This window comes from Pseudopodoces humilis, chromosome 17 (assembly GCF_049639895.1).
Source record: "Pseudopodoces humilis isolate 2021_Gansu_Grassland_sample_001 chromosome 17, ASM4963989v1, whole genome shotgun sequence".
Classification (NCBI taxonomy): Eukaryota; Metazoa; Chordata; class Aves; order Passeriformes; family Paridae; genus Pseudopodoces; species Pseudopodoces humilis.
The window spans coordinates 3,104,268-3,226,163 of record NC_142216.1 but is presented as its reverse complement, the minus strand read 5'-3'; the positions used below and the strand labels follow the sequence as shown (position 1 = coordinate 3,226,163).

The window sequence follows — 121,896 nt, the reverse complement described above, 5'->3', positions numbered from 1 at the left end:
CCTCCAGCCAAGTTTCCATCCACGCACAGGACACCCAGCCAGCTTGTCCACAGCTGTCCAGGGGAGAGACAGTGGCCAAAGGCTCCTCCAGCCCTGTGCTGTGTGTGGGAGTGGGCACAAAGAGGTGTTCAGCTGCCACATCCCCGTTTCCTCAGGATTAAGCACTGCCAGAACCCATCACCACGACGAGCTAGGTGTAAATGTATGGGCAGAACAAGGGAAGATCCCTTGAGTACTCCAGGCCACTCAGGGACAGCCTGGGGACACCTGTGCCACTGCTGGAGCATCACTGAGCCACCACTGAGTCACAGACTGATGGAGCTGAATGCTCAGGAGGTGCCACAGCAGGGGACCCTTCTGTCCAGGGGTGCAGACAGTGTGCAGGAGGTTGGTGTCCGCACTTGCCCCGTGCCCAGGGGCTCTTGGCCAGCTGCCCCCACAATCATTAACCCAGTGAGGCCCTGGCAGCTCTGGCTGTCACTCATTGACAGGGTCAGGGCTGAAGTCCTCGGCCTGCAGCTTCTCCTACTCCGTCAGCAGTGCTGGGAAAACAAGCTCCTGGCACTGCCCCTTGCTGCCAGTCAGGGTGGCACTGGAGCCAAGGGCTGGCCCCGGCTCTGCCATGGGCCTAGGAAGGCTCTGTGAGGGAAAGGGGGGTTGAGGGGACATTGCTGCTGGGAAAAGCACCATCCAGCCTTGATGACAGAGGAACGAAAGAAAGGTACATCCAGGCAATGCTCTTTATTTCCCCTGGTTCCACACCACAGACAGAACTGAGCAGCATCACAGAGACACAGGGGGGCTCTGACTAAGGCCACAGGGCTGCAGCTGGCTGTGGCAGCATAGGGCTGGGTGGCCGTGGCCCTACCTCTGGGCAAGCCTGGGGGGCCCTGGGTCACCCCTCTGCCTCTGGCCAGGCAGTGGTGATGGAGTGGTTACCCAAGGCACAGCCAAGAAGGACTCTGGCACGTATAGACTGTGGAGGGATCTCCTGGCTGCTGTTGGGGAAATGTCTCCATTGGAGATTCTGTCTGGGATCTCTGGGGCCACTGGGCTGTTGGGCATGGGGACCAGCAGCACACAGCCAGGACTGGCAGATCGAGGCTCAAGGCTACAGCCCAGCACAGCACTGGCAGGAACGACAGGCTGGGCACACGCTGGGGACCTGCCCACCAGAGGCTGAGGTGCTAAGCACCCAGGGGTGCTGCATTCTCCTGGCACCAAGCAGAGCTGTCCTGGAAGTCTGAGCACCCACAGCCCCATGGGGATGGGGCAGGGGGGATATGGGGATTTGCTCCTGCGTGTCCCTCAGCAGCCACCCACGCAGGATCTCCGGTGGGGAGGAGGAAGGCTTTTTTGGCACTGTCTGCTGGCTCTGCCTTTGTCTGCCCAGGGCAGGAACCACTGCTCCAAGCAGTGCTAATGTGGCAGGATCAGGCCACACTCACACAATGCAGACATAACAACCTGCCCAGGGCACAGCCCGGCTGGGCCACGCTCACCCTCCCCAGGAAGGGTGGACTTACAAATCAACAACGGGGCAGCCCTGTTCCCACGGGGCCAGGGACTGGATCTGGCTCTGAGCTCCGGGCACATGTTCTCCTGACCCTGCCTGCCCACAGCACCACAGTTCAGGACTGGAGCCTGCCTTTCCTCCCCACCCACCCTGTCTATCCTGCACACCCTTCAGCTGGAAGGGAGCTTTCCCCACCCCAAACAGTGGGGCTGTGTCATCCTGACACGGGCAGGATGTGCTGGGCAGGCAGCTCTGCTGCAGGCAGAGGCACTGGGCACGACAGTGCCAGGCATGCACGGGATGTTGCAAAGTGCTTTGCAACGAGGGTTCAAACTATCTACAGGACTCCCTTGATGTGCACCGGGATGTGGCCCCACAGAGGGGCATGGCAGCTGCTCAGCCACTCACAGTGACACGACACGACGGTTTGGGACAGGACGTGGATGAATCTGCAGTCTGGGCAGTGTCAGCGGCGCAGGGCAGGGGCTGTCGGGCCCCTGTGGAACCCCGGCATGGCCTGGGGGTGCCACGTGCCGGGTGTGGATGTGCAGCAGGACTCATCAGAGCTTGTGGTCGAACGAAGGCTGAGTCAGTGCAGGCTCTTCCTGAGGGCAGCTGCTTCCCTCGGAGCCAGCCTGAGGGGCACTGGGCTGCTCCGACCTCTCACAGGCACGGTCGTCCCGCACGGGGAGCTGGAGGAAGTCAGGCAGGACCAGGTCCTCCTTAGAGAGCAGCCCACGCTGGTCGTTGGCCCGGCAGCTCTGGGCACGGTTCAGAAGCTCCACCAGCCCTGGGGAAATGCAGATCATGCACCTGAGCCAGGCACTGGGGCTTTGTCCTAGCACCTTGGCTGCCCTCTCCACCTGATATGGCCCTGAACATGTCACAGGCACAGCATCTGCACCTTCTGCCTGCTGCATGCCAGACCCCAGGACCCCACAGCCCATTCCCAGCTCCATGGGACCCTGCACCCATCCCCAGCACAGTGGGGGCTCTGCATCCCTCAGCCTGTGTTTTGCCCCAACCCCTCAGGATTCAGACACGCCAGGTCTCACCTTCCAGGTCATAGGTGCGGCGGTTAAGGTTCATGGCAGCTGAAGACTGTGGCCTGGAGAAGGAGGAGGGCACCTCCCACCGTGTGTTGGGCTCTGCTCCTGTTGGGCTTCCCTCCTGCAATGAGCAGCCATGGGGCAAGGAGGCAACGCTCCCCTGGGCTGTGTCCCCATCACCCTCCCACTGCCTGGCTCCTGCCTTGGCACCCATGGCAAATGCTGGGGCCACAGCAGGGCCCAGCTTCCCTGTGGACCATGACAGCAGCTGTGAGGGCATCTCTGACCAGGGCTGGTGGGATTTTATGCTCACCTCACTCCGGAGCAGAGAGGGAGCAGCTGCAGCCTCAGCGCTCCCCATCACTCGCACATCTGCAAGAGAAGTGATGCTCAGTGCCCCATTCCAGCATCCTGGTCCTGGACCAGACAGTGACAGGATGGACCCTGTTCCTGGGAGCAGGAGCCATGCCCAGCAGACAACAGCCTGACCCTGTGAGTGCTCTTCAGGTGTCTTTGAGGGGACATGGTTTGGGAGGGAGGGCATTTTACCTGCTGGTGTTTCCAAGACAAGTTTCTGAGCAGACACTGTGCTGACCAGCTTCTCCAAGTCCAGGGTGGCTGGCTCACCTTGCTGCAACAGGAACAGCAGCCAGTGTCACACTCACTGTGGCACAGGAAAGGCAGCCAGGCTGAGGACCTGCTTGGCCAGCACAAGCAACACCCACTGGTCCCTCCCAGCACACAGCGGGGTGTCACAGCCCATCCCAAAACCAGTGATTCCAGGAGCCTGCAGGCTGTCCCCAGCTCACACCGCGGCTCCCCACCACCACCTTACAGCCAGCAGCCCCCGGCCCGAGCCCCAAACACAGAGCTCCCCCCAAAGCACGGGGGCTGTCTGTGCCTGCCGAGGCTGGAGCCTCACCCTCCGCAGCAGCGCCTGCTCCACGCTCACGCCGTACTTCCCCAGCACGGGCTGCAGCGCTTCCCGGATGCGCTTGGTTGACTTGGCTGTGATGCGGATGGTCTTGTTGAGGGAGGAGATTTCCAGGCTGCAGAGAGTGGGGGAAAGAGGTTGTTACAAGCAGTAGCAGAGCCAGGGCACTCAGGACTGCCTGGGGGACTCGGTTTGAGGCACATCAGCCCCAAAGCTCCCACTCACTCAAAGCTTATCCTGTTCTCCAGCTTCACCTCCTGGTCTGCCAACACGGAGCACTCCTGGTCCAGCACCAACGCTTTCTGCAAGAGACAAACCATCAGGAGAGAGCCAGCAGAGTGGCACGTAGGATGGTTTGGCTGGCAGAACCCCTGCTCCCCTCTGCCTGCCCTACCTGCTCATTCCCCACCAGGAAAACCTTGATGTCGGGGAGGCTGAAGCCGCGTTTCTCACATATCCCTGCCAGCATGTCCCGGATGGAGTGGCCGGGCCGGACAGAGGCCAGCGAGGCCGTGCCGTCGGGCAGGTACACGCAGCAGTACTTCATGGGCTTGGCTGGCAGCTCTGCCTCGCTGCCCCCCAGGCTCTTCTGTTGGCCCTAAGGGAGGGATGTGGTGGGATGAGCCCAGCCAGTGGCAGCGTGGTGCCGTGGGATTGGCGTGGTGCCAACTCACCTCCGTCCAGGTGCTGGTGGCCGTGCTGGCTGAGGACAAGAAGCCCAGGTCCAGGCTGGCTGAGGAGTTGAGTGAGCCCTGGGACTCCCTCCACAACATGGCACTTCTGCCGCCTTCTCCCCCTTCTAGGACAGACAGAGGAATGGTGGTGGGGATGTGAACACCCCTCAGGGTGGTGTGGCCCCTCTGTCCTCCTCAGCAGAGCACCCACCTGCCCAGGATGGCTCCCGCCGCTCTCCCTTCCTGAAGGACCGGTGAGGGCTGCGGTTGGCACCACTGCCCGCTGTCTCCACACCCAGTGGCAGGGACTTGCCCAGCTTCAGCTTCGACTTCTGCGGTGAATTGAGCACCATCTCAACATGGCAACACCTGAGGTTTCCCCTTGCCTTTCTCTGGTCCCCTGACTGCTTGTCTGTCCTCAGCCTGGGGCTGAGCAGCTGGGAAGGGACCCAGCACCATGGGGACATGTCCCCATTCCCCTTTTCCCCTCACTCACCTTGCTGAGGTCAGGAGGGGGGCTGCTGCTGCGGGAGTGGGGCCGCAGGTCAGGCAGGGGCTGCCCCTGGCTCTCTGCCTGCAGGCAGGCCTGGTAGAGCGGGGATTTCACAAAACGTGTGTAGCTGTCAAACTTCATCAGGTTGAAGATCTGGAAAGGGAGGATGTGTGTGTTTAAGACCCCTGCACACCTACAGCCCCATGGCGACAGCAGTGATGCTGGGTGACATGTGGGGTGGTTCCCCAGGCCCCCATCCCGTGGGTGGAGCTCAGGTGCTGCCCATACCTGGAGCTGCTGGATGCGAAACATGTCTGGGGAGGGGGTGGCCAGCATGTCCTCCCCAATCCAGGCCTGCTTATCAATGTTCACAGGACTGACCGAGTGGCTGGAGAGGAACTCGTCGTAGATCCGCCGTGCCTCCTGGGCCAGCTGAGGGGACAGGAGGCCAGGCTGAGACCAGCAACCCCCTCCTCTATACCACACTGCTCACCCCACAGAGACACCTGAGCCCCGAAGAATCAATCTACCCCAGGACCAGCTCAGTGCCTGGACTTCAGGACCAAGCTCTGGGCACAACGCACCAGTGTCTCCACAGAGGTACAACCTGAGGGAGGAACCATCCCTTGCAGACACCTGGCTCTGTCCCCATGATCTCCTGTCTAGTTCTGCCCTTGGTCTTTCTTGTTTGTCCTCCCAGAAACACTCTCCAATCCCAGGCTGGGGAAGCACTGTGGCTTTTCAGATCACATCCATCTCCTTATTCCTTCTGCAAGAGCCCCCAGTCTGCTCAGCCCCCTCAGAAAAGGGGTCTGCCAGGACCCCTGGACATGCAGGCTGGACAGCTCTGCCCACATCCCTCCCAGCAGCTGTGTGACCAGAGCTGCACGGAGCTGGTACCTGCTGTGTGTCACTGGCTGGGATCTGCTGGAAGCGCTCACATGCCTGCCAAAAGTAGACGTTTTCAGCACTGAACTCCTTCTTGAGGAACTCCTGCAAGGCAGAGAGATCTGCTGGTCTGGTGGCACTGTGGCTGTGGGACAGTGGGTGTCCAACAGTGGACAGGAGCAGGGACTGAGCTCTGGGCTGTGACACTCACAGTGAAGTAGGTGACAGCCACACGGTCCTGCAGCAGCGTCTCAAAGGATTCGGCCCAGCTGACCACAGAGCCCTGTGTGGATCCACACGTGGCCGGTGGGCCTGGCAGGCTGTTCACACTGTGGTTGCTGCCACGGGCCCGGGAGGCATTTAACTCTGAGAGAGAAAAAGGGTCAGTTCTGGCTGTCTCCCTGTCCCCAGCACCAGCAGCCCTCCATCTGCCCCATCTAGATCGGACCTGGTGAGTGCTGGGTAGGGAACATGAGGAGCATCACGGTGGCATCCTTGGAAGATTGAGCACCAGGATGCCACAGCTGGCAGTTCCTGGCATGACAGCTCTGCTGGCAGTTGTGCCCACCCTGGGTGTCATTGTGACTCCACATTGTTCGCTCCGATGTGACTCATCTCTTGGGGTAAGACAGCCATGGAGAAGGCACCCACGGCTTCTTCCCAGCCAGCAAGGAAAGTGGTGTGGAAGGGGACACAGAGGGCACACAGAGTGGAGGGGAGCTTAGAAAATGGGCAGAGGTGCCTGAACCCACTTTCTCTGTTCCTCTGGCCATGACGAGGGACAAACCCAGCATGTGTGGAGGGCACAGAAAGTGTCATTTCCAGCTCGGGGAAAACCCAGGGTGACCATGTATTTAGAAAGATGGAAGTTCCCAGGGGCAACCCCAGCTTTGGAACTGGTTTGACTGGTGGGTCATTTGCGAGAGAAACTAAAGGTATGGAAGCAGTGCTCTCCTGGCAAAGATGGCAGGAATAGAGGAGGTGTGTCAGGTTGCTCCTTTGCCAGGCATCCTTCTGGTGGTCTAAATCACGAGTAACTGGGGCCAAGACAGTTAAATAAACCATCTGAGATACCCAGTGCACAGCCAGACTGACAGACAGACAGACTCCCTGAGAGAATCTGGGGCTGGCTGGTACCCACGTTCTCCTTGCCCCAGGAAGCCACTCAGCCCCCAGCACCCCACAGTGCCAGCTGAGCAGCCAAAAGGAGGGACAGGCACCAGGGGCCATGTGGGAGGGATGGGGGGACATGGCCAGTCCTGGGCAGAGGGCTCAGCCCTGCACTGCAGGGGCTCTGCCACCTGCCCATGGCACAGCCTGTGCTGACACAGGTCCTCACTGTCTGCTGGCTCCCTGCCCCTGGCACCAGGCTGCCTGTGGGCTTCCCCCTCCCCTGAGGATGATGCTGGCCTCCCGTCCCAGGGCAAAGAGCAGCCTTACCTCCATCCGACACGGCCGGGCCCTGGGGGAGTGGAAAGAAGAGAGGTGAGAGGGGCTACATGGCATCTGCTGGCCTGATGGAGTGGCAGCAGCACCAGGGCAAGCCCAGTCTGAGCCCAGAGCAAGAGACACCGTCAGCAAACACTGCTCTGGTGTTACCTGCCCCGTGGCAGAGGCAGGACACAGGACTTCCAACCCATGGCAGTGAGTAGAGAGTTACAAAGAGGGTACAGCCTTTCTCCTACCTCTCCATGGACTAGGGCCAGGCCAGAAATTGGGAAAGGGCAGATGCTATCAGATGTAACCCTGCCACCCCAAGCAAGAAGGGAGGAGAGAAGCAACCTCCACGGCACAGGAAGAGGAGGGGAGGAGGGGAGGGAAGGAAGGAGAACCACAGCCCCAGGCAGGCAAACTGCCTGTTCTCTCCTTCCTTGGAGCCTGGAGCTACCGAAGGACAGATGCCCAAAAGCAGGGAGCAGGTGCTGCCAGCCCAGGGCACAGCAGGACAGGGTGTCCTGCAGCACCCGCTGGGCCACCCCAAATATCAGCCCTGGGTTGTACCCTTGGAGTACCCAAGGACCTGGAGCAAGCAGGGAGATGGGCAGAGTCTTCATAGCTGAAGCCCAGCCACGCACTGGCTGCACGGTGCTGTCTGCCATCACTGAAGTGCTGCCCACATTGGGGTGATGCCCTTGAGTCACCGGCCCGTCCCCCCAGCCTGCCAGCCCCACACACCCCCTGGCTGTCTCCATGCCAGGCCCACTGCCTTTCCCTGCTACCCCACCCCACTTTCCTCTGCCATGTTTCTTAGCCCAGTCCCACGTCGCTCGGTCTCGCCAGCTCCTCGCTCCTCCCCATCCATCCCTGCTGCCCACACTCACAGCCCTGCCAAGCCCCACAGACACCGGCACTGCTGACTCCTGTCACCCCATCCCCATCCCTCACCGCTTGTCCATTACCCAGTGCCACATATCCCCACTCACAGCGCTGTCCAAGCCTCAGAAATCCCTGCTGCTCACTACCCCAGCCCCGTACGTGCCTGCCCGCCTGTTACCCAGCCCTAAACACCCTAAAAACCCTCTACAACTCTGCCTGCTTTGGACACCCATCCTGCCCTTCCTGCCCCACACCCTCCCGCCTGTTTCCTGACTCCATACATCCTCCGTGGGTGTCCACTGCACACGCCTGCCCGCCCGCTCCGCGATCCCGCACATCACCCGCCCGCCCGCCACCGAGCTCCGCGCCGCCGGCCGGGACAGCCCCGAGGATGGGGACCGGCCCCGGGGGATGGGGACCGGCTCCGGGGGATGGGGACCGGCGCCCCGGGCACTCACCATGCGCCCGTTGTGGACCACCAGCAGTTTGCCCTTGCCCTGCACCCCTGGCTCGGCCCGGCCCGGTTCGCTACGGGCGCGGCCCGCGGCCCCGCAGCATCCCCGGCCGGCGGCGCGGCTCTCCCGGCCCGGCCCGGCCCGGCGCTCCCGGCACTACCGCACTACCGCTTTCGGCTCCCACAGGAAGTGTCGCCATGGGAACCGAGACCGCAGCGGGGGGAGCGGGGCCGTCCGCCCGCCCCGCGCCGCCGGCACCGCCCCGGTGGGCACCGGCTCCAGCTCCGAGCCAGGAGCCGCCGCGGCGCCGCTGCTTCTCCGTCCCTATCCCCGTGCCTGTCTCCATCACCATCCACATCCGTTATCCCATTCCCATCTGCATCCCTGTTTCCCATCCCCATCCCATTCATTCCCTATTCCCATCTCCATCTGCATCCACATCCGTGATCCCATCCCCATCTGCATCCCTGTCTCCATCCACATCTACATCCGTGACCATATCCCCATCTGCACCCCTGTTCCCAAAACCATCCCAGGTTCCATTCCCAGCACAGCTGTGCTGCCCTGGGGTCACCACCCTGTTGTCCTCACTCCCTGCAGCCTGGGCAGCCTGAAGGGGCTTCTCCCGGCCATTGCATCATCCCTGGGAAGGGGGGTCCAGGGGCAGAGGGACATCAGCAGGCCCAGCACACGCTGCCACCAGCCTGGTGCCACTTGCCCTGGTCACAAAGGGTCTGGGGCTGGCCCCAGGGAGGGCTGCCTGTGCTGTGTGTGCTGGCAGAACCTGGCAGAGAGGAGCAGTGGATGTGCAGCTTGGAGTCACCAAACTGATGCCTAAGCAGTTTTGCCCATCTCCTAAGGTCGGGGTTCCATGCTGATCAGCAACCACAAACCAGTGGAGGATATTTTAGGTTATTTGTTAGGAAATCTCAGTAACTAGCAGCGCAGGATAAACCACAGAGCACCATGGCAACCCGCTCAGGGAAATGCTAATAACGGGGACATAAGGTGGGTGATTAACCTATCAAAAGCAGAACCCTAACATTAAGTTGGGTGCAGATCTATGCAGAAAAAAAATGAAGCTTTCCCACCATGATCAGGCAAAAAAAGCAGAGCAGCACAAGCAGCCACAGCCCTGGCAGGGTCTCTGGGTGGGGGGAACAGAGGGTGGAACCTCTGGCTGCCCCTTTGCCCCCTGCCACTGCATGGAGCAACAGTGGGATGAGGGGTTATCAGGCTGCTCCCCTTTGCTTTGTGGGAGTGTGGCTGTGTTGTTTGGCTTGGCTTTGCCACCAGAGTTATAAATAAAAATGTCTCTCCAAGAGTGCGTGACTCACGGTCCTCACCGCAAGGATAACCTCTCTGCTGGGAAACCTGATCTGAGGACAGAACTGCAGCATGCAGGAATCAAAGACATTGCTTAATTAATGCACTTAGTCCAAACGGAGAACAGATGAGCCCCTCACCCCACCTGGGTTGTGGGTGGGATGCTGAGGAATGTGTCTGAGCCCCTGTGGACCCCTGTCCTGTGTCGTCCCCAAACTCCAGCTGCTGACAACCCAGCCCTCAAGCTGCTCCAGGGCCTGGTGGTTTCCCTGGGGCAGCACTGGGGAGCTGTGGCAGTCGCTGACGTGGCCTCAAGCAGGCTCAGCAATTTCTCCTGCCACCCTGCACGGGGACAGCTCGTGGGTGCTGGTGTTGCCTCAACGTGAGGTGTCCCAGTGTGGCAGGCTGTGTCAGCCCCGTGCCTGGGCACAGCATCCTCCCAGGCTGGGACCCCTGCCCCACGGGGAGAGGGATGCCCGGTGCCCCAGTGTCCCAGCCCAGGGGGACCTGGTTTATCCCGGGGGTAGGCGACGGCAGGGCGACAGCTGGCTGGAGGATTTGCCGAGGACATTATTTAATGCTGTGGGTAAATGGAGGAACAGCAGCTAATTCCGGAGCCCGTAATCCTCTTCCTCCCCCGGGGCTGGGGAGCGTGCCAGTCACGCAGCCGCCGGCGGGCCCCAGGAAGGAGCCCCTGGCAGCTCCCCAGGCGGTGCTGCGGGCCGGAGCGACTCCCAGACCATGGGTGATGTGCAGAAGGTAAGCGGGGTCCGGTGACATCCCACCGGCTCCAGGTGGGGTGTGCTGCACCAGCTCTCAGTGGTGGTGCCAGGAGGGCTGGCAGAGTAGGGCTCTGCCTGGGGCATGTCCCCCCAGCCTGCCCAGGAGCTAGGAGTGGTCCCAGGGCTGGGACTGCACACGCGGGGAGGGGGGAATTGGGGCTGGGCAGATCTGCTGTGGGGCCACCCCAAGCATGAACACCTTGGGAGCTGGGCCTTGGTGCTCATTCAGGCCATAGACACAAGGTACCCAAAGCCAACAGTGTACCCAGTTCCCCCCTCCCAAACAAGGGTGCTCTGCAGCGACCCGGCACCCCACAGGGCTCCCCTAGCACCCCCTGCCCCCAGGGGCTGCTCTCTGTCATCCAGAAGCTGAAGGGTTCCCCGGAGCAGGAGCTCCGCATCGTCCTGCTGGGGCTGGATAACGCGGGCAAGACGACGCTGCTGAAGCGCCTGGCGTCCGAGGAGGTCAGCACCATCACCCCCACACAGGTAGGTGCTGCTGGGGGCCATAGGAGGTGGTGGAGGGCTCAGGTCCCACCCATCCCTTGAGTGATACCAGGGTTTGTGCCCCTGCTCAGGGATTCAACATCAAGAGCGTCCACTCCCACGGTTTGAAGCTGAATGTTTGGGATATTGGGGGTCAGCGCTCCATCCGCCCATACTGGAAGAAGTATCTGGGCAGCACAGACCTGCTGGTGAGTGGGGCAGCACCCCCAGCCCTGTGCATGCTGCGTGGGCCCTGCAGAAGGGCTGTGCAGATGGGCAAGAAGGAACCCCTGACTGTCTCTTTTGTCCCCACGGTAGATTTATGTCATTGACAGTGCTGACCAGAAGCGTTTTGAGGAGACAGGGCAGGTATGAGTGGTCTGGTGAGCGGTGGCTCTGGGGTCCTGGGGCTTGGATCTGTATGGCACCAACTCTTTGGGGATGAGGAGGAAGCAAAGCTGCTCTCAGTTGTGGGGCAGTGCTGCAGGGGGGGCCATGCTGTCCCCAGAGCTCTGTGGGAAGGCTCAAGATCAGTGTGTTAGCAGGCAGAGATACCCCACTCCATGGCCCAGCTCCACCCTGAACTGGGATGCTCCAGTGCCCAGCACAGGGGTGACAGTCCCTGGCAAAAGTGACCCCTCAGTTCCCAGCTCTCATCCCACCCCACCAGGTTAGTGATACGGCCAAACAAAGGTTTATGAGCAGCAAATTCAGTTACAAACCCTGGGAATAAAGCTCTGAGAGGGGAAGGTGAGACTCCAAGTGCCAGCCCCGGCTGTTCTGGCACCAGTCGGCGGTGTGGGCGTGCCAGACAGCTCGGGACTGCCAGGAGCCTCCTGCAGCTGCTCTTTGCCCAGGGCTCTCAGTGCTGGGAGGGTTTCAGTCCTCAAGTAGCCCTGCATGTGGGTCCTGGTCTGATGGAGTTCCAGGAGGTGAAGCCCCTTTGGGAGCTTCTCTCCCTTGGAATGTCAAGACCTCACAGCTTCCTTATCTGCCACGAGCACCAGAAAGAAGGGATGAGGCATTTGGAGGGCTGAGGTATCTGTGGAGGAGGGCAGCAGCCCTGGGAGAAGCTTCTCTCTTGGCAGGAGCTGGCAGAGCTCACAGAGGACGAGTCCCTCACGGGGGTTCCGCTGCTGGTGTTTGCCAACAAGCAGGACCTGGTGACTGCAGCACCCGCAGCCGAAATCGCAGAAGGGCTGAGCCTCCACACCTACCGGGACCGGGAATGGCAGATCCAGGCCTGCTCAGCCCTGTCTGGGGAAGGGGTGCAGGTAGAGATGGGGGCCTGTGGGCTCTGCACAGCTGGGAGAGGGCCCAAGGGCCTGCGCTCACATCCTTCTTCCCTCCAGGATGGGATGAACTGGATTTCCAGCCAGATCATGAACAGGAAGAAGTGAGAGCTGCAAAGTGCCCGATGGGACTGAGCTGCAGGTCCCTACGCCATGGCCAATCCCCCTGGTCCCTTGGCTCCCCCGGAGCCTCGTCTGGGCCCTGAGCCTCAGATTGCCATGTTCTGATGATTTTCCCACCCAGTCTTCCACTAATCAATTGGCTTCCCCTCTCCCTGCCTCCTGGGCTTCCACGGGCTCCTCACAGCCCCTGACTCCCCTGCAGTCCCCGTGCTTTTGGAGGGAAGCACGTGTCCCACTGTGTTGAGGGCTTGCACACCTCCAGCATGAGAACCTGCCCAGGACTTGTCCACCCACGCTGCTGTCACACCCCGCAGGGGCTGCTGTGACCCCCACAGTGCCCCGGGCACACCACGCACCCCGACACGGCGCTGGCTACACCTCTGTGTCCCCCCGTGCTCCCCCAGGATGGGACTGGTGCTGTCCCGTGGCTCGGGACAGCCTCTGCTCAGCACCTCCCGCTGGCCAGAGGAGCCCCCATGTGCGCACAGGGCAGGCACAAAGACGGGACCAGTGACCCGGAGGGATGTCCTTGCCCAGTGCCACCGCGGGGTCCCTGTACCCCTGTGACAAGCGCTGTGTCCCAGCCGGGGCTGCTGTGGCCTGGCTGGATGTGCCCATCCGGAGGGCTGGGAGATTCTGCTCCCGGGTCACCACGGCTGCCGTGGCGGAGGGATGGGGGAGACCGGCGGGAGCGGCGCGGGGCTGCCCTGCGAGCCTCAATAAAGCTGCTGTGATATCCACACTGCCTCGGCCTGTCCTTCCTGCTGTGCGGCCCGGCGAGGCTCGCGGGGCCGTTCCCGAGGCCGTTCCCCGGGCCCCTCCCGGGGCTGTTCCCGAAGCCGTTCCCGTTCCCGGGACCCGTCGAGGTAGGTCACGTGTCCCGCGGGCGGCACGAGGCGCGCACGTGAGGTGGCCCAGGGAAGGCGGGCGGACTACATCTCCCGGCAGGCCCCGCGCCGCCGCGCACGCGTGGCGCCCGCCGGGAGGCCGTTCGGCCCCCTCCTCCCTCCTCCCGCCGCGCAACGGGAGCTGCGTGCCCCGCTGGCCCCGCCCTTCTCCCCTGCAATAGGCGGGCAGTGATGCCGCTCACGCCCAGGGGCGGGACCACGCTAAGCGACGGTTTTTAATTGGCTGTTGCCGTTGCGAGGCGGGGCTGAGGGCGGAGCGCCGGAAGGCGGAAGCGGAGCATGGCGGCGGGTGCGGGCGGGCTGGTGGCGGCGGCCGCGCTGCTGTTGGCCCTGGCCGGGCCGCGCCCGGTGCCCGCCGAGCTCACGGATGGCAACAGCGAGCACCTGAAGCGGGAGCACTCGCTGATGAAGCCGTACCAGGGTGAGCACGAGGCCGGGGGAACACGCAGGGCTCCCCGCGAGCGGCCCGGGCTGATCCGCGCTCTGTTCGCCCCTTTGCAGGTGCGGGCTCCGCCGCGATGCCCTTGTGGGACTTCCAGGGCAGCACCATGGTCACCAGCCAGTACGTCCGCCTGACGCCCGACGAGCGCAGTCGGGAGGGCTCCATCTGGAACCGCGTGGTGAGAGGCCGGGGGAGGACAGCGGGGGCTCGGGACGGCCCTGCCGCCTCATGCCCTGACGCCGCTGGGGTTTCTCCCACAGCCCTGCTTCCTCAAGGACTGGGAGCTCCACGTCCACTTCAAGATCCACGGAGCCGGCAAGAAGAACCTGCACGGGGATGGGCTGGCGCTGTGGTACACGCAGGAGCGCCTGACGCCAGGTCAGTGCCCTGGCCCGCAGCACACGGCACCGGCCCGGAAGGCAGCTGGCCAGGGAGCGCCTCTGAGCTCCCCCGCTCTGGTTTCACTAGGCTGGGGTGACGTGTCCCGTGTGTTCTGCCCGGGCAGCAGGTGCCCTCAGCCACCTGCTTGGCACTGAGCAGCTTGTACAGCACAGAATTCTCTGAGCACAAATTCTGACTTACTTCTGTCTCTTCTTCTTTCCACTCTTCTGCCCTGTTCCAGGTCCTGTTTTTGGCAGCAAGGACAACTTCCATGGACTGGCTATTTTCCTTGATACCTATCCTAATGATGAAGCAACAGAGGTGAGTGGTCCTGGCTGCTTGTGCAGTGCCCAGCAAGCTGTTCCCTTCCTGCTCCAAGTGCTTCTCACCTGATCCAAGGAAAAGTCTCTCCTTAGCTGAGTATGGTTTGCTCTTCCTGTCCTGGGAGTTGGTAAAGAGAAGAGTTTGTGTGTGTTAATGGAGATAAGAAGCTCCTTGCTCTTTGCTGTGCTGCTCTTGGCTACACAGATGTTTCCAAGGCATCATCTCTGTACAGGAGAGCAGGCACAGAGCTGGTGTAACCCCAGCATCACCTGCTAATGTTCATCCTGTCATTCCTTGACCTCTGTGCTTTGGATACTACTCATTCCATGATGTTTCTGCCCTCATTTTCTCTTTGCAACCCGTCTGTGCCTGAAAGAAACTCCTGGGCTGCCTTTTTGCTCCAGAATTTCTCATGGCCGTAGACAGATCAGTCCTGTGAGGGCTGGGGGTCCTTTTCTTCAGTCCTGCTCTGTGTTTGTGAGAAAACAAAACTCTGCTTTGGGGTTTGTACCATCAAAACTGTGATACTTCAGTCATAAAGCACCTGGAAGTGACCCATGTCCCTGTTGTCTTGATGCTCATGGGAGGTAAATTCCTGCTTCCAGTTGTCATCTTCTGGTGTAGGTAATCCCCTGTTCACAAAAGCTTTGTGCATGGTTTTGCTGCTTATGTGAGATTTTTGTCTGTTCTGGGTCTTGTGCTCAGGGAACAACTGGATGTGGCAGTCAGGGCTAGCTGACAAGGTGGGGATTGGTCACAGGTTGGACTGAATGCTCTCAGAGGTCTTTTCCAACCTAAATGATCCTGGGATTTTTACCCAGCCGCTCTGCAAGTGTGGGACAGTCTGTTTGCCCTGGCCATGGAGTACAGAGTGGGTTTATTCACAGAATCACAGGATGGGGGTCTTGAAATGGGAGGTCAGAGAGGGTGGCTCTGCTTTAGGCAGCTCTGGCTTGGTTCAGAAGCAGCTTTAGGTGGAGAAGCAGTCCTGGTGTTGTGGTCCTGTGCTCCGTGGCTGCCCATGGCCCTGCCGCCGTGCCGTGCTCCCTGTGCGGCTCTGGCTGTGCCCCTGGGAGCTCCAGCAGGCACTGTCTGTCCCCACAGCGCGTGTTCCCCTACATCTCGGCCATGGTCAACAACGGCTCCCTGACCTACGACCACAGCAAGGACGGGCGCTGGACGGAACTGGCCGGGTGCTCCGCTGACCTGCGCAACCAGAACCACGACACCTTCCTGGCCGTGCGCTACTCCCGGGGCCGGCTCACGGTGAGACCCACAGGGGGCCTGCATTTCAGGTGGGGCAGGGCTGGCTCTACCAGGAGCTGGAGATGGTATTCCAGGCTCAGCCACTGCCTCTCTGCACCTCCAGCTCCAAAAGAGGTGCAGCCAGGTGCGATAGTGGTGTGCCAAAAGTGATTGCCTGGAGAGGGTGTGGAGTGTCCCTCACTGGAGATACTAATGAATCATCTGGACACTATCTGATCTGGGAGGGCCCTGCTTGAGCAGGGAGGTTGGACCCTGTCCCATGGTTCTGAACATTCCTGCTGTGACCCTCTCCTGGTTTTGCAGGTGATGACTGACGTGGAAGACAAGAATGAATGGAAGAACTGCATTGACATTGCAGGGGTGCAGCTGCCAACTGGCTACTTCTTTGGTGCTTCTGCTGGCACTGGAGATCTCTCTGGTGAGAGGGGCTTTGCTCAGGGAAACACGTGGTGGTTGGAGCCTGGATTAAGTGACCCTGTCTCAACAGGGGAGTTGGATCTCCAGATCTCCCTTCCAACCCTAAAAATTCTGTGATTGTAACACTGGATGTACTGGATAGTTTCCATGGCTTCCTTTCTCTGAATTATTCACTGGGCTCTTGAAACCCTTTTTGGACCCATGGCTGGGGAAAAGAGGCACCTGAGAGCTAAGGAACATCTTTGGATTGCAGTTTGATACCTGGGGATGAGGGTGGCTTGAGAGGGAAGGAGGCTGGATGTGGCAGAGGACGGTCTGAAGGGTGTTCCGAGTGTGTGGACATCTCAGAGCTTCTGATGGTGTTTGGTGCTCATGGTTGTTCCCCAGACAACCATGACATTATCTCGATGAAGCTGTTCCAGCTCATGGTGGAGCACCCTGTAGAAGATGAGAGTGTTGACTGGACCAAGATTGAGCCAAAAGTCAGCCTCCTTAAATCCCCCAAAGGTGAGCCTGTGGGCTTTGGAAACATTCCGTGGGGGATTGGGATGTCGGGGCTGGACTCTGGAAGGCACTGAAGGCGCGACACCTGGCAAAACTCCGCAGGAGCCGAGGTTTTGTTGGTCTCTCTAATTGTTCTTTCCCTTCCAGACAATGTGGATGACCCAACGGGGAATTTCCGGAGCGGGCCACTGACAGGCTGGAAGGTGTTCCTGCTCCTGCTCTGTGCACTGCTGGGCATCATTGTCTGCGCTGTGGTGGGAGCCGTGGTCTTCCAGAAACGCCAGGAGCGGAACAAGCGTTTCTACTAGTGGAGCACCTGTGCCCAAACCCATCTTTTTTTATGGGGCGCTGTAAAAAAACTGTGGTTTCTAAATGCTGTTTCTGAGAACTACCAGAAGTATTTTCTTACCTGTCTGTCTGGCTGTAACCCCTGCCTGGCCCTTGGCCTCCCACAGGTTGGACTGAGGGGGGGGTGATGCCTGCTGGCTCCCCAGAGCTGCGGTGTGGGAGCCTGGAGGTTGCTCCCCGGGTTTTCCAGCTATCCCTCTGTGTTTGCTGGGACTTGCTGTGCTGCCTGGGGCAGGTGTGAACATGAGGGGCTGAGGGGAGGGGGATGCGAATGGGGCATTAAAGGACTGACACCACCCGTGGTTCTGACTCTGTCTGAGGGGGAGGGAAGGGGGGCTCTGCTGCGGGGGGGTGCTGAAGGAACTGGGACTGGGTTGGTGGGGGTGCAGGGAGGCAGTCCTGGGAGGATCGTGAGGGAGCCGCGGGCGGGGCTCTGCGCTCCCCGGCACCTGCAGGGGATGTGCTGGGGTGTCCCCGCGGTTTCCGGAGGAGCCCCGGCGGTGGGGCGGGATGGAGGGGATGTCCCCGGGGGCCGGTCCCGCCTCCGTCCCGCCCCGTCGGCGGAAGAGAGCGGGGCCGTGTTTCCGGGGGAGAAGGGGGAGCGGCGGGCGCAGCCAGCGTGTCCCGGGGCCGGCGGGGCCGGGCGGGCGCCATGGGCCCGGCCCGCCGCAGGGACGCGCTCCGGCTGCGCGGCGGAGGGTGAGCGAGCCCGGCGGGCTCCGGGGGGACGCTGCCGGGGGATGGGGGGACCTGGGGGATGGAGGGGCTGGGATCCCACCGTGCGCTGACCCCCGCGCCGTCCCGCAGGTCCCCGCCGCTCCTGCGGCTCTTCCCCGGCCGCCTCTCCGCCTTCCCGCTGTTCCTCCTGGCGCTGCTGCTGGGCTTCGCTTCGCTGCTCTGGCTCCAGCTGAGCTGCTCGGGAGAGGGGCCGGTGGCGGGCGGGCAGCAGAGGGGGGTTCCCCGGCAGCCCTGCCCGGCCTCCGCGCCGCTGCAGCCGCCCGAGGAGGAGCCGTCGTGGGGACCGCACCGGCTGGCGCTGCTGGTGCCCTTCCGAGAGCGCTTCGAGGAGCTGCTGGCCTTCGTGCCCTACATGCACCGCTTCCTCAGCAAGAAGAGGATCCGCCACCGCATCTTCATCCTCAACCAAATGGATCATTTCAGGTAGCGTCTCCCTGTGCCAAGGGGGTCCTTCCCAAAGCTCTGTGAGTGCTGGGAGGGTCTTACAGAGAAGCGCAGGACCAGGGCAGCGGGATGGCAGGGGCAGTGCGTGATGCTCTCCCCAAAGCTGCTCGTTGTAGAGCTTAGAGATGGACCAAGTGGTGATTTGCTTCCTTCTTCCTTAGCAAAAATAGAATCTTAGCATAGAATCCTTTATCCTTGGGTATCTCAGCTTTCTCCTCAGTGTCACAGGTCTGCAGCAGCAAACATGGGGACTCTGGAAGTCAAAGACAGGCCATGGGGTGTTTGGAAACGCTATCGCACCCAGCTCACTGTGCAGGGAGAAGCAGGGATGCAGTTGCAGGATGGAACGCTGTGTTTGCACGTGTCCCTGTTTGGGGACCGGTCAGACATTGAGCATTGATGGGGACAGCAGGGACAGTGGCTGCTCTGTGTGGCACTGAGAGCCCCCAGTCCTGTGGCAGGTTTAACAGGGCATCCCTGATCAATGTGGGCTTCCTGGAGAGCGGCAATGACACCGACTACATCGCCATGCACGACGTGGATCTCCTGCCCCTCAACGAGAACCTGGACTACAGCTTCCCAGAGGCAGGGCCCTTCCACGTGGCATCCCCTGACCTGCACCCTCTCTACCACTACAAGACCTATGTGGGTGGCATCCTGCTGCTCACCAAGCAGCACTACGAGTTGGTGAGCTCCTGGGTGGGATGTCCTGGAGAGTTTGGAGCAGGAGCTGTGACATTATCATGGTGAACTTGGGAAGTGGGGACGGGAGTCAAAATAGTTTGGGTACAGAGCCTGTGGTCTGAGCTGCTGGGGGGCAGGACAGGGGAGGCTGGGCTGGTGTCTGCTCCTCCGAGGCTGTGGAGTTGTGCTCGACCTTGGCTGGTACGGTGCTGCTCTTGTTCCAGTGCAATGGCATGTCTAACCGCTTCTGGGGCTGGGGACGGGAGGACGATGAGTTTTATCGGCGTATCAAAGGAGCTGGTCTCCAGGTAAGGGGTCTCTGCACCCTCCTGGTTTGAAATTGCCCTTTTTTATGTCTCTTCACCTGGCTCCCACTGTGGCCACCCAGTTTGGGGTCTGGGGAAGGCAGCCCTGCGCTCCAGCAGCAGGTGCAGGAGTTTTCCAGTAGCTTTACGGAAGCTCTGCTCCTCTCCCAGGTTCGTCGTCCCTCTGGAATCACAACTGGATACGAGACTTTCCAGCACCTGCATGACCCAGCCTGGAGGAAGAGAGACCAGAAGCGCATCGCTGCGCAGAAGCAGGTGGGACCTGTGGCCAAGGGAGATTTGGGCTGTGGTCACCACATGCTCTGAGCCCTCGTGCTCATGTCCTCCTCTGCCAGCTCTGGCTCCCTCCCCAGGCACTGGGTGCTTCCCCCTTCCAGCCTGGGCCGAGCAGTCTTTCTCTTCCTCAGGAGCAGTTCAAGGTGGATCGGGAGGGAGGCCTGAACAACGTGAGGTACCGAATCGAGTCACGGACAGATCTGAGCGTGGCAGGAGCCCCTTGCACCGTCCTCAATATCTTGCTGGACTGTGACACAAACGAGACCCCCTGGTGCACGTTTGGCTGAGCCCGTCCCTGCGTGCCAGTCGTGTGCTCTGTGCTGGTGCCAAGACTCCGTGGCTGCCGTGGAGCTGCCTGGAGCAGGCAGGGTTTTTGCAGTGGATGAGCATGGCAGTGCTGGCGAGACACAGAGGAACAGAAGAGGCTGAGAGCTGGACTTTGCTGGGAGGAACAGAAGAGGCTGAGAGTGGGACTCGCTGGTATCGCTGCAGGCGCTGGTGCTGCCTCCCAGGGCAGGTGCAGGAGTTGGTTTTCCTGTGCTGGACTTGGCTGAGCTGCCACACAGCTCACAGGACAATAAAGAACTGTCAGGGCACCTGTGAGTTGTGAATGCCCTGGGCTGTGCTGGCACTACTCCATTCTCCTGTTCCCTTCACCTTCCTTCAGCACACCTGTTCTGGCTTGGTCCCAGCTCCTCTCTGTGTGATAGGTGAGCTCTGAGCTGCTCTGGTTCAGAGCCCAAGCCAGTCTGAAATGGGCTCTGAGAGAGATGGTGCCTCTTCCAGCTGCCAGGTACCCCCAGGGCTGAGCTGCTGTCATTTCACTGCAGGAAGTGGTTGTGGTTGAGCCGTGCCCAAACCCCAGCATCCACAGCGCTGCTGGATGTCAGCACTTGTAGGCCAGGACCTCTCTGGGGTGAGGAGAGTTCTGGCTGAGCTCTCCTTTCCTTGCCTGCCTTCTGTGGCATGTGCTGCCTCAGCCTTTGTCGGGGGGGGGGGGAATTGAAAAGTCTGACGTGTCCCCTGGGGTCTTGGCACACGTTCTGGGTGCTGCTGCCTCCTCAGGCTGGGTAGAGCCAGTTGAACAGCCAGTACCCCTCCGTTCAGCATCACCACTAGCACTGGCACCAGGCCCTCCGCGTTTCCTGGCCCCTTCTGTCCTCATCTCCTGCTTGCACTTCCTGGAGTGGTCGCTCTGCATCCCCAGAGAGAAGCTGTTGCCATCCTGGGAAGACAAGGAGCTCCAGAGAGGAGGGAGGGAAGGAGGGAGAGAGGGAGGGAAAGGGGGAGGGAGAGCAAAAAGCATCGGTACCAAGGGCAGGGGTCATGTACCCTGTAGGGGCTGTAGGATGGGGTGTCTGGAGGGATCTGGTGCCTTCTGCTCTCTGTGCTGCTTTGCAGCTGGGAGAGGAGTCTGGAGCCCTTGGATAGGGTGTGGGGGGCTGCCTCTGAGGCAGGGATTGAGGTTCTGGTGCAGGGTGGTGAGGATCTGATTTGCATCATGGAAGCAGCAGGCCCAGCCTCAGGGCAGTGAGGGGATGTGCTGTCCAAGAGCTCCTGATGGCCTGTCCAGCCTGGTGGCTCCAAAGCTCTGCTGGTATCTGGCATGAAAGTGCTGGTGAACTTGGGCAGCTGGTGCACTTCTCCACAGGTGTTCTCAGGACCAGTCATGCCCTTGCTGTGGGCAGCCAGAGGGAGATACTGGCCCAGCAGTCCCAGTCCTTCCTCTCCATGGCACGGGTTTGGGATTGGCCATCTGTACGGCAGCCCCTTCCCGGTGCCTGAACCGCAGCCAGGGCTGGTGGAGGCAGATCAAAGTATTTCTCTGCTCTGTTCAAAATAGATGACACAATTTGGGGCAGGTTTCATAAAGATGTAGCTGTGCAGAAACAGAGAGCATATGTGCACCTCGCACTTCGCTCAGCGCTCCAGGCTCCTCTCCTGCTGCCTGGCAGCTATTTCTCAGCTCTGCTCGCAGCCCCCTCATCCTCCGGTTGCTTTTGTGGAAGAGGCGCCCTGCTGGAGACCCGGCTTCCTTTTATAGCCCTGAATGTGACTCGGAGGTCGCTTGGCTCTGCTCCCCCCACGCGCTTCGATATCGGCAATGGCCCAGCAGGAGGGGATGAAGTTTTTCCCTCCCCATCGCCTTTCAGCAGATGGGTAACACCCTGCTTGCTGTCCCAGGAGCCCTGCAGAGCCCAGCCCAAAGCCTCGCAGCATTCTCATGCTCTCAGCAAGCCCAAGGAGAACATCAGAATGCTCAGGGGCAGAGAGGGTCCCTGGAGGCTCAGCCCTGCCCCACTGTGACCCCCATTCTGGGGTCCCAATTACCATCGGTGAGGCCACCTGGGGTTGATGTGGGCACAGCAATCGATGGCTTCTATTGCCAGGTTGTTATAAAGTGGGTGGTTCCGGAGCAGTTTCCTGGTGAACACCTGGAATTGCTGCAGTATCTTAGAGGTGGGCACTGAGGGGTGAGGTGAGCCGAGAGAGGGGACTGGGGAAAAAGTGAGAGGAGGCTGAAGCATCTCTGCTTGGAGAAACATCCCTGGCTGCTGGAGTGACCTGGCCAAGCTCCGGGGCTCTGTGGAAGTTGCTATCCCAGGCAGAAGCACCCGTGGGGGAGCAGGAAGCAGGGCAGACGGGAAGGAGGGGGGTGGTCGTGACCAGCACCCCTCGCAGTCCCCCGGCATCACCGCAACCCGCCCGATCCGTGCGTGGTGCCAGTCCCCGCGGGCTGCCGGGGGGCCCTTTCACGGCTGAGCTCCAGGCAGAGGCCCGGGACATCGCAGCCCCATTCCCGAGGCCAGCAGGATGGGAAATGGCTCCGTTGGGAAGGGCTCCCTTGTCCAGAGGCCACGCGTGCTGCTGCGCACCTGGGCACAGGAGCTGCGGGGAACGGGGGCCGAGGCCCGGGGGAGCGGAGCGTGCCTTGGCAGCGCACCGAGGACACTGCCAGCATGTGAGCCCGGCGAGCAGGGACCGGGGACAGTGTGTGTGTGTGGGAGAGCACTGGCAGCACAGCTTGAGGACTCGGGTGTGCGGCGGGGGGAGCTGGCAGCCGGCGGGGTGCGAGCACACCGGATACGCCGGGCTGGGGAGCACGGGCACCGCGCCGAGGGACGGAGCAGAGCTGCAGCAGGTGTCCTGGCTCCCGGAGAAGGCCGGGACGCCGGTGACCAGGTCCACCCCGTGCCGGGATCCTCGCTCCCTGCGGCTGCCAAAACCGGCTCCAGGCCAGGATGTGGCGGCGCTGATTCAGAGGGATGAAGCGTGTCCCGTCTCACTGGCGCCGGGCCAGGCGAGAGCCCCCCGGGGGTACACCGCGTCCGCCGGGGCTTTGTGGGGTTCCTGCCCGCCCGCGGCTGCTCAGGGGGGCACACGGGGCTGCTCTCACAGAGGACGGCGCAGAGCGTGTCCTACGGAGTCGAGACCCCTCTCCACGCCGCAGCTACGAAGTAAATATTTCTTTGCAGCCTTGGTGGGCGATACCCAGGAGTACCAGCCCGCCGGTCAGGGGGTTACCGGGAGTCGAGTGCCGCCGGAGCTGTAGCTGCGGGGATTTGCGGGGGTCTGCCCGCCATTGGGGGGGTTTTAGCGCAAGTGTCGGCACCGCAGGCCGCCAGCGCGCCCTGCCCCGCCCCGCTGGTGGGCACGGCCGGGCCGCCCCCCTCCTTCCTCCTCCTTCCTCCTCCTCCTCCTCCTCCTCCTCCTCCTGCCTCCCCCCCCTCCCGTCCCACCGCCCCCGCGCTGCGATTTGCCGGTGCCGGCTCCGCCCGCCGCCCCGCGCGGCCGCGGCCGAGGGGCGCGTTCAAACGCGGCGAGGGAAGGAGCGCGGAGCGGAGCCGGGCGGGACCGCAGCGCCGCCGGCATGGTGTGTGCGGGGCCGGCCGGCCCCCGCCGCCCCCCATCCCCTGCCCCGCTGCGCTGCGGCCAGCGGGGCTTTGTCCCGGGCTCGGCCCCGGGCACCGAGTGCCCCCTCCGCCTTCTCCGTGCCGGAAATTCCGGCGGGGCTGCGGGGAGGCGCGGAGAGGGCTCAGCGGGGACCCGCGCTCGCCTCCCTCCAACCCTGCCGTTCCCTCCCGGGTGGGAATGGGAATGGGAAAAGGTTTGTGACCGTATCCTGCCCGGGCACGGCTGGGACTGGGAGCAGATCGCGAAGGAGCCAGGCTGGCCGGACCGGTGTTTTGCCGCCTGGAGGGTGATCCCCTCCCTGCCGCGGGCAGGACACCTTCGGGCTCCCCCGGCGTTTCCCAAACCTCCCACAACCTGACCTACTTCCTCGGCCGCCTGTGCCGGGAGGAGCCGCTGCGGGGCTCGGCCGAGCTGCTCCCCAATGCCGGGGGCTGGATGTGCATCCACGGCCCCCTCCCCACCACCGTGGGGACATCCACGACCCCTGTGCCCGTGCACGCCCGGTGGCACCGCAGGCAGCCCGCATCCTCGCAGAGGGTCCATCCCTGCTGCCCTTCGTGGGGTGCCGGTGCCCGGAGCAGGTGTTGGGCTCGCAGAGGGAGGTGACAGCGCAGGCCGGGAGCTGTCAGACAGGTTTGTGCGTGGCAGCAATTAAAAGCGGGGTGTTTGTTTACCCGGCGCGTGGTGCTGAGAACCAGGGCAGCTTCCTGGGCGTAACCCGGCCCCGGAGCCCTCGGCGAGGCTGGGAGCGATGCTGGGGGCTCTGCCTCGCCCCTGCCACGCTCTCTTTGTCCCCTGCACTGGTGTGAGGCCATCGTCCCCTCCCTAGCGCTGGGGAGCCAGAGCCGAGGCCAAAGGCATCCTCTCATCCTTCCTCCCCCGGCCACCTGCGCAGGAAGCTGCATTGTCCCGTCAGCATCCTGCCCCTTCCCACCGCCCTCACGCCATGTCCGGCCACGGGGTCCCCGGCACGCACGCAGCAGCTGGGCTGTGTCCGCCTGGTCCCTGCCCGCTGCTGGGGAGGGAATGCCTGTGGATGGATGGGGCCGTGCGAGTTGCGGGAGCTGTGCGGGAATGTCCCCGTGGTGCCGCAGAGGTGCCCGTCCCGTGCGCGCCCCGGGGAGGCCAAGCTGATGGGCATCCCCAGGGGCATTTTGGGGAGGTCTCCAGAGGGTGTCCGGAGCCGGAGGTCCCGGCGGGGAGGTTGGGTGCCGCCGGGCCGGGGCTGGCGCCAGGCCCGGGCAGGTGCTGCCGGCTCTGGAACTCGCCCGCCTGGCTGGGCGGCAGGTGCCTGTTCTCCTGTGCTGGTGGCGGCCCCGGCCCCGGCCGCGGGCGGGAGGTGGGGCTGGGTGTGGGAGGAGGCGCTGCACCGTGGTGGGGGCAGCGGCGGGGAGCCCCCGCCCCGTGCGTGCTGTGCCCTGTCCCCCGGGAAGCTGCACGGGAGATGGCAGATCCATCCCAGTGCCAGGAGCCCATGTGGGCTCTGGGGGCCGGCTGGGAAAGGGGGTGCCGGGGGTGTGTCCCGGCATCGCTGACTCTGTCTCTTCCTTGGCAGTGCTGGTTCTGGGCTTTTCTCTAATTCTCCATGGCAGCAGCACAGGGTCCTGTGACCTGTGAGCCCGACACCCGTGTCCTCAGCACCTACCTCTCCTCGGAGCCCGTCGGCGTCGTTGGCAGCATGGGCAGCGTGGGCAGCCTGGTGGAGAAGCAGGATCTGTCCCCCCTGGAGCTGCGGGCCCCGCTGGGCGGCTCGCGGGGGCTCCGGCAGCCCGACGGGTTGCTGCGCAAGGGCCCGAGCCAGCGGGAGCTCTTTGGGTACCTGCACGGGGCCAAGAAGGAGACGCGGGCGGAGCGGAAGCACCAGACATCGGGCGCCTGCTACAAGCGGGACTACGAGAGTGACCGCGAGAACCGGTCCCCCGAGCGCTGCTCCCGCGAGCATCACCGTGGGGCCGACTTCTCCAAGAGCTCCCTGCCGGAGCGGGGCCGCTTCGACAAGGTGAGGCTGTGAGGTCTGAAATATGTCCTGGTCTGTCAGAGGATGGGGATGGAGCAGGATGATCTGCACCCCCCTGGATGGGATCTGGGGATTTGAGGATGTTCAGGGATATGAAGCTGTGAGCGTGGGGGTTCTCTCTGGCTCTAGAGGCTCATGCTTGACCTTGCTCTTGTTTTTCAGTGCCGTATCAGGCCCTCGGCCTTCAAGGCAGTGGCTGGGAAGGGGCTGGTCTCCATGCAGGGCCTGTCCTCCTCCAAGGGGCAGAAGTTGTCCAAGAGCAACGGGAGCCTGCACACGCTGCTGTCGCAAAGCAGCACAGCGGCCCCGCAGCACGGCCCGCTCCGCACCCACCTGCTCCACGCCATCAGCCTGGATGAGGCCTCTGACTCCAGCCACAACTCCATCCAGAGCTTCCCGTCCTATGGCTCCCGCCTCAAGCCTGCCCAGAGCCAGTTCAGCGCCTCCATGGGCCACATCAACCACATTGGGGGCTCCTTGGACAGGGTTTCCCGGAGCCCCAGGGATACTCTGGCCCCCGAGAAGATGCCCCTGTCCTGTAAAAGCATGGCCACCCTGAGCAGGGTGCAGAGCCCCGGCGAGCCCCCGCCGCCGTACGAGTTCTCCTACTCGCTGGAGGACGCGGTGAAGCAGCTGGAGGACCGGCTGCAGGAGACGGGAGGGGAGCTGCGGCAGCTCAAGAGGAGCCTCAGCGAGACTGAAGACCCCTTCACACAGGTGAGCCATGGGGCTGGGGCGGAGCTGGGTGCCCCGGGCAGGGATGTGGGGATGGAAGGAGCAGTGAAGGAGCTGCTGTGGTGGGTGATGAGCTTGGAATGCCCAAGCGTGGGATGATCAAACATCATGGGACCTCTTGGGGTCCCTCCTGGGGCTACAGCCTCTCACCAGTGTCCACCTGTACTGGCAGGCATTTGAGGACAAGCAGAGGCTGTGGCTGGACGAGCTGGAGGACCTGAAGCAGATGTACATGGCCCGGCTGCAGCAGGTGATGCAGCAGGCGCAGCGCGGGCAGCGGGCGCTGCAGCTGCAGCTCTACAAGGCACAGCAGGAGAAGAAGCGGCTGCAGGAGGAGCTGAGCCTGCAGCAGTGCCAGTGTGAGGAGACCAAGCTCCGGCAGTCCCAGGGCGAGCATGGCAGCCCTAAACTGGAGGAAACCAAGTGGGAGGTGAGTCCCCTTCCTTCCTCGTTTCCACCCTGCTGGCTGTGGGACCAGGATGGGGGCAGCAGTTCCCTGCTCTGGTTTCGCTCGGGGTCACAGTATGGGAGGGATGAGCCACGTGTGGTGCTTATGGTCTCCCAGGATAACCTGGGATGCTGCCACCCTTGGCGTCCTGCTCCCCCAACCCTTCCTCACCGCTCACCCGTGCCCTGCAGGTGTGCCAGAAAGCAGCGGAGATCTCCCTGCTGAAGCAGCAGCTCCGGGACACCCAGGAGGAGATGGCTCAGAAGCTGGGGGAGATCTTCAGCCTGAAGACGCAGCTGCGGGAGGCCAAGGCGGAGGTCCAGGCCAGGGACTCCCAGCTGGCACAGCTGGCAGACTCCTTCCAGAGCCCCCCGGAGCCGAGCACCTCGCTGCCTCTGGGCGATGACCCCATGCCATCGTGCCAGGACTTCCCTGGCTGCGAAACTGATGACTCCAAGTGCCGGGGCCTCCAAAGTGACTCGGCGGAGCCCCTGGAGCGGCAGGTGGAGTGGCTGTGGGCAGAGCTGCTGCGGGAGCGGCGTCAGGGCCAGCTGCAGGCTGTGAACTTTGAGCTGGAGAGGAAAACGTGGCAGGAGGAGAAGGAGAAGGTGCTGCGGTACCAGCGGGAGCTCCAGGCCAGCTACATGGAGATGTACCACCGGAGCCAGGCGCTGGAGCGGGAGCTGCGGCAGCTGCGGGCGGAGCCCAGGGATGTCAGGATCGACTCACCCTGGATCGAACGGGTGGAGTCCTCCAAGATTTGAGGAGCAGAATGCCAGTGGGACTGAGAAGGGGGAAGGTCTCTTGCTGCTGCAAAGGGACGATCTCAGGGTGTGCACAAGGACTGGCCCCGCTCGGCGCTGCCCTGGGCTGAAGGACCGATTGCCACAGGGGAGCTTTTCCTTCTTGCAGCACTTCAGGCCCTTCTGGCGAGGGTCTCTGGAGGGCGGGGGGGTCATCTGTGCCAGGGTGGGGGTCTTGCATGTGCCCCATGCTCTGACTTCAGGAGCGTTTGCCCTGCGATTCCTTCTGCCATGGGGGCAGAAACCAAGCACCCTGTGAGACATTCTCTGTCCCTCCTGCTCTGCTGCCCCTGTTCCTACAACCCAGTAACTTAATGTCTTGTGAGGAGAAGCTTAAGCCCTGTCCCCTACCCCACTGCCTTGCTGTGGGGGTTGCAGCTACTGGTTGCAGTGGCTGCCTCGTCAGCAGGGCCCTGGAGCTGGTGCTGCCACTGGGGAGGCCGAGGAGGAAACCCTGAGGAGTTCTGGTGCTGCTGGGAGGGGGCAGCTGCCCCAGCACCTCTGTTGGGGCTTCTCATGTCCCTGGTGTGGAGCTGCTCTGCAATGGAGGTGGTCGGTGCAGCTTTCTTCAGGCTGAGATGGGGGAGTGCCTTGTGCAAGGAAGGATGGGAACTGGTGCTCTGCTACACTGGGAGGAACTGGGGTGGGAGAGGGGATTGGGGCATGTGCCTGAGCTGGGGAAGAGGCCGGGATCCCCCCTCCCAGGGGAGCAGGGGGAGCTCAGAGGTGCTGGAAGGAAGGAGCTCTGCTCTATGTGTGTAACAGAGCCAGGTGAAGGCCGGGCCCGGCTCCACGCCCCGTTCCTGCAATAAACCCGCATTTCTCTCCCCCGGCCTCTGCTCTGCTTCTCTCGGGGTCGGGGGGCTCTCGGGGTGAGTGGGATGGTGTGGGGCCGGCCTGGGCCTGCCCAGCACCCGCCCCGGAGCTGCCGCGGCGGGCTGGGCAGTGCAAGCGGGTGGGACATCGCCCTGAGTCACGGCGGGGCGGAGTGGGCTCATCCCCGCCTCCTCTGTGGTTTAACCCAGCCGTGGAACCCCCTCCAGCCCTCGTCCCGAGCACCAGGACCACGCTGTACAAACCCACAGCCACCTTTATTCACCCCACAGTGCTCAGCATCCCCCCTTCAGTCCTCTCGGCAGAGTCCCCCAAAAGAGCCCCCGGGCGGAGGGACAGGGACCCGCAGGGCACAGCCCGGGCCCGGCTCTTCACAGCGGCAGGGGAAGGGCCAACACCTCCTCCAGGCACTCGTCGTAGGCCTCCTGGTACTCCTCGTGGGGCTTGATCATGATGACACAGGTCGGGCGCTTGGAGCCGGCTGCAGCTCCCAGGTCCTGTGGGAGCAGAGGAAGGCCATGGGACACCAGGTCCCTGAGGTGAGAGCTCGGGACCAGCTCACTGCGGGCCCTGGTTTAATGCAGGGAAGCTCTGCCTGTCCAGCCCATCACCCCAGGCCCTCTGCACTCCTCCTGGGTTCATGAACCTTTTTACCATCTTGTCTCCTACAAGTTGCAAACTGGGGTGGCAGAAGGGACTGGCACCTGGCTCATGTGCCATAATTCTTCCCCAGACTGGGGCTGCAGAACTGTCTGCACCAGGGCTGAAGCTCCAAAGACACCGACTGCCCCTCCAACTCCCTGTCCACAAAAGAGCTGACCCCACCTTAGAGAAGCCTGGAAAAGATGTGCTGGCTCTGTCCCGGAGCTGCTGCAGGAACTCGATCATGGCAAACAGTTCTGTGATCCCACTCCTACACTTCCCCCCTGTCCCTTCTGTGCCTTAGTCAGGGACAAGCACCGAGTTCTTTACTCAGGCATCGGATCTGCATCTCCCCGGGAAGGCTCCGGTCACAGCCTGGGCTCCTCACCGGCTTCCTCATCAGCAGGGCTGGTTCCTCCCCAGCCCCAGCACTCACCGTTTTGGAAGGGACGTATGCGTACGGGAGGCTCCGGTCCTCGCACATGATGGGAATGTGGCAGTAGACATCGATGGGCATCGTGTCCCCGGCCAGCACCGTGATCCTGCAGGGAGAGCCGTGTCAGCGGCCGGGCCGCGGGGCCGTGCCGGGCCAAGGGGCCAGGGCAGCACTTACCCCTTCTCGCCCTTGTTGATGAACTTTTGCACCTCTTTCACCCCGCGCCGGACCTGCTTCTGCTTGGTCGCTGCAAGAGAACCACGGCGTGAGGGGCTGAGCGAGAGCCGCAGCGTGGGGGCCCGCGCCGCAGCCATGTCCCGGCCCCTCCCCACCCGCGCCGCATGCCGCCGCCGCCAGACCTTTCCTGATGCACTTGAGGAGCTTTCGCGTGAGCTTGCGGGACGCGAGCGGCTGCGCGATGGGGTTCAGGAAATCGAGCTGCTCCCGGTACGAGAGCTCCGGTGCCGCCTCCGCCTCGGCCGCCTCCTCCGGCTTCTCCCGCGCCATGGCCGCACCACGCCGCTTCCGCTTCCGGGGCGCGCGCCGCGCCGCGGGCGGGACACACCCCCGCTAGCTCTCCGCCAGCCAATCGGCAACCGCGCTGGCACTGACAGGCAGCCGGGACGACCAATGGCAAGCGGCGTTTGTACCGACCCCCGGCCACGCGCTCCGTTCCGCGTTTCCCGGCCCCGGTCCCAGTTCTGTTCCCGGTCCCAGTTCTGTTCCCAGCACCAGTTCCACTTCTGGACCCCTTCCAATCCCAGTCTCAGTGTCAAGCAGGCCGGGACAAGCTTCAACACGGGCCTTTATTGGGTGTGGTCAGTGCCGGTAACGCTGGACCCACCCGACCCAACAGAACAGCACAACAACCGCAACACGGGAACGCTGCCGTGCCCGGTGTGCAGCCAGCCACCCTCACGGGCTGTGCCCGCTTCATCCACCTGCCCGCACACAGCATTTTCTCCTTTGCTTTTCATCCCAGGGAAGTCTTCTCCCTGCAGGGCTACGTCGCTGCTGTTCCCAAAAAGAAGGGAGGCTTCCAACATGGTACCCTCCCCAAAACTGATTTGAATCAACCCAGCAGCCAGCACTGGGGATTAATGAGGTCTACCCAGCACATCCCCTGAGCCCAGGAAATGCCCTGACCCACAGGGACAACACTGCTCCAACTGAGAGAGGCCTCAGGCAGGGCTGGTTACCTTCTGCCTCACTCCAGCCTGTCCCTGGACAACAGGAGCGCTTCAGCCAAGACCTGCAGCTGCTCCAAGACCTCTCGCTGCATCTCCACAGCCACGTGGAACACGCGGTGGTCAGAGCTGTTGTACATCACGGCGTTCTGGAACATGAGCATCAGGTCACACTGGAACTGCATCACGGACTGGATGTGTCCCTTTGTCAGCCTCCTCTTTATGCTGGATAAATCCATGGGTCTACAAAAGACACAGAGAAGAAGAATGAAATTGCAACCCAGGCCAGGCATCCTTTGGAATCTGCATGAATGTGCTTGTTCTCATTTCAGGGTGGCCCTGAAAGTACAGCTATTTTCAATCAATTTTATTGCTCAAGACACACAGTGGGGAGTGAGAAAGGCTTTTCTTCCAAGCCAGACAAACCAAAAGTGAGTTCAGCCAATGCGACACTTGCTATCCAATCAACTTGGCAGGTCATTAGCAGTCACCTCTGGAAAAAATGGGATGCTGAGCTCCAGAGAAGGCAAGCAGTAATTAGTCTTCAGGAAGTCAGTCCAGGTCTTAGTGGAGAAAGGAAAGTTACTAAAATAGGTATCTATTAAACCTCCTAAAGATTGAATGGTGCCACCAGCAAAAATAGCAGTGCTGGTAAGGGGAACATGATAGGGAATAAATATTACTTCCCTTATTGTGACAGAATGGGAAAATGAATGGCTGCAGAGAGGACAACTGTGACCAGAATAGAACATGATTCAGCTCTGAAAAAATGCCATTAATCTCTCTGGGAAATATTCTTATGACCCACTTCTGTGCTGAGAGTGAAACATCTGGGGCGCTCGCAGCGGGTGAGGAGGGGGCATCTCCTGAGGCACATTCCAGACATGGGGAGAAGGGACTGTTGAGCTGCAGGGCCTGAATCCCCTGCCCAGGGACTGTCCCTGGGATATGCCAGCCATGCAATGCCTGCACAGGGCAGGCACAATTCCCACCAGCTCCAGAGTCAGTGCAAGCTTCCAGGTTCTAATTACCCAGAAGGGAGTTTTACTGAAAGAAATCAGTGGGAGATGCTGGTGACAGCCAAACTCTGTTAAAGGAGGAAGGAAACCATCCCACTGGCCCTTTGGAAACCAGAGAAGACAGAAAACAACCAGAGAGAAATCAGCCAGCGAGCACTTCCTCCACAAACTCACCTCTTTACCACATCCTTGTATCCAGGGGCTTGTTTCTCTGACACTGGCTTCAGGAACGGGCTGCTGAACCTACAGGGACAAGGACAAAGAATGTTCTCTGCCTGCCCCTGCACTAAAAATACGGAGCAGGGCTTGCCTCTCCCTGCTGGGGGCCACAGCCATTGTGCCAGCTGTGTAGGAAGCAGCATTTGGGCTCTGCCACTTTAAGCAGAGGAAATCAATATGTAGTGTTCTCTGCAGCTCTGCAGCAGGCAGCTGTTCCCAAAGTCCTGGGGAGACGGGCCAGCCCCTGGGAGGGGAGGACTAGGGCTGGTGACACAGGAGCTGGGACTCAGGGCAGTGTGTTCAGGACATGTTGATGCAGCCCTCTGTTCCCACGTACCTGTGGCTGGCTATCATCCTCCAGATGGACAGGAGCCTTTTTTTGAGGATCAGGTGTTGGAGGGGGTTATTCCAGCTTGGCTGCAGCCTGTGGAGTGAAGATACTGCCAGATCATCATACTTGAGACAAAGTAGGAGGTGACACTTCTGCTGGCTCCCACCACATCCAGGTGGATGAAGCTACAAAAAGCCTGAGTGTGATGGTGGGAGTGTTCTGCATCAGAAAGCACAACTGAACATCCAGAATGCAGGAAGATGCAGGACAAGAGGTATAAGCAAAGCTGAGATAAAGAGCAGCACCAAACTGGATAGAAAACCTCAAGCTGCTCTGCAGTTCAGAATTCACTGAGGTGTTTTTTATGAAGTTTCTCTTCCTAAAACCCCATGTTTTTTTATTTGAAAAGCAGTCCAAATGATCACACACGTGGCAGAGCCTGCATCTGACTGACACACCTGCAGCTGCTCAAAGGGGGTTGGTAATGCTGGGCTGTGAATTGCCTGACAGAACCCGATGTCCAGCTCACACCAGGCCTACTTGACTTGAGAAAACATGTATTTTCCATTTAATCTTGTATTTAATCTCTACTCTTCTCACTTCATCTTACAATGAATGCCCTATAATACCAGAAAATCCAGAGATAGCACAAGTTCCCTCCTTCCCTCCTGCTCTGCTTGGCTGCCTGGAGATGTCCTGTGCCATGCACTTGTTCTCACGTGTGACAAGGGAAGTGGCTCTGTTCTGCAGAACCAGCTACTTACAGGTGTGTGTTGGGAGAGCCTGTGGAGTCCAGCACTGGGGCTGCAGAGCTGTTGTCACTGTTCTCTTCATCCAGGGCCTGGGCACTCATCTCTGGTGGATGCAGCTCATCTAAAGGTGGTTCTCCAGGTATCTCTTGAATCTTGCCCTGAAGAGCACAGAGGATGCATCTAAAAAGGCAGCACATTATCTGAAACCTTTATCTAGAAGCCAGCCTGCTGCATATCCCTTCCCTGAATCCTGGCTCAGCTGGGAGCTTGGTTGCTCTGTTACTCAGAGGATGCTGTTTGACCTCACTCAGACCTTCCCAGCAAGAGCTGTGTCTGATCTCTTGGATGGCATCCACCCCTGGCTGACACAAACCCTGTGGAGCTGAGTGGTGCCCAGTGTTGTGTCTGTCTGCTCTCTGGGAAGAGTCATGGATGTAGAGAGGGCAATCAGGAGCTGAGGTAAGACTGCCTCAGGCTTGTTAAAGCTCCAGATGCAGATAACAGGAACCTCTAGAGTTCAACAAGGTTGTTTCCTCACAAACTCCCACGTTAAAATGACAGGGAATAGACTCAGCCAGGAAGGAGAGTGGTGCTGTGGTTGTAGTGGTTTTCCAGTAAAATGCTCAGTGGGATTTCATGCAGGAGCACCTCAGAATCCTCAACAGATGTGAAGCATGAGGAGACTTCTGAGAAAGAAACTGGACACTGTGCTGAGTTTGGCTGTGACCACTGGGAGAACTGTGAGGGAGTTGCTGGGAATAACAGCAGTTGAGAGCAGAGTAGCTGCTGGGAATACACTGTCCTGGCTGAACAGGTGAAATCCTGGAGGTTACGTGTCTCCAGTGTTCCGAGTTTGCAAGAGAACAGGTGTGGAAAAACGGCCCTGTTCCTCCACCACTGTGTTAATTTCCCAGGAATACGCAGCAGGCTGGTGCGAGCCCACAGCCCCCAAACACGGGACTGATGCAAACCCAAGCTAGACAGTGCCTGCTTCCAAGACATGACAGTCCCCAGGGGCAGATGGTTATTGCTGGCACAGCCACGTGGGCCTGAAACCAGCCAAGCTGTGCTGCAAAACACAGCAATTAGAACCAGGCAAGTATTCCAACCTTGCCTAAAACCTGAGAGCAGCCTGCCAGCTCTCATGAGTCACCTTTACACTGCCAAGGAGCAATTCCTCCAACTCACATCTGAGGGTTTCATCTGTAACAAGCTTCCTGTTTATAAAAATACACAGCCATACATAAAAAACACCCTTCCCTCATACATTTCTTCTGTGTTCCCTTCCTGAGCGTTTTGTCTCCCCTCTCAGAACCTCAGGCTCCCCCATTTCTTCTAGAGCTGGTTTCCTTCACTGTTTCATCTCTCATCCAGGTCTAGAGGCTCTTTTAGGACCACCACTCTTCTACCTCTCTTCCCAGGGAGTGCTCTTTCTCATCTTTTGCCAGGATGTGTAGTTGACTTTCCTCTGCTCCTGAGACTGCTGTTCCTGTGGTCTTTTCCTGGCACCTCACTTCTCCTCCGTCACTCTGCTTCCCCGAGCCACAATAATCCCACGGAGTCTGCAATGACTCTTTGCTGCTAATGCAGAAAGATTCCAACATCTGGGTTACCTGCAAGACAGTGATTTATTACTTCAAGTTGTGAAGGCAAAAGGAAGAAGAAATAAACAGCAGAGATGCTATTTTTGCAATCACTCACGAACGCCTTTCCATTTTTAGGAATCCTTGCAAAATCTGATGAAGCCCTGTGTTATTATTACAGTGTCAGTTCTCTGACATTTCTGTGCTTAAGGGCGAGCTGTGTTTTGGCAAAGCAGCTGCCTGGGTGCAATGTGAGCTCTGAATGGGAGGAAAAGCTGGGCTGGGGAGAAAGTGAACCCAGAGCTTCTGCTGTGCCTCCAGTCTGTTTCTGTTTGTATGGATAGTCCCAGTCCTGAAAAGCCCAATGTTTCAGGAGGGCCTGAACTACTGCTGCCCACCTTCCTGTAATCCAAACAGCCCTACCTCCAAGAGGAACTGGAAAAGACTGTCGCTTCCACATGGCTTCTCTGCCTTGTGGTAATCTTCACTATCATCCTTCCAGAGAGGCTCACTCAGCTCCATCTCATGGTCTGTCTCTTGGCTGCTCCCCTCTCGCTTCCCCATGGCCAGCTCTTCAGTGTTTCTCCAGCTCCTCACATCCAGATCCAAGCTTGAATCCCAGTCAGGAAGAGACTGGAAACCACTGTTCTCTGATTTGATGGGAGATTCTAACTCAGACTGCCAGGCATGGCCCATCTGCAAACAATGAAAAGACAATGAAACAATGAAGAAATGTACCCTGATCCAGAACTGCCAAGCCCAGCTCATTTCTTGACATACTTGGAGGGCCACAGCATGGGAAGGACTGTGAAGTGAGCAACCTACACCTGAGCTCACCACACAGCACATGGCAGGGCTGCAGCTCTGCAACACAAACTGCTGCTTCAGAGCAACTGAATTTCAGGTTTTCTGGTGCTTTTGTTGTGCTCTCTCTCTGCTCCAGTCAGTGGGTCACTCTGCTGAGGGCATGCTGAGCTGTCTGGGAGCATCTGGCTTTGCTGATGCTCCATATTTAAGGTGCTGAAGGCATCCAGCAAGCTCAGACCGAGTCCTGCTGGGGCTCCTCAGTTGCTGAGTGATGGGAACAACTGGTGACTCCAAGGACAACTCACTGAAATTCCACTTGTTGCCCCGAGAACTTCTTATACTGGAGATAACTTAGTACAAACCTTACAGACACAGTTTTGAAAGTGACAGGTGTGATTTATCTGGATGGTGATATCTCATGTACCTCAGCCAGAAGAATTATAACCACACAGTCACACACTGACAGTTCTATACATTGCAGAAAAGAAAAGTTAAAGCATTAAGGAAGAAACCACTCATTTAATCTCTGTTGATTAGTCCATGCCTACATGTCTTCTACTCCATGAAAGCACTCTGAGTCCTCTAAGCCTGGGGAATTGATTGCAGTCACAGTACAAAAGTAAAAGATGTCACAAAATCTGTGTCTTGCCACTGAATGGAGCTGCCTGGATGCTGCACCTATGGATTAATTAACACTGTCTTTAGAGCCTTCAGTTAATTATGTACAACCCAATTTTTTCAGAGTTTTGAACAAGCGTATTTCTCACTGATTGTCTTTTCCATTCTCAGGACTGCTAGCACAATTCCAAATTCAGCTTATGGTGCATAACAGGAAGAAATACAGAATCCACTGGGTCTGGGATGAGAAAACAGCTTTGCTTATTTTGTCAACTCGCAAGCAGAGTTGGGATCTGAAAGCCTGTCCTTCCAAAACCTCTTTCAAAGTTCTCTTCAGTGGCAGCAGATGAAATTTGATGAGGTAGGAGATAATATTACCTGCTCTCAGCTTCCAGGTGAGGGAGTTGGGCAAACTGAGATTCCATCTGAAGAGAAACCCTGTGCCTGGAGCTCTCTCCTGCAGCCTCACCAGAGCTGCCACACGCAGAGGCACGGAAAAGCCTCAGCCCTGGGTAATCTGATCACTTGTGATCATCTTTCTGTGCTCCCTGAGGGATAAACGTTGAAAATCAGGAAGTCCTGGGAACTTGGGCATAAGATTAAAGAGATCTTCAGCCTTATGTTCAGTTTTACCAAATCTTGGAAGACTCAAGATGCCAGAGAGCAGAACAGTTAGTGCAAGACATGATGAGTGAAATAATCACAGACAGCTCAGCTCTACCCATTTCCGGACAAAATGACACAGACTTGAACTTTTAATTAAGAATTGCCTGACAGTTCTTAATTATGTTGGCTACAGAAGTCACTAGCAAGGAACCTCTCTCAGACTGGAAAGTTTTAGTTCACTTTGCAGAGATCAGACACTGCACAACCCTTGCTGTTCTGGGAAAAAGCTGTTAGAAATCAAAAAGACAGCCTTTAAAAAGAACTTACACGTCAAAACAAGAAAAATGATAAAAGCCTGAATTCTAATAAACGAATGTAGAATCCACATAAAGTAGGCAAAAAAGAAAAGAAAAAGAGAACAATTTGCTAAAGACATAAAAGCAAATAAAAACAAAAAACCTCATCAAAAACATCAGAAGCAGAGAGCTGCCAGATGATCAGTGGGGATGACACACGATCAGTGCCAAACATCTCAGTGGAAAATAGGGCCAGTTGGAAAAACCAAATTAATCATCATTATCAGCAGTTGCCACAGAGGAGCTCACACGAGACCTTCTCTTGGGATGGGTCTGAGAGACGATTTCTAATTAAAATGTCAACAGGGGAGATTTTAGAACAATTTGAGGGAGTGAATAAACCTTAGAACCCATTGGGATTCATTTGTGAGCCCTAAAGCAGCTTAAATATAACGTGACTGAGCCTATGCTGTGGAAGTTGTCATTTAAGAAGAAAACCAGAAAGGGGTGACAGTTTTATCTGTCTGTAAAAGGGTGGGTGCTGGGAGATGCAGCACAGTAAAACATCAGCCCTGTACTAGACAGATTAGAACAAAGTATTAGGAAGAAGAGAATTAATAAGTAGTCAGAGCATGAGATGATGAATTGGGAAAGAGGGAATGAGGCTCCATAGAGAAAATCATATTTAAAGCTCTTAAACATCATTAAAGACTATTAAAATGTCATGGGACAAGAGAGAAGGCTGAGAGAAAAATACCTGGTTTAGAGAAGAAACCAAGGGTAGGAAGGAAGAGCAATGCTTGCCATGATGAAAGCAAGTTACCAGAGGGTCTGATAAAGGTCTTCTCCTGTGCTGCACCTTCAGTTTTCCAGCAGAGACAATGGCAGGACAGAGGTATTATAGAGAAATGGAGCCAGACTCTTCTCAGTGCCCAGCAGTGAAAGGAGACAGAGACAAGTTGTACCACAGGAAATTCTGACTGGGTATAAGGTAAATATTTGAAGCTGGCCCTGCTCTGAGCAGCTGAATGAAGGAAAGGAATGCACAGAGGTTCTTTCCAACTTAGAATCATGGAAAGAGGTTGGGTTGGGAGGGACCTTTAGAGGCTGTCTGGGTCCAGCCCCCCTGCCATAGGCAGGGACACCTTCCACTATCCCAAGTGGCTCAGTCTCATCCAACTTGGCCTTCAGCACTTGCAGGGATGAGGTATCCACAGCTTCTCTGGATAACCTGTGCCAGGGCCTCAACACCCTCACTGTAAAAAAATCTTTATCCAGTCTAAGTAGGGCTTTTAGTTTAGAACCATTACCTTGTCTTGTCACAACAGGCAATGCTAAAATGTTTGTCCCTAACTGAAATAACTCCATAAAATGCATGAAAAAGACCCCTGTAACTTTTTGGGTTATGAACTGAGAACAATAAAAATTCAAACCAGAAATTTGCCCCCAGGTTTAGCAGCGAAGGACAACCAATCACCAATCCAAAGGAGTTTCAGCATTTCCACATCAGTAAGGTGACTCGTGGTGAAAATTCACCTCAGCAATACACGGGACTTGACACAGCAGGCATGGCCAACTTCAACACTCAACTTGTGAAAACTGAGAGCTCTTACTGGATAAGGCAATAATGCCTCTGGTCTTAATCCCAGTGACTCAGTTTCCTGAAACCTGTCTACCAGAAAGCTGCACCCTGGACATGTTGTACAGAGTGCAGAGCACTCCCAGCTGCTGCAACAATCAAGGATGGTGTCATTTTGTTGTTTTTCTTTCACCCATGAAAGGTTGTGTGGGCAGAAAACATGCAAGTTTCATCTCAGGTCATATGAGCAGAAAAAGTGACTTGGAAATTCTCGCAGGGAACTTAAACCATCATGTTGCTGAGGAAAAGGACAGTAATTCCCAGTAGAAACAGCACACAAGCTCAGACGTGAAACCAAGTACTGGCAATCCTGCCTACGGGTGCTGGGATCACAGATTTTCACTCTGACTAGTGCAGCCTCCGCAGAGCTCTGGGGAAACAATGTCAAGTCCTTTTCAATGCATTTTCTCCTAAAGGTCCAACAAGACTGTGGTATTTAACTTCTCAAGGTTTGATCTCCAGTGTCACCACAGCAGTGCTGTATCCTCACACACTCAAGCAGGGAATCTTCCTCTCCTTCCAAGCACTGTGCAGCATTCCAGTGATTTATGGATTGTCTCTAACATCAGAGCTCTGCCATTCATGTGTGCTATAGGGATAACTGGAAGAGAATTGTATTTGCAGATATTCCAGGTGGGGATCCAGGCTTGTACAACAGGGTTCCTCCCTGCAGAGCTGCGATGCTCAGTACACTGCACACAGGTTTGTTCCCAGATTTTAATATACATCACATTTACACATCACTAGTAAAAATCTGTACACTTCACATTACAGTACATACGAGCCGCCAGTTGCTAGCTAACACCAGAACACTGATGAAGCCCAAGACAACTGCCCTAAAACAGGCAGGGGGGCCGGTCTTCCCCTCTGGGGAAGTTTCTTTGGGTTACACATTCTGACAAGACAGTGCTGTCCAGAAGGGCAAGCAAAGGTGGTGAACCAGGTCCCAGAAATGGACCTGCAGCTTTTCCTCCTCCTCCAACAGCTGTTAAGAGCTGTCTGCTTGTACTCCAGCTCCGAATGCCTGGGATTCTGCCGGGATTTTGTGTCTTCAGCATCATTTCTTCATCTTCATGTCCGCCTCGATGGCACAGCGCCGCCCTCTGGTGCCTCCGTCCTGCTCACAAGGCAAACACACACAGTTACACAACCCCACAGGAACGTCCCTCCGGCACAGGGCAGGGAGGGAGGAAGGGAGGGAGGGAGGGAATTCTGCATCTGGCAACAACTTTTCATGCCTTCCCATCAGGACAAAGGGAAGCTGTCCCTGCCAAGGCCTGCCTGCAGACCTACCTAAAGTTGGATCTGGACACAGCAGGGTGCTGGGCTTGGCAGCATCTCTGCACTGCTGAAGCCAGGGTAGAGAAGCAACACCTCTGGCCCAGAGAATGCATATAGTGCAGGCTTTCTCCTAAGCAGCAGATTCTAACTTAAGGTGGAAAAAGGAAAACTGCTGACTAACCTACCTGATTAGCTGCTGATCCCTATGGGAAGTGCTCATCCAGCTGAGTGACCCTGGCACTAGGCTCCCTAGTTCCTCCACACAGCTCTTTTCCATGAGCAGGTGAGCTGAGAGCTTCCTCTGATCCGCTGCCCTCTCTCTGGCTGATCTGCTGCCTCTCCTGGAGTACTCCTCTGTCTTTAGATACATGTGAGATACATCTTCCTCCTCTCTCTCCTCACAGTGACTCAGAGACTACGGGTTTCCCAGAGGGAGTATTTTTCCAAACACTTCCAGATGACCACAGGCACAGAGCAAGATATTTCTGCAGTCTTATTTGCTTTCTGAACCAGGAATGGATAAAGGACACACAGCTGACTCCTCATTCTCCCAAGACCTTTTGTACTGCCTTGGACGTGTGGAAGGGGCAGCTGTATAAACATGAGAGATGTAGGAACTACAGGACTGCACCAATTGGTTTGTCTTCCCACTTACATGGAAAGAAAGCAGGAGAGAAGTCATGAAAAAAAGCAAAAGCAGATGACAAAACAAAAACACTTGGAACCAGAAGAAAAGACTGAAGCCCCACCCGCTCACCCATTTTGAGAATAAGGGACTGAGATGTCTCTTCTCAGATCACAGTGGTGCAGCCCCCAAGTCAAACACACCCTGCTGCAGTGCTAAGGATGCTGTGACAGTGCAGTGACCACCCAGACAAGGAGCAGAGCACCTGGCAGCAGTAATGCAGAACCTGCTGGAGCCTTTCAATACTTACAAAGAGAGAGAGAAGGAAGGCAGGAGAGCCCATTGGGACACTGTCCTGTTAAAAGGCCAAACAGAAGGACTTATCAGGCATCAGCTACGGAAATGCACACACCACACAGAAGCACTGAGCCCACACACGAGCATAGAGGAATATGTGCCCCACTCCCCTTCCTGCAGGGTGTCAGTCTTATGCAGCAGGAACATAAAAAGAGACAAAAAGAGGGATACTGCGAGAGCCAGAATGCCAGGAAAGGGATATTCCCTCCACAGCCACAGCAAGTTTTTCTGGTCTACCAAACAATTCCTGCTTGATGCAGCTGTCTAGAACTAAGCAGGCAGCCCCTGCTGTCACAGTGTTGTGTGCACCAGAGAGTACCTGAGATCACTTCATCACGTGTCTTTACAGAAGAAAAAAAACACAAACCTTCATTGCTTAGATCAGTGTGGAATTCAAAGGTTCTCTGGTGTATTTTACACAGCAAACCAGAGGTGACTGATTCTCTAGCTCTAAAAACCTGACTAGAAAGTGAAGGATATGGCAATTCCCTTCACCTTTCTGCCACACCAGAGAATCACAGAATCTGTGGAGTTGGAGGAGAACCACACAGATCAGTCCAACTCCCTGCCCTGCAGGCCCATCCCCAAGAGTCACACCATGTGCCTGAGAGTATTCACACCTCAGTACTCTGTTCATTTCCCTGCAGTTTTTATCACTTGTTTTTAAAAACAGGTAATAGAAGTATTTGGATTACAGGAAGAAATTCAAGAGACCTGTCTCTGGAATGCTGTACAGTTCCAGAATTGAAATCTAATCAATAGGCATATTTAAAGAAAATTTGTTCACATGAAGATGCTGGTGTGGGTACTTGGTGTGGGAACTTCATGCAGTATCCTGGGATTCTTCAGAAGATCCCAAGTGCCCTTGCACAGGGTGCAGCATTCTCACCTTCTCCGAAGCATCCTGCTTGCGAGTGGAGTCTCGCCCCCGCAGGCTCTTTGCACTGATCCCTGACTCTGATGTTTGCATCATCAGTTGTGTGGCCAGAAATTGCTGCAAGGAAACCACACTCTGTTAAGATTGTCAGGCAAAACAAGCTCAGTAAGTGCATGTCAGTTAACTATCACAGACCACAGGCTGGGAATGATTGGGTCAGAGGCAGTTTCAGTTCCTTGTGTGCTGCTCAGAAAAGTTCCTCAATTTACCTCAGAAGCCACAAGTCCTGAGGAACTACAAAACCCCAATTCAAACTCTGTTAGTCCTGCCAGCTGGGACATTCTGCTTCAAAGGATATTTTAAATAGCATAAATTCACAGGGCAGTTTCATGTGCACTCTATATCAACATAAACCAGCACAGCCACCCAAAGAAGCCGTTGCGTCCCCTGTCATTCACCGTTCTTGTTGCTTGCTTCTGTTCCTGAACCACACCCTGGTTCTTGCTGGCCTAAGCATTTCCCTGAAGGAAATTACATTTGAAATTGGTCTGGGATGAACATATAAAAAATTTTGCTGTGTTACTTTTAACTCGCCCACAATCTAGTTCAACATAAAACACCTGAGCTGCCATGAGAGAGAGAAGCAGGGAAGGACAGGACCCACTACATTCAAACACACTGAGAGTGAAACCGTGGTCTTACAGCCAGATCTGTGGAGAGAGGAAGATGCTCTGTCCTGTGCTGGCCTCAGCTCAGTACTTTACCTGGATCTGCTCCAGGACATCTCTCTGCATCTCCACAGCCATGTGGTACACATCATGGTCAGAGCTGTTGTACATCACTGCATTCTGAAACATCAGCATAATATCCCGCTGGAACTCAGCTGTGGTTCGGATCAGCCCGTTCTCAATGTTCTTTTTGATGGTAGATAAATCCATTGGCCTGTGAAAGAAATGCAGGCAAAATTGCAACAGAAATGCTTAATTCTTCCCCATCTCCTTTGGAAACAGCCCTGGGTCTGTAACTTGTTTAGTTACAGCCTATTTCATTTAGCTGAACAGGTTCTCCCCCCATGGGCTGTGCTCCCCAGCTCCAAGGCCTGGGTCAGAAGACAAAAGGTGTCCAGCAGTTACCTGGAATAGTAACAACAGCCTCAGAGATCTCTCAGGAGAAGCATTTGCCTTCTCCAGGTACCACTGACAGAGAAACTAAGGAGCTAGAGCTGCAGCCACTGAACTTGAATTGTTTACAAGAGATTTCAGCAGCTAGCAGGGGATTCTGGTAACTCTTCCAGAAAACACCACCATCTAGGACAGCAAAAAATGTTGACTAAAGAAGAGCTTTTAGGAATTCTAAAAAGGTTAAATCCTAATCTTAGATAGAAACTGGGAGAAACAGATCAGTTTCACCTTACTGATAAAATGTTCTGTGTAACTCAGCGTACTTCACACAAAGTCAGGACTGTGTACAGACATGTGCCTGTTACTGATGATGACTCTTGTCTTGGGGAAACCTGCTTCTGACTGAATCATGTCAGAAAAATAATACTTTTCCAAGTCTGAACAGCAGGCAAAAACTACATTGTTCCTGCCAGAAATCCCTACAGATATGCAAACATGCAGAGTTGTAGTGACAGATGACTCCTGAGACTTACCTCTGCACGATGCTGTGGTAGCCTGGTGCTATGTCATCAGTTACAGGCTGTAAGAAGACATTGGCATACCTACAGAGAGAAGGAGTCCACTCAGTGCCTGTTCTTGCTGGTAAATATTTGTTTCATGCTGTCCTGTTTATTTGTCTGTAACAATGATTCATCATCTCCTAAGAGAGATAAGCCTCTGAGATGGGAGAGTGGAGACTTGTCTAGGATTAGTCACTTCTTTCTGCCAAATATCAAACTCACCTGTGATTAGCTGCTGCTCTCCAAACCAGCATGATGGCTTTCTTCCAGATCTTCTGAGCCTGTATTGCTTCCTGGTCCTCACTGCACACTGAGCTGTGAAGAGAAGAATGTAATTCCTTCAGGAGTCTGATCACTGCTTCAGAGCAGAAAACTCATGGTTTGTTTTGTCCTTGACATGCCCACGCTAATCCACACCAAAGACAGAAGGAAAAAGTGGGAGCTGGTACTGGAGTGCTGTCTGCACACTTGCCATTGCAAGCAAGAACCAAACAAAAATCAACAAATTCTCCCTTGGGATCCACTCAGCAAACCAGAAATGGGAATCCTCCATTCCCTGTGTGCCCTGACACTCACAACTGCGAGGAGGCCGGGCTGCTGGGGATGGAGTCGGCGAGCGCATGGGACTGCAAGGGCGCGTTGTGGACGCTGAAGCCGTCATCGCTCTCGCTCACAGGGGGTTCGTTATCCATCTCTGAGAGATACCCCTCACCCTGGTCTTCTTCTTTGGGTTCCTCCAAACTGGCAGCCTCACTGGCACCATCCTCATCATCCTCCTCACCCTGCCCATCCTGAAACACAGAGTCCATCAGCTGGCACAGCCAGCTACAGCAGCCACTCAGCGCCTCCAAAGCAACTATGGTTCTGTGAGCAAAGTGATTTTCTTGTGAGATTGCTGACAACTGTACAGGCATTTCCACAAAATCCCCGTCTCTCCAGCCTGCCCTGCTTCTCCCCACAGACCCAGAAGCACATAAACAGACACCTTTACATTCTGAAGCAACTTCCCCTTCAGCTGCAGACTGCTCACTTCCCAGTGCAGAAAGCTGAACACAAGCTTTGCCTTTCAGCAGGCAGCAGTAGCAAGATGTTGCTAATAAACTCAAGATGACTAAAACCAACTGGGAATTACCTTCATCTGACTCCTAAACAGGGCTTGGGCCTCCTCCTTCATTGACTCTGTGAAAGAAAGAAATGCAGAGAGATTGATTCTCCTAAGCAGCCTTTCCTACAAAAGCTCCTGCACCAATGCCTACTGTCCTGCAGTAATTAACACTTCCTACAGGTATCTCTTCTCCCTCCTCCCCAAAAAAACCTGAACCAGATAACTAACAACTATCCAGCTAATAATGTTGCATGTAAAAGATTTCCTAGCTGAATTAAGTTACCTGACAGCTCAAATTTGTGCTGAACATCAGCCTGTGAGGAGTCTTCACTCACATTTGGGACTTGTGGAGGGGATGAATCATCATCAGGTGGGGTCTGGAGGGAAGAGAAATGCACAAATCTAGATGTTTGTGTCAGCTTACTTTAGTGAAGGTGTGGGCACATCTCACTCACTCTAACCTAACTCCAGGCAGTGAGGTTCTCTGAGCACCTTCCCAGCAGCAATTCTGCACATGGATGGGGGAGATACACAAAGGTACTGCCTACAGCAGAGCTGCTCTGCACATCAGCAGCCTGACTCCCAGGAAAACAGTCAGTCACATTCACTGAAGGGTCACTTCAACCCAGCACTCATCCTTCCTCTAAACTTTGCTCCTACCTGCCACAACTGCTCCTCTCTTTCCCCACACCAGTTCCAGACAGCCTCTGTGACCACATACCTCTGTCTTCACTGGATTGAGCACTGCATCTTCTCCCTGGGATGACTCTATCTTGATTTCAGAAGTCTCTCCTGATGTTACAGCTGCTCTTTGATCTTCCTCTATCTCTTGGTTTCTAAGCTCTGGTGTTTCTGTCACTCTTGCAGTTGCTGGTATGGTTTCCTCAGGGCCCAGCTGACTCTGGTCCTGCTCTGCAAGTTCAGTCTTTATTTCTGGCCCCAGCTCATTGATACCCATTAGGTCTCGAATTCCCTTTGCCTCTGGTTCCTCACACTCCAATCTCTCCTGCTTCACAGTCACAGACACTTGTGGCATCTGGGCTTGTTTCTCATGCTCCTGACGAATTGAATGTTCCCATGGGCCAGGAAGGGTCTGAGGGTCATCGGTATCTTCGCAGAAAGAAGACAGAGCAGCTTCAACAACTGCTGCATCCAGGACTTCAGGGTGGTCATCTACCTTTATTGTCAAAACAAACACATGGCAGTGCAGGCCGAGGTCAGAAAGAGGGATTGAAAAGAAGCTCATGTCATTTGGTACTGAGACAACTGTGGAAATCCCAGTCTACTCTGTTTACAGAGTTGCCATTTGCAGCAAGATTTGTATCACTCCCTAGGGGAGCTTCTCCTGAAGCTTCAGTTTCCTAAATATGGCACTCCTAGAAAGGATTCTGAGAGCAGTGCTCATCTGTCTGCCAGAGACATGACCCAAACTCTACCCTCCAAGGAAGAAAGACATTTCTTTTTTGTACTCTGAAAAGGAGCACCAGTGTCAGACATGCAGCAGTGGTGTCCTTTCCTATTGATCTGGAAAATGATGGTGAGAATGGGTATTCTGGAATTGTTATTTCTCGGTTGTTTAAATTAAATTGGTCAACAGCAATCATTTGAGATTAACCCAACTGAATGTGGAGCAAAAGGCACTGGCATTCTGCTTTCCCCATTTACCTTGTCCTCAATGATGGCTATAATATTTCCAACCGTATCAAAGTCCAGCTCTTCCCCCGTATAGGACACTGCAATATCCATTTTTTCAGCCAGATCCAGATCTTCTTTCCCATCCATGCAGTGATCTTTGGAAGATCCTGCAGTGTTGCCAGCCCCAGAACCCAGGCAGTCTTTCTTAATGGAATCAATGATCATTGATATTTCACTGCTGTCCATGGACACTGTCACAGTATGGGAATCGGACACTGCCTCCATGGAAACACAGGCTTCTGGCTGGCTCACTGCACAAGGATGAGAGGGACAGTCAGAGACCAAGCTGGAGAAGTCCCCACATAAACAAACACTGCAGTGGGTAAGACCAAGCACCAACCACAAGTATCCCAGGCCCACCCACCCCACCACAGCTTAGATTAACAAAAGGCAAATATGGGTTTGCTTTCCCACAGGAGAGATTCCAACCCTTGAACCACAGTCCAGCAAATCACCAGCACTCCCACCCCCACCCAGCAAACCCTGTTACCCTGTTAAAACCAACTGTTTACTCCAGAACCCAGCCATAACCATCCTTTTTGGCCAGGATGGCGAGTCTGAGGTGATAAAACCCAGCTGAGAGCTCGCAGGGCGCTGATCCCACGGGAAGTTCTGCTTTCCAGCAGGACGTGACCTCTGAGTGCGTAGCTCAGGAACGCACCTGTGGCTATGCTTTCTGGAGCTGCAGCTGGTGGCACAACGGCTGGTGCTGACAGCGTGGGCATCATGACAATAGTGGCCTGGGACACAGGCTCTACGGGGGGTGGCAGGAGCTTAGCTGGAGGCTCGCTGGCAACAGCGGAGAAGGAAGCAAGAGGTGAGGTGAACTGTGCAGGACCAGCTTCTAAAAGCCGGGAAAGCGTAGGAGCACCTAACAGAGAGTAGAAGGGAAAAGCACATGAGCAAGAAGCAGCCACCACTCAAGTCCACAAAGCCACCACTGGGCTCTTCACTGTCTGGTGGCTTCTTCTGGGAAAAGACATGGAGAGATAACTAGAAAAGAGTCCCAAAAGCGGTACAGAGAACCTGCACCAAAAAATGCATGACTCCTGTTGTGTGTGCAGTCTGAGGCGGAATCATGCAGACACGGAACACTGCACTCGCTGTAAGGGCTGGACAGACTAAGCAACACATGCACAGAGATGCCCTTCCAAAGGCTCATCCCAAAACAATTATGGGAAATCTGAAAAACAGTGCTGAGAGAGCACACAACGTAAGCCAAGATGCACAGTTGTCACAGGAGCTGGGAGGGAACGGAGGGGATCTCTCTGCAGGTTTTTCCTGGAGAATTCCTCTTATATCAAAGGTTGCCATTCATTTTAGCTGTAACTTCCAGTCTGAATTTAGTGAACTGTGTTCAGAAATTTAGTGAATTTAGTTAATTAGGTCTGGACCAAATTAACAGGTCTTAAAAAACCAGATGTGGATAAGGAAAGAAAGATTACTTGTATGGAATTCTATATGAATAAATGACATAAATTCTCAGTTGCAGACAACGTGATTAAATCACTGGTCAGCAAGAGCTGAGGAAAAAAAAACTTTAGGCAGGTTGTTCTGAAAAAGCCCAATGCAGAGTCCTGCACTGTCCCCCTTACCCTCACTCTGTGGAACTTCCTCTTGAACTCAGTGGTCTAACTCTCAACAGACCTTTAAGATACAGCAGAGGGAAGGCACACGAGTTCTCCAGATCCACAGGGAGCTGTGTTTTGACACACTGGGGATCAGATCTAGACCATTTTTTCCTCAACTCTCTGTGAACAAACCCTTTCTTTCTACACTCAAATCCTGGTATCAGCTAGTATCAAACACAGAAAACCAGACCGCATGATCAGGACTGAATCAAGCCAAATTGTTACAGTCACTCTTTTAAGGGTTAGGGTCTTCTTAAAAAGTAGGGGTGAGATGGACAGGGGTCCATCTCCACAGAAATAGGGTCCACCCACAGAAATAGGAATACAACTCAGAGAATCTCCCAAACCAGCCAGGTAGACATCATCTTTCTCCCAAGAAAGTTTACAGAACAGTCTGAAGGCACACCTTAAGGGAGAACTGTACAGGGAGAGGCCTGAGTTACCTGAAGCAGCCGGAGATGCAGGGACAGCACCAGGTGCCGACTGCATTTCCCCACTGTGCAGCACTGGAAGGACACTTCCTACCTCCAGCAGCACTCCAGAGCTGTTCATATGACCAGAAGCCACTGCCATTTCATTTTCACCAACCTGTCAAAGGAGGATGAGACTGAAGTTCCTGGAGATACCACCACACCAGTGATTCTCTGCCAGATGTGAACCTCCATGAACAGGACCAGCATCTGCTGTCCCAGCATTTCTTCTGCACTTTTTGTTCAGGTTAGTCCCTGCCTGAGGCCCCTCATACAAGTGCAGAACATGACAGTCTGAAACTTTTGCTGTTCTTCAGCTGTGACACAGCAGCAGTGCCACCTTCCTTTGAGGTGAGGCCAAGTGCATCATTTGCTCCATCCCAGTTCTTCTGTTCAAGGACCTCACAATCCTCTACACATGTGAGTCTCTCTATACCCTGAGATGGCACAGAAACATCCCTTGTTTTTAACTGAGAGAAGCAGAAGTACCAAGATGGAAAGTAACTTGATCAAGGTCACACAGTGAACCTGTGATAGACCCTGAAACAGATGCAAACCAATCCTGTTCCTACAAAGAAAACTCAGCCTTACACAGCCATTATCTTTCCCTGCTCCACTTTATGTTTCATCCTGCAAACACAAAATCCACGGAACATTTACCCAAGGTAACAAATAGAAAAAACCCTAAATCTGACTACTATGAAGAAAAAAGTCAATAGCAACACACCTACTCCACCACAAAAGCACTAACCCAGGGAACCTGTGTCACAAGCAGGCTGATGGCTGCTGTTCTCAGACTGGGCTCTGAACAGTGTCAGCATCTCCTAAGACTTCCTGAGTCATTAACACCACAGGTGGGCTCTCATTACAGTGATTTTAGTAACTGTCTACAATTAGGAGAAAACTGAAGCATTTCTATACAGATCATAAATGCCATTCAAGGATTCCCTACTCTTGTGCTAAGACACATTAAGAATATTGAAACACAACTTCTGACAAGGTGTAAAGAATTGTGAGTCCAGTGTAGGAATCACCAGGAACAGCTCCATGAAGGCTGATGGGGATGATGCTGACTAACAAGTTCCCTCCCCTGAGGAGAACAATTTCCTCTAGCAAACCCTGCAACTCCAACTCCTTATGACTGAGGGGACAGCCAGTCCTACGTGCTGCACAAGCCCTGCAGTCCTGCTGGGAAAGGGGCTCACCTCTGCAGCTCACAGGGGTATTTATACCTCTCAGATTATCACTTCTGCTGAGACTCTCACAAAACTGCACATTTTTAAAAATTCTTTGCAGATCCCCCTTTTTCAGTGGGAGAGTCTGGAGCAAATTGTTTGTGTGCTTGCATATATGAGCAGAGAGCTCCATACCAGCCTGGGGCTTGTGGGCAGGAGACTGCCCTTCTTCAGCAGCTCTGAGAGCAGAGGGGAAGGAGGCGGAGTTGCTTTTTGTCCTAGCATCTTTTTCTGGGGTGAATCATCAGTGACTGGGGTCATGGGGGCATCCAGGGGAGCAGAGCCTGGAGGGGTGTCAGGGATTCCAATGAAGGAGGCAACTGGGGTGCTGGGCAATGTCCCTGGCGTGACCTGAGAAAGAGAAAAACCACACTGTTCAAAGCCACACTCCACCACACGGACCAGCCCCACTTGCTGCTTCCCCCAAGAGCATTGATCCAGCACACCACAGACACCTACTCCATTCATTCGCTGCCCCTACTCCAGGCATGTGCTTTCACCCTTTCCCTGCCCTGCAGAGCCATTTCCCAGGCACTCACAGACTGCCTGGCCAACCCACTGATGCCCCTACATGGCCTTTGATCCAGGCATCGGATCACCACAGACAGGGAAAACGACATGGATCTCGAGCAGCACTGTCACCAACCACACTACAGCACCTGAAGTCTGCAAAGCAAGGCAAGGGCTTCTCCCCAGGCCCCTTCTCTGTGGTGGATGCAGAGCCCCATGTCCCAAGCTGGGCTTCCCTCCTACCCGGAGAAGGCTCCTTACCCCTGGACTGGCCTCATCCCCAGCGGGCTGGGACAGATCTCCGAGGGAATAATCCCCGCCCGGGGAGGTGGAGCCAGCAGGAGAACGAACCATCACCCCTGTGAGCCTTCGAGGTGGGTTCTTAATGGCCTGGCGAGCTGGAAGAGAACAGAAATGAAAGTGAGATTCCATGACTCCATCGTGGACAGTCCCCAAGAGTTACCTTTGACTTTATCCTGAAGAACTTCAAGAGAACAATTTATGTCAAAGGAATTTCTTGCACCCCACTAGGCTCAGTTCCCAGATAATACTAACTTTGGGTAATGCACTTCAGCTGCAGGTTTCTCTAGCAGTTGGGTATTCACCACTTCCCACCACCAAATTAAAGAGTTATGAAGAACTGAACATTCAGAATAGAAGTCTCTTCCTTTTACCTTCAGTGACCAGGGGAAACTAAAGGTGTGAAAAGCCTGACATTCTAACACAGAGCTCTTTACTAATCCTGCTTTCCACTTGGATACACCTTTCCTGAAAATTTTGTTCCTTTTTCAGAAACCTCTGCCTTTTACCCTGTTACAAATATAGTGCTGGAAAGAGAATACAACCTCTTTCTCCAACTCTAGGGTCAAGGAATTCCTCCTGCAGGTCTTAACAAGACTTCAGTATTTTCTAAATGTTCTTATAAATATATGCATTGGTCTGAGGAAAATGAAGGCAGCTCATTTCCATCTTACCCTGATAAGCAGCATCTGTAGCCTTCCTCTTGACTTCTGCCTCCTCTTCTTCCATTTTTTTCTTTCTGTATTAAAAGCAAAATCCTCTGTTACAGGGTGTCTCAGTTCCTCTTAATTCCCCCTTCAAAATAACACCCACCCTGTTATTTCCAGACAACATCAAACCACTCCTGTGGACTCAGGCTCAAATCCCCCAAGGCGAGCAGCAGAGCCAGAGAATGACACAATGGGCTGGAAATTTCACTTCCAGATGATTGTCAAAATGAAGGCAGCAAACATGGTTCTGCAAGCCATGGCCAAGCTTTTTACTGAGCAACTCCAAAGGATGCTCCACACCAGCTGGTATCCCCCAGTCTGAGCTAAGACCCCCCTCAGAGGCCAAAGCATCAGCCCAGCTGCCCCATTTCTCTTAACCTGAACTATGTGGAGCAAGAGATGCTGGACAGAGTGTTAGGAAACTACAGTCTCAGAAGAAATAATTCAATAACCCACATCATGATCTCATTGCACAGCTCCTCCAGTCTGTTATCCATGTGTCCGGCCTGGATCAGCTCTGCATCCTTCTTGAGTTGTCTGAAATCATAAAATCTTTTTAATTTCTGATCACTGAACTGGACACCTTAAGCAGCATTTTCACCCCAATCACCATCCCACTTAGACTCTTTTTTCAGGACAGGACTCTCAGATGTGCAACATTTTAACACTTCTGTCATGTACCTGTATTTTTCCTGTGTTTCTTTAATAATTTTCTTCAACTCCTCAACCCGCTCTGCAGTCAGTTTCCGCACAATAACATCTTCCACAGTTTCCACAACTTCTCCCTTCTCACCACGTTTCCTTCTGCAGAATAAGAGAAAAGAAAAACTCAGACACAAACCACACCAGCTCTTCTTTCATAAAAGGCTGCTCTCTGTCATTCATGACATGCTCATGCCAAAAAAATCAACTTCCTCCAATTCCCTTAAATTATATTGAACAATGTTCAATACAACCACAATGTTCAAACAATCTCTTCAGCAAATTTTTGCTAATTCACCTAGTGTTAAAATCTTCAAGAACAGATCAAAGATGCAAGAACACAAAAAATTTTCAACCTGAAAATAATCCTTCCTTCAAGAGGAAATTCTTTTCTCCCCAGGAAAAAACATTTATTTTTTTCTTCACTAACTCTACTAAGTCCTTTGATTTTGTAACTCCAGTGCTGAAGATCATTCACAAACGAATCAGTCACACACAAATATTACTTTTAAACATCCCATCTTTAAGTTTATATCATTTGAAGTCCCCAAATAAAATGCCTAGAATTAGAAGAGTAACTGAGATCCCAGAGCTCTAGTAATAACACTGATAAGAAAACTGTAAGAAACCACTGCAAAATAGTGACAAATACAAAACATCTCCCTTCTCACTCTGTCTCTTTTCTACCCCTATTCTGAATGATAAATTTATGTATAAAGCTTCTGATCAGTAAGATCAATAACATGCAGTGTTTTATTCCAGCCAAATAAATATTATCTTTCCCATCTGACAAACCCTGATCCCACTGTCCCACAACAGCTATTCCACCTGAATTTTCTCATTCTGAAATTCTCCTTTTGGGAGGAGGGAGAACAGTAATTTAACAGTGACAAGGACTTTGCTGTAAGAACCCACAAGTGCCCCCTCAGCTGCTGCAGGCTGTGCTGGGGTCAGGCTTTGTACTCACTTAGGGGTCTCTGTGGTCTCCAAGAGCTCTGAGTACTGAGATGCACAGTGCTGAGAAGAAAAAGAGGAAGTCAGAGTTTGCTTGCCCAAACAGCAGGACACACCAAAATATATGGACATGCACAAATTCCTGAGGCAAGGAACTTCACAGCTCAATCACATGGCTAGTGAAGAATCTCTTTAGTTAGTCTTACTTGATAACTGTGTACTGGATAAAGTACTGAACAATTAATCCTTAATTCATCCTCAATATGGCATTTCTGATTGTGCAGAGGTTTGGTGTCCAAGATTCAAATGTCAGTGTCTTACCTTTTGGGAAAACCAGTCAGGTGGGCGTCCTGGCTCTGCAAAAGGTTTGATTGCTCTGCTGACTGAGACCCTGTGGGAGGGAAATGGCAAGTCACCACCTTCTCCCCCCACCAACATGCAGAGAACAGATGAAAACCTCTCTTAACATCATTGCATAACCCTGCTAAACATGATGAACTCACCAAGGAGTTGTACAAGTCTAAAAAATATTTGCCTGCTTCTAACAAACAGCAACTTCACTCCTTTGCTTTGAAAAGCAAGTTTCTTGCATCAGGTTACATGATTACATTTCCACAAAACCCTTACTTTAGTGAGGAGAAAAACAGTAAAACAGAGCTATAGGTTCAGTGCACACAAATCTGTTACCAAGTATCTCTGTTGTCCACAGCTCACCTCATCTAATTATAAACACAGAATCACAGAACGGGTTGGGAAGGATCTTAAAGATCATCTTGTTCCAACCCGCTGCCATGGGCAGGGACATCTTCCACTATCCCAGGTTGCTCCAAGCCCTATCCAACCTGCACATAGACACTTCCAGGGATGGGGAGCCACAGCTTCTCTGGGCAACCTATGCCAGTGCCTCACCACCCTCACAGTAAATAATTTTTTCCTAATCTCCAACCTAACCCTCCCTCTGTCAGTCTGAAGCCATTCCCCCTTGTCCTGACACTTCATGTTCTTGTGCAAAGTCCCTCTCTCTCATCAAAGCTCTCAACACGCTTTATTTTGATTAACACACCTCTACTTTTACACAATAGTTATGAAGGCAACAAAATGCCTGCCCAAGTCCACCTTCAACAACTCTTACACCCCACCTTTGTTCTGAACAGAGGCAGCGGGGTGAGCCCCGTGCCGTGCCCCGGTGCTCTGCACATGCCGCCCGCCTTCCCCGTACCAGTTCTGGTCGCCGCTGCGCATGACGGAGGATGCCAGGCAGAGCTTCTCGCGGATGGACCAGGGCTCGGTGGGGCCGGCGCTCAGGAGCTTGTGCTCTGCGGGACAGGGTAGGAGTGCGCGGGGGCAGTGCCCGGGCACACCGGGACTCGAACCCGCGGTTCCCATGGCTGGTCCCGCCCCTCCCGTGCTCTTTGGCCCCGCTCCTCCCCGGACCCATTGGCCCCGCCCCGCCCGCCCCACCGTCGGCTCTTCCCGGGATGGTACGTCGCAACCGCTCCGTTCTCCTCGGGCCATTCCCCTGCCTCTTTTCCTCCCCAGCCCCGCCGCCGCTCGCTCCCCACCGCGTCTCCCACCCAGCCTCGCACTCACTCCCCGGCCCCGCCGCCATCTTCCCCGCCCGGCCCTGAGGGCGACAGGGGCGGCACCGCGCGCAAAGCCCGCCGGGAGGCGGCTGGGCCGCGCCCCCTTCCGTGTGCGCGCGCGCGGGCGGCCGGTTGTCCGGGTCCCGCCCCCTCTTCCCCAACGGTGGGCGCTGATTGGTTGCGGGGCGCTCGTGCCGTGCTCTCATTGGCGGAGCGGGCGGGCGGCGAGGTTTGAAACGCCGAGCATCGGCGAGGGGCGGTGAGAAGGGCGGCCGGGCTGGAGCGGTGAGAGAGAGGCAGCTGGCGGTGGGTCTCTGTGTGTGCGGCCAGGTCCCGAGTGGTGCTCGGGTGTGTGCGTGTGTAGGGGCGGTGTGGAGCTCCGTGTTTGGGGGTGTCCCGTGTGGTGGTTGGTGTATGCGTTAGGTCTGTTTGATACCGTGTGTTAGAGGGGTGTAGAGGTGGTCTGTGTGCGTGAAGGATTCCTTTGTGGTGTCCCTATGTCCAGGAGGTGGGTTTAGAGTCCTGAGCAGCGTTTGTGTGTGCACGGTCTGTGGCCGGGGTCCTGTGTGGTTTCCCCGTGTGCAGGGAGCGCATACGTGTGCACATTTAGAAGCAGCATCCTGTGTGTAGGGAGGGTTCCACGTGGGGATCCACGTTTGTGGGGACTGATGCATGTGGCAGGGATTGCATGTGTGCATTGCTCTAACATCGCCCTGTCCTGTGCCCCTTTTTCCCCAGGAGCCCTGTGAGGCACCATGGCACAAGTACTTGCCTCCCCAGGGCTGTTTTCTGACGATGAAGCTGCAGCCTCCCCTGTGCTCGAGTCCACAGCAACAGGGTTTGGGGCTGACGTGCGCAAGGACCTGCTGCCAGAGTTCTCTGTCATCTCCCCAAACCTGGAGGGCTCTCAGGTGAGGTTGGAGCTCTTCTGTCACAAACAGGGTAGTGTTTTCACCCATGGCTGCTGTTTCCTGTAAAAAGGTGGTGTAATGCAGGAACAAAATGCATTGAGGGGAGCAGTTCCTGAGAGAGCAGGGGGCAGCAGGTGCCTCTTGGGCTGATGCTTGGTTTTGGTGTCAGGGCTTCAGCTTTTTTGTCTGATCCATTAGATAAACAGAAAAAATAAATGTGGATGTGCTTGGAAATGCCTAAGAAAGCTTCTGGCATTGGTGGTGATTTTGGGACCAGAGGAGTTCCTCAGCGCTAGCAGCATAGCCAACATGTGTTTTCTATACTGTGGTTCCTGTTCAGTGTGCCCATGGGGGGTTGTGTGCTGCCTCTCTGGCAGCCATATTTAACTTGTGCTGATTCTTGCAGGCTGTAGCTGAAGACAATAATGGAAAATTAAAGGTCTTCCTCAGAGTTCGACCTCTGAAATCTACAGAAGTGGAAAAGGGGGAAGACCAGGTGAGGCACTGAAAGAAGCAGAGTCTGAGCTGGCTATGTGCCTGCTGGGAGATGCTGTTGTCCTTTGCTGTCTATCCTCCTGTAAGGAGCAATGATGGATTTTATGTGTTCTTTAGGGCTGTGTCTGTATTGAGAACTCAGAAACTCTTATTCTAAAAGCTCCAAAGAATTCCTTCACCATGCGGAGCACGGAGCGAGGAGTGGGACAAGCAGTGCACAGATTCTCCTTCACCCGGGTAGGTAGCTGGGACAAACAACCCATCTGGAAGTGATTTGAGCTTAAACCAGCTTTGCAGCTTGAAAAGTAGTCTTGTTCCTGTCCACTGACCCCAAGACACTGCCTGAACTCTGCAGTCTTGTACAATTCTTTCTACTTCAGGTTTTAGTTGCTGTCTTATTAGTTTTTTTTTCTTTCTAAGCTGTTTCTGACAACTCTTTATTGGCAGCAAATGGCAAACTCCAGTTTATGGAGCTCTAAACAGACTAGAGGCTGCAGTGATACGAGATGTTAGTGGATTAAAGAAATGAACAGCTTGTTTTTGTAGGGGGCTCAGCTGGAATTGCTGGTGGGTCTCTTGCTAGTGGCTAGTGCAGGGAACAAAGGACCACGTAATATCACTTGAGCAACCATCACAAAGGACAAGAAAGATCTACATGAAGCATTTTTCCTGTGTCTTGTTTGTAGATATTTGGACCAGAGGTGGGGCAGAAATTGTTCTTTGATGAGACAATGAAGCAGGTGATAAAGGATGTGCTGGGTGGGCAGAACTGTCTGGTTTACACCTATGGCATCACCAATTCAGGGAAGACTCACACGATTCAGGGTAAGAAAAGCACCAGGGACCTGTTGAAGGAGTTGTTTTCTGTCTTCTGCCTCTGAACCCTCAGTTTTGTTGCTGTTCTTGCTGCAGGCACCACCCAAGATGGGGGGATTCTGCCTCGCTCTTTGGCAACCATCTTCAACAGCGTGGGGGACCGGCTGTACCAGGCCATGGACCTGAAGCCTGTCCTCTCCAACGAGGTGAGCTGGCTGGACAGCAGGCAGGTGCGGCAGGAGGAGACCAAGAAGCAGATGATGCTGCAGGGGGGTTTCTGGGAGGTAAGCATGGGGTCTCTGGGGGTCCAACAGCAAGAGGTAAGGGGCGCTGTCACGCTACCTGCCTGCTCCTCTTCATTGTTTCCTTCAAGGAGGAGCTGCTAACGCCACTGAAGAGGAGTCAAAGTGCTGAATCTCAGCTCCAGGCCACCACCAGTGGCAGCTTTGACAGTGGAGTTGCTGGTCTGTCTTCATCCAGCCAACTCACCAACCATTCAGACCTCAGCCAGACAGAAGGTATTTCTGGATGCCTGTTGTGTACTACCTGCTTCTTTTTGCTGGAGGATGGGAGAAGAAAAGGGTGATGGCTGTTTGGATGCTGGGTTGTGGGTAAGGAACACAACAAAGGTGTTGTAGCCATACAGATTTTCCCATTGAAAGATGTTGCATCAGAAGAACTCTGCATACATTTTGCCGGTATCAGAAGAATTCACCACTTCATAATAACCAAGCCTTGTCAAATGAAAAATTATTTGACACTCAGTTCATTCAAGGAACGTGGTTATTGAGCAGCTGATTGCTGCGAGACGGGGATTGGTGGGAAGCAGGATGTCAAAGTGACAGGCTTCACTGAGCACTTGTGCTCTGACTATCAAATGCAGGAACTACCAGCTGCTTAGGTATCCAGAAGCATGGAGTGATTGAGATAACAAGGACTAAAACTTCATTTATGCTGGAAAGAGTTCATGTTTGAAATATCTTGTAATTTTGGAATCAAAATTGAGATAAAAAAGTCCTTACCCAGAGCAGATGATACTGTTAAAGGAAACTTTAGGCTGTCTCACTGGGGATGGGCATTAAATTAAAAATGAGAGGAGGTAAATAGAAGGATTTGTTTCTGGAGTGGTTTTGATTGCTGAAGAAAGTATCTTGCTCCTGTTCCATTCCTGTTGGACCGATGAAAAGCTGCAGTCGTGATTTGTTTTCTTTCTTTTTTCCCTCTTTTTTCCCCAGAACTGGGCCCTTGCTGGGCTGACCTGGATCACATTCCACTCACCAGCACAGATGTGCAGTTCTCCATCTGGGTCTCCTTCTTTGAGATTTACAACGAGTTAATCTATGACTTGTTAGAACCAGCTCTAGCTGGGCAGAACCGCAAGCGGCAAACACTGCGGCTCTGTGAGGACCAGACTGGAAACCCCTATGTGAAAGGTAGATTTACCTGCAAGAGAGTTTTAGTGGCCTGCTGGGAAGGCTTTAGGATTGAGTGGGTGGGTTGCTTAGCAGTGATGTGCTGGAGAGCCCCACAGAGAACTGTGATGTCGGGATTACAGGATTGTCACATTTGTTGATGTCAGAGACATGCAATGGTGAAGTTGGGGCTAAGGTAAGTTTTCTGCCAGTCTCCCAACTGCTGTGCCCAATGCATGTTTGTTCTCCAGATCTGAACTGGATCAATGTCCGGGATGCTGATGAGGCCTGGAAGCTCCTGAAACTGGGTCGGAAAAACCAGAGTTTTGCGAGCACCCACATGAACCAGAACTCCAGTCGCAGGTCTGAAAAGAGAGGGATTGTTTAGGCAGAAATACAATTCTGAGGGGCTTTTAAAGCTTGCTTTTTAAAAATTTTTAATATTTGCATGTTTCTTTACAGTCACTGTGTGTTCTCCATTCGGATTCTGCACTTGCAAAGAGGTGGCAGTGATGTTGTTCCAAAAATCAGCGAGTAAGTTTCATGTTTTTTAGGATTTGGGTGTAATCTCAACTTTCTTGGCTCTTTGGTTGAGAACCTGAGGCACGGAAAGTATCTTGATGATGGTGTTGTTGAAAGTACACTCCCAGTATTAAATCTTGGAACTGACAGGAGTTTGAAGAGTACTGCAAGATACAACTTGAGATGGTTCTCAGGCTTTTTGAGTGAAGGTAAATGTGAGCATCCTTACCATTGCATTATTGATGATGCAATGTGTGTGGCTGATGCCTGTTTCTGGGATGTAGTTGTCTGGAAAGTGGCTGTTCTGAGGACTGGCAAAGGATTTTTGAAGTTGACACTTCAAAACTCGTTTTGCTGCTACTTTGTGTAACACCTACACTTAGGGCAGGGCCTTCAATCCATTAACAGCCCAAGGCACCCCAAAAAAATGGTCTGTACATTTATGGGGAAGCTGGGAAGGTGACTGCAGGGTGTCTGAACTGTAAACTTGCTATGGCAGGACAAACCTTGTAAGTGATGTGAACATCACTGTGTTTCCCTCAGGTTATCCCTGTGTGACCTGGCAGGGTCCGAACGCTGCAAGGACCAGAAAAGCGGGGACCGAATGAAAGAAGCCAACAACATCAACACCTCCCTGCACACCCTGGGCCGCTGCATTGCCGCCCTCCGCCAGAACCAGCAGGCCAGGTGAGCATCCACACCTCCAGAGGGAGGATGTGGGTTTCTTTTTTTGCTTTCCCAGCTCACTGCTGTCTCTCCCACAGGACAAAGCAGGCAGTGGTTCCGTTCCGGGACAGCAAACTGACCCGCGTGTTCCAGGGCTTCTTCAGTGGGCGCGGGCGTTCCTGCATGATTGTCAACATCAACCAGTGTGCATCCACCTATGATGAGACTCTGCACGTAGCCAAGTTCTCAGCCATTGCCAGCCAGGTGAATAACACACAGCAGGATTGTGGCATGGTCAGGGTAGCTTGGGTTTCTCCTGCTTCTGTGGGACTCGGCCCCTTCCCACCACAAGGAGAGGGGGAATGCTTGTACATCTTCCCTGTGCTTCTCCAGTAGTTCTTACCTCCAGAGTATTTCCAGATTCTGCTAAACTGAAAGGCTGACAGGTTGCAGAGAGGGGCTGTGTTTAAAGACTACACAACTTCCAGGCCTTGCAGACTGATAATGGTTGGTCTTTTCCCCTTCAGCTTGTTCAGGCACCTCCCACAAAGCTGGGACTTCCATCCTTACAATCCATCATCAAAGAACACAACAGGCGAATCAGCCAGGGGCCAGAGGCAGAGCCAGAGGAAGATGTGGAATCAGAAGACGACACTGAGGATGATGAGGCAGATGTCTCCATGTATGAGAAGAAGGTGGGTTGTGATTTGTTTTACAGCCTTTAATGCGGATGCAAGGTCAAGAACATGACTGTTAGCTTTGGCCTGGGGAGCTGGGATTGGAGCTCAGCACTACGCCAAGAGAGAAGACACACAACCTCAGAAGGATATAGGACAAAGGAAATTGGGAATCCATGAAAAAAACATTCTGTAGTTGGTCTAAATCTGACACACATGCTGAATTTGGAAGCACTTTCTTATCTGTGGAACAGTGGCAGTAACAGTGCAGGTGCAGGCCTGTAATTCCTTCTCTGTAAGGGAAATCTAGAAAACATACAGAACAGGAGGCTAAATGGGGAAAAAATAATCAAACTTCCTAGATACTCAAAGCAGGCAGCTAGGATAGCTGGAAGATCAAGATGAAAGCAAGAGACTCAAGCTGTCATGTGTTAAGGTAACAAACCATGGCAATTTCTCTTTCCAAGTGACTAAACCCTTAAACCTAAATCACTGCATCCTGCAGACATGGGATCACTTAGTTTACTCCAGGTCTTAGCTCTGCTGTGCAGTGTGGGCAGTGAAGCTGTGTCCCTCTTGCAGGACTTGCTGCGTGTGGTTGAAGCTGCACGAGAGCTGCTGGTGCAGGAGCGGCAGAAGAAGCTGCAGCTCGAGGTGCGCCTGCGTGAGGAGATCTGCAATGAGATGCTGGAGCACATGCAACAGAAGGAGCAGTGGTGGAGGTACAGCCTGTGCTGGTCTCCCTCCCTGTGCTCAGGATGAGCTGCAGCACCAAGAACTGCCAGATCCTGACATGGAATTGGTTGTTCTCTTTGTAGCCAACACGTGGATGCTCAAAGAGAGCAGCTGGAGGAACTGTATGAGGGTAAAATGACCATCCTGAAGGAGTTACTGACTGACCACTACCAGGAGAAGATGGAGGTTTGTTCAGGGCAATGCAATGACATCAGGGCAGCAGCAGTGGGCTTGGGAGGGGATTCTGGATACTTTGGTCCAGGAAGATTTTCCTGTAAAGTGAAAGATTTTGCTTTCTGAGGTATTTTTTGTGATACTGTTTCATCTCTTGATCCACAATTTTTCTTGTCTCCTATTTTATGCAGCCCACTAGGCTTCCTAATTTTGAACACTCAGTCTGGAAGCTAATGTACAACCATCCTGACTCGTCCATTTGTTCAACATGATTCTCTCCCCCCATTACTCTTTTCACTAGTGGCTTGATTTGGGCTCTTCAGATTCACACAAGTTGTGTCAGTTTCTCTTCTTGCTCTTAGTTGTGATGATGGGTATGGACCTGTCCGTATTTTCACGCCTATGGCATTTGAGTGACCTCTGGGACTTGTTGCAGGCTGCTCTGAAGATGCCAACTCTCAAAACAATCCCTCTTTAGAGCCTGTAAAAAAGCAGTTTGGGCTCCCAGAAAATGGGTTTGCTGTATTCACTTGAAAGGACCTTAAAATCTGGGTTCAGTGTGTGAAGTGAGAGATTGAGAAATTCTCCAGGAATAAAGACATAGAAAGTTTCAGACCAGTTGTGCTATGAAAATCTTGTTGACTGAACAAACTTCCTTTCTCAGGAGCGTGACGAGGAGATTTTGGAGCTCAAAGCTGCTCTGCAGGAGACCAAACAAAAACTGGAGAGCCTGGATACCAAGCAAAAGGACGTGGAACAAAGTGCACGTCGATCCAAGCGAGTGGCCACCTCATCTGCTCTGCAGCAAGAGCTGGCAGATACCAAAGCCAGGCTGGAGCAGTGTCAAAAGGAGCTGAATTCCACAAGCGCAGGTATGGCAGCAACACTGCACCAGTTCTGAACCGTGCTGAGAGATCTTTGTGAAGGGTTAGAGAGACTTTCTTCAGGGTATATTGGATTCAGACACCCTGAAAACATAATTTGAGTTGTAGGTGACAGGAATAATGTGCTGGATGGGCAGTTTCACTTCATTTTCACAGGAAAATGGACTTTAGGGCAGGATTATCTTTCCATTCAAATTCTTAAGTCCCATTGTCTGAGTGAATGGGAGAAGCCTGGAATGTTTGTGCCTTTGTGCACAAACTCAAAAGGTCTTGACAGCTTGCCTGTAGCAGCTTGTCTCAAAGGAAGTCCTGAACTTCAGGAATACTGAAAGTTGATCAATGTCCTGTTGCTCACTACTTTTTGTCTGTTCCTAGAGTTGCGCAAATACCAGAAATTAGTGGAGCCACCTCCCTCTGCCAAACCCATTACTATGGACGTGGACAGGAAGCTGCAGGATGGACAGAAGGTAACTCCAGTTCTGAATTACAGAAAAGAACATATGCAGGGCAAAGGGGCTGCCAGCTTAAACAGTGTTTGGGGCTGCTATTTCCAGGTTTTTAAACAAATGGAATGGGTTTGTTGAACTTATGGGAGTTATTGAATCTGTGATCACTCAGATGGGATCCTCCCTCAGCGTTGCATGTCTGAATTACCTTGGAGTGGCTTTGTTTGCAGAGCAGTGCCAAAACCAGCTGTTGCATTAAACCCCTCTCTTCTAGAATGTCAGACTGCTGCGTTCAGAGCTACAAAAAATTGGGGAGTCTCTCCAATCTGCAGAGCGGGCGTGCTGCCACAGCACAGGGGCAGGGAAGCTGCGAGAAGCCCTGGGCACGTGTGATGACATCCTGGCAAGACAGGTGATGTGTCTGCTTTGGTGTGGTGCTGCATGGGGGAGAGGGGTTTAATCTGTGTGCTTTGCCATAATCAGAGCAACCAAAGTTCTTGCTGCTGCAAATAAAAATGATTTATTTGCTAGTATATGTTTTGTGAAGGGAGCTCTACTGCTGATTTTTTCAATGGTTGAGTCAGTTGTATATTTACCTCTCCACAGGAGACCCAAATTGTTCCTGTTCAGTTAACTGGCAGCCTGTACTTAAAGTAGGAGAATTTAGAGTTCTCATTTCCTTATCCACTCCATCACAGTTGCTATGGCAGCATATTTGTAGCAGGATGGAGACAGCTTTGTCCTACCCTTACTGCTCCTATATGTTACTGAACTGCTACACTGTTGAAGCTTTTATGCATGGTCTTATTTGGAAGAGTTTGTGAATTCTGGCAAAAGGCAGTTTATCTTACTCAGTTCACAGTAACCAGGGAGTTAAGACAACTTGTCATTGTATGTGATGGGAGCCTACAAGAAAGCTGGAGAGATTCTGTGAGAGCAGATAATGACAAGGGGGAATAGCTTCACACTTCAGATTAGATATTAGGAAAAAATTCTTTACTGTGAGGGTGCTGAAGAAATGAAAACACATTTCCTAGAGAAGTTGTGGCTGCTCCATCCCTGGAAGAGTTTAAGGCCAGGTTGAATGGGGCTTTTGGAGCGAGCTGGTCTAGTAAAAGCTGTCCCTGTCCACAGCAGAGAACAAGAGGATCCTTAAGGTCTGTTCCAACTAGGAATGGGCTTCTCTTTCTATGATTTGATATTTTTATGTATTTTTTTAATCTAAATATATCTTGCCTTGCCTTCCTCAGGATCAGACCCTGGCAGAGCTGCAGAACAACATGATGCTGGTGAAGCTGGACCTGCGCAAGAAGGCGGCCTGCATTGCTGAGCAGTACCACACGGTGCAGAAACTGCAGGCGCCAACGTCCACCCTCAAGAAACGCTTCTGTGCCAACAGGGAAAACCTGCAGCCCAATCAGCCTCCTGGCAAAAAGCCCTTCCTGCACAACATCCTGACACGTTCAGCCACCCGTCCTGCGGCTGCCAGAGGCTGGCAACTTCGTTCAGTTGCTCTGTGACTTTTCAAAAGGAGGTCCTGCCCCGCTATTACTGGAACAGGTGGCAAATCCAATATAATAGCATTTGGTTTTCATGGTGCGCTTGTTTATTGTTATTGTAGCTGCTTGAGAACTTATGTAAACATCTCTGCATATATATGTTTAAACTTTTAAACAATACCAAAGTGGACAAAGTGGCCTTATGTAATTTAAACACTACACTGAGGAAAGTCTTTAACTGTAAAATAATGCAGATGATCAAACTTGTTTAACAAAAGGACAAGATAAAGGTGTGTTCTTGTCTGTGTTGGCACACAATTCAAAAAATAAGTTCACAAGTGTTTCCTTGAAAAATACTTTGCCTTCCTTGAGTTATAATCCTTTATTGAAGTACACACGTTCTAGGCCAGGGCTGTTTTCTTTGATCCTGGCTTGCAAATCGGGCTCCAAGCGTGACACCGACATTGAACTGAGCGAAAGAAACAGCAAAGGGGTTACATCAAACAAGCACACAAGGGAAAATAAGATGGAAATGCATCTGGTTAAACTTCCTACCTGGTCAAAAGAGTTTTCAGATCTTTTAAAACATCTTATCAAGGAAGCAGGCTTACAGGCCAGGGCACATGAATCCCTGCTTCACGGGGCAGTAGGACAGTCTATGGAGTCAGGAAATGGCTGTTGCTACTGTCATGAGGGTAAGGATCCACTTCATTGCTCAGGTTGTTGCTGGCCATAGAAACTTACCTTTCTAAAAGAGTTTTTATTAAATATAATGTATTTGCCTATTTAACTTCCTACGTGATTTTACTCATCTGAGTAACAGGTTTGTTTTCCTGAGAGCTGGTTCACAGTAAAGTGAATTAAGCAGCCAGGTCATTTGAACAGCTGCAATTTCCTGAACACAGTTCAAGGTCTAATCTTCCTCTGAACTGGAGAGCCCTGGCTGAAATCAAGAACTGTAGCATGTGTGCTGGGTTGGTTTGTTAAGTCATCTCCAGGTAGCCTAGTGACACTTGTTTACCACAGTTCTCTGTCCTAGGCCAAGCAGGGAGACAGATGGTGTCAGGCAGCTTTGTTGTACTCAAACAATACTGGGGATTGGCTATTGTTTTCTGGAAGTCAAAAACTGCCTTAGTTGTTCAGCATTTTAATGGACTCAACTCAAGTTTGGGTTGTTGAAGGTACGTCTGGCAGCTTGTTGAGTTTAAACAACCACTGTTAAAATGAGAGAGGGACAGCTGAATTTAAGGCCCTGTCCATACTATGTACCAAACTGAGCTAAGTTTTTTGTTAAGTAACTCATTCAGCTATATTCAGCTGATTTCAGCTATAATGAATATTGTTTCTAAGACAGCTTCCAGTACTGAGCTATTTTTGTATTGATGAAAAAGTCTGGAAAAATATTAAATAACAAATGAGCACAGATAGTCCAGTGCTGTTCTGTATAACTAGAAGAGTTTCCAGCTGAAAATAAAATGGGCTCTGACTGTATTTAGTGCATCCATAACTTTACTGGACATGAACATATTGTATAGAACTCATCTTGAGCTTCTGGGGTTTGTAAACAACTATATTATATTACTGATGGATAACATAGTTATTACCTTTCTGTATATTCTTTTGTTTACCACCTTTGTTATATTGGAATTAAAACTGTGCTTGAGTAGGCAATGACCCCGTGTTTGTGTTCAGCACCATGACAGGATCTGGAATAACATTAAAATGACAATAATTCACAGCAGTACTCACCTTTTCTGAGGAAACAGTGCACAACACAGGGGAGTTGCAAACACGAGACTAGAGGAGACAAAAATAGGTTTACAACATTTAGAGTGCTAAAACAGAATTCAAAAATTATGATTTAGGTAAAAAGCTTTCTAGTTTTCTGTACACAGTGAGATAAAGTTCTACAAAGTGCTATGTCACTTTTACTTCTCACTGCATTTTACCTTATGAAATCATTTACCTACACATAGCACTAAATGTTTCAATTCGTCTAAAATTACATTTGATGTCCTTACAGTGCCTTACATTTGTGTGCAGGACAACAGAAAATGCCAGAACACAGCAAATTAAACCCTATTAACCAAATGTTTCAAGAAGTCGTCAATCCTCCAGGATGAGATTCCACTGACTGTTTAGAGGTAGCAGCCAAAGCATCTTTTCTAATCAAACTGCCACATTCCTTTTTTTGCCACTCCCTTTCTCCCTCCCTCCCTCTGCTTTTCTTGGCAGCTTCTTCCCTGCTAATGGCTTTTTTGTTTTTAACATGGTATTTTACCAGTTACAGAGATGGAAATAGCTGCTGTCCCCCCAGCAACTCTCTCAACCTTTTTTCCTTAAAAAAAAGGCAAATATTGCTGCATTCTCAAACCCCCTACAAGTATCTCTTAAGATAGCAGACCCAACCCAAAGAAACCACTTACCACATTCCAACTAATCCAACCTGGATGGGAGCGCTCAGCCAAGGAAATCTCTGTTGAAAATAAAACCATACAGAGTGAGTGTGGATTTTTCCTGGAATTCTTGTTTTACAAGAGACAGATTGCACCTGAAAGACTCTGAGATGTGAAGGCAAAACCCTTGACCAGTGTGACTTCATGCTGAGCTCCAGTTTGAGAGCCAAATCCCTTTGGGAAGCAGCAAATAAATTCCCAAGGGAATCAATGTAGAGGGTGATCCTGACTAAGAGTCCCATAGGAGCTCCAAGGAGTGCGTGGCTGTTTGACACAGGACCTGCTCCTGGGCCTCTGCTTTGATTCTCACAAGGCCACAGCACCAACAGAGCAGAAATTTGGAGTGGTCCTGCCACACCTCTGCAGGGCACAGGGAATTTTGCCCAGACATTCCAAGGAAGAGCTCAGTTTAGTTACAGCTCCTTCCCTTTGGTGGCATCAAATGGTTTTAACCTGCAACTAAAGCCACCAGCCATAAATAAGGGAGATGTAAATCTGCCTCTCTTAGCCTTTTCTCCTGTCATGATTTCCCCTGATGTGCAGAACTTGTCCCTGTAGCAACACTCCAGTTCTGCAAGAGCTCACCTTTTATTGAAGGAAAGAAGGGTTGAAGGATTGGGAAAACAAAGCTGAGAAAGCAACACATAACCTACATGCCTCATTAATTCTGTAACTTTTACAGAACCTGAATACATGCCAAGAACTTTTTTTTGCAGGCTTTTAAAATTATTTAGGAATCCAGTCTTTCTCATTGGTAGAATTTTAGTTAGAATTCATTACTAATGAAGTAAACCCAGAGCTGTTCAATGGACACTGCTGCCTCTTGCTCCACTATGAGCAGGACAGACATGAGGACACAAAGGGAATTTTAATACAAAACAGCTCAGGAGGTAAGAATCACTAGATACAGTGGCCGATGTTTTCAATGAAGATGATGTTTGTTCCTGCAAGAAGAATTTCTCAAGATGTAGAAGTTAGAGGGGAAAATGGTGAACAAAAGCTGGGCATGTTTGAGAGTAGAAATGAATAAAGGAAATGTAGAAAGCTCAGGAGGACAAAGCTCAGGGTTGAAGGAGGTCACAGCAGCGTCCGAGGCAGGGAAAATGAGCCTGCGTGGAGGAAAATTTCTTCAGAGCCTGGGGGAGAAGAAACAATGTAGAAGACTGCTTCTCTTTTCTTTAATTTGTTTTTTCATGGAGTTGATCTGTAATCCAGAAATGAGTGCAGGAAGAACTGCAATTCAGCAATAACCTGCAACAAGAGATAACAAATAGGGATACACAACAGCAAGAAGGGTGAAGAGTGAAGGCAGCAGAGCTTTGCAGTTCTGGCATTTTTTAAACACCTCCATCTGAGCCTCAGCTGAGATAAATTCACCCCAAATTTTCATTTCCTACCCTGGGAGAGTCCATGCCAAGAGGTGGTGAACACAAGCCAAACCCAAACCCTGCACTGCCTCAGAAGGGAGGGAGAGGGATGCTGTGCATTGCAGGGCGAGTGTGGGACCCAAGGCATGTAACAGAAAAGCCCCAAATACAATTTTATAACTGAAAAGGCTGTTGGAAGGTGCCCTGAGAGGAACAAATGGTTTCATGCCTTTGTCAGAGTTAGTCATTGATCTGAGAGAGAGAGAGACATGTCTAATACAGACTCCATAAAGAACATGGAATTTCTGTGCTGGAACATTTTTTGCCAACTTGAGATGAATGACAGCCTTTATTTTTCAAGACTGTTACCAGGCTGCAATAATCCAGAAAGATAGGAGGTCAGAATTAAGAATTGGAGTTGCCCAGGGAACAACGTAAAACAATAAAACAAAATTCAAATGCAGGCTGCACACCCTCACAAAGAGAGAAAATGGAGAAACTACAAGAGAAAGAAAGAGCAGAAGAATTCACTGTGGTAGAGAACTATCATTTAAGTCCGGAAGAAGGCAGCTCCCAATGAATTAGGATTTAATTTCCAGATGTCTTTATGACATTTTAGTGGTTAGTACAAACAGAGAAAATGGAGAAATGATAATTAAGCAAACAAAAGCCATAAGGAGAATTGGCTTTTCTCTAACTGCCTCCTTTCTTCATTTGACCTAAAAATCTGTCAGCTTTCCCAGGCCAGCTATGCCTGTTTTCAAAAAAATAAATAAATGAAATGACAGTGAAATTAGGAATGCATGGAGGACTTCAGGGCATAAGACATTCAAGAACAATGCTTGAAGGAAAAAGCTCTCTGTTCTGGTTTTGTAACCGTTTTGAATACAGATTTTAGCTGCAGATTAAAAGATCCCAAGGAGCTTGTTTCAAGAATATACGAAGTAACTTCTAGAATCAACTTGGATGTTAATACAATATGCAGAACAGAAGAGAAGCTGTAGCTAAAGCTGTGTAAGAGTAGTAATATAAACAAAAACTTTAGTGTTGATTGGAACTTACATAAGATTCTATGGAAAAAACCAATTTATTTCTTTAGGAGAAAAGTTAGCTGTAAGTAAAATCTAGAAACCCTGTGCCTCAGGGCAAGGCTTTTTATGGATCCTCCTGCTGCAGCAGGTAAAATAACTTGGCTCTGCACAGAGCTGGTCAGGATAATGAAGGGGCTGTAGGGCTAATGAAAACAGACATTATGCAGCCCAATCAATTACTGCTATGCTGCATAATAACATAAACAGGCCCCAAAGCTGCTGCTGAAAGTTATGGCAAAAGCACTTCTACTGATAAAAATACTTTTTCAAGGCAACTTCTTTTTGAAGAAGTAAAGAGGTGCTTGTGTTCCAAGAATGTTCTTGAGGCATCTTCTAGCAATAACTTCTGGGAATGTTGTTAATTCACACCAATGTCTTGGTGCAAAACACTGTGGGAATGTGGGGGATGAGCTGGGCTACGTGACCTACATCTTATCCCAAATATCAGAGGATGACAGGCTGCTCTGAGACCAACATTCCAGAAGCATTTCCTTCTCTCTGCCTTACTGCAGGCCAGCTTTCTAATTTCTTTAATCATTTCACAACCATTTGCCAATTTTTTGGCCTTGTGTGTTGCTTAATAGATTTTGGCAAGCAGCCAGGAGTTATTTCCAGGAGTGGTAGCGAAGCAGAGGCCAAGGGTAAAGTTAGTAAAGCAGTGTGGGGATGGTGGTGGAGTGCTGGGATGGGATCGTGCTTCTCAAACTCCACGAGGACATGCAGAAGCTGCTTGTTAAGAATGCAGCTGATTCCTTAATGGGTTTAATAGTAATCTCTACCAGGTGTTACCACTGGCTACGTGCAGAGCAGTGTTTCACCTGGATTCAGTCTCTGAGGCTGAGGGAGAGGACAGGTGAGCATAAACGGTCAGGATGGTACCAGAGACCACTGAGTAGTCACTGCAGAAATCGCTCATTTTGGCTGATCTGAAAAATTCACAACACCCTTATGTTGATTACACCACACAAAAACAACAGGTATTTGTCTCCAGACCCTGAGATTGCTGCAACTTCTTCACAAATGTCATGTATTTGTCAGCTGAGGCAATGGCTTTGTGGCATTTCTCATATGTCGAATACATAATAAATAATTTTTTCCCTATTTTTTTTTTTTTTTTAGCAAGGGTTAATTTTCCAGGCAATACATTCTCAAGAACATCACAGTATCACAAGTTGTGGTGTGTTTGGATGCCCTGCAGGCTCACTTCTTCCAGGAGATAAAAGCAGCACACACTGATTTTTACCCTGAAACTCAAACGCCACATTTCCTGTTTTTACACTGTGAGCAAAAGTGTTTTCTGTTAACAAGTGGGAGGGAAGCAAAGCACTTTAGGGAAAAAGAAGTTTTAAGATTGGAAGACAATCACAGAATGGTTTGGGTTGGGAGTTTAAACATTGTCCAGTCCTACCCCCTTCACTATCCCAGGTTTTTCCAAGCCCTTTCTAACCTGGCCTTGGACACTTCCAGGGATGGGGCAGCCACAACTACCCCAGGCAATCTGTTCCTGCCTTATAAATACAGAAACACTTTCAAGTGGGGTGTCTAACTGGGTCATCTCACTCTGCACAAGAGACACAAAGGGTAGAAATAGTCAGAGATAAAATTTAAGCACTTTAGAAAGCTTTATCTTAGACAAACAAAACCATTCCAAACAAAATCTTCCCCTGCTTGTCTTCCTTGTCCCCACACAAACTTTTCCAAGGCAGGGTCTCCAGACTCACTCTATGATTTTATTCCCATTTTTTTCTAACAGGAAGGAGACAGATTTTCTTAGGCTTCTTGGGTGGGTCTCAGAGGCAGAGGTTTTGCCTGGAGCTACCAAGTAATTAAACCAGTGATATCAGCAGTGAGGATGAAACTACTTTTACTGGTAAAGAATTGAAGGGTTCCTCCTCACCTGAATATTATTTCCCTTGTGTTAGACAACCCTGTAACTAATTCCATTATTGTTCTTTACCCTCTCATGCACACACAGTGCAGGATGTTGATGTAGGTAATGGATTTACCAACACCAGGGGTTTGACTTCATGCTACATTAGCATAAAAAGAATATAGGAAATAAGTAATCTTTGATAAAGAATTCCCATTCTATGCCTACCCTGCACTTTACATCCAGTAAATTTTAAAGGACCATTTTCAAGAGAGATTTTTGCCATCATTTTTGTTCCCAAACTCAGAATTCTACTACAGCAGGTAAGCAAAGCATCCTTATTGCTATCTTGAGAAAACCAGCATTATTAGAATGTTCTTTTTTTTCCCTCAATAAATTGTATTCCAAGACTCAGTACAAGGAAGGTTTATTTCACAGGAGGAAATGTGCACCCCTAGAACAATTCTAAAAGTAACACAAATGTTCCTGTTTTCTCAATGTTACCTTGCACTGTGACAAAAAGAACCAAGTTATCTCTAAGAAAGGCAGAAGGAAAGCGACAGCTGTAAAGCAAGCTCTACAGGGATGTCCTCCCACAGTGTTTGGGAGGCAAATATGAAGATTCAGGAAGTATTTAAAATTCATTAAAATATTAACAGAGATGGATTATCTAAGACTAACCTTTAAAAAGGCTTTCTTTTCCAGGGTATTCATTATGAAGGGAGGAATTGCTGCAAATAAGATAAAAAAAGGCATTAACCTTGGAGAGAAAAGCACTGTGTTTTCATTTTCTCTCTAGCAGAACTAATACCATGATACAATTTTCACAGCCTTTTGTCATTCACTGAATTTTCATTTCACATTGCCAGCTGGATTGGTATTTACAAAGGTGAATTCTCCCAATAAGCAAAACCTGCAATTTCAAATGTAACTAAACCTGAGTTCAGTTATTTGACACTTACAGAGAACCTAAACCAACTCCAAGCAAGTGGAATTTGCTCCCATTCCTTTGCTATCTGTATCTTTTCCGCACAAGCATCCCAGGAGCTTTCCTGCTGCAGTTCAGTGTAACACAAGGGATGTTTCCACATTTCCCTGGGGAAGTTCTTAACAGAAAGGCAAACACTGCCTGGGGAACTGCAAGGTAATTTGGACCCTGAGGAAAATCACTTGGATAGAACTGAATCTCCTTCTCACAGCAGGAACTGATAATCAGGACTGCACAGGACTTATCCTTACCCATGCCAGGAGAAGCCATCAGAATCCTGGATATCACCACCTGGGTGATTGCCTGCTGAGCTGCTTTGGATGAATCACCCAGTCTTTTTCCATCCTCATCTGTGACAGGAATTCCAAACTGGAGTTCCCTGTTGAATAATGGATAAAAAATAAAGCAGTGATGGATGTGAACTTATTTTTTCACCATTTTTTGTCATCTTATCTTTGTCCCTTAAAATTATCAGTTTTAAGAATGATGTGTTTTATTTTCTAAGTGAGTCTGTTTGTAACACGCCTTGGCAAAAAAAGTTTTCCAAAGGCAGAGAAAGATCAAGGAAAAACATGCTGAGAAGTTAGCAACTGAATATTTCTAACAGCAATCTGCTGCTTGAGTCTGGTCACAGCATTCCAAGGCGGAAGAAAGGAAATGTGCTTTTTCTGTGTTGAAGGAAGAGGTCCCTTTACACATTAATTCAGAAAAGTGGAATTTTCTGGACTGCTCTGGAAGTGGAGTCTGTCCTATCTGACAGCTCATGGAACACAGAAATATTATTTTCACTGAGTTGAAACAGAAGGCTCTGTGAAAATTCTCCCCTGGCATTCTAGTCTGAGCTGTCATTTCAACCATGAAGAACATACCTGAAAGTATAAAAGGAGGCACAAACCAAACTGTTTCTGTAACTTCATTATTCTCTATTAGATCTTTTGCTCAAGTGCAGGGTTAGGTGTTAAACTCATACTGGGAGAAGTAGAGAGAACAACAGATATCCTGAGGGCTGTCTTAATTCTTCTCTTCAGATTTTATACAAGATAAAATACTACCACAGATCAACTTTCACCACAAATACAAAATCTAAATATTCCCTTTTCTGCTCATAACCTTGTGTTTATAACAGGATGCTTTTAATTTGCTTTTCCCTACTACTATTCTTATTCCTAGTCAAATCACAACACAGAAAAGAAGTTTGTTTCTGAAAACATGCATATTTTTGTCACCTCAATGATTAAACAGAACTGCAGAGCCTGACTTCTATGACTAAGTTCTGCAGGTGGGATTTCAAACACCATTTTTGAAATTACTCTGTTTTTCCAAAGTGTAGCTGGTATTCAAAGGTCCATGTGATCAAAGTTTTGAAGGAACCAGTAATTGGTTTCTGATCAAAGTTTTGAAGGAACTGGTAATTGGTTTCTGAGATCCAAGACTGAAGCGCTCTTTGGATATTTATCTGAAGAGCATGAGCATGTTCTATTTTATACCTGTTACAAACAACCAGTCAAAACCTCATGCGTGAGGTTTCTGCAAGGTTCTGAAACAAGACACAAAATGTGCTTTATTTAGTAACTTGCTGATGTACCAACTGAACAACATCTTTTCTTCCAGCATGAGTGATCTTTGTTCTTTTTCCTACCTTTGTCTCATTAGTGGAATATTGATGCAGTTGGCAGAAGCAACAGCAGCAAAAGGAACAAACCTCCCTATAAGAGGTGAGACGCGCTGGAAAACACACAGAGAGGGGGGAAAAAAGGAAAATAAAAATGTACATAATCATTGTCTCTATTGAAATGCTTCATCTGCTAATGACAGACCAGACTTATTTCCTTTACATTAAAATTCACTGAAAACTCACTGCTGGGGCAGAGGTAGAACAAGATTCAAACAAGAAATAATGCATAAATGCTTCTCTCCAGAGTCAGCAGTGGCAGGAGAGTGGCAAAACCATTCTGAATTTAGTAGCATCACAGGGAAGTGTAATTACAACTCAAATTAATTTTCAAGTGCTATTAGATGCCTTGAAAGGTGAAAAAGAAGCTGGAAAAAAGGCACCTTATTAGATAGAATAATGTTTGCATGAAGCAAACATGGGGCTGTTTGACAAATACGCATAAACCCATCACCACAGGGAAAAAATAAAGCTGGGATCTAAAGAAAGGAGCAGCCATAACAACTCCACAGTGAGAGCTGTGCATGACACAGATACACCAGAGGAGAAACGAGCTGTGAGCTTCTCACACAATATCATAGTTTAGTAAGAATAGAAAAAATACCAGCAATACCTTTGCTAGTAAATTAAGTCCTAAGGCTGTTGCAACAGCACCTGTGGTGGCAGAAACATAGGCTGTTCCCAGCTGCCTAAAACAGAAATGAAAATGTTTGCACATGCACAGCTACATTGGTGTCACTTTGAAAAACAATTACATTTTACCCACGTAGTTATGCTCCCCCAGAAGTTAAACAGGCTTTCTTGTGCTACTGCAATAAGGTGGGGATGGAAGATATAAATGGGACGCTGATTTAAACACTTTTATTTCACCAGCAGTAAAAATCATATTCAAACTACATTGTAATACTGAATCAAGTTCTGCTGGTTGTGCATTGCTGCCTGTTCAGCATTTTCTCACGTATCTGAATGAACACCTTGAAGGATTAGTTCTTTATTTAATTTCCTAATTGCTTAACCTAGTAAAATCAGTTTGCATTTCCAAGGCCATGTCTATAAAGTAATTAAAATCAACCATACCAAACCACATATATGGCAGACCAGCTATGCTGCAAACACTCAAATCCAACCCAGCCTGCCCCAAACCACACTTTACATACCTCCCAGCCAGGAGGTGTCTCTGTATGCTGGAATCCACAGTTTGCTCCCAGACATCTTTAAGCAAGTCAGCCCCAAAACCAGAAAGTCAAGTACTGCAATTCCAGTTTTCTATTCATAGAATCATAGAATGGTTTGGATTGGGAGGAACCATAAAGTTCACCCCATTCCACCCCCTGCCATGGGCAGGAACACCTTCCACTATCCCAGACTGCTCCAAGCCCCATCCAACCTGGCCTTGGACACTTCCAGGGATCCAGGGGCAGCCACAGCTTCTCTGGGCACCTGTGCCAGAGCCTCACCACCCTCACAGGAAAGATTTTTTCTGCTTATCTAACCTAAATTTTTCCTCTTTGAGTTTCAGATTTCTTGCTTTCTTCATCTACTTAGTCTCTTTTTTAGACATCAAGGAGAAACAAGCACAGATCAGTGGAAGGAATCTCTTTTTGTAAATGAACCCTCAGTGTGGTGTGTGCTGGCACTGAGAAGGTGACAGCACAGTGACACAACTAAAGGCCCCCACAAAATATCAGCTTAGAAATATCCTGGTAGGACACCAAACTGATGAGGAAAACTTGCAAATAGCTGACTGAGCCCTGAAATACAGACTCCTGCTAAATTCTGCACTGTTAAGTGCTCTTGATCACGGTGCTCAGGCTTATCTTTAATGGCAGAAATTGAGTTCTCAGCTCTGCCATTCTCAGACTTCTTATCTGTGCATATCAAATTAGTACAAATGGAAAAACTTATCCCTGTCCCAACTCAAACTTTAATGCCCAATAACATTCAAGTACATCAGAGAGCAACTTCTAAACTCATCAGAATTATGAAGTTCAGTGCCTGACCTGACAGTGATTGGGGCATCCCCGCTCCTGTTCGTGTAATTTACTATAGCATTGAAGGACTGGTTGACCCACTGCCAGAAAAGCACTGCTGGTGTCGTTCTTGAAAAGAGAAACAATTGTAATTATTATTATTAAATTCCCAGTTGAATTAACAGCATGAGAAAATGATGACAAATCAAGAAAAGCCACTGCAAGCAGTAACCATGCAGAAGTTCTTGCTTATTTGAATGAAACAATACAGCCAGTGAGATACTGACTTGATAGTCAGAGTTATTCTAGAACTTAAAAATCAACTAGTTTTGAACCTGAGTAATAATGCAAAGAAAAGGTAGAGAGCTTTTCTAAGTGTTACAGATAATAACAGAACAAGCAGTTGACAGGAGGCAGTGCTTGGGAATGGGCAGCTGTGCTGGGGGCTTGATTCATGTTCTTGATTGCAATTTAAAGCACACCCATGTTTTATAAATACCACCCAAAACTGGGCTGTGTGTCAGGAGTTTGTACAATCTCAGCATCCAAAAGGCTGCTGCAGTTTCCTCTGAGCTCCCACCAGTTCCTGCATCCTGTGTCAAAAAGTGTTTCTAGCATTGAGGCTGCTAAGAGAGTACTGGCTCTGCCTCAGTGGGCTCCACTGTCCTGGAGATTCCAGAACCACTGAGGAAATGCAGGGGTCACAGGGGAGTTGCAGAAACTCCACAACCAATGGATCAAAGCATTCTGAGTACTCACGGGGCAGACAGAACATCCTGCATGCCAGTAAGGCTGGAAAGTCCCAGGGATCTCCTTCTCCTTGTCCTCCACACAGATGGGATTTTGGAACATTTCCCAGTTTGAGGGAAAGTGGGATGGTGAAGGAGAAGGGCTAAGGGCTTATCTCAGAAAGAACCATTAATCAGCGGGAGGGAATGAGGAGAGAGAAGAGGGAAAGGAAGCAAAATTTCACATATAAAAATAATTACAGTAAATCTTCTGACAATAACATTGATTTTCGCTTCTCTAATTCACAGGCAAATGTTTTATGTGTTTGACTGCCATCTCTCACCTGTAAAAGGTCATCATACAGCCTGTGATGGTCATGTTCATGGGGACCTGGGCGGACATTCGGCCGATCACGAACATCTTCTCCCCAGTGTCTGGGTGGAAAGCTGAATCATAGATGTATTTTGCTCTCCACAACTCATCTTCTGTCAAGCCAGGTGCCACGATACCTTGTCTTAGGGCAGGTTAAGAAACAAGAAAACAGCAAAAAGCACAACTGTTATAAAATTCTGCAAACTCCCGTGAGAAATGTGGCATCACAGGATTTGGGGTTGTTCACCCTAAGTTAATTGAGACTCTCTGATAGCTCGTGGAGATTCTTCAGCTTTTAAATGGATTGGTGAAATAAAAAGAATTAAAACTCCCAGCAGTGATTATGTTGGCTGAGTCAATTTCCTCAAACTTGCACTAGGTTTTAGAGCTAAAATATAGAGCAAAAATCTCTGAGGTCATTAGTGTGAAATTATGAAAATTCACTTGGAGACTACTTAAGAAACCAATTGCTCCAAATGGTACACATAAGAGGAAATTTTAAGCTTTGCTGTCATATTAACTATTTTCAGAATTAGGCACTTCTGTGTATTCTGTATTCTGTGTATTCTGTATTTCAGAACCCTTAAGAGGGACATAAATTCCCTATCCATTAGCAAATTTGATTAAAAAGAAAAGGATTTTAAGTTCTGAAGTGGGAATTAGAAGTGTTGCAGTGAGTACAGTGTTTTAAGTGTTTCCTTTTAAATATATCATCATGCACTTATCATTGACTTGGACTTTTTGGGGTCAGTAGAAGTAGTCAATATCATACCTGTAATCATGCACAATTTTTCTTGCACTTTCCAGTTTGGCATCAGATAACAAAATATTCCTGGGGTCTGTTACAGTGAAGAAGTGATTGGCTCGTCCAGTAAATGTGCTTTGATCCCATCGGGGCTCCTTGATATTAATATCTAATGGGATACCTGCTGCCATCTTCAAAAGCTCTGCCAAAAAAACATCAACATTTGCAATTCAAAATTCCACTCATCTCCTAATGTATCTAGAACCTGCAGGATGAAAAGTGGCCACACTTAAGAGTAAAAGCCCAGAGAACAAACACCAAAGAATTTGCAGAACACAGGTTTAAAGGGGTAAGTTTACAGAAATGCTTCTGTGTCCAGAATGTAATAAATAATGTTTATAAGCAAATGTAATAAATAATGTTTATACATTATTTATTACATTTGTACAAATACCTGAAGATGAGGCAGATGCAAAGGGAGCATAGAAGTTTATTAATAAACAGACATACCAAACAACAATATACAATATTCAGAAAGTGCTTTACTTCAGTGATGAATTATTGTTTGTTGAAGATAATGTATTGAAGGGAATGAGAAATCAACTATTTCAAGAGATGCCTGAAGTGCTATAAAGTGCAGTGACAGATGAAATATTAAATAAAATCCAGTTAACTTCTCTAGCACAGCAAAACAAACCAAAAAATTAGGATCACAAACCCACCAATTTTTTTTAATAAATGTTGTTTCTCTAAATCCACGTTTTAACAAAACAAAGATTACATAATGCAACAATTTGCTACATTATGAACACATGACCAGATCTCCTAATGATACTTCAAAAATGGTTAAAGAACTACAATGAAGGACACTGAATTAACAGAGTTGTGCATTTATGGGGCATAAAGCCCAGAAAAGTAAAAATTGCTTCAGGATGACTAAATTTACTTCAACATCTAATGAAAAAGGACAGTCCCTCCATAGCACAAGTATATGGGTTGTAACTTTCTTAAAAGAAATTTCTGCAACATATTCAACTACCAGTGAAATAAAAAATCCCCTTCCCAATAATGCTTGTTCAAATGGCAGAAATTGGATCTATATAAATCCATTTTTATATATTTATATATTTATAAATAAATGTCCAATTTTAGATGATCTTTAAGGTCCCTCCAAACTCAAATCATTCTGTGATTCTAAGATACCAGAATGCTAATAAATCTGGTACAGTAGGGGAAATGAATCTTTTCCCCTTTTTACACTCACATTTCCTCACTGTTAAGGTCATTATTGTACAGCACTGTTTATTAGCAGGATTATTTTCATGTGTACATCTCTCAACCAGGCATGCTGCAGGATGAACACAGATCATGGAAATGAAAAAAGACTCAGGACAGATTTGGAGAACAGATTTCTCGTGCACAGCATCTCAAGAGGAGATGCTCCTTAGGTTTCCTTTCCTTTTCTTAGTACTTTGCCATTAAAAACACCCTCCTGTAAACAGTGCTGTGTTGTGAATTACTAGTCCATCTTCTGGTCTAAAACGGGAACTGCTGGTTTTGCAAAGCCCTATGAAGGCAAGTACACTCATTTCTTCAAACCCTCTTTTCCAGCAAAATAAAGATAAAAATCATTAGGGCTGTTCTGTGACTGATTCCCTTATTTGCAGGAAAGTTCAAGTGTAAATGTTTTTCTAATTAAATTATCTGTTTCATTAAGAAAGATTAAAGCTGCTTTAGGATAGCTTATGATAATCTGGTTAAAGCTGTCTAATGAATGCTGAATAAAGCACTGCATCCATAGAAGCTGTCTGCTTTCTTTTCATTCTGGATAATTCTTTCTGTTCACTCTGATTAGAATATACACTACTGGGTTCTCTGGGAATTCCCTTTATTTACTTCTGATACCTCTGTCCACAAGCCCAAGTCCCTCAGTAAAATGAAATCAAAACATGAAGCATCTGCCTTCTCTGCAGATGGTTCAATTCAGGATTGTCTCAGTCTGAAACAATCAGAAAAGGGCAATGTACAGAACACGGGACATTAAACACGTTCACATCCTGTCTTTATCCCCTGCCCACTTTATCTACTCCGTGTCTGCTCTGATGTTCCTTGACCCAGGTTTGCTGATGGAATTTACTACCTTGGCAGGAAACTAATGCAGCAGAAAGATTGCACTGGAGGGAAATGAACCCCTGCAGCTGCACAGCTGGGGTGACCTGCTGGAGAGCAGCTCTGGAGTCCTGCTGGACATTGAGCTCTCCATGACCAGGAGAGCGTCCTGGTGACCAAGAATGCCAACAGGATCCTGGGGTGCACTGGGAAGAGCATTTCCAGCAGGTCAGGGAGTGATTCTTCCTCTCTGCTCAACCCTTTGCTCAACACATCTCTGGGGTGCTGTGTCTAGCTCTGGATCCTCAGGACATGGAGCTCCTGGAGCAGATCCAGTGAATCCTGCGGAGCTGAGGAAGGGCTGGAGCAGCTCCTTGGAGCAAGCTGGGGCTGCTCAGCATGGAGAGGAGCCCCAGCAGAGAGGGACCCTCAGCCCTGGGGGTCCCTGGGTGCAGGGAGGGTCTGAGCAGGGCCCAGGCTCTGACCTGGGGGCCTGGTAGTGGCAGCAGAGGAATGGGCAGGGACTGAGCCCAGCAATTCCCCCAGCACAGGAGGCACAACTTCTGGCCTGGGAAATGCCTGAGCCCTGGAACAGATTTCCCAGATGTTTCCATGCCTTTCCTCCTGCTGTTACCCATCCTAGCCAGAGACAGGTCAGTACAGGCTTTGGTCTCTCTTTCTCCTTGTAAATCTAGAAAACAGGATTAGTGCTGCTGCAAAAGCAACCTAGGAGAAAGCAACCTAGCAGAAAAATGGAAAACATCCATTAATTCATGTGCCTCAACAAAAAGTCATGCTTGAAATGTCTGTGCTTGTTTAGAAAGACGGGAATAGAGAATATGGACTTCACTATTACTAATCTTAATAAAGGACATTCAATCCTGCAGAGGATGGTGGGGGGGGGGTGAGACAGCTGCAAAAGGGTTAAATCTCCTAGAAAAAGGGGTTTAAATTTTAGGTGACAGCTATTTAAATACACAAACCCATTTTATTCTCTCAGTGATGTGGCTGACTTGTCTTTTCAGCAGGTAAGAACAATGCTGTTCTAAAGAACTTAAATAAACCAGACAGACCACCAATGCCCACAGAGAAAGAGCAGATGTCACACACACAAGGGAGTGTAAAAAAGATGAGAATAATATGATTTGGAGATGCATCAAACTTGCAGAGAGGTAAAAAAGGTGTCTCAGTTTGCCAGTCACGGGACTCTGAATCACAGGCCTGTTACAACAGTGCCTAAGAGAACCAGGGAATTTCTGTCTTGAAAACTTAGAAGTTGTCCAGCAAAACATTTTTACCACAAAAGCACCATTTCTTGTTTTAAAGAAACTGCATGATGCTACTTGTGACTCATCAGACCCCATGAGTAAATGCTGAAAAGGGAAATAAATCCCATAAAGCAAAACCATAGGCTAATAAAATGCTGATATACTTCAAAGGAATCTTCTTATAAAACAAAATGTCCATCTGTAAAGTAAAAGTGGTGACTGTACAAAAATGGTTTCATCAATATGTTGTCTAACAGCCATAGAGTCATCATCATAAATTAGATGGCTTTTTTTAGTTTCACTTTTTATTTAAACAGTGAGACTGTAAAACTCCAAGAAATAGGTGCAACACCCTCAATTTAAGTTGCTGCAACACTATTTTTACCTACCTGTCTCCTTAATTTTCAGGTACAATTTTAGAGGGGTGCTGCTGTTTGCATAACCCATTCAGATACTCAATAATAAAAGCACTGTAATAAAACTACTTAAGATTTAATTATTATTTTAACTACAATGCTTTGTCAAGGGTGGAGCTCCTCTACTTTCAGTGATCTAATTTTCCATCTGTACTAAGTGTGCCCAAGATTTAAGTTCTCATTATCTGTAATTGAATTGGATACAGAAAAAATAAAGGACATTAGGATTAAATCAAATTTAAATAAATCCATCTGAACCTTGAGATAAGCAGAAAGTTTGCAAAGGGAACTGGAAAGCAAAAACACAATAAAGATAAAGATAAAAGCATTTGCTTTGTTACAATCAACTAATGAAGGCAAACTACCTAACAATTAATTAATTAAGGTGCCTATATATGTAAAAACCTGAATTTACTGTTCCACCTGCTGCTATCCAGAAAATACCAACTAATCCTGAAATAGGATAAAACTTTCAATCAATGACACCTTGAATTTTAAGGTAGAAGCAGCAAAATTGCCCAGGCAATGGCTGCTCTCCACAAACAAAGCCATTAACAGGGGATTTGGGAAACAAAATGAATTTTACAAACACATCAGCTGTTGAAATAATCCATACTGAAATGTCACTTTGAAGTTATGCTCACACAGGAGGATCAGCAGTACTGGAAAGGATAATGAATGACATCGTAACACAGTCAAACAATTAACACCTCTCATGGAAAACATGCAGTAAGAGAGAAAATTTTCCATATTTTCACTATTTCAAATAACAAATCAATTAGGAAGGCATTTAATAGAACCACTTGTACCTGGAAACCCTGCAGCTGTTTTCCCCAGCAAATTAAATCAGCAATGAAGGATGGACTATGCTCTCTGGCACATTCATATCACTAAACCCCTTCTGTTTCCAAACTAGAGCAGCTGTATCCAAACTGCCCATGGAGAGGAGCAGCTAAATCCAGCCTCATGCTGCAGGATTGTCTGGCTGAACATCAGCTGTGCTGGGCAAACCCTGGCCCCGCCACGCTCCAGTGACTGAACAATACTGGGGGGTGGCATTCCCGTGACCAGGACATTTTTTGGCACTGTTTGTCTCCCCAGCACCCTCACAGAAGTTTGATTATCCATGTGTGGCTCCTCCTATGTGCCACATTCTCAGAGTCATAACTGATGGTGAGTTCACAGAGGAAAACTCAACACATGGCTGTGTTTTCCTCCAGTGAGGAGAAGCTGAGAGAATTGGGGTTGTGCAGCCTCATTGTGGCCTTCCAGTGCCTGAAGGGAGCTCGCAGGAAAGATGGAAAGAGACTTTTTAGAAGGGCCTGGAATGACAGGACAAGAGGAAATGGCTTCAAACCAAAACAGAGTAGGGTTGGATTGGATATCGGGAAAAAATCCTTCCCTGTGAGGGTGATGAGGCATCCAGGTTGTCCAGAGAAGCTGTGGCTGCCCCTGGATCCCTGGAAGTGTCCAAGGCCAGCTTGGACAGGCCCTGGGGTGCATATCCCTGCCCATGGCAAATTTCCTGCCCCCTCTGATCAGATGGAATCATCTGCCTGTTCACACTCTAAAGTTTAATACTAACTGGGGGGAATAAAGGGCTTCAGAATAAGTGACAGTGGCCTCCCTTAACATAATAATTACATACAAAACCTGCACAAAGTCTGATCAACAGTTTTGGTACAAAGGCTACATTTAGATTTTCCACAGAACCAGCAACAGCAGAAGACTTTAAACTTTGTTTAAAGGTTAGCAGCAGCAGTTGCAGCAATTATACAAAATGCAGATTCAGGAGTTATCAGGAGTTCAACTCTCTGCTGTTCGTTTACAAAGTTCATCTTTTAAACGTCACATTTGAAGGTCATGCAACTACTTTTCAAACCAAAGCAACTGCTAGAAGAATAGCAATGACTATTTAATTTATTTCACTCAATTTTGAACAATGCAGATATTTGATCACTTATTTTAAACTGTGTTGCATAACTGAATACTCCAAATGGGAAAATTATCTGGGAAATTCTGGGCAACTTAAACTCATGCAGCAGTACACAAATGATGAAATGCAGCTTTGTCACTTTCCTTGAAACCATTTATATTTTCTTATGTTACTGACACCTTGTATTTTAACCCGAGCCTTGAAAAACTCCAAAATTAAGAATTTTCGTCAGTTTCTTTACAGTATCAGTTAAAACTGGGACTAGAGTGACAGAAAAGGAAATTTCATGATGATGTAACTGTGAACCCAGGGAGAAGTCTAAAGAGAATTCCACATCCAGAAGTAGAGCAGATATAATTGTGATAATGCTCACTGTGACATTTGACTTCTTGGTGCCCAACTCCCAAACTGCAACCTGCAACCTTCTGTTACAAAGCATGGGATGAGCAGGGTAATCCAGCTTAAAACAGAATTCCAACCAGCCTGCACAAACGCTGACAGAAAGGTGTAACTTTTGTGGTGTCCTTTACCAGGACATAGACCTGTAAGTTCTGGTGAGGTAAAGGTGATCAGGTCAGATAATGATTCACAAAATCTTCTAGAGGCAACTAAATCATTTTTTTTAAAGAACAAGAGTGAGGTTTTTCCCTGAAACCCCAGTAAAAATAGAAGATAACAGCAGAACCTCTTTCTTCACAGAATCCTTTACGATTCTTTAGAATAGGAATAGTTCAAAAGTTAGAGACAGGTGCTGCTGTTATTTCATGTGCAGACTCACTGGGAGAGACAAAAATAAGATTTGACACACTTAGGCCCCCACATCTTCATCCTTCAAAGCAGTCCCTTAACAACCTGATGTCCAGCTGTCAGTGCCTTGTTCTGGGAAATGAGATGCAGCCTGGAAAACCTTGAGGTTGAGAAAAGTACCTGCTGCTATAAAATGAGGAGAACAGCCTCTCTTCTTCCTTCTCTTTGCAAAGCAAAGTGCCCGTGGCTGCTTGTTTTTGCAGAGCTGAGTTCTTCTGGAACATTTCCCATGCCACTTTGATAGAGAAATACTCCAGGGTCCTGCTAGGCCTCTTTATTCCTCAAGTAACACATTGTTCCTTTTCTGGGGCTCCTTTGTCTGAACAAACTCAAGATTTTTCTTTTCCAATGCCCAGTTTTCCACAATGCCCACCCAAAGGGCTGCTATGTCGGCTCAGGAGAAAAGACAGGAAATAAACCTCTCTCTGATTAGGAAAAAGTGACCTGTTCTACTTTAAAACTACAACACATTGGCAAAGTAACAGCGGAAAGGCAAATCCACGTTTTAATTGCTCTGGCAAAGAAAGGAACACAAGGCCTTCTCCAGGGATGTCAGTCATGGCAGTTAATTAGTTCAAATGGGAAGAACTAATAAGACTTTTTGGGGAAAAAAACACTTTTGTGTGGTGGCAAAAGAGCACATGTGAGACTTATCAGGGTCTGTAAGCAGTGGTATTCTTCTATTTGCAGTACATTTGCTGCCACAGTTTCAAATAAGCAGCGCAGCTGATGACTGGGAGTCTGATGCAATGTACTTACACCAAATGTTAAAGCCACTTGCCAAGTTTTTCTTTCCCAAAACACCTTCTAGCAGTGAAATGCCTATTTAAAGCACCAGAGAAAAAAAATTAAATCTTTGTCTGCACTATGATTTTTCCTACTGCAATCCTAAATGGAATGCTGGAGAAGGCAAAGCATGGCAACACCACAAGATGCTTGGTTTTTCTTTAATCTTTTTTTTTTTTGCTTATAAATGTACATCCCACTTGTAGCCTAGCAACAAAAGCAGCAGCCTGGGTGAGATGAGCCTGCTGCTGGGGCTCTCTCCTCAAAACAGGAGCCATCTTTGGTGTGTAACTTGACCAGAGATTTCATCATTCTGCATTAAAGTCAGCTCCCGATGTTACAGATCCCTGCAGCCAGCTCAGCTCTGCCAGATTTTCTTTGCCACCTCCCCTCCCACTGCACGAGGCACGTCCAGAGACACGGCACGTGTTCATCTCTACATTAAGGAAAATAAACCTCCTTTGCTAACCAAGGTTAGTGAAACCTCTTATTTCAAGCTTGTTTCTGCTCCTTGTGTTTTAACCCCCACCAATAAACTGCAGCTTTGGCTCTACCCTAGGTGTGTTCATGGCCCTCTTCTGTACTTTTTCACTATTTCACGTATCTTTTTCCATCCAGGTGATATTTTAATTGCAGATTGATACAATGCCAATCTTCACCCCACCCACAAGTATAATAACAATAGATTATTTATAATTCAATAAAATTTTAAAAATATTAATACTCATAATTAAAATTCTGTCTCTGACTACCAGGTGCCTGACCTTGGAATTATTTGGTGTGTTCCTCCCCTGGAAATGATGATCTTGCAGCAGGGAGGCTTGTCTCTTGCAGGCCTGGAATCTGTGTCGCTGTCACACAATCCCTGTGACACAGACAGCTCTGCTCAGGGGACAGCGAGCGGTCAGGGGCAGGTTTTGGGAGTGGGTGGGGAAGCAGGGAGCTGGTATGTGTGCAGGGAGGAGGAGGCTGTGACAGCATCCAGCCCTGCTTCCACAGGGACAGGATGGCACATGGGGCTGGGACCCTGGGGAGGTGACAGGGGGGACACACAGACCTAGGCCCCTGTGGAGGGGATGGGTTGACACATGGGGCTGGAACCCTGTGGAGGGGCAGGGTGGACATTCGGGGCTGGGTCCCTGTGGAGGGGCAGGGTGGACATTCGGGGCTGGGTCCCTGTGGAGGGGCAGGGTGGACATTAGGGGCTGGATCCCTGTGGAGGGGATGGAGGTGACAGACGGGGCTGGACCCCTGAGAAGGGAAGAGAGCTCTACAAACAGATCAGGGGCTCTGCAGGGGTAACAGAGGTGACAGATGGGGCTGGGCGTCTGCGGAGGGCCCGAGGCGACACGGGGAACTGGTCCCTTGTGAAGGGACAGAGCAACACGGGCGGCTGGCTCCCGGTGGAGCGGACTGGTAGCAGATGGAGCTGGGTCCCTGCCTGGTCGCCACTACAGCACTGGGAGTGCCACCGGCGCTGGCTCCTCCGCCCGTCCCCGGCCGTAGCCCATCCCCGCGGGGACTGCCCGGCCCCGGCCCCGGTACTCACCCGGCCGCCGGCCCCGCGCTGCCCGGAAGAGCCTCGCTCGGCGCCGCGGGCGGGGGGCCGGGAGGCGGCGGGGCCGCCCCGCTCCGCCTCGCCCCCCCCCGGCGGGGCCGGGCCGGGCCGGGCCGTGCGGGCAGCGCCCGGGGCCGCCCGCGCCTCCCTCCGCCCGCTGCCCCCAAGGCCCGGCTCCGTTTCGGTTACTGCCGCTAATTATTTATTATGTAGTGTCCTGTGCTGGAGGGCACCCGCTGGGATGGCCAGGTCCCGCTCCTGGCCTCCCGGAGCCCCAGCAGTCCCACCGTTAGCCGAGAGCGTTTGCCAGCCAGACAAACGCTCCTTGTGAGCTCTGTTAGGCTTCCCTGGGGAGCCCAACCACGCTTTGAGTGAAGAACCTTTCCCTAATTTTCTCCCCTGACGCAGCTCCAGCGATTCTCTCGAGTCCTGTCACTGGTCACAGAGGGCAGAGATCGGTGCTGCCCCTCCTGAGGAAGCTGCAGACCACAAAATCACGGACCCACAGACTGTTCTGAGTTGTAAGGGACCTCCAAGGACCATCGAGTCCAATTCCTAAGCCCATACAGGGACCGTGGTGAGGTCTCCCGTCAATCTCCTCCAGGCTGTGCTGGACTGGGATTGTTGTTTCAGGGTTATTATCACAAACCCAAGCCACACTAACACCCCCAAACCTGGCCATGAGGGACAATACATGGCCATGTGTGAGGACAGCACTGTTAGCTCAGGAGGCGGCTCTGAAGGTCGCTCAAGGCTTGTCACAGAGCTCGCACCTGAGGGAGGAGATCAGAAGTGCATTAGCAGCTGGTGAGGAGTATCCACATGTCACTGTCACCCCCTGCCTGCATTCGAGCGGGACATCCCTTCCCCAGCCCATCCCCTGCTGTGTGGTGTGGGCACTGGGAAGGCAGCAGTGCTCAGGGCAGGACGTGTTTTCATTTCTATTTCAGCAACTCAAAGCTGCTGGCACCCAGTAATGATGTTCTGGATGCAGCTGTGGAGGAGGAGACCAGCACGGGGACAAATGGTGGCCTCCCCGCTGTCATGTTCCTTCTTTCTCTTATTCCCAGGTGTGGCTGGGCTGCTGCGACAGTAGAAACACTTTGGAATTTCAAACCTTCTAGTTTGATTTTTTACTTCCCCTGAGGTTCACATCAGTCCTGTGCAACCTGCTCCGCTAATTCCAAGTGACACTGTCCCCCAGCACAGGGGCTCAAACCCGAACCCAATCCCAATCCCATCCCAATCCCATCCTATCCCATCCCGTCCCTAACCCTAACCCTAACCTGAATGCTGAGTGCCCTGGGAGCAGGGGGACACCCGTGCAGACACCACAAACCGTGCTCATTCAGCTCTTTTGAGGACCAGAATAACACAGAGATGGATTGCAAGTGCCATCTATAGCCCAGCCCGGCAACTCTGTTGAAATTCCCATTGTAAGATCACTGCTCTGTCCACAGATCTTATCCCTGGAGGAGTGGCAGCTTTGCAGATCAGCTCTCTGGATACAGGACTGACTTCCCTCTCCCTGCTCATTGCAGGACACTGAATGAGAATTTTATATTAAAAAGCCATGACTCTGCCCAAGTATCAAATGTTTGTGAAGTTGCACTTTTTGATGAAAGCTCTGCTGTTAATACTCAACTTTTATGAAATTATATATATATATATATTTAAAATAAACTAGAATTGTATAGGCTGCAGTTTGTTTTCAGTTTTTAAGTGAAAGCCAACTCATTTCATGATTTTCAATAAAAAATTAAGTGTCAACTTTCATTCTGACACAGCCACATCCAATCTCGTATGTCTCCTGTTCTATTTCCCCTGTGGCTCCACAACTTAAATCTGAGATATAAATATGACAACTGCAGATGCAAATATACCAGGTGAGAGTCCATCATGAAAGAATAAAAACTGGCACCGATATCCTTGCACTGCACAACAAAATTTGTGCACAATTTATATATTTTCATGCTGATGTCTAATTTGTCAGTCAGATCCCAGTCTCCATGACCACTGACAGGTCCAACACTGATACATTTGTGATGGTATCTGGCCATAACACTTCTTGTTAAAAAACATGGCAATGACTGAGCAGGAAAGCACCTTGTTCAGGAAATGGAAACACTGGATGTTGTGCAGAGAAATAAATTAGTTTTTGTAAGGTATAACTGGTGTTGTTTTGTATGGTTTGCATTGAGGACTGATGTGTTCTGTCTCTAATAAAGATACTAACTTGTTAATCTGATTTGAAACCACATGTGGACTTTTCTTCACGTCACAGTTGAAGTTCTGCTTGCAGAGTATTTAATGTGGATATATGAATACCTAAATGCTTTCTCTGAGTCATTAGATGCAAAGCTGCATGAGTTAATAATTTGCTCTGTGATCAGTGCAGATGGTTTTGAACAGCTACATAATTTCTCTTTCACTGGGCAAGTAATTTCTCCCATTGCTGAGTAACAAATCTGATATTTTGCCATGAATTCTGAGAAGGCTCAAGATGGCTCTGAGCAGTACCCACGAGTTACTCATGAGCTACAAACTGAAAGGAAAATGGGTGGATATGTGTAGTCACAAAGAATATCTGACCTCTGACTCTATGGCTTTCTTCATCTGCACTAATTTTCACACTAAAATGTTTTTAGCTCTATTAAAAATGTATGCCTGGATTAATCAAATAAACCCCACCCCAGCTACTTTTGAAGCATTCCTTTCAGTTGTTTTATTTCCCAAGGGATATATTAATAAACCCTGCAAACTCCCATATGCATTTGTTGAATTAGGGATGAATTTAACCATCTGCATGTTTCCACCTGGACGAATTCCCACACTATTACAGGGCAAATTCTTCCCTACACTGACCAGAAAAGGAGGATTTCTGTTCCTCCACAATTACTGCCTCCTCTAAGAAATAAGCTTTACTGTATTTGCTTTCCTGTATTCTTAAGCGATCATTGGTTTTATGTTTATCTCCATTTCAAATTAGCCCTGGGAACCAACTGAGTAAATGAAGTGCTGCACATGCTTTTATGAACAGAAGTGCCCAGTAAGTGGCACTGCAGGACCAGGAATTTCAAACCCTGGGTTGAAAACGGTGCAATCAGCGTGAAGGCAAACGTGGGAGATGTCAAGACTTTCCTGCTCCATGAGAAATGTAATTGCAGAGCAGTGGGGAATGATGTGATGATGTTCCCAAAGGCACATGAAAGGATCTGGGGTGTTTTCAGTGGCTGGCTCTGGAATACGAAGACGGGAACTGGCCTTGGCACCAAGCTGGCTGTTATCAGGGATTTGCCAGAAGAAACCAGCAACATTTCTGGGAATTATTCATTAACACTCGATGGGAGGCGCCTGTGAAGGCTCTGTGCTGGGTTTTGCTATCAGGAGCAGAATGCTGGGCAAGGTGACCCACGTATATCCAGCATTTCCTGTGGTTTCCTGACGTAATATACATTAATTTTATGTAGAAGATTCAAATGTCAGACTAGGACAGCAGTACAGTCCTGAGGGAGTTCAAGGATTGTTTCTTGTAAATGAGCCAGCGATTTCTGAGGGTCTGTGTCAGTACATCAAAAACCACCACCCTGTTTTCCCAGTCTCGGCTGATTAGGAATAAACTATCATCTTGGGAAATTTGATCAAACAGGCAAGTAACACAACATTTTTTGGCAATATAAATGGTAATGAAACTCTTATATAAGCTGATAGAGTGTTACTTACAAAATCACTTAAATGCTTTGGCTCCATCTGCAATATTTGAACTCAGTTCTAGGTTACTCATGCTCTTCTGTGCCAAGCTAAATTAATGCATACTCAATTTTCCTCTTTCTCTAGATGCACAGTTATATTGGATAAGAATGGAAGGGAATGAAGATGAAAAGCCAATCTGCATTTAGAAGGGACATAAAGCTGTGTTTAAAGGGATAAACCAGCCTTTCAAGGAGATTAGGAAGCCATTTCCTCTATGATGTGGATATTTTATAAATGTCTCATGTGGGATCATTGTTGCCATGAAAGATTCATGCCAGCTGCTGTTGACAGCAAGACCCTTGACCAGCAGAATGATCTGGGATGTCAAAATGCACCTGTAAGGGCAAGGGGAGGTGTAGGAACACCCCACAGGACACAGGCTCTCACAACTCCTTCAAACAGACCTGACAATTTTTTTCATCAGCATCTAGGGACCAGATATTGATTAATCCTTTTACTTTCACCTCCTGAGCCTTTCCTGTGGCTTTATAAAATAGTTAAAAATATGAGAATGAGGTGTGTCAGTACAACAATGACAAAATCTGTCATATATGACAATACAGGACACCAGAGGACAACTAGGAATAGCATCTGGCATGTCAAAACACACAGCAGCACAACCAGTGTGGAACAACCCTTGACACCATGCCACGAGCTGGTGGATACATCTGAAAGCTGACAGAAGTGCCTAGAGAGCAGTGAGAGATTCATAGCAGCAGGAAATTCCTGGAAAGGTATGAAAAATGTCTAAAAAAACATGGGAAAGTCTTAGAAAACTACAGAGAACTCATGGGAAAATGTTGGGAAATGCTTAGAAAGGAAAATTGAATTCTTAGAAAGCTCTGGGAGAACTGCAGGAAAGCAAAACGTGAGTTTCAAAAAAATTACCAACAAATTCCCAGGAAGCTGGAGGGAATTTCGTATGCAGCAAGGAGGAATTGCCATAAAGCAGTGGAGAAATCCTAGAAGGAAATGCACTGCTCTTAGAAAGCTGTGGGAAATTTCTGAAGAGCAGAAGGGAAATATCAGAAAGCAGAAGGGAATTCCTATAAATAGTACACAATTACTAGAAAGCACCAGGGAACTTCCTACTGACATGGAACTTGTACCTGGAACACATCCCTACTTTTAGCCTCTCCTAACTGGAGAGGACTGGTTTAATGGACTGGGAAGAGACTTTGGATGCCTCTGTTGGTGGAGCTGAGCCCTGATGAGCTTTGTGGGAAGGGAGCAGGAAGAACTGGCCCCTGACCTTGGGACAGATGTTGACAAGTGGATAATGAATCTCAGGGAGCATTTCCAGCCTGGGAAAGTACACCCTGTTAGAGACTGTCTCAGCAGTCAGGGAAAAGCCAAGTACATCAAAGCAGGATGCAAAGAGGGAGAAGTTAGGCGTGTTAGGGGGAAGAGACTGTTCTGCCTCATGTGGTGGGCCAGGCACAGAGGCTGGGACAGGATAACAGATCCAGGTGAACAAGGGTGAGAGTGGGTTTGGGATAACACCATGGTTTGGGGCAGTTGGATCAGAGGGTTTTTCAAAAGTGTGAATGAAAGTTACTCCAGGAGGAGTGAAGCAGCCCAAGGGTTAGACCTTGGTACAGATTCTTGTTTGGAATATCATTCCAGTGTTTTGCTGAACTTGGTGGGATGTTTCTGACTGCTGTCAAGCCCAGACTGTGTGATTCAACTTTGACAAGCAACCTTGGAGGAGAGTTTAATCCCAGAACCTGAAGGTGGAACTGCAACATCGCAACAACAGCAGGGTTGTGTGGGGAGCTGCGGATGGGAAAATGCTGCCTGAGACAGCAGAGCTGCAGGACTGGCACATTTGGAGTGGTCTGGTCATTGCTGGACTGACCCTGTCTGCCGTAGCATCTCTGAGACCTGCTGTGCTCAGTGGGCACCGTGGGGCTGCTCCCCTTGCACAGAGCCCTGGCTGGGCTCCTGTGGCTCCCTGTGGTGCAGCTCTGAAACGCTGCCAGTCTTCATTAGGAGCGAAAAGTGATGTTTCTGATTTTTTGGTAAGTATTGGTTTAGTTGTCTTTAATTCAAGCCTGCCAATGGCAGGGCTGTGGAGCCTGACCACACTGGATGTGTAATAATGTGGATTTAATAACCAAGTGTAGGGCAAACTATTGTCTGCTTGCTGTGGGTACCAAGCACTTTATCATCACAGGTCCTGCACCAGAAAACCAGCAAATCTGCTGTTAAACAGCTCTTCTGTTAAACATTTCTTCTCCATCCACCAGTCAGGGGCTGGGCTGGAATATGGGTAAGGATCTATTTGATGCTGGCACACAGCTCAGGAGTAAATCTGTAAGAGCAGTTTAGGAGGGAGAGTGCCACCTACCAAGCCATCTGCTGAGAAAATTGTATTATCTGCAGTCTCATCCACTGCTGCTAGAAATCACTGTCACACTCATCGCTGAAGAGTTTTGCTGCTAATATATCTATTTGTATTCTTTTTCTCCATCCCCTCAGAATTAATTATTCCTCAGATTAATTTCATTCTAATGAATCACTCGGTATCGCTGGCTTAATTTCATCTCTGAGATGCTAATTAACATGTCAAAGCCATCTTTAACATGAAAAGTGCTGTCATTTTCTCCATGACTTTTCTTTTGATTCACATATTCAGGTTTTTTTTTCCTGAGGGCCTAAAATGTCTGTCCAGCATGGAGTGAAAGAATTAAAGCTGAGCTGTACAATAGTAAAAAATATGCATATGCAAATAAAGCCTAAATTGGGAAGCAAAGGCCCACTCTGTATTTTTGTGCTGACTTACTACTTCATGAGCCATTTCATATAGTAGGCCCTTAGCAATTAGTTAAGGTTTTTATATACATGGATTAGGATATAAAATTCGGGAGTACATCCAGCCTTTACACTCAGTAAAATGATCAGGAATTTTTATATTATATTATGAATATATTATATATTTGAGGTATTCTGTATTTGTTGGTGTAGATTAGCTTTTAAAGAAAGAATCTTGTTAGTTTGCTGTAGATTTCCTGGCACTGTTCTGCCGTGCCGCAGGGATGAGGCAGTCAGAGGATGCATTTTCCTTTCCTTAGAGCTCTCCTCTTAGCTATAATTTATTCTCTTCATCCTCTGCAGTTTGGCTCTCTACCCACTCTGGAGGGAAGTGTTGGCAGGACAGTAATCCCTCTCCTGCCCCGTATCTCTGGCAGATGGAAATCCCAGAAAGAAAAGGGGGGAAATTTTAGGTTTCCCTGCTTGAGCAATTTCAAGGGTGATTCAAGATCCAGTAAATGGCCTTTGGATTGGCAGAGCAGGTCAAGCTGCAAGAAGAAGGTCACTCCAAGTATTCCTTGTGGGAAAATTTTCTTCCTCTGATCCTGTGGGAGTGAGTGGGTGGAACTGGAGAAACCCCATAAAAAGTCACTGCTTGAGCTCTGCAGATTAAATAACACAGTTATTGGCAGCAGCACACTTAGTTTAAATTACCCACAGCTCCTGGGGCTGGGGACTGTGCAGGTGACAGCTTCTGCTTGGATCCCTGGCAGCAGGTTTGGTACTTCTCTTTCTTTCCTGTCTTCCTCATCGCTCCAAAAAGAGCCATTTTGTTGTAAAATCTGGGGAGGGGGAGGGTTCCAGCTGAAACCTGCTCCGGGGAGATGCAGGGAGGGATCACTGGGGAGGGAGGGAAAGGGGAGCAGAGCCTGAACAGGCTCTGAGGTGGAGAGGGCGGTGAGGGGAAGATGGAACAAGCACAGGATAGTTTTCCAGCACTCCTAAAGCCTGTGTGTGACACGAGGCTGCCTTTTGAGAGGCTGCTGCCTAATCTCCTGCAGAGCAGAAATCCTTTCTGCAGGCTCCACGTGCTGTGGCCCAGGGGTGGAGTTGGGCTCTCCTGGCTGGGAGTGAGGCTGTGCTGATGCATCAATGCCTGAGAGGGGAGATGCCAGGGGAGCAGCAGTGCCTGTCCTGCCTCCTGAGCACCTTGCAGTCAGTGCATGAGCTCCACATCCCCAGAAGCAGTAGCACAAACCCTCCTGCACTACCCTCTGTGTCCAGCCTGAATGAGCCCCCTCAAATGAGTCATTTAAATTCAGACTTTGACACGTGGTATTTCTCTCTGGGCTTTTTTGATTTTCCTTTTCCCTGCCAGTGTTCAAATTTCCTCACATACTTCACCAGTGACCTGATACCTAGGGATGCTCCGTGGCTGCCATTGGAAAAAGAGTTCACAAGTCAACATGCACAAGGGCACTGATGTGCTTTTTTGAGATCAGCCCTGCTGGATCTGCCACGCACTGAGGGCCAGCTGCAGTGACTATAATCTACAGTCAAAAAAACAGTGCCCACACTGAATATTTAGGCCTCTGGTTGTCTGCCTTTGGGGACTAGAAATCATTTCTCTCACTGATCCTTTCTCCCTGCTGATGTATCTTTATCATTCAAGAGTGAGCTTGAGATCCTTAGAGATGTTAGCACTGTTTTGGTTTTTTTTTCTGCTGCAACTCTTTGCTCTGTGATTTTGTAGTCACTACTGTGGTTTTCCTCATGGAATGCACAACGTGATAATGTCAATTTAAACAATGTGCTTCACTGATCTTTAAAGACTTCAGAGCTGTTTGATTTTCAGGAACCCTTGGCTTTTCCAAGAAGATTACACTGAAGCTAAATTTTTCTTGGCTTATTAGTATAACCACTTATTTAAAAATCTGACAGCTCTTTTAGACATTATTTCTGATAATATGCCTCAGCTGATTTCATGTTTAGTAAATCCCATGCTTGCAGACACAAAAAGTCCTCCTGAGGGTGATGTGAATACAATTTGTATCCACATACTACAATATATTTTGTAAATTCAGCTAACCTTTCTCCAGCTCTAGTGTGTGCACTACTTAGGTTAAAGAATGCTCATCTCTGAATGCAAGATCTGGACTTTTCTCAGCTTGGTCTTGGTCTTCCAGAAGCTAATTTCTGCTTGAATTAAGATGATTTGGATCAAAGTGCTACTCAGTATTTATATTTTTTAAGTCTTCCTATGGAACAAATAGGGCAAGACACAAAAGCTTTCCTTTGCTGGCCATTGCTTTGATTCCAGCAGCAGTCAGTAGTGACTGAAAAACATTAAATAAAGTTAAGCAGCTGTTTTATGTGAGTACCCAGGGAGAATTTAACAAGCTCTGTGCTTGTTTCTGAGTCTCCAGGAAACACCTGCACCGTCATCCTGTTGCTGACAGTTTCAGGCAATCCCAGAGCTGGACTAGAGCTGATTCTGCTCGCACTGGCTGGGTACAGCTTGGCTGGAGAGCAGCAAAAGGAAAAATGACCCAACAGTCGTGTAAGTTGCTCCCAGAATTGTGGCAATCTCCTGCCTGGTTCCAGCATTAAATTTACCCAAATAATAATAGGGGTTTAGTGGATTTCGCTTTTGTTCCTCACCTGGGTACGACTGTTAAATCATGAAAGTTTTAAAAGCTCATAAATTAGCAGAAGTGACAAATGAGTACAGCAGGGTGCCCTGGATGAACTGCTGGTGTTTGAAACTGCTGAAGGGGCTTTGCTGTCAGAGCTGAGCCAGACCTCACGTTCATCCTTGGACTGGTCACACAAACTTAGAGAAGAGAGAGGAGAGAGGCTCTGGCTTCTGAAACTGATGCTTGATTTGCCAAAAAAATAAGGGCTGTGAGAGTCTTATGAGCTGATGTGAGTGGTGATCCAAAAGGGCTTTTTTAATGTCAGATTCAAGTGAAACCCTCACCCATTTCAGCAGCATTAGGTTCTTCCAGTGCTGAATCCAGCCTCTCCCCCAGGAAAGGCCACTCCCTGGTAAAAATGAACTGAAGCGTTCACTGGACGAGCTGATAAGCAGATGCTTGAGAGCAGACTTCTCTCTCCTCTGCGATGTGTACCTCAGTATTTCTCTCCAGTATGCCTCAAAAATTTTGCATTTTGGGCGATTGCAAGTTGCAATTTCTCCTGGAATAATCCAGGATGGCTGTGGTCGAAAGTCATATTAGGAGAGGCTCTGGAAGTTATTGTAAATAAAATCAAGCGTGCTCAGTGGCTTCTTCTGCAGGCAGTGTTCTTCTCAGCCCAGGGTTTCTATGGAAAAACAGGAAAGTGCTACCTTTGTAGCAAATACTTATCAACCTCACTTGTGTGGAGCTTTAAGAACAGCAGACAATGGAAAAAAGATCTTGAAAATAGAAAAAGAAAACTCACAGTGAGCTTCATTAGAGATCTCGATTACCAAACAGCACAGGATTCATTTTCTTGTCTATTTTCACCCTCCTCTGGGGATGAATGATGATTAAAGGACAGGATAATAAGCAGGGGGAGGGCGGGATGAGAACTTGGTGAGAAGCAGTTAAAATTGACAAAAAAAGAAAGAGAAGGGGAAAGGAAAACAAGTGTTTCAGTTAACTAGTCGAGGTTAGCTTAGCACTGCCTCTTGATTTAAGTGACGTGAGAAATTAGAGATGGCTCAAAAGCAACTTCACAAGTGCTGGACCCCACAGAATTTATGTTGACAACTTATTAAGAGTATTTGTTCTTCTAGGAGGTTTTTAAACCTCCTTGTGATGTCTTTTATATCTATTTTCTGATTTTTGGGGGTGTTAGATTCCTATGCAAAGCTTGCAAATCAGCATGTTCATCTTTCCCTGCCTGTTGCAGCTAAGGTAAGCAAGAAAGGGTCCTTTTGTAGAAAGGATGATTTGAGGAACAACCGCTCCGGATTTGGTGCTCAGCACCGAACGGGGCCGGGGGGAGTTTGCCAAGAGGTTTTGGAGGGGGCCGCGAGTCTGCTCGGACGGGCTTTCCCTGCCCTCGGGGATGCTCGCTCGTGGCTCCGCAGTGTTTGTCCCTCTCCGTGCCCTCTCCTGAGCCCGCACCGTTCGTTCGGGACGCGGGACCTGTCCGTGCCTTTTCCCCGCTCCGCGCCCGCAGGATGACGATGCCGGCCGCGGTGTGAGCCGCGGGGCCGGGCTGGCAGCGGAGTGGGATGCGTGAGGCTCCCCGTCCGTGCCCAGCCCCGGCGGGGCCGCGGCCGCCCAGGAGAGGGAGCCCGGCGGGCGCGGCTGCGCCGGGAGCCGGGGGCTGCGCCAGGCGGGGGCGGCGCGCACCGAGCGCTGCCCCGGCCGAGCCCCCAGCCCCGGCCCCTGCCCCACGCTGCTGAGAGCGCTCCGGGGCTGTCGCCGCTCCCCCGGTGGCGCTGCCTCTCCCCTCGGCCCCTCCCGAGCATCGCCCATCGCGGAGGCGCGGGGCCGGTACTCACTGTCCGCACCGAGCGCGGCTCGCAGCGCCCCGCGCGTCCCGCAGCTCGGGCAAAGTAATCCCGTCTGCGCTAAACTCCACCAGAGCCGCTCCCGGAGCCCCGCTCTGCCTCTCGCCCCGGCTTTCCGGGACGATATTCCCCAGGAAGGCAGGAAAAGCTGCCCAGAAGAAGCGGCGCCCGACCGAAGATGATAGAGGAGGCGAAGGGGGGTGGCTTTTTGCCCGCTGCGTGCCTCCATGCCTGTCATTCCCTTGTCTTAATCCTTTAGAAAGGAGTCGCCAGGCAGACAGAGCGTTCCTGGAGGGGCGATGCTGCCGAGCCCTGCCCCGGGCAGAAGGAAGCCGGGAGATGAGCGGCCCGGGGCGGGCATCGGGAGAGTGTGAGGAGCTGCCTCCGCCTGCGCCTTTCCGAGAGGGAAAAAGCATGGTAAGAGCTGGACTCGATCCCTGGAGCGCAGCCCCGCTGAGCAGGAGGTGGGATTATTCCGGAGTAGTTATGGAGAGCTATAACCTGGCAGCGGAGTGTTAAAGCGACTTGTTCTTGCTGGAAGAGGAACCCACTGCGGGCATCGCCGGCGTGGTGGCCGAGGGAAGGTCACTCGGGTCCTTCTCTTCCTCTCGCCTCTTTCTTCATCCGTCAAACGACCGAAGAAAAACTGGTAAATCGGCTCTTGCCAGTGTTGGGAATACCGTGCCTTTTGCCTGGGATGATTTGCCCTGATGTGCCGCCTCAACTGGATGTACAAAGTGCGACTGGGACTGATTCGGCCAACAAAGTTTGCAGAGTGATCAACAGGGGCCGTGGGATGGAGGGAGCTGGGCACACACCAGCAGGGTCCGTCACGCACGGTCCGACGGCACAGACCTGCTGCTCCCTTGAAAACTAACTCCTGCTGGTCCAACTCCTACTTCTCCCCCGCCGATTTACACTTTCAGGGAAAAAACCCCACATGCACGATGCAATGCAGTGTTCCTGTGTTGGTTTTGTAGATAAGATTTGCTATGCAATTCCAAAACTAAAGCAGGAGGAGAGACGGCCCTGCGTCCCAGAGCAAACAGGGAATCAGAGCTGAAAGGTAGGAGCCAGCATTTCTTGCTTAAGTCAAACTGAATAACCTGAGCTTCTTCTTGCTGAAAGCCTTTAAAACACACCTACTGTATGTTTATGTATTTTGTCCTAGAAATGTAAAACAGTTTGAAGAAAGTGAAGATTTGCTTTCTGATACTGCCAAGAAACAAGAGGACCGGTGCATTTTGTAATAGGAATGCACGGAGGAGGAAGGATGGAGTGTTTCATCAGTGAGACATTTAGGGAACTAGAGAAAAGGCATCTTTTCTAAAATGCTTCAGTAAATATGAAGGGCTGCTGCAGTGGACCCTGGAAACACTCGATCAATAGTCTATTTAAGTGTGAATAGATGCAAGCATGGAAAAGTGAGTGCTTTGCTGTGTGTGGGGTGTGTTTGCAGAGGACGGCAGCAGAACATTTACAGGTGAGCTGTCTGAGTTGGGCTACTCCATGCCAGGGTGGTGCAGGGTGTTTCTGAAGGGAGTGCTGAAACCCCTGTCTGTAGGGTGGACTGTGTTTGTGCATTTTCAGTTCCTGCTCACAGAGCTTTCAGGATGTTGTTCAGGATGGTTCAAAGAGGGTGAGGTCGGTCCAGGGGCGAAGGGACTGTAGGAAAAGACCTTTGGTCGGTTTGGTGATGAGTAATTAATGGACGTCTGATGTCTCTGATCTCTGCAAGGAGAGGAGTTGATGTCGTCATGAAAATCATGATATGATTTTCCCTCAGGAGAAACCATGACTTGGAACGACACCACTATGGACGGGGAAGGGCTGCTGGTGGAAAGGGATTCCTCTTCCTTTCGGATCCTCACGGGCTGCTTCCTCTCGCTCCTGATCCTCTCCACACTGCTGGGAAACACGCTGGTCTGTGCAGCTGTCATTAGGTTTCGCCACCTCAGGTCCAAGGTGACCAACTTCTTTGTCATCTCCTTGGCTGTGTCAGATCTCTTAGTGGCAGTTTTGGTCATGCCTTGGAAAGCTGTGGCTGAGATCGCTGGTTTCTGGCCTTTTGGTTCATTTTGCAACATCTGGGTGGCCTTTGATATTATGTGCTCAACAGCCTCCATCTTAAACCTCTGTGTCATTAGTGTGGACAGATACTGGGCCATCTCCAGCCCGTTTAGGTACGAGAGGAAAATGACCCCCAAGGCAGCCTTCATCATGATCAGCGTGGCGTGGACTTTGTCCGTGTTGATCTCCTTCATCCCAGTGCAGCTGAACTGGCACAAGGCTGCAACCACGAGCTTTTTGGACTTCAATGCCAGTTTAGAAGGTGTAACCATGGACAACTGTGATTCTAGCCTAAACAGGATGTATGCCATCTCCTCTTCTCTAATTAGCTTCTACATCCCTGTGGCCATCATGATAGTAACCTACACCAGGATATACCGGATTGCTCAGAAGCAAATCCGGCGCATCTCGGCTCTGGAGAGAGCAGCAGTGCATGCCAAGAACTGCCAGAACCCGGGTGGCAACAGGAGCAGCATGGACTGCCAGCAGCCAGAGAGCAACTTCAAAATGTCCTTCAAGAGGGAAACAAAGGTGTTGAAGACTCTCTCTGTGATCATGGGGGTGTTTGTGTGCTGCTGGTTGCCATTTTTTGTGTTGAACTGCATGATTCCCTTCTGCGAGCCCACCCAGCCGTCCAAGGGAGCAGAGGCTTTCTGCATTAACTCCACCACCTTTGATGTTTTTGTATGGTTTGGATGGGCGAATTCTTCCCTCAACCCCATCATTTATGCCTTCAACGCTGATTTCCGCAAGGCATTCTCCACCCTGCTGGGCTGCTACAGGCTCTGCCCCATGTCTGGCAATGCCATCGAGACTGTCAGCATTAACAACAATGGGGCAGTGGTTTTTTCCAGCCAACACGAGCCTAAAGGGTCCAGCCCCAAAGAGTCTAATCTGGTTTATCTGATTCCACACTCAATTATCTGCCCGGAAGAAGAACCTCTTAAAAAGGAAGACGAGAGTGAACTGTCAAAGACCTTGGAGAAAATGTCTCCAGCACTGTCGGGTATCTTGGATTATGAAGCTGATGTTTCTTTGGAAAAGATCAATCCCATTACACAGAATGGGCAGCATAAAACCTGAACAGTAAGGTTTACTCAGCAAGACCTAATGGTGTATATTGTAATAATCTTTTTGGGAAAAAAAAAGAAAAAAGATATACAAGATTTTTTTGGTAAGAACCTAAGCTCTAAGGGAGAAAAATGCACATTTACACCAAGCCCAGAATTAATTTTCCTGGCATTCAGAGCAAATTTAACATTTCAAACAATAAACAGAAAAAGATACTGGAAATTGGTTATAAAAAAGGATTAACTGTACTGTTCACACTGAGGAAAATCTACAAATTTAGATACAGTGCAGTTACAAAGAAAATGTTGCTTCTTCTCTGTACAGAGAAACCAATTTCTAGCTAAAAGTGAGGCAAAAGATAAATGTTGAGTATTTAAAGATTAATGTTTACTAGAAGTTAAAAGATTGCTGTGTCTTGTGATAGTGGATGTTAACAGGTCCTAATTAAAGACTGAGGGATTGTAAAGGTAGGTAGATGCCTTCTTAAAATTATTTCTGACAAATAATTGAGCCTTATAATGAGAATGGTTATTTTTAAAGCTTTGGGAGGTAATATGTTGATACTGGTTTTATTTATTTATTGTTTTAAATTGATATTTTTCATATGTTATAAGAGATCTAGCTTTATTTATGTTATTTAAGATGTTTAAATAATGGGATATTTTTGAAGTGTCATAACTGCATTTTGACCAGTCAACCAGTCAGCACTTTATTACAAGCTCTGATAGTCTGGAGGGGTGGTGAGGGGAATGGAGGAATGTTAAAAAGCTCAGCAAGAAATGAAGGAATCAACAGAACTGATGCTGTGTGGAGTTCATTTGCTTGTGGGCTTTTTTTTTATTTTTAAGTGGGATTTCTTTCAAAAGATAGGACCAGAGTTGACTGAGTTGCGAATTCTCTTCCCTTATAGAAATAAAAGAAATTGCTGCTATTTATTTTTAAAAAGTTTCATGTTACAGAGACTTTGCTAGAATGTCAAGTTTGTGGATCTGTAAATACCTTAAATATGACTACAACCTTAAGAAGAGTCCGATTTGGGAAGGAAAGCTTCTTAGATAACAATTCTTAGTATATAGTGTTTTGTATTTATGTAAGATAAACAGCTTTCTCAGACTTTTCTTATTTCAAGTCTTGGATATCTTTTCTGAACAAACACACTGGGTTATAATGGTAGGAAGGTCCTTGTTATCCTGCAGGACCACCTGGACCCTGCTGTCTGTCTGCTCCTCTGTCAGAGTCAGAATTAAAACCTGAGGTCCCTGGTGCTTTACTCTGGGAGCTGGGAGGACATTGCAGTTTAGTGATTGCCATGTCAATACTCCAATCAATAAGGAATAGTGGCCTCATTACCATTTTGGATCAAAACATTTCTAAATACGGGTGGAACTGCAGCCTCCATCTCGAAATCCTCCTGTGAACTCCAAAAAAGTTGCCAATGTTTAATTAAAAAATCCTGCTACTTTTCCACTGTCCTTCCCTGCTGCTTCCCCTCTGCCATGCCAAAAGCAATCAGTGAGCATTAGCAACAGGAACGTTGGGTGTTAATATTCAGCAGCATTCAAAGAAATCAATTTCTTTTCTGAATGGGAAAAAATACCCTTTGGAGCAACTTTTTTCAGAACATATATAAAAAAAAATGTGTTGTCAGGAAAAGAGAACTGAGAGAAAAAAAAAATTAAAGTCTAACAAACTATATACATCCTGCATCAGGTCTGTGTATTTATGTATTGTGAATGTTTTCATAATTTTATTGCCTGTATGCTGCTTTCATACATATAATAAAATTATTTTGTGAACAGAAGGTCAAATAAAGCAATCTACATTGCATTTATTAAATACATGCTGTTTTTTGGCAATTGTATTGATCGTGATAAAGGGAAGGACAGCTCCTTTATTTTCCCATTTGCTGTTATTTGGGATCACACCCATGAGGCAGATGGGAATTTCTGTTAGAAGCAGAGGAAAGCCTCCTTACTAGAGACCACTGAGGCCTTGCTCTAAACTAGGATTTGGAAGCAGTAGAAGCAGTCTGGAAACAGCCACTCTCTGCTTTAAATGTGTAAAGCTCGACCTACTGGTGACTTTTATTTAAAAGATTATTTTTGCCTTGGTGTAACAGCATAGTGAATTTGGTTTATAACATGTTTTTACTGTTGTTCTTCATTTTCTTTTTTCTTTTTTCCCTCCCAAGCTGTGGAGTACTTCTCAAAGTCTGATACAGCCCCAGTGCTGGTGTCTGTTTTTTTGGAGCAAAGTGAACCATCTCAGCAGTGAGGTGATGTTGGGTGTAGCTGAGGGTCCCTCTGCTCTTGGCAGCCCTTTGCCTCTGCCAGCAGATTCATTTTGAAACAAAGAAACAAATCTACATGGTCACTTCTGCCTCGAGCAAAGCCAGCATGACCAGTCCAGCACCTGGGACTGGAGCTGGTGCAGGAGCTGTGGGAATGTCCAGGTCCCCCTCCCTGGCTGCTCCTGGGGGATCAGTGAAGCAGCAGGTCTGAGGCAAACAAAGCATCGTGGCTGCCTCCAACCTGTCTGGGCTCCTTTGGGAAAATTTCCTAATGCCTGATTTTTTGGGGGTACCTTTGAGGAATTATTTCATTTCTTAAAAAGTACACAGGCCAAAGAGGAAGTTCTGTGGTTTCTTACTTGTTCTCAAAACTCCCAGCTCAAAACTCTCAAACTCCCAGTTTGATATAAAAGCAAAATGCAAAATATGATTTAAGGAGATTGTGTAAAGCAAGGTGCTGTTTTTGCATGAATTCATAGGGGATGATTTGTATTCTGTAATAAATGTTTGCTCTGCTTGACCAGGAGCTGTCACAGAACCTCCCTCCTTGCACAAGGATCTGAGTTTCAGGGGGCTCTGTGAAGTTTGGTGAAGTGCTGCTGCTGTTGCTGCTGGGAGTGTCCCCTAGGTGTGAGAGGCTGGGGAGACACTGGGATGACTTTATTTTATTGTTTTATCTCTCATTTGATTTAACTAATTTTTGCTTCTGGCTCCTTTTCCTTCCATTCATTTTAAAATAATATGAATTGGCCTTGATCCTCATTTACTAACACACCCCATTTACCCTTTGCTTTCCAGCCTTCCCAGCAAGTCCCTCTACCTGTCCTCTCTGCCTTTCCTCCCATTACTACGAGAGCCTTTCTGTTGCCTTTTTTGGCTTTATTTTCCCCAATTACCCTTTGCTTGGAAGAAAGTCCAAATTAAAATCCTTCCCCCCCCAGCACAGCCAAGAGTCCCCTTCCCACATCCTGTTCCCAGAAATGCCTCCCTTACCTGTTACAGAGCCTGGACACCAGTGGCAGGGGTGGCTAGCAGGGACAACAGCAGGCACCTGCTAACTGCTTCTCGATTTATGCGCTGGATTAATTGCTCAGAAGCTGCTTTTATTACCTGCTCTGCATCTGCTCTGTGCCTGCTCCCTGGCTGCTCAAAACCAGCGGTCTGCTGGAACTAGTGGTCACACCAATGTCAGGGTGCACCCCAAGGGCTGGAGGAGTGCCAGGCTCTCACTGGGTTCTGTGGAGCTGATAGCAGGGAGCTGACTGATGAGGTTTGCCTCGAGTAACTTGTGAGTAGCCTGTTCCACCCTGGCAGGCAGCTGCTGCTCTGGGATTCATTTCTGAGAGCGTCTCCCCTGAGACAACTTTGGCCACTTCAGTGGAACACCTCTCCAGGAAAGCCTTTTCTTCCTGTGTGCTGAAATGAGTGACTGGGCAGAGGCAGAGCCACAGAGGAGCAGCGAAGTGCCAGGACAAGGATGTCACTGCTCCCACCAGGATGGTCCCCACCTCTACTTCGGGGAAATCAGGCACTTTTCTCCCTTCCCTGCTCACACTTTTCTCCCTGCCCTGCTCACGCTTTTCTCCCTGCCTTGCTCCCCTCCAGCAGCGTTTTCCTCTGCAGAGTGAACCTTGCTGTGTCCCTCTCCCATGACAGGACATGAATGCAAGTTTACCCAGATAAACCAAGGAAACTTTTTTTAAGTTCTTGCTTCCTCGTGACTGAAGGTATTTTCCTGTTTGTGGATGGAAGAGGTTAATGATTCACTTGATGGCCTTGATGAAGGAGCTGTTGGCAATGAATGAGCTGCAATCAACAGATAAAATCTGAATACATTTCTCCCCTTCCCTCGTCAAGCATTTTGTGCTGATTTGAGTTTCTAACTTAACAAAGTGTGCAAAAGATGGAGGATGAATGAGGAAATGCTTTTCCTGAGGTACAGGTTTAATGACACAGTTATTGGGAACCAATCCTGGATTTTTTTCAGATCGAGAGCTTTCAGAAGCAACCAAGTCTGATTGAAATCTCAAAAACCTGCTATGGTTTAAAGATAAGATAAACCAAGATAAACCAAGATAAACTAAGATAAACCTGTATCTTGCAAGGCAGATTATTCCAGCAATTATTTTGGTTTCTAGTGTAATGATAATATGGAGTGTGTTCCTAGAGATGAGCACGTGGCCTATGTGGCCACACAAAGAATGTGACTTAGACAAGGAACACTGTGGTATTTATTTCACAGCTTTTAAAAGGTGGAAACACAAATCCAAGGTGTTTTTGCACTGGGCTGTGAACCAAGTGTCAGGCTCCAATCTTAGTTCAGGTGATGATCTCATCTTTGAGAGAGAATCTGGTGCTCCTGCCACACCCCAGATCTCAGAGTTGGGGTTGCATTGTGGCACCAGCCTTTCCCAAGGGATCTACTGTGCCCTGTGCTGGCCCTGCCCAGCCACCACTGCCAGCATCTTTCTACAGATGTAATTTTGGGGATAAATGTGAAAATGGAGTGTATTATGGTTATATAACAGTTGTTTTTGTGTTGGTCATGCTGGCCCTGCTGTGCTGGTGGCCATTGCTTTTCTATTAGTTATTCCCTTTGATTGTGCATTTCCCTTTTGGTGGTGCCAGGCTGTTCTTCTCTTTTTCAAGAGGGATGTTCCTGGTGGATTTTTGGTGCAGGAGGTTCCCTCAGTGCTTGGGTGAAGGATGGCAGGAGGTGCAAATCCTGGTACCCATCTCCCAGAGTGGCAGCCACACACTTGAACCCACCAAAATAACGTGATTTGTGTCAGTGGCCTGGCTTTAGTTCCTGTCCCTCTGGCTGGGGCTGGCTTCACCCAGGATGGAAATGGGAGCAAAGGAATACCCTGGGTCTGGTACATTATCACCCTCTGGAGCTGCTGAAATGGATGCTTTGGGGTTGAAGAGGCACAAAAAAAAGCAAGGGGCTGCAGGGGAGCGGGGCTGAGGAGGTGGCACTGGGCAAACCCTGTGCTCACGTGCCCTGCCACAATCCTGGGCATCCAGAGAGGGATGAGGGAGGAGCCCAGGTCCAGGCCAGACCCAAGGACCAAACCAGCTCCCAGTCCCTGCATCACCACAAGAACAGCTCGGCAGGGAATGTGGTTTTCACTCAGGGCTGTGTGTGACACAGCCTCCAAACCAGTTGCATTTTTGCTGTTTGAATAGTTCCCAACCAACAGGAATAAAAGAGTTTGTAGGGTATTTCAAATAATGACAACAAAATCCCAACCCAAACCAGACAGTCAGAAAAAGTGTTGTTTGTATATATAATTTCTTACATTTTCAATATTATTTTATTTTTGATGCAGTTAACTATGGAGTTTGCAGTGTGAGATTTTTAAAACTCAGATCTCTGCTTTGAACATAGTGACAAGGAAGTTAAACACTAAAATAAAAGGAAACAAGTTAATATGACTTGCATTAAACAATTGGATTGGTAAAAACCTTTTCCTGCTCCCATCCCTTGATTTTCAGATAATAGTTCCTATTCATTTTACATTTTCCTAAGAGAAGAGAATGTTTTTGAGATCTTGAAAGAAGAGAATGAGGGAAATATTTGCTTTCCAGATTGTCCTTCCACTGTTGCAAGCAAAGGAATCAAACATTTCCCTACCCTTTGCCATCATTGCAAAGTTTCTCTTAATTTCAGAGGAAATTCTGGACTCAGACACCGGGCATTTCCCCTTGTTTTCGTTTTATTTCTCTGTTAATAAAAGGAGTTCTCAATGGTGCCAAGTTCTTAATGATTTGGATGCCACTCTGTGTCAGCATCAATAATCTGTTTTCATGTGCATGTTCATACACAACATCCATCATCCTCAATTAAAGGATTCATGGAGTGTGTGGAAGGGACAAATGGCAAATTTAAATGAGAATTTCTTTGTTACAGAAGCAGGAGATGAACCAGGCCTGCATCACCTGCATTAAAAGGACAAACCTGTCAGGACTGACAGATCTTCCATGCCAGCACTTTGTGCCAGTGAGATGAAACGTCAAAAGAAATTGTGAAAACAAACTTTGAAATTGCATTGTAAAAGTGTTTTAAATAATAATAAAAAAAAGATTTAATGATACTGTTATGTACTTTTTCATTTTATTGTTTACTAAGCTTTTGTGGCAATTTCTGCAATGATTTCAGAATTGTAAATGGGACCATCCAGTTCCCTTCTCTTTGCTCTTCTGTGCTGGTATCAGACTTTGATATGGATTTGTGTTCTCAGCTGAACAGACTCTGCTCCAGCAGCTCCTGCAGCCTCCTGACACCTCCTGGAACCCTGGATCCCACCAGCTCTGTTGGGATGTGGGACAGCAGTGAAAGGAACCACCTGGAAGCAGCTGTTTTTGAACAGTGGGAAATTATTTTTGAGAAAAAAAAAATGGCATTTTCTGTTGGTATCTTTTTTGTAAGTCCAAAACCTTGTCCACTTTCATATTTTTCTGGATTTGTTTGCAAACAGTTTAATTTTCTCAAAAGCAAGATTTATGGCTTAAAGAACAGCAGTCTTTTTGAAGTAAGAAAGACTACAACAGCTAAAATTTCAGAAAAAAATTAAAGATTATTATGATCCTTATAAAGTAGAACATTTTCAATGCATTTTATTAATGTGTGACAATCTTAAAAAAAGAACAATTTCTGATGAGAGCAGTTTAATGCAGAAACTTCCAGTCATATTTCTTAATTACTTGAGAGGATAAAATACAGTGGTAAGTAGCTTTGGGATTATGTGTGGCACAAGGAAAAATCTTTCTAGCAAACAGCATAATAGGCAGTCACATTTAGACATGTAGTAATTTCAATTGTGCTGTTTAGTTCCCCTCGTGAAATATTGATTATATTTTAAAAAAATGATTAAGTGAGTATGTGAAGGTAGCTTTCATTATAATGAGTGATTAATTAGCCTTTTGCTGGGAGTCTCAGTGGACTTTTACTTCTCTAGGTGGCTTTTTTGTACCCAAGCTACACAGGAATTCCTGCCCTTTGTGGCTGTCTTGCAGCTTGTCAGCAGGAGTAAATTCCTTCTTCCCCCTTCCCTGTCTTTAATGCACGTTCACTCCTTCAGCCTCTTTATTCTTTACTTACTGAGATAAAGTAAATAGTAGGAATGTGATTTGAACGTGATTTTAACAGCATGTTTGTAGTCCAGCCAGGCACGGTGTGACCCGTGGGACATCCCTGGCACCTGTGCATGGATGCAGCATCCCAGGGATCCTGTTTGTTGGGATCTCCCCACTCACATCCCGAGGTGAATGCTGCACATTTTGGGTGGGACAGAGTCCCCTGAGTGAATTGACAGAGGTATCCTCAAAAAAAGGTCAAAAAGTCAATGAGCTCATACCCCTTGGTAAACTTAACCCCTGGAATGCTGCCTGTGCTTCCTGCCTTTCCCAGCTCAAAAACCACTTGCAGAAATAGATTTTATTTTGCAGTATTTATCCAGCTCTGCTGTTCAGACACCCTGAACTCTGACACGTGATTTAAGTAATGACCCAGCTGCACTATAAAAGCAAAGAGAATATAAAGTTATTGATCCTGACATCCAGGGAATGAACTCCTCAGTGAAGGGTTGAATTCCCATCCCAGTGATGGATGTAAGTCAGGGAAACCACAACAAAACTGCTGAGTGTGAGTGAGGAGCCCCAGCAGGATCTCCCTGTGGCAGTGCCCATCCATTCCCAGAACAGCACCATGAAGGAAACACTTTGCACACCGCAGGCTGCAATCAATGGAGTGTTCAATATTTCCTTCACTTCCCTTTTCAAAATGACTGGTGATTCTTCTCCACGTCCATTTGCTGCCTGTGCTCAAAGTTAAGTGTAGGAAAGAGTCATCAGTAAAAGCCTCTGGGGTTTGCAGTTCAGCTGGAGGGGAAGTGTGGGGTGTCTGAGGAGAAAATACACTTTTCCCTAAAATGAAAGAGCTTCACTGCTATTTTAGTTTATTATTTAAATTTTTTATTCTATTACATTTTATAATGTGATTTTATTTTAATGCTTTCTGTTGCTCACAACTGACACAATATCATTCCTGAATGCTAATTTCCTCTGGGTCTTATGTAATATCTTTAAACTATAAGTACCCATAGATAGTGAAGGCCAGCTCACTTGTTGGGGTGAGCAGAAACAATGCTCCAGAAACACTGCCCAGGGAAACCTGGAATCACTGCACTGAAGAGAAAGGTAATATTAGGAAGGATGACCTTCCTCTCTGAGAAGCTGTTTCTACCCTTTGAAGTGAGGATTTCCCTTGCTTGGACTGAATATCTTGTTTTATTACAAAGGACTCCCTTAATTTGCATTGTCTTGTAACACCGCTGCTTTTTTTAGCATGTTTAGTTGCATCCATAACTCAAGGGCACTAAATACACTGTAATTGTTTCAACAGTTGAATTAATCAAAATGCTCCTTGTATTTTAGTTCCTTAAGGAAAATAAAAGGATGGCATGTAATGCTGCAGAGTAGTTCCTTGTGGATCCAAGTCTGCACCGATATGTGGGCACAGCCCAGGTTGTTGCTGGTTTAGTCAGTCCATGGAAAAGCTGTGAAGGAAGATACACAAATGATTAGGCCTCATGGTCACCACAGAAAGATCAGGGGGTTTTCACAGGGCTGAGGTTTCAGTACTGTGATTTCTGTGATTGTTACTCAAGCCAGCACCCTGTGAGGAGCTCGGATGCCAGGCAGGGCGCAGCTCCCGCTCCTTCCCGCAGGCTCAGGGTGTGATGCCATTTCATACTTTAATTCCAGCTTGTTCTGATCTATCACATCTGTCTCAGTGGGAAGCTGAGATGGGAGGAACATCCACGAGGAGGCTTAAGTGTTGCTTTCATTATCATTTGTCAGTCTTGGAGAAGCTGCTGTTATCGCACAGGGCCTGGATTTGAGGGGTTGGGAGCCCCTGAGTTTGGTTCTCAGGGACATCATAATACTCCTCAACTAATCCTCATTACAGCTGCCATGCTGCATCCCTTGCTTTTTACACGGACAAATAACACTGGAGGAATAGTTTTAAACTAAAAGAGAGGAGTTTTAGATTAAATGTTAGGAAAAGATTCTTCCCTGTGAGAGTGCTGAGGCCTGGGCACAGGGTGCCCACAGAAATGGTGTCTGGCCCTGGATCCCTGGAAGTGTCCAAGGCCAGCTTGGACAGGGCTTGGAGCATCCTGGGATAGTGGAAGATGTCCCTGCCCATGGCAGGGGGTGAAATGAGATGAACTTTGAGGTCCCTTAGAACCCAAACCAGTCTGTGATATGTTGGCACCCCAAACAGTTTCTGCCTCCTCTGTTCCTTTCTGAAATCAGCCTCTCTCATAAAAAAAAAGAAAAAAAAGAAAAAAAAAGGATTACCTGCAGCAATCCTTCAACAGACAGATTCTTGGGACAGGGTCAGCTAGTCCTGAATGCTCTCTTGTGAGGGGATGGAGACATTCCCCCTCCACAGCTGGTGTGTGAGGACTGAAGTGTGTGCCAGATCAACCTCCCCGTGCTCCCTCCCGTCAGGGAGATCCAGGAACAGCTCCCATCCCTGGCAAGAAACCATTGCTCTGAGCTGCTGAGGGATTAACGAGGCTGCATCTCGGGTTGGGATGCTCAGCAAGTGCTGCCTCGCTCAGCACAGAGCTCTGATGGAGAGGGCACCCACAGCCTCTGCCCCCAAAAGCTGCCCAAACTCCCTCCCTGTTATCTCCCTGCCTGCAGCTCAGGAGCTGCATGCTGGGATTTCAGTGGAAGCCTTGATTTTATTCATTCTGCAGCCAAAATTAGGCCAGCAATGCTGCCAAGAGGCACACTTTTTTGGTTTGATACGTGGAGAATGCATTTTTAATGCTCTAAGTGCTGTTCTCTGCCATTAGACTCCCATGTGATGCAGAGCTGCAGTCAGAGCCCTGCAGTGAAAACATTTTCTTCCAAGCAGGATGGAGAAAAATACAGCAAATAATATTTTTTCATTAAAACTGAAAAATATTACTTTTAACTGGCCAGCTTCTGAGCTTTCTCAGATCTCAGCTGCCAAATAATAATTCTGTCTTGTGAGGTTAAAACTGGAGTAAAAACAATTTTCTAATCAAAACCAATGTTTACCATTGCAGGAAAATTTGTGTGTCTAGACATGGGCACCAACCTTTCAGTTTATAGTGAGAAACATGATTTTATTTTCTTTTGTTGTGGTCATGCTGTGAACTATTCCCTAATTGGAGAAAAGACTTGTGATTAAATGTGCAGGCTTCAGAAATCTTAATTCTGAACTGGGCAGAGGAATTTCAATACTGAAAACCACCCTCCAAAAAATCCCAAACTTCCTCCCCACCCATGCAGAACTTGCTGTGAGGTGGAAACAAACATATTTGATTCTGAGACATCAGTGATTCCTTTCAGCAATAGCTATGAAGGTGAGAGATTTTCTGATTGATTTCCTGGTCACACGTAGAAAGGTCAATCATGAGCCACAGAATTAATGAGTCACCTGAAACAGAGTCACATAAAATGAGGATGTTTGCCAGACAACAATGAGTTCAGCAAAATGTAAACAGTAAAAAGTGTTCACTTTATTGTGCTTTTAGCTCTCCTCAGCCACAAGCAGGAGGAGGGAGCCGTGCCACTGCCATGACACAGCACACTGACATTGAAATGTACAATTCCTGTCTGCTGGTGAGGGCTGGGAGCGGCTCTGCCATGTGGGATTGGTGTGGGGAGCATCTGGTTAACTTGACCGTGTCATTTGGAGCTGGATTAGAAACAAGCTCAGGCAATCCCTGCTCTGCCCGGGAGCACTTTCTAATCAGCGAGTTTAGGGAAAGAGACGGTACCAGATGAGCAGCTATTTAATTTCTGGTGCATCCTGGAGCATGCAGAAGGCAGGGTGAATGATTATGGGGATCTGGACAACTGGTGTCTCTCTGGATTAAGGCAAAAGATGTTTCAGGAGAGAAATACAGAGGAATGAAGCCTCTTGAGCTCTGAGGAATCTTACATTTTCACAGTCTGAGTTTATCATGTTTTCCATGTGAGGGTATGGTTACATATCTGTGTTTGTTTGAGACAGGAGCCTCTGTCTTAGGGAAATTGTACATTTGAAATTCTCCCATCAAGCCAAATGTAATTGGTTTCTTTCCCTGTTTCCTGCTTAGCAGAAGAAACGTTCTGAGGGGATGCATTAGCAGGGACAGAACTGCACACACAGGGAAGAAATGCTGGAGTCACTCGGGGACAAATGTTGATCTATTACAGCTGAATAAATCCACAGTAATATAATTTACTCCTTGCTGATTTGCATTAGGTTTATCCCGACATATATGAGATCTCTGAATTCCCCTGCTGATTAGCAGAATGCAATTGGGGTGAGACCCAGACCACCTTAAAGCTGTCTTATCTTTTCCTCAGAAAACCCTTTTTTCAGTCACTTATCTCTTTTGCTGAGCCTCAGCCTTTGGAGAGAGATTTTTCTGTGCTGGATCTGTGCCTCAGGCAAACCTACAAACTTTTATAGTGTCAGTCACAGCAGTGAAATCAGTACAGCGTAAGGGAACAGCAGAAAAGGAAAGTTGTGTTTCCCACATGAAAATTCGGGGCTGTTGTGAGGGAAAGCTCGAGGGTTGCTGTGTTTTGGAGCCAGGGCAGACAGTTCTGCAGGTGGCTGGGTCTAGAGGTGCCTTCTGTTGGATTTTGCTGTTCCATCAGGGAAAAATACATCTGAACTTCAGGAATTTAGGTGTCCCTGAAACTAGCTCACCTCCTGTGTGCTTGGGATTGTGCGGCCACCTCACAAAAAACCTCACGACTCCACCAAATGTGCTCCTTTTCCTTCCAGCTGGATCCAGCCTTACTTCCACTGAAGTTTTGAGCTTAAGACAAGGTCTCCAAATTTAAGGATTTATTATTAAATGAAGACAAAGAGGGAGAGGTTTCATTTGTGCTTTTTAGATCTTTAATAAAAGGATACACCAGAATGTGAGAAGGGGATGATATTGCTGATTACTTGCTTCCATGCGTGTATTTAATGAGCAGTTGTGTGCCCAAGGTGATTCCAGCACTGCCATCCAGGAGGGGAGATCAGCAGAAGTCTTTCCTATTAAAGCTGGCACAGCTTGAGAGGTCTTAAGTGATAGAAATAAAAAGGAAAATGAGCAGCTGGAGGTTCAACTCACATGGAGGCACAAGATGGGAAAGAGACACGAGGGATTTGGTGAATTTGCAACCAAAAAAAAGGAGTCGTGTCCCCCTCATAACGTGCTGCTGACAGCACAGACCGATGCTGGGGAGTTGCTGCTCCCACTTGTGATGCCCAGACCTGACTCCAGAAGGTTTCCCTGGGCAGAATCGTGGGGGAAAACAATCTCCACAAGGCTGTCAGCCTGCACTGCTGGAATTCACACCAATTCTGCCTCACACTAACAACATTCCCAGCTCGTGTTCCCAGCCCACCATGAGGAGAGTTTCTTCTGTCTGGCTTTAGGCCTCACACAGGCAGGAATTGCAGCAGGAATTTCAAGCAGGAATTGCTGGCAGCAGCTTTGCAGGATTGCACGGTAGCGCAGAATGCTGTACATTTAAAATGTAAATCTGTGCTATTAAGACACAAAATCTGCCCTGATGTTCTGAGTCTCCCTGAAGAGGAGTTCTGATGATGAGTACAAAGGGGTCTGAAATAGAAGCAAGCTGCATTCTGGCTCTGTGTTCCAATTAGACCTGGCCTTTTTGAGGTACTAAAGTGAGCGTGGAGAGGGGTAAAGAATTGTTACTTTTTTATGCCTATAGGTGTCAGAGTTACTTTTTTTTTTCCCTTAATTGACTGAAAAAACCCACTTGACATGACCCTGTTTTCCTAATGGTCCCATCAACTTTCCAAACCCAATCTTCAATAAAGAAATTAAATTGCTGATATTTATTGGAGCCTAGAAAAGCAGAATCCTGTACAGTTCTTGTGTCACAGGAATTGAGAGGAAGCAAAAACATGGCAGCTCCATAACTGGGTTTTGCTGACATGCTCAGGCAGCGAGTGTGACATCTTGCAGGATCGAAGAAAGATTTTTATTACCAAAACTGAATGACAAATCCAGAGCTCCTTTACAGGATTCATTTCCATTTCAAGTATCCAGGGCTTTTGATGGAGCCGGTGGAAGGGAGAAAGACAGGACGTGCTAAGATTGAGGATCGGATTGTGTCTGAAAGAATCTAAAAATGGATTAATTTTCATTTCCTGGGGAATCTCAGGAGGAACAGGCATGTCAGTGCACAGAATCTCAAATCACAGAACAAGCTAGGTTGGAAGGGACCCACAAGGATCGAGTCCAAATCTTAGCCCTGCACAGGACAACCCAATAAATTCCACCATGTGCCTGAGAACACTCAGTTCGTTTGTCTCTAGATCCTAAAAGCATTTCTTCTGCTTTACTGATGTATTTTACTTTCTTCCTGATCCATCTCCCAGAGAAGAAAGACTGGAAGATCTACTCCACTGCCACATGCACAGGGTGACCTCACATAACAATTTGATCAACTCAGACATGATTTTCTTCTCAAGGCTACGGTTGGCTTGCTTATTTCATCCTAAAGCTCATGGAAAGCTTGGGAGAGGAGGGAAAAAACCCATCCAGGCTGATGGAAAAGGTGCAGTCTCAAAGGGAGAGAAGTGGGAGGGCTCTGTGAGATAATTTCCCATCAGCTGGGGCGAATTTTTGAGTCCCACCTTGTGCTGTGGGCAAGGCTGTGACATCTGTGGAATATCCTCCTTCTGGGTGATTTGGGTGAAGCACAAAAACTTGGCCCCCTCCCTGGACTCTCCAGCAGCAGGCACAGCCCTGGGGTTGTTTGTCCCTTGCTGTCCTGCCTGTGCTGGGAGCTTTAAATACCTTGGGCAGAGCTGACAGGCTCCAGATGGTTGGGATGGTACCTTCCAGAAGAGTCAAATCATAATAAAAAAAAGCCACATGAGTGATTTTGAAAGCAATAAGGTAATGTTGCCATAGCACGAGGGACCTGGGATCAGAAAAGCAATCACTTTTGGATAAGTCATTCAACCATTTAACCTTCTTAGCATCTGAGAAATCCCCTGTAATGGACTCGTGGTTATTTAGTACCTCCCCCATCTGTGAGGCAGACACTAATATTGTAGTTGTTTTATTCCTCTTCATTCTGCTGTCAGTTAACCTCTGTTTTCTCTGCTAGGTAATAAGAAAGCTGATGTGAGTTTTCCTGTGCTCTGATACATTGCTCTCTAAATGAGAGGAGATAACTTCAGCTGAACGTCAGGCTCCAGTGAAGGAAGAAATGAACATGAAAAGCAAATAGCCCCTTGAAAGAATAGTTCCAAAATCAGAATTTATAAGTGCACAGCACCTGCCCATTTTTCACTAGTGTTTTGTATCATCACGGTGAGTTAGATATAAATTGTCACAGCTCCGTTGGCTTTAATAGCACTGCACTTAAAACTGGCACCTCGTGTTGAAATGCTGTGGAATGAGTGATATTTAAATCTGGCTGTGAATATCAAGAAATTGCAGAAGAGAACCTTTTTGCTGAGGGTCTTGAGCTTGCTGCCACATCTCCTGTCACTCTTTTCCTAACGAAGGGAAGATCTGCTGAGAGCTTCTTCTGTTTCCCAGCTGCCCGTGCAGACAGCGTTGCCTTCTCTTCCATATTGTATTTTAAAATTAATTTACTGTCTTTTAACAGCATTGCTACAGCTTCTGGGTGGGAATGAGGAGAAGGTCCCAGCTTAGGGCTTGGAGACTGATTTTGCTACATCTGTACAGGACCTGCTGTGGTTCCATTTCTCTTCTGCTCCTCTCCTGCTCCTGCCCTGGCCCAGGGAATTCTCAGGAAGGGTTGCTCTCAGTTAATGCAAAAAGGCTGCATGGGCAGTGCTGTATTCAGAGTTTCAACCTGTATTTTCACTTTTCTTGTTCCAATTTTGTATGCCCTTGCACCCTGAACTTGCCTAACAAGATGTGTCCACACCTCTGAATTTAGCTTGAACTGTCTTTCACCTTACTCAGGCAGGGCCACAGGCTTGATTTGTCTCCAAAATACTCTTCTAAAGTCTTTTCTTCAGCTGGTGCACACTCGATGGATGGTTATCTTCAGACAGGACCAAGAGCTTGAAAAGCTAACTAGAATGTCTGCTGGAAAAAAAAACACTCAACAAAGCCAGCAAGTTGTCTCTGGAACAATTTGGTGTTTGCAGTGAAGTCCACTTTGTCCTGGAAATCAGAGTAAAAGCCAGGAAAGGAAGCTGGAGAGGGACTCATTATTAGGAACTGTAGTGATAGCAAAAGTAGTGATGGTTTCAGACTGAAAGAGAGGAAATTTAGGTTAGATATTAAAAAAAAATCTTCCTGTGAGAGTGGGGAGGCCCTGGCACAGGGTGCCCAGAGAAGCTGTGGCTGCCCCTGGATCCCTGGCAGTGCCAAAGGTCAGGTTGGACAGGGCTTGGGCCATTCTGGAATACTGGAAGGTGTCCCTGCCCATGGCAGGGAGTTGGAATGAGATGAGTTTTAAGGTCCTTTACAACCCAAACCATTCTGTGATTTTAATAATAGAGGAGAGGTTTTGTTTCATGTGTGTAGACAAAAATACATGTTCACACAGGGCTCAGACAGCTGAAAATGCAAGAAATAGCAACACACAGCAAAGGAATTCAGCAGGAAGAGAGAGCAATACCAAAAAAGTTGCTAAATTTTCCAGGAAGGGTCATGGGCAGTGAATCTTTACAGTTTTGTGGAGAGAAATTAGAAAAAGGCCTGAACCCAAAGAAGTCCAAGGCGGTGATGTGTGAGTCACAGGCTCAACCACAAGCCCAAGAGGTAGAAAGTGAGCTCAGAGCTCCAGCCATCCTCTCCAGGCAGGAATGAGTCAGGCGAGGAGACATTTGACGATGCTCATTCCAGAGAGGAACTGGAAAATTTGCAGCAGGGAGAAGAGCAGCAGCCGTGTGAGCTGTGCAGAGCATGGGGGGAGCTCAGCCTGGGGCTGCTCACCAAGGGGAGCTGCAGACAGAGGGCTGAGGACAGAGTTCTGGCTGTTCCAGCCTCTGCCGTGCTCTCCTTAGGAGGGTTGGGATAAAATCCTCATCCAGATGTAACTCATGTTGCTCTGGCCCTACAACAGTAATTAGACCATTGTGTGGATTAAAAGAGCATTCTTGTGTCTTATTACTTGGTCCATGCTCTGCTCTGGATCTTTTGGGGTTGGTTTGGAGCCGATTGCCTTTGTGGCTCTCTCAGATTTGGCACTGGAGATGCTCAGTGGGACACTCGAGTGGGGCTCCCCACCTCAGCAATGGGCAGGTGCTGCTGCTCTGCCCCTGGGACCTGCCAGGTGCTGCACAGAGGAGGCTGGATTGGTGTGCAGGAGCTGTTACGCTCATCCTTTAGGAAAGACTGGAATAGAAGAGGCTACTTTGGGAAAATACAGGATTGGAGCTCAGCACAGCGAGCTCTCGCTGCCCTCCGCTCTCTGCAGGCTCAACACCTCTTTGGGTTGGGCTGAAAAGCAGTCAGCACTCCTGGCTAAAGCAGTCAGATGTGGTTTTTCTAAACCCCTCGAAGGTTTAGAAGTGCCCCCTGCAGTTTGGAGGGGACAAAGTCACCCACAGCCGGTGCACCAGGGTGCACAGGGAATGTGCCTCTGTCCCTGGCAATGCCAAGTCCCCAGACTACAAGGCTGGGTAGGGAGAGTTCTGCAAAGGTTTTAAACGAAACAAAAACCTCTGTCTCAGCCACTCTTTGATCCCAGGGCTCTGTGCTTGCTGGTCACAGCATGGGGAAGTCCAGCCTCACCTCTGAAGGCAGCAACTTGCCCTTCTCCTTCTCCAGAGGTGCAGAACTAGAGCTGTGTCAATGAGTAACCCCTGAGGTGCCTTGTTAACACATGCGGCAAATCCTTCAACTCAAACCACTTTCAGAATTTTCCCTTATGTCAAAGTAAAGGTTTAAGGTTCCTTTTAAAGATTTTCTTTCCTTTTCCTTCTTTTTTTACCCCCCCTTTACCTCTTTCTAAGTGCCTCAAATATGTTACATTGCATAACTCCCGATGGGTTTTTTTCAGATATTAAAAGCCACTAGGCAAAGTGATGTTGGTGAGTTGGGAGAGAGAATTAGGTTCTGAATTAGGTGATACCAGGGCTGGGAGGTTGATGTCTCACCCCAGGCTACCAGCAGCAAGAGATGCTCTCTTTTGGGCTCTGAACCTGAACCCCCTGTTCTGCAGGAGCTGAAGCATTTTCTGCTCATCCACATCTGCCCCTTCCTCCCCTTCCATAAGAACACATCAAACACAGCTGGGTGGGCTAAGGGTGGTCTCAGCATTCCCAGGTTTTCCTCTTACACAAGCAAAACAACTATAAAAAACACTATTTCCTATGTAAGCTATCCTTACCCCTTTGGAATTTTTTATGAGATTCCAGGCTCTGAGTCTGGATGAGGATCTCCTCCCACAGAAAATTTAAAGATAAATGATTTGATTATAGAAGCACGAATTCTTATTTAGTGTGAATATTCTCCTGAAATAGAAGAGAGAATTACAAAACCTTTTGTCTTACAAAATGAAGCTCTTTTCTCAAAAGAGGAAAGGCTCAAGACTGGTTTTTTTAAGTATGTCATGGAAAGCATGTGGAATGCATACAGTAAAATGTAAAATACCTGAAACACGAGCCTTTCTGAATGCCCTGAAAATAGAGAGGAGGGCTGGTTTTGTGAGATTTTCAGTTGGAAGGTGATATTTTCCAAGCAATGCTTTCACAGGACATTTTTTAACCTGCTTGTGTGTCAGTGTGGCTTTTTGCCCAGAGCACAGATTCAAAGCTATATCAAGCAAAAGTAAAACCTGCACAAGTTGAATATTTACTTAAAAATAAAGGGAAAAGAGCCAAAACTGAACAGTGAAAGAAGCAAAATCTTGCAGTATGAGTAGATAAGATTAAGGTAGGTTTTATCATGTTGGATAACACCTAGGTTATTCATACATCAAATATAAAAAGTGGGCTATTTTAGAGGTAACCTGAAGGCTTGTTAATGACAGGTTTTTTTTTCAGCCCCTTTCTAAGCAACAGCATCTTCTCATCTCAGCTCCTTTGCTTCTGTTGCCCAAATCTATTAAGCTTTATCAGCCATACCTTTGCTTTCCTAACCCAGAGCTCTGCTCTCCCTCTGCTGTGCACACACAGCTTCCCCCCATCCCTTCCCTGCCAGGGAGGTTGAAACCATCTGTATTTCCCTTTTCCACGACTGAGCTCTCCTGCTGTGCTCAGCCTGCTTACAGGGCCGGTTTGCCAGGACATCTTCCCTGGAAATTCTCCTTGTCAGATGGGAATCATCCCCTCTCCAGGGCTCCAGGAGCTCTGTGGCGTCCCTGCATCTCTGACCTCTGCTTCTCCCATTAAATCAATGTCCAGGATTTGCTTTAATCGTGTTAATAAAGCCAGGGAGCTGCCTCTGACTGCTCTGCTCAGCGAGGACACGGCAGCATCCAGCCACAGCCCCATCCCTCCTCGGGTTATATTCCAAGGCTGATTGAAGTATTTGTTGAGGAGGACTCAGCTCAGACAATAACAGGGCTTTTAGTGACAGAGATCATTAAAATCTGGACATAAATCAGCCCTGTCAAGGTTGATTTATTTCTAAAAAACCCAGTGATTCCTGAATATATTGAGTGCAATTTTGTCCTCTTTAACTGAACAACCAGTATCACAATGTGTTTTTTTTTAATCTCAGAACATCTTGAGGACAAATTGCATCATAATATACTTTTTTATTGTACTTTTCAGCACAGTTTTCTAAGAAACTGACTTTAAAAGTCATCCTTTTATCCACCAGCTCCCTGCAGCCCCTCCTGGGCTGAAATAACAGTCTTTTTACAATGTACATCATTCACTACAAACCAGCTTGGGGCAAGAAGGGAGAAAATATGCTGTATCTATTACATTTGAAGGAGAATTTTAGGCAGAAGGCAGTTAATTGCTCATACAAATATTCAACAGAACGGGAGAAATTCTTCATAGCAATTGTTGGATCTTTTTTATTTTCTTGAATTTAATTGCTGGATTTTTACTCAGCAATGAGAGACAGATCTTTGCTTTTCTGTTTTGCTCACATGAAGAAGCCTAACACTGCCTGCCACTGAGATAAAGTACGTGACTGTCACTAATTTAAGCAGTGAGCAACAGCAGAGAGTTTACCCTGCCTGAAGTGCAGCTCCATGAATTTTCTTTAGAGGTCTGGGATCCATGACAGATCCAGCAGGGTCCTGCTTGAGCTGTGGGATACAAAGGAATCCGAGCCTGTTGTAGGCAAGTGTGAGGTTGTAATCAAATATTCAGAGCTGCCAATAATGAGTGATGCCAGTGATGTTACTGAAGTGACAGTGTAGAAATGCCACCATCTTACACATACAAATTGAAGCTAAGCTGCATCCTAACAACTTCCATGAGGATGCTTTGATGCATATTTTATTTTTTCCACTAAATAAATGACATGCACTCTGCTGCCTGCAGTTCCCCAGCTCTCCCTGTGAAGTCTTGAAGGATGTCATTTCTCAGAGAGCTCTCCCGAGCAAGTCAACACACAAATGAAGCCTGAATTTAATATGTCAACAGTCTTTTTAGGATGGGTGGTTTGCAGTAAATAACAGTTCTGTAGGAGAGGAGTCTCCAAGCAGAAGGATGCCATCCTGTGAGCAGCTCATGGTGAGTGTTTGGATGCTCTCCTCACAGCAGCAGCCCTGGGACTGAGCCATGAGATTTTCATTGCTGTCCAAAGCTCTGGTGCGCCCAATCCACTGGGCCACACTCTCAAGGCATTTTGACTGCAGAGAACTGTCCAGGTATTTGGGGATTGCCACTGTCCTGTTATTAACCTGCCATGCCTGGCTATTCTCTGGATTTATATTGCATGGTTGTTTCACCTCTGATTTACACCACTGTGTCTCTGAAGTCTGCTAACAATTTCCTTGCCCTGAAAGAGGCTTGCTCCACATCTGTCACCTGCCATGAGCTGGCACAGGGGACCTCATACCCACCACCAGAAGATGTATTTGCACAGACACTGAGTGCACCCATTTCTTTGCAGAAATCATGTGTGGCCAATATGAATTACAGAGCAAACTCTCTCTTTTATCTCACCTGGAATCAACGCTTCTAGAGAAAGGTGGCATCATTGCTGTGAGTGGTTGTGTTAATAACCAGCCTGCCCTGTGCAGAGTGATGCTGTCAGATTTCAATATTGCTACACAGATTGATTTTGCACATTTTATTTTTAAGGCAAAGTGCAGCCAAAAATGTTTCAAGAATGAAATGTTTCTGCTGCAGAGGAACCAGCTGGCTGGGCCAAGGCAGCTCCTGGGAGCCACCCTGGTGTGAGGGCTCATGGTGAGGCTCAAAAAGTGGGGTGCAGGATGGGGAAATCAGGAAATCCAGCCATGGCCATGAAGATGCCAACAGGCTCTGACCTCATGGTTTGATTTGCAGTTCCCCATCACTTTTCTGGGCTCTGGACTGTGGCAGGCCCTGTCTGTGGCCACTGGACTTTCTCAGCTCTTGCCAAAGTACTGGGAGGCTGCATCTCCTCTAGCTGGGGGTGCTGCCCTGTTGTCACCCTTGGTCCTGCTACCCTGTCCCCTGCAGAACAATCTCCTGTCCCCTCCTTGGCTCTGCCATCCCCACTCTGTCAGCAGCCAGGGCAGCAATGAACCCTCAGATCCTGGGCCAACAAGGAAATAACAACAACAACAAAATCAACAACAACAACAGCAGCAGCAGCAGCAGGAGCAACAACAACAACAACAACAACAACAACAACAACAACAACAACAATCCTTGTTTTCCAAATGCAAATCCTCTAAGTGTAACTTCTCCCTCTGCACATATGGCTGGAAGAGATGGGCACAGAAATTTATGAGAAAGCACAGGTTAGGAATGTGTTGGTCCTGAAAGATGTTAGTCAGTTCATAGCCAGGAAAAAAAGGAAATCTTCAGCCCTTGTCTTGGTGACAGTGTTCTTGGCATGGGAAAAAAAAAAAGTGCATCAAAAATGCTGTTTTGAAAATCTGCCCCTGTGAAAAAGAGATGCAGAACAAGCACACAGCTACAAAACTGGGAAAATGTGATTTTTTTGTTTTGGGCTTTGGGAAACTTAACACCTTGTCCAAAGCATTTGGATGTCCCCGTTTCATCCAGAGTGTGTTGCATGGCTGGGCGATCTGGCAGCACAGAAATGTGCTGTCAGGGATATGGAAGCACCACCTGAGGTGGCAGAAGGTGCTTACAGAGGGTCTGTGAGCAATAATTTGGGATAAAACCAGGAAACAGCTCTGTCCAGGCTGCAGGGGCTGGAGGCTCTTCCCCTGGAGCTGCATAACTGTGGTTAGAGAATTTAACAAGGCAGGAGAAATGAAGCCTTGGTCTGTGATTTTCAATGCTTTGCACCTTTGGGAGATACAAAAATAACCTGTGCTTTGCCAGCGGGCAAAAGAGAGGGAAGATGCTTCAATATGAGATTAGAACATGAAGGGCAAGTGAGGAACCAGAGCTGTGAAAAGTGGGGGGAGCAAAGAGGGCCTTGCTGTGATGAGTTTTGGTTGGAGATAGGGAAGTCTTCTGAAAAATTGTTCCAGGTAAAAATGTTGTCTTCTTCTGCACCAGCAGCTCTGAGCGAGTCTCTGGCTGTTTTGAAGAAACCAAAATATGTTTCCTCTTCCTTTGACATTCCAGCTCAGGGCTTCAGCTTTCATGGATGGCTTTGCTGTGGGGAAAGCTGTAAGGCTGATGACAGACCTTCCTCCTCCTCCTCCTCCTCCTCCTCCTCCTCCTCCACCTCCTCCTCCCCCTCCTCCTCCTCCTCCTCCTCCCACCCCAGCCTTCCTCCCCCTGCCCCATGCCTGCTGCCAGCTCTTCTCCCTCCCCAGGGCTTGTCAGCTCCCTTCCCTTCCCTCCCCACGGGCAGAGTGTGAGATTGAGCAGAGCCTTCCAGGCAAGCAGCCCAGGAAATGTCACAGAAGAACACCAACATTTTTTCCAGCAGAACTGAACATTTCAGGCAATGTTGCAAGAAAGAAACCAAAAACACC

General features: G+C 49.5%; 11 protein-coding genes across 24 annotated transcripts; 6 read left to right on the top strand and 5 right to left on the bottom strand.

Moving 5' to 3' along the window:
* Positions 1 to 726: 726 nt before the first annotated feature.
* RGS14 (regulator of G protein signaling 14) lies at positions 727 to 8,460 on the bottom strand. The gene is made up of 15 exons (XM_005523781.3): positions 8,329 to 8,460; positions 6,995 to 7,016; positions 5,766 to 5,920; positions 5,567 to 5,659; positions 4,955 to 5,098; positions 4,670 to 4,819; positions 4,385 to 4,505; positions 4,174 to 4,298; positions 3,894 to 4,097; positions 3,725 to 3,801; positions 3,488 to 3,614; positions 3,115 to 3,196; positions 2,879 to 2,937; positions 2,572 to 2,686; positions 727 to 2,306 (listed from the first exon to the last, which is right to left on the bottom strand). Exons 1-15 carry the CDS (start codon positions 8,329 to 8,331, stop codon positions 2,077 to 2,079), a joined length of 1,707 nt encoding a protein of 568 aa, XP_005523838.3. The 5' UTR covers positions 8,332 to 8,460; the 3' UTR covers positions 727 to 2,076.
* Positions 8,461 to 10,330: 1,870 nt separating this feature from the next.
* On the top strand, positions 10,331 to 13,074 carry LOC102110971 (ADP-ribosylation factor-like protein 3). Of its 2 annotated transcripts, XM_005523660.3 has the most exons (6): positions 10,331 to 10,410; positions 10,779 to 10,922; positions 11,012 to 11,128; positions 11,238 to 11,288; positions 12,008 to 12,193; positions 12,272 to 13,074. In XM_005523660.3, the coding sequence occupies exons 1-6, from the start codon at positions 10,393 to 10,395 to the stop codon at positions 12,317 to 12,319; spliced, it is 564 nt and encodes a 187-aa protein (XP_005523717.1). In that variant the 5' UTR covers positions 10,331 to 10,392; the 3' UTR covers positions 12,320 to 13,074. The 2 variants fall into 2 exon arrangements, with proteins under 2 accessions (XP_005523717.1, XP_087919913.1); XM_088063787.1 differs by having other exon boundaries at positions 12,008 to 13,074.
* A 424-nt stretch (positions 13,075 to 13,498) lies between these two features.
* On the top strand, positions 13,499 to 17,220 carry LMAN2 (lectin, mannose binding 2). Its single transcript, XM_005523659.2, has 8 exons — positions 13,499 to 13,663; positions 13,744 to 13,862; positions 13,945 to 14,062; positions 14,307 to 14,386; positions 15,494 to 15,655; positions 15,959 to 16,073; positions 16,460 to 16,579; positions 16,724 to 17,220. The coding sequence occupies exons 1-8, from the start codon at positions 13,522 to 13,524 to the stop codon at positions 16,882 to 16,884; spliced, it is 1,017 nt and encodes a 338-aa protein (XP_005523716.1). The 5' UTR covers positions 13,499 to 13,521; the 3' UTR covers positions 16,885 to 17,220.
* Positions 17,221 to 17,521: 301 nt separating this feature from the next.
* On the top strand, positions 17,522 to 20,005 carry B4GALT7 (beta-1,4-galactosyltransferase 7). Its single transcript, XM_005523658.2, has 6 exons — positions 17,522 to 17,623; positions 17,732 to 18,085; positions 18,568 to 18,793; positions 19,015 to 19,098; positions 19,267 to 19,371; positions 19,524 to 20,005. Exons 1-6 carry the CDS (start codon positions 17,577 to 17,579, stop codon positions 19,677 to 19,679), a joined length of 972 nt encoding a protein of 323 aa, XP_005523715.1. The 5' UTR covers positions 17,522 to 17,576; the 3' UTR covers positions 19,680 to 20,005.
* Positions 20,006 to 22,528: 2,523 nt separating this feature from the next.
* N4BP3 (NEDD4 binding protein 3) lies at positions 22,529 to 28,053 on the top strand. 2 transcript variants are annotated; one of them, XM_014253037.2, is made up of 5 exons: positions 22,529 to 22,850; positions 24,863 to 25,306; positions 25,487 to 26,041; positions 26,232 to 26,489; positions 26,699 to 28,053. In XM_014253037.2, exons 2-5 carry the CDS (start codon positions 24,893 to 24,895, stop codon positions 27,269 to 27,271), a joined length of 1,800 nt encoding a protein of 599 aa, XP_014108512.2. In that variant the 5' UTR covers positions 22,529 to 22,850; positions 24,863 to 24,892; the 3' UTR covers positions 27,272 to 28,053. The 2 variants fall into 2 exon arrangements, with proteins under 2 accessions (XP_014108512.2, XP_005523718.2); XM_005523661.3 differs by lacking the exon at positions 22,529 to 22,850 and adding an exon at positions 23,135 to 23,266.
* Positions 28,054 to 28,382: 329 nt separating this feature from the next.
* On the bottom strand, positions 28,383 to 29,745 carry NHP2 (NHP2 ribonucleoprotein). Its single transcript, XM_005523662.3, has 4 exons — positions 29,582 to 29,745; positions 29,400 to 29,469; positions 29,223 to 29,328; positions 28,383 to 28,641 (listed from the first exon to the last, which is right to left on the bottom strand). Exons 1-4 carry the CDS (start codon positions 29,727 to 29,729, stop codon positions 28,516 to 28,518), a joined length of 450 nt encoding a protein of 149 aa, XP_005523719.1. The 5' UTR covers positions 29,730 to 29,745; the 3' UTR covers positions 28,383 to 28,515.
* A 453-nt stretch (positions 29,746 to 30,198) lies between these two features.
* LOC106628223 (bromodomain-containing protein 8-like) lies at positions 30,199 to 38,139 on the bottom strand. Its single transcript, XM_014253110.2, has 7 exons — positions 38,074 to 38,139; positions 34,737 to 35,009; positions 34,140 to 34,343; positions 32,743 to 32,888; positions 31,985 to 32,071; positions 31,603 to 31,671; positions 30,199 to 30,652 (listed from the first exon to the last, which is right to left on the bottom strand). The coding sequence occupies exons 1-7, from the start codon at positions 38,137 to 38,139 to the stop codon at positions 30,430 to 30,432; spliced, it is 1,068 nt and encodes a 355-aa protein (XP_014108585.2). The 3' UTR covers positions 30,199 to 30,429.
* Positions 38,140 to 38,982: 843 nt separating this feature from the next.
* BRD8 (bromodomain containing 8) lies at positions 38,983 to 54,074 on the bottom strand. Of its 3 annotated transcripts, XM_014253106.2 has the most exons (22): positions 54,003 to 54,074; positions 53,632 to 53,728; positions 52,734 to 52,803; positions 52,426 to 52,475; positions 51,438 to 51,560; positions 51,213 to 51,293; positions 50,721 to 50,785; positions 50,008 to 50,144; positions 49,372 to 49,587; positions 47,975 to 48,119; positions 46,562 to 46,771; positions 45,871 to 46,151; positions 44,927 to 45,382; positions 44,489 to 44,582; positions 44,233 to 44,279; positions 43,677 to 43,891; positions 43,323 to 43,415; positions 43,074 to 43,142; positions 42,184 to 42,361; positions 41,432 to 41,536; positions 40,496 to 40,540; positions 38,983 to 39,396 (listed from the first exon to the last, which is right to left on the bottom strand). In XM_014253106.2, exons 1-22 carry the CDS (start codon positions 54,019 to 54,021, stop codon positions 39,337 to 39,339), a joined length of 2,856 nt encoding a protein of 951 aa, XP_014108581.1. In that variant the 5' UTR covers positions 54,022 to 54,074; the 3' UTR covers positions 38,983 to 39,336. The 3 variants fall into 3 exon arrangements, with proteins under 3 accessions (XP_014108581.1, XP_014108582.1, XP_087919690.1); XM_014253107.2 differs by lacking the exon at positions 40,496 to 40,540; XM_088063564.1 differs by lacking the exon at positions 49,372 to 49,587.
* KIF20A (kinesin family member 20A) lies at positions 53,876 to 64,903 on the top strand. Of its 3 annotated transcripts, none has more exons than XM_014253109.2 (19): positions 53,876 to 53,893; positions 54,734 to 54,906; positions 55,313 to 55,402; positions 55,519 to 55,638; positions 56,088 to 56,226; positions 56,314 to 56,501; positions 56,591 to 56,735; positions 57,453 to 57,650; positions 57,881 to 57,992; positions 58,092 to 58,163; positions 58,695 to 58,838; positions 58,916 to 59,081; positions 59,345 to 59,512; positions 60,077 to 60,216; positions 60,313 to 60,415; positions 61,068 to 61,275; positions 61,663 to 61,754; positions 62,008 to 62,145; positions 62,984 to 64,903. In XM_014253109.2, the coding sequence occupies exons 2-19, from the start codon at positions 54,751 to 54,753 to the stop codon at positions 63,251 to 63,253; spliced, it is 2,649 nt and encodes an 882-aa protein (XP_014108584.1). In that variant the 5' UTR covers positions 53,876 to 53,893; positions 54,734 to 54,750; the 3' UTR covers positions 63,254 to 64,903. The 3 variants fall into 3 exon arrangements, with proteins under 3 accessions (XP_014108584.1, XP_005523721.1, XP_087919691.1); XM_005523664.3 differs by lacking the exon at positions 53,876 to 53,893 and adding an exon at positions 54,243 to 54,301; XM_088063565.1 differs by lacking the exon at positions 53,876 to 53,893 and adding an exon at positions 54,250 to 54,280.
* SFXN1 (sideroflexin 1) lies at positions 63,600 to 102,830 on the bottom strand. Of its 5 annotated transcripts, none has more exons than XM_088063571.1 (12): positions 102,811 to 102,830; positions 84,579 to 84,679; positions 76,520 to 76,694; positions 75,719 to 75,889; positions 74,677 to 74,775; positions 73,290 to 73,365; positions 72,644 to 72,729; positions 71,256 to 71,383; positions 70,698 to 70,747; positions 65,659 to 65,708; positions 64,982 to 65,029; positions 63,600 to 63,701 (listed from the first exon to the last, which is right to left on the bottom strand). In XM_088063571.1, exons 3-12 carry the CDS (start codon positions 76,681 to 76,683, stop codon positions 63,605 to 63,607), a joined length of 969 nt encoding a protein of 322 aa, XP_087919697.1. In that variant the 5' UTR covers positions 76,684 to 76,694; positions 84,579 to 84,679; positions 102,811 to 102,830; the 3' UTR covers positions 63,600 to 63,604. The 5 variants fall into 5 exon arrangements, with proteins under 5 accessions (XP_087919697.1, XP_005523723.1, XP_087919698.1 ...); XM_005523666.3 differs by lacking the exon at positions 102,811 to 102,830 and adding an exon at positions 85,364 to 85,418; XM_088063572.1 differs by lacking the exons at positions 84,579 to 84,679; positions 102,811 to 102,830 and adding an exon at positions 85,364 to 85,383.
* DRD1 (dopamine receptor D1) lies at positions 95,667 to 105,801 on the top strand. Of its 4 annotated transcripts, none has more exons than XM_088063568.1 (3): positions 95,667 to 95,781; positions 96,646 to 97,452; positions 98,173 to 101,185. In XM_088063568.1, the coding sequence occupies exon 3, from the start codon at positions 98,181 to 98,183 to the stop codon at positions 99,537 to 99,539; it is 1,359 nt and encodes a 452-aa protein (XP_087919694.1). In that variant the 5' UTR covers positions 95,667 to 95,781; positions 96,646 to 97,452; positions 98,173 to 98,180; the 3' UTR covers positions 99,540 to 101,185. The 4 variants fall into 4 exon arrangements, with proteins under 4 accessions (XP_087919694.1, XP_005523722.1, XP_087919693.1 ...); XM_005523665.3 differs by lacking the exon at positions 95,667 to 95,781 and adding an exon at positions 105,731 to 105,801 and having other exon boundaries at positions 96,347 to 97,452; positions 98,173 to 99,542; XM_088063567.1 differs by lacking the exon at positions 95,667 to 95,781 and having other exon boundaries at positions 96,347 to 97,452.
* The last annotated feature ends 16,095 nt before the right edge of the window (positions 105,802 to 121,896 follow it).

Bases quoted from the DNA above. Each gene is read 5' to 3' on its own strand.
- DRD1 (XM_005523665.3), top strand. From the start codon at position 98,181: ATGACTTGGAACGACACCACTATGGACGGGGAAGGGCTGCTGGTGGAA.
- B4GALT7 (XM_005523658.2), top strand. From the start codon at position 17,577: ATGGGCCCGGCCCGCCGCAGGGACGCGCTCCGGCTGCGCGGCGGAGG. The intron at 18,086-18,567 runs GTAGCGTCTCCC...GTCCTGTGGCAG, and splicing joins AACCAAATGGATCATTTCAG to GTTTAACAGGGCATCCCTGA. The intron at 18,794-19,014 runs GTGAGCTCCTGG...CTCTTGTTCCAG, and splicing joins CCAAGCAGCACTACGAGTTG to TGCAATGGCATGTCTAACCG.
- LOC102110971 (XM_088063787.1), top strand. The intron at 11,129-11,237 runs GTGAGTGGGGCA...TCCCCACGGTAG, and splicing joins TGGGCAGCACAGACCTGCTG to ATTTATGTCATTGACAGTGC. The intron at 11,289-12,007 runs GTATGAGTGGTC...CTCTCTTGGCAG, and splicing joins GTTTTGAGGAGACAGGGCAG to GAGCTGGCAGAGCTCACAGA.
- NHP2 (XM_005523662.3), bottom strand. From the start codon at position 29,729: ATGGCGCGGGAGAAGCCGGAGGAGGCGGCCGAGGCGGAGGCGGCACCG. The intron at 29,470-29,581 runs GTCTGGCGGCGG...GTTCTCTTGCAG, and splicing joins CCTCAAGTGCATCAGGAAAG to CGACCAAGCAGAAGCAGGTC. The intron at 29,329-29,399 runs GTAAGTGCTGCC...CTCTCCCTGCAG, and splicing joins ATCAACAAGGGCGAGAAGGG to GATCACGGTGCTGGCCGGGG.
- KIF20A (XM_014253109.2), top strand. From the start codon at position 54,751: ATGGCACAAGTACTTGCCTCCCCAGGGCTGTTTTCTGACGATGAAGCT. The intron at 55,403-55,518 runs GTGAGGCACTGA...TGTGTTCTTTAG, and splicing joins TGGAAAAGGGGGAAGACCAG to GGCTGTGTCTGTATTGAGAA. The intron at 56,736-57,452 runs GTATTTCTGGAT...TTTTTTCCCCAG, and splicing joins AGACCTCAGCCAGACAGAAG to AACTGGGCCCTTGCTGGGCT.
- LMAN2 (XM_005523659.2), top strand. From the start codon at position 13,522: ATGGCGGCGGGTGCGGGCGGGCTGGTGGCGGCGGCCGCGCTGCTGTTG. The intron at 14,387-15,493 runs GTGAGTGGTCCT...CTGTCCCCACAG, and splicing joins CTAATGATGAAGCAACAGAG to CGCGTGTTCCCCTACATCTC. The intron at 16,074-16,459 runs GTGAGAGGGGCT...GTTGTTCCCCAG, and splicing joins TGGCACTGGAGATCTCTCTG to ACAACCATGACATTATCTCG.
- N4BP3 (XM_014253037.2), top strand. From the start codon at position 24,893: ATGGCAGCAGCACAGGGTCCTGTGACCTGTGAGCCCGACACCCGTGTC. The intron at 25,307-25,486 runs GTGAGGCTGTGA...CTTGTTTTTCAG, and splicing joins AGCGGGGCCGCTTCGACAAG to TGCCGTATCAGGCCCTCGGC. The intron at 26,042-26,231 runs GTGAGCCATGGG...CTGTACTGGCAG, and splicing joins CTGAAGACCCCTTCACACAG to GCATTTGAGGACAAGCAGAG.
- SFXN1 (XM_088063571.1), bottom strand. From the start codon at position 76,683: ATGGCAGCAGGTATCCCATTAGATATTAATATCAAGGAGCCCCGATGG. The intron at 65,709-70,697 runs GTTAGTCTTAGA...TATTTTCAACAG, and splicing joins AAAAGAAAGCCTTTTTAAAG to AGATTTCCTTGGCTGAGCGC. The intron at 65,030-65,658 runs GTAAGTGGTTTC...TGTCTCCTCTAG, and splicing joins GTTGGATTAGTTGGAATGTG to TCTCGTGTTTGCAACTCCCC.
- LOC106628223 (XM_014253110.2), bottom strand. From the start codon at position 38,139: ATGCTGAAACTCCTTTGGATTGGTGATTGGTTGTCCTTCGCTGCTAAA. The intron at 32,072-32,742 runs GTAAGTAGCTGG...TTCACTCCACAG, and splicing joins GGCTCTCCCAACACACACCT to GCTGCAGCCAAGCTGGAATA. The intron at 30,653-31,602 runs GTGAGTTTGTGG...TGTCTTTTGTAG, and splicing joins TACAAGGATGTGGTAAAGAG to ACCCATGGATTTATCCAGCA.
- RGS14 (XM_005523781.3), bottom strand. The intron at 4,506-4,669 runs GTGAGTGAGGGG...AATTCACCGCAG, and splicing joins CCCCTCCTGACCTCAGCAAG to AAGTCGAAGCTGAAGCTGGG. The intron at 4,098-4,173 runs GTGAGTTGGCAC...TCCCTCCCTTAG, and splicing joins CCACCAGCACCTGGACGGAG to GGCCAACAGAAGAGCCTGGG.
- BRD8 (XM_014253106.2), bottom strand. The intron at 44,280-44,488 runs GTAACTTAATTC...TTTCTTTCACAG, and splicing joins GCACAAATTTGAGCTGTCAG to AGTCAATGAAGGAGGAGGCC. The intron at 43,416-43,676 runs GTGAGTGTCAGG...TTCTCTTCACAG, and splicing joins AGCCCGGCCTCCTCGCAGTT to CTCAGTGTGCAGTGAGGACC.